The sequence below is a fragment of the Dermacentor andersoni genome, chromosome 5 (genome assembly GCF_023375885.2).
Source record: "Dermacentor andersoni chromosome 5, qqDerAnde1_hic_scaffold, whole genome shotgun sequence".
Classification (NCBI taxonomy): Eukaryota; Metazoa; Arthropoda; class Arachnida; order Ixodida; family Ixodidae; genus Dermacentor; species Dermacentor andersoni.
Window position 1 is genome coordinate 29178627 of NC_092818.1, and position 144179 is coordinate 29322805.

Here is a 144179-nt window from a genome sequence, read left to right on the forward strand (position 1 = left end):
AGGAGAGAGTGATTATGCCTCACCTCTTATCTTGGTTGAGGTCCCAGGAAAAGAGCCGCGGCCATGTATCGACTACCGCAGGCTCAATTTAATCATGAAGGACCAGACTTATCCAATACCGCATATCGAGGAAAGGCTTGAGAAAGTGAGCAGTGCTAATTTCATTTCTACGCTCGATTTAGTCAGAGGGTATTGGCAGGTTCCGTTGGCCGAGAGGGAAAGCAGGCTTGCAGCTTTTATTTCCCCGATGGGAACCTTTCGTCCGAAAGTCCTGAGTTTTGGATTGACGAATGCGCCGTATTGCTTCTCTAGCCTTATGGACCAGGTGCTACGAGGAATGGAGGACTTCGCACTTCCCTATCTCGATGACATAGCTATCTTTTCTTCATCATGGGCGGACCATTTGCAACACCTGCGAACCGTGTTGTGTCGTCTACGAGAGGCCAACTTAACTGTTAAGGCTCCCAAATGCCAATTAGGGCGTGCGGAGGTAGCTTATCTAGGTAGCTTATCTTAACATCGACGGAAGCAAGATGCCGCCCACACTTCTAGAGAGCCTATTTAAGGGGCTCCGAAATGTACTTTGATATACTTCATGCTTTTCTTATTTTCTTTCAACTACCTTTGAATAAACCGTGCAAGTTTCGCACTAGCAAATCGTCTCGCCCTTGCTCGGTCGCGATGTTCTACCAGATGCCTGCAGCCCGCCGACAACGCCACGCTACCCAATGAGAAATGTCGATCGAGCTTCGATAGGCAGGCGCCGCTACTTCTCGGCAGCAGTACGGTACGCTACCCTGGAGTACGCAACAAGGCGTGAGCGATCGCTTGTCGTAAAACATTACGTGTTAGTGGAAGTTTTCCGTTCCGATGATTGGTCAAAGCAATAAGTACAGCAATGACGTACTCATATGCGTGGCCCCGCAGGCATACCGCCGGCGAAATACTGGGTGAGTTCAGAGAATTTCGCACATATTAACGCGGCAGCGTTAAGGAGCTCGTGTCGCAGAAAAGCCGGTGTTGCCATCGTTGGTTGCGTTGGCAGTGAGCGAAAAATCCCGGAAGGCAATTCATAAATAAAAACAACTTGCAAGATGGGCTGGGTGGGAATCGAACCAGGGTCTCCGGAGTGTGAGACGGTGACGCTACCACTCAGCCATGAGTTCGATGGTTCAAAACGGACAAAAGCGCCTCTAGTGAATGCAGTGTTGCCTTAGAAACGTTCCGTAGAATGTTATACTGCGGTGTATATCGGTAATTATGAGCATGTAAATAACAGAAGTCGCAGGTAAACGAGTAGCGAAGTACGTTTCCGCTACTTTCTTGGCGCCCACGCGGAGCCATCTTGCGGCAAACACAGAAGACCCCTCCTCGCAATGTACGGCGCTGCTCCGACAGGTGGCGCGCCACTCGCCCGCTGCTCCCCTTCGTCTCGTTTGAGCGCATTGGGGCCGTGCGGGGACCGGTGCGAGGATGCCCCAATACCCTTGCGTTTAATAAGTTTTCTCGCTCTCGCCCCTTCCAACTTTCAGCGTGCGTCACTCGAGCCCTCTTGATTTAGGCGACGCGGCTCCTCTTACCGCTCACAGCGCGATTCCTAGGTGCAGCGTCCGATGCGGGACGCCTCTGACGTTTTCGCTGCGCCATAGCGTATCTGGTGGGAAAGCGTTCCCTGCGATGTGTGCCGTGCTGCTGGCGAGGAGTCATGCGTCTGCGTGGTGCTCCTGGAACAAATAATTAGAAAAAAGTTTTGCTGTGGACTTAAAAGTGTTGTATATGAAAACTATGTCTTTCTGTGACTCAAGAGCATGCCGAGCGAATGAGTGGGCGGTGCGAATGGGGTGCGGTAACACTATCGCATTCCACTCTTGAAGGCGAAGCTTAAGCGTCCTCTAATTTTTTAAGTGAATGAGAAGTTTGGTGAGCTTATAGTGGTGGATATCAGTGAACGAAAAACCACCCGATGTTAGTGATGCAGCCGAGATATGAGGACATTGGGAAATGTATCTGAGAATCGGACGACACACAACGCGCACATGGCATACGCGACATCGGTTCATCGCACACTCACAATGTCTGCGTTGTCAGCTACAAGTATTACGACTATTTGTGCTGTTAGCTTGATGCCTGTTTGCAATCCGCTTGTAGCTAAAGTTGGCGTTCATAACATCTATTATCAAGATTGGATCGGTGTTTGGTTTTCTTTATTCTACTGCCGCAAAAGTCATCCTACGACAACTGTGAAGACTGTCTTGGTATTGCAGAGAGTGACTACATAGATCATATCATGCGGTCAATAAATGCGGAGGTATGCACTATCTTTATTCTAAAGTCTACAAATAGGCTCTACAGCAATCTCAGCAGTATGCAACTTCAGTGGCTTGTATCAAACGCAGCTCCATATTATCCACTGGAACCTACGCTTAGTTACAGCGTACACGGGTTGGGCCGAGATTAGCGACTTTTTTCTATTGTAAATCTGAAGAGGGCATGTAAACCTAAAGCAAGAAGAATTTTACAGTATCGCCTCTTTTCTGCTTCTTCTCTCGCATTACCACAATCGGTATACGGGCTGTTCGCACAAGTTAACATGACCTTTGATGACGTCCTACCCTATGGCCTTCACCGGCGGTGATATAGGAAACCGTGGAAAATAATTCCAATCGCAAAGAAGTATCCGGGGTGTTTCACTTAATTTGAGCCAGACTTTAAAATATTCAAATGCTACGTAGCTGGACAGAACCAAGGTAATGTTGTTTGCCGACGCTTGGAGATACTCAGATTATTATTTTTTGCATCCCCTGTGATTAGCTAATAAGTGTTAATTACTCAATTATTATATTTCAATGAAAATTCAATGATAAAATTGTAAAGTAACGTGAGAAACTCCCGGTACAGCCTCCTGTTGCTCAACACGTGCTCCATAACCATGTTTGTCCGAGCGTGAAGAAGCCCACGATTACGTGCAATATCCCTCGAGCGTCCGGTCGCGCTGCAAGATATATATATATATATGTGCGTGCGTGTGTTTATGTGTGTGTGCACGTGTATGTGTGCATGTGCGTGTTTGTGGAGAACTACGTACACTGGGAATAGACAAGAAGAAATATACACCTTATCGACTCTCGTCTATAGACAGTCAAAAGACCAAGAATAGAGACTGTATCGACTTTCGTCTATAGACAGTCTGTAAACTTTGTATCAACAAAAGTACAAATCTATAGAAAGGCAAGGTCATCTATAAAAAGTGTATAGACTTTCTATAAACAGTCTTAAGCCATTTTGTATGGGTAGAGAGGCGTCATATGAAATGTTTACGAAGTTTCTACGCACCACTGGGAGAATAAACATTGGAGGCAATTTTAACTGCGAAGCACTTCTTTATCTAGTAAGAGCCAAGGTCGGAGCAAGCTCGTGGACAAAGGGGCGCCAATTTTGCCTCCGAACGAAAAGCGACCGGACATATTGAAAACAAACACGGGATATGTCATTTTTCTTAATTACTACTGAATTAATAATAACATTGATATATTAATCCCTGTTCGTGAACGAAAGGAGATGAAGATGAAGACGGATAACAAGGCGGTCAGGAGGGAAGAAGGGGAAGATAGAAATGCGAGATCACATATGGTCATTAAGTTATCGTAACAAATGTTCGAAGGTTTCCAGTTTTCGGGGACTTCTACAAATAATTAATTTATACTAAGTGCCTGACAGCGTTACCGATAGGATCAATGAAAAAATAATATACAGGAACGGAATTGAAGACAACGAAAGAAATATGCAAGGAAATACAGAAATAGCTGAAGATAGCAGCACTACTACGATCTATTAACAAGAACATCTGTTCCTCGCAGCTAAACATTTACTAGTGCAATATTAAAAACGGCAGGGGTCACTTATAAGAAAGTTGTTTAGAGGTAGGTGATTGAAATGAACCCATGCTTTCGGCAGAAAATATTCAGAATATGCTTCGGTTTTCCATATTAGCACATCAACGTTCTGTCTATGGTCGACGCGTAAAGAAATGTATGATGGCGTTTTTATTAAAAATGATACAAGGTAGCGCTTATAGTAACACGACTTGTGGAAGAAGCACAGGCGAGATAACTGGCGGCGTATGGGGAGTAAGAGCAGATTAAGCCCTGACTTCATGTAGGATCTTCTACGTTTGCGGTTGTTTAGGGATGATGTGAAAACTGTTGGTTTGTTAAAACGATGCTACCCAGGTCCCACACTGCTGAAATGTATTCAATAAGCGGGAGAACTTACGTAGCATGGAGTAACTTCTTTAACGGGAGTGGTGACAATAGAGCTTTGAATATGAATTTATTTGCAGCAAACATGAACAAAGACAATGCTGCGGGTGACCAGGAAAACTGTTTAGAACAACTTGAGAAGACCTGGCCACCACAACACTGAGCAGCATGCGGACAATTGGCGAAGAGTGCAATTACTATACAACAAAAAAATGCAATATAACAACTTTTCGCTTTGCAGGTTGTACAAATTCGACATCTGCTTAAAGATAGGGAAACAAAACAGAAAAACAACTTCGAATCAGATCAGACATGAGGTCGTAACAGATACATAAAGAATAGAATACCATACAATACCCGAAAAAAGTTCAACGGACACAAAACAGAATTGTATTACAGGTTAACAGGAATTAACTGCCAGTGGGCTCCTATTTCAAGATTTGCTTCTTAGCTGGCTTAATGAAGTATTAGGTCATCTTTTTCTCGTTGCGCATGGCATTCAGTACTGTAGGCAGTAAGAACTGCAGCCTTTGTTAACCATAACTGTGGAAATATAAAATATTACACTGTTCTAGTCTTCGTGCATAATATGTGGTTACATTTTCTACTATCTTGGTTAACTTAATTAATACGTCCCCATAATTTGCTGTTGCAAGATGTTACTGTTGGCGTAGTTTGTAACTGTGCATTGAATGAACGGGAATAAGATTACGCCTCTCAAAAAGGCCCGCTGTGTGCGCAAGGAAAAGAGCTTTAGTTATTAGGCGGACTATTCGTTTTTGTAAACGTGTAATTTTATTCAGGTTTTCGCTTGTTGTAGTTCCCCAGACGAGAAGTAAATAGTTAATTGGGTGGCGGAAGAGGGCATTGCATAGCAACATGTTGACTGATATAGGAAAATGAAAAGAGTGGCGACCCACAATACCAACGATTCTAGACAATTTACTGACTACATGCTTAACATGGTCATGCCAAGTCATGTGTTCGCCAAAGAATATTCCCAGCGTATTTATAGGTGGCACTATATCTATCTCATTATCATTTAACTTAATCGGAGGGAGCTTAACAAGTTTGTTGCGTGCACGGGAGAGGATGGGTTTGTTTTCATTCTCTATAACATTACGCAATCATGAGTTGCCCAGTCGTTTATTTCAGTTGGTGCATTATTAGCTCTTGATACTAAGTCAGCATCGGATTTAGTGGCAATAAACAAACTCGTGTCGTCCGCGTATATTATGTATTTAGCTACCGTATCTATGTTAGTTATTTCATTTATGCAAAGTGTAAAAAGAAAGGCTCTCAACATGCTGTCCTGAGGAGCGCCGACGTTACCTTCTTTTTTTCTGAATTTCACCTGCAATGTATTGAAATAAGAATAAATAAAAAAATAGCGATTCCCGCTATACCTTAATATTCGAGTGTTTCTGATAGAATGCCACGATTAATAAGGTCAAATGCCTTTTTGAAGTGCAAAAACGACCCTACGACCATGTTCTGAGATTCCACATATTTCAATACGTACTCCTTTGTTCTAGAAGAGCAAGCTTAGTCGGTCGTTTTTTATGAAAGCCATATTGTGCCAGGTTCGTGAGATTGTGGCAGTAAACAAAATCTGTCAGACGTCTTAAAATAGCCTTTCCTAAACCTTTAGAGAAAATAGGCAATCGATATTTTCCCGTAGTTAGCTGTCATTTTTGCCTCCTTTTTTATATATTGGTATTACTTTTGCTGTCTGCATGTTCCCTGGAAAAATTCGTGTAAGCAAACATAGGTTAAATATGTGCGTGAGAGGAGGTGCTAACATATCAATGGCGTGTTTCACAGGTTTTATGTGGAAAACTGATGCATCAGTCACCGTGCTATCGATTAACACCGGAAAGTAAGCCATATCTTCGCTTTCTTAAATAGGTTTCAGAAAAACAGTGTGAACAGTAGAATAGTTGGTGTATCTTAAGTCTGCGTCAATGTATGGACCTGAACTAGAACAATGAAAAAAATTAACAAATCTGTCTGACAGTGTCCGATCAGTTAACAGAACACCTTCATCTAAAACTTCTGCGAATTACCAAGCATCGAATTTAGTGTCTTGCAGACATTTGCAGAGTGACAGTCGGATGAATTATACATATTGAAGAGGTAGTGATGCCTAGCCGAGCGAAGTTTCTTGGTTAAAAAATTTGTGTATTCTTTGTATGTCGTAAGATCTTGATGAGATCTGCTGAATATCAATGGCTTAAATAGTTCATATCGTGTCTTTATATCGGTAATTCATTTGTCATTCATGGCTTACGACACTTTTTCAGCGCGCAATGGTTTTCAGAGGAAACGAAGCGGAACACGTTTCAGAAAAAAGTTTGATGAAGTTATCATAAGCAGCGTTGGCGTCACTTTTCTCAAACAGAGCATTCCAAGTTATTCTGTACAAGAAATCCCTAAATGAGTCTAAAGAATTTCTGTTCGTAAGTCTGTAGGAAAAAGTTGTGTTTTTTGAGGGTAGTTAAAAGTGAGGTTTACAGAGATAAATATGGGCAAATGGTGACTAACACCACTAGCTATACACCTAATTTCACTTGAGGGCAGTTAAATTTTATGGTGCGGAGGTCGAAAAGGGTCCCTGACCTTGTTGCAAGTGTCGTGGGTGTGCTCATAACATTTTTACAGAGGTGTGCATTTAAAATTGATTCGAGAGCCGATGTCGTGGTATTTTCGTCCCGCATGTTGATAGGGGATTCGCGGCCACGAGAGCATATTGGTGACTTGTGCACTTTGCTTTCTAGATACTCGTATCCTGCCGCGTGCTTACCAAGATTGGGCGCAGCGCAAGCTTCTCGCCACCGTCCCTTCACCCCTATCGTATCATCGAGCGCCTTAACCGTCTGCCGGTGCCTCCGTTGCGTGACACCGCGGAAAGGGACCCATCTTGTGACGTCATAAACGGAGACAGCGCCGCCTGGAGCAGACTCACCACCAGGGACGCCTATAAAGCCACCCTCCGGCTTCGCATTTCTGGGATTCGCGGCCATGAGAGCATATTGGTGACTTGTGCACTTTGCTTTCAAGATACTCGTATCCTGCCGCGTGCTTACCAAGATTGGGCGCAGCGCAAGCTTCTCGCCACCGTCCCTTCACCCCCATCGTATCATCGAGCGCCTTAACCGTCTGCTGGTGCCTCCGTTGCGTGACACCGCGGAAAGGGACCCATCCTGTGACGTCATAAACGGAGACAGCGCCGCCTGGAGCAGACTCACCACCAGGGACGCCTATAAAGCCACCCTCCGGCTTCGCATTTCTGGGATTCGCGGCCACAAGAGCATATTGGTGACTTGTGCACTTTGCTTTCTAGGTAGGCCTTTTTACTGATTGATCACTTTTTAGAATATTCCTGTGGCCGCGGATCCCAATTGCTGCGTTTCAATGGGTGTGGATTTGTGCACGTATCGCGCTCGCATCGGCTCATTTTCTTCCTGTCACGTACATGTGTGTGAACAAGTCTATCCATTTAGACCAGGGGCGCGACTAGTCCGTGAACTTTGCCCAAGACCCACTTCATTCCTGCTTTTGCTTTGTGCGGGTGATGTCGAAGCAAACCCCGGACCAAAGGTTGATGAAGTGCTCGCACTGTTAAAAGAATGTCATGCTGAGACGTCAAACACGCTAAAACAAATCAAACAGGACATAAACAACATCCAGGGCCGCGTTGCTGCGGTAGAGAAAAGTATGTCCGCTGTACTTGATATGACGAAAAACTTCGACACCGTGTCTTCTTCTGTAGAAGACGTCAAGACAAATATACACAAAACAAGCGATGAACTTACAGGTGTAGTCGAAGACATGAACAGCAGAATGAGAAGGAACAACTTGATTATTAAATGACTCGCTGTAGAAGAACACGAAGGTTATGCAGAAACAGAAAAAAATAGTTAAGGACTTCTTTAGCGAGCACCTTAAGTTACAGTGTGGTGACATCGAACGTGCACATCGCCTTGGCCGGCCACGTTCTGATCAAGCTCGACCAATTATAGTTAAATTTCTTAACTTCAAATCTAAACTCGAAGCATTTCAAAATGCACATAAACTAAAACATCTCATAGAACCAAAAGTTTGGCTAGACGAAGGCTTCTCCCCGAAGGTCCTACATGCACGGAAAAAGCTGCGCGACTTCGCCAAGGCCAATGTCAGAGAAAACGAGCGTTATTATGTAAGATTTGATAAGCTTCACATGAAAAATATTGTTTACCGGTATGATTCGGCAACAGATAGCGTGAAAAAACTTTTTTCTAGGCACTCGCCCCCCGAGAATTGACAATCTACCCCAAAGAAAGCCAACCATAACAAAACCAAACCAATCTCCTTGGTCTTGGCAAACTTCCGCAGCATACATAACAAACTAGTTGCACTCAAAGCTATAGCACATACCTGCTCAGCTGATATCATCTTGGGTACGGAAACGTGGCTAACCGAAGACGTTGCATGTCACGACATCGCGCTTCCATCATCGTTCGTTTTATTTAGGAAAGATAGGGCTGATTCTCGACGAGGAGGAGGAGTGCTCATTGCGATTAACAAAGACTTTCATGCATCTCTTATTCCTATCGACTCTCCCTTAGAAATAGTCTGGGTTTCTGCTCAACTTGGTCATAAGTTTTGCATTATTGGCGCCTGTTATAGGCCACCAAGTAGCCAACCTGAATTCATTAATCTGTTAAATGACGCTATCGAGCAGATCCTTGTTAGGCACCCGAATTGCCTCTTATTTTTAGCTGGCGACTTTAATTTTCCCGCGATTAACTGGACGACGCTAACTGTTGGCTCCGATAATAACAGACAGGAGAACATTAACTTTCTTCATTTACTGCAATATCACCAGCTCACCCAATTGTTCACGAGCCCACTCGCGGTAAACACATCCTGGACCTCATCCTGACAACCCATCCTGAGCTCTCAGACATCCACGTCTTGGAAGAAATAAGTGACCGCAAAGTTGTGCACTGTTCTCTTCTACTTCCACGGACCGACAAAACAAAAACCAGGAAGCTTATCTACAACTACGCACGTGCGGATGTTGGAAAAATGAACCTGCTGCTGGAAACTTTCACAAATAGCTTTCAGGCCAATTTTCATACCCGAACGACTAATGAAAATTGGAAGTTGTTTCGTGACAAGCTCAAAGAAATTGAAGATTCTTGCGTGCCAAAACTAATGATAAGTACGCGTACCAACGATCCTTGGTTCACTACAGATGTCAACAGGGCACTAAATAGGAAAAAAGAGCATTTAGTAAAGCGGTTCGATCAAAGGAATGTGCAGACTGGGAAAACCATAAAAGCATTTCCAAAATAGCTGAAAAACTAATTTCTGAAGCCAAAGACAAATATTTTAATTTTACACTTCCTAGTTTGATAAAAACCAAGCCTAAGAAATTCTGGAACACTGTTAATCCTAAAACCGCTAGTACGGTTCCTGTTCTTTTGGACGCCCACGGCCGCACTCTACCTATCGAACAGTGTGCAGAACAATTCAATAGCCACTTCTCACAAGTTTTTACGAACGAATTGCCCATTTACAATCCACTGCTGCTTCCTGAGGGCGATATACAGATTCCATTTTCACCCATTCACATATCTGCGCTTGGCGTGGCTCGTGCAATTGAACGCCTACCTCACCACACTAGCCCAGGACCCGATGGTATCAACGCGAAACTCTTAAAAATTACCTGCCAACACACAGCTTTGCTGCTATCTCTCATTTTCCAACAGTCACTCGATACGACATGTGTGCCAGAAGATTGGAGATCCGCTCATGTAATGCCGGTATATAAATCTGGGGACAGATCTGTTCCTAATAATTACAGGCCAATTTCACTAACATCGATATGTTGCAAGGTACTCGAACATGTATTATACACTAACATTATGACCCATATTAACCAGAACAACTTGCTTCATAACAACCAACATGGCTTCCGCAAACATTTATCGTGTCAGACACAGTTATTTGAGTTAATAACAGACCTTCATCAAGCAATCGACTCTTCCTTCTACATTGACTCCATTTTTATTGATTTCTCTAAAGCCTTTGATCGCGTGCCTCATAACCGCCTGGTGATAAAGATACGCAACCTGCAGCTGGACCAACGTACTACACAGTGGATCAACGCATTTCTAACAAACCGCTTTCAGTCAGTTAAGTTAGGGAGCTTCTTATCAAGGCGTACAGGTGTTGCTTCAGGAGTTCCCCAGGCTTCGGTGCTGGGTCCACTACTTTTCTTAATATATATTAATGGCATCACGTCGAACATAACATCAACAATACGGCTATTTGCAGACGACTGCGTAATTTACCGAGCAATATCGAGCCCTTGCGACATCATTGTTCTCCAGACTGACCTTGATGAACTAACTCATTGGTGCGCCAGGTGGCAAATGGTTATTAACGCAGACAAAACTAAGCATCTCAAGTTTACTTCCGCTGCTAACACAAGTCCTAATACCTACACAGTTAATAATAATATCATTCAAACTGCAGTGTCGGTAAAATACCTCGGTGTAAATTTTACTTCTAATTTATCCTGGAGCACTCATATTGAACTGATTACTACCAAAGCCTTAAAAAAACTTGGCCTTCTTAAACACCGACTACACCAAGCCAACCAGGATACAAAACTTCACGCATTCAACATGCTAATCAGGCCTGTGATAGAATACGCGTCAGTGATCTGGAACCCTCATTATACTTATCTTATTAACATGTTGGAATCTATACAAAACAAGGCTGCACGATTCATGCTTTCCCGTTACTCTCGGCATCAAAGTGTAACATCACTGAAAATGACGCTCCATCTCCCGCCTCTGGCCATGCGCAGAAAATTCAGCCGTTTATCTTTTTTCCACAATCTCTACCACAATAACACACCATTCGCAAGTTCACATCTTCTTCCGGCGCCGCACACATCGGCTCGTGTAGATCATATGAAGAAGACTAAACCCATTTTCGCTCGAACAGAACGATTCAAATACTCACCATTGGTCCTGGCTATCGAAGAGTGGAATTCGCTTCCTTCTAGCATTGCGGCTATCACTGAAACATCATCATTTCAAACAGCTCTTTGGTCATACTTAGAACATTCCAACGTAAAATGATGTACGTCTTTATTCTTTCTTTTCTCTATATTTTTTTTGTGAGTGCTGGCCGTATCATTCCATGAAATGTTAGATGCCATGCCATGTCTTGTGGAATTTGCTATATGCGCATTTCTCCAGATCCTGTTCCTAGCTATTTCTTCTCTTAAAAACTTGTACCTGGCTTGTTAACTTGTTTATTTCTGTCTTCAGCCGTTTATAACCTGTGTTGTATATGTATAAGTTTTCTTTAATGAATCCCCCCCTGTGTAATGCCCTCATGGGCCCTTAGGGTATTGAAATAAATAAATAAATTAACTTGTCCACCTAAAATCAATTGATATTGGTTTCATTTCGTATAGACTAAAATGCGTCTAGAAATAAGAAAAAAAGCCAAACATTGACTTCCAAGGGCCGACAACAAACACAAAAAATTAGTGCCCCCAAATAAATCTTAAAAAACTTCGTAATTAGGAGAAATACAAGTAAAATCACACAGCAGGTCGAAATTGATTGCCGTCGACAACAGCATAGAAATACCATCACCATGCTTTTCAGTATGGTTGAGATAGTAGCTTTTGTACATCGCAGCTCGGTAAGCATCCTCCTTCGAAACAAAGCACGTCTCGAAGAACATCACGACATCAGAGCGTACTTCAGTTTCACTAAAGAAGCAATCAAGTTATTCACTTTGTTACTCCCTGATAGTAAATGTATATGAATACAATTGCTACATTGCAAATTATCTTTGTTAATGAAACTTTCTATCTGCACTAGATCTATTGGTCGGGAGAGAAGCAATTCCGTGATTTATGGTTGAAAGAATGAAAAGAACTTGCAGTGCATTTGCGTTACGTGCTTGAGCGCTCGCACAGATTTCAAGGTCTGTCATGCTTCCATGTTTACGAGAACATTGCGTCTGAAGGGCCAGCACACCTCGAGAGCAATTCAAATCACCGGCTCCTGAGCAGGGAGTGGAGACGCTGCATACGCCATCACCGCCCTTTGCTTCCATTGGTGAGTAAAACAGCGCCCTACAGATGGTGCTACAGTTTTCTATGCAAAATGCGTACGCGTGGCCATGGAGCAACTGAGCAAAGAGAAAACGTTCGATTCACCGCTGCAGCTGCTCTTGGTCACGTGGCATGGACTGTTCGGGAATCTCGCAACATCACAAGAACATGGAATTTTCTGCAAATTGCAGTTTGCGAGTTTCGCGAGCTAGAAAAGCCAGCTCAGCACTGCGCGATAACGAAACTACTGAATCTCAAAAGCGCGGGCGGTGCTTTCAAGGGTAACCTTAATGGGTTATTTTTTCTAAAAATCAAATAGAACTAGACAGGCAGAATTTTATTTCATCTTATAATGCAATGCAGTGATCTTTTTTTGCTAGTAGGCGAGTACTAGTGATAGAATTTTGATGAGGAGTGCCTTCGTCATCTAGCTAGTACTTGAATGTCCCAGGAGAGTCTCTAATTGTGTCCTGTATTTACTTCAGTTTCTCGATTACTAAAGCTCTGTTCGCAATAATAGTGATGTGTTAGACGTACTCCAGCACTAATGTATTACTTTAGCTTGACTTAATATTTGCCGTTAGCGTCCCTTTAGACACTTGCCACAGCTGAGAGATATCTCGCAGATAACCCCCACAGCACAACGCACGAAGTGCTTGGAATGGTTATTCATGCATCCTTGTCTTTCAATACTCGTGGTACAAAGACAGAATTGGACGGGTGCAGGAGAAACCACTAGGGCGCTATAGCTAGCAGCGAAATTTTCTAATTTGTGGCTAAATTTGAGCACACACGGCACAAAGTCAGGTCTAGTGTTGTCTGTTCCGTTTACGTCAGATTGGTGAGTCCTAGTGAGCTACACTTCACCTTTCAAAAAACTGGTTTGGTCACAGCATGTACACCAAATTGAGTGAAGCTAGGTTTTAAACGCCTGGTCATTTCATGAAATCCCATCAATAAGCCACTTGCCGCGTTTGGACGAATGACCAATAAACCATCGTATGCTATCTTAGGGAATTAAAGGGTAGCCGAAGTAAGAGCCCTCGAAGTAAGAGCCTGCTTATGTATTACATGACGTCTGTTGTTAAGATTGTTCTACGTCCGCTGCTGTGGCTGTGAGTGATAGTGGCTTACGCCAAGGGCTGCTATTCTACAAACACAAAACGCCTAAACTGCATGGAAAGGTGAGTGTTACAGTAGCTGAATTGGTAAAGCACCACGTGCCTAATGAAGGCGGTGTGGATTCAGCTTTTACCTACAGCAAGCTATCTTTTCGTCCACTTTCATCTCCCTTTTCCATAATATTAAATTTTAAAACATGCACAATAAACTTACCCTCTGCTTTCTTAGAGTACATTGTCTATCTTCATAATCTGGTTAAAGAATGATGGCTGAGCTCGATACGGGCTACTTCAGCTTGGAAAATAAGGACGTCTGAAGAGGCCTAAGGAAGTGACTTACTCGACAATGTGGATACTGTGCAGAATCAATTTAATAAAATAGAAGGCTTTCTGCTAAATGCAGAGCCAAGACGCTTGTCATAAAGGTGCTTAGAATAAATACTCAATAGTTCACTAAACATGGCAGTTTTAGCTAAGTGTGCCCAAATTGCTGACGAAAAATGCAGAAACAATGAACTTCTCGATCTAGTATATGCTCCTGACAATGCAGCTTGCCGGCGTGCACCACACTAGCTGTCACAGCAGAAGCCCAACTAGGGGACAGATGGGGAATAGGCACCCTGTAAGACAGTGCAGTTCGCGGCTTTGAAACTGGTCGGGGCACAGCATGGTATTGGCGTGTACAATCAAAACATGACTCTTTTTTAAATGATGGGTGCTGACGCATACACTTTCCATTCCATGTCGTGGTTCTTGTTAAGTCGTCAGTCCTCACATCACCGGCAACTGCGCTTTCCGCGCTCGTATGTTGACATTCCTAATGGCATTGCCAGTTATTTGTGTCACTCTTCTGCCTGTCTGTATAGACACTTGGTTAAGATGTCCTCTTTGCCATGTTAGGGCGAGAAAACGGTTTAATAACTGCAAGTTACATAAAATACACATTTTCTTTAAATTGTTGCCCCGCGTGATCTAGTGCCTCTCTTGATCCCCCCCTCCCCCCTAATGCATCACAGGCTTCATCATCTCTCTGCTCCTACGCTGGGGGCAAGGCCAGGCTCATGTTCCTTCAGCGTCCGGCTAAGGTATGTACCTGGGAGGTGGTACATACCTCCCAGGTGGAGCAGCAGTGTCTGGCTAACCGTACCCATTCACTCTGATTTGCAACTACGGATGAGTTTTACGTTTGGATAGCATGCGATACCAACTTGCGATAGCACTACAATGCATACTAATAATGCGACAGAAGCCCACGGTGAGGCAGCCCTATCCCAAATATCCGGACTTATACCTACCCTTAGCGCACCCCTAAATCAATTTTCTATTTAACTTTCTTCAAAGTGTGGCCGCGGTAGCAGATCCAGCGAAATGAATGGACATTTCAGTGGCGTGAATATAACGGTCACACTTCATCATTGCTTTTGCACATTAGCACGAGAAGCGGCTAAACGCTTTGAGCACGCTAAAGTAAGCAAAAATTGAGGTCTCACTAGAGCGTCGAATACCGAGCCGAGTCGTGCACGCAGACTCTTTTGAATTGCTATCTCAAAGCAAAAATTCATATACGGCATGGCTAAGTCAAGAAAACGGTTCTTCTGTGTTTCCATCCCTATGAATGTTGCAACTCGAGAAAAATATACCCGTTCTTTCACGCTGAAATGCATGCAGCGGCGTACAACATTTGCTTGTACGTAACAGCAAATAATTTTGCTATTGGCTTCAAGTAACAAAGCAAAATTCGTGCCATTTTTGTTGCTCTAAACAAGAGCGTGCATGCATTTTTGATATTAGCACAACACTGGCAGACCAGACCCACTGTGCCAGTGTGGACTCTACTTGCCATGCGAAGTGCTGATAGTCCTTGCTCCGACACACCGCCTAGGCAGTGACAAAAGCTTGTACACTATTGTGCAGCGAGGCATTTGTTTTTTGTTCATCACTCTGAATGGAGTGGCCCGGTTATTTTTATACAATGTCAAAACAAAAAAAATGTAGAAATTTGTTCCCCTCAACCTAAGGAATTTAAAATCCAAATTTCTGTAGGTAAGGTGACGGCGTCTATGTTCTGGGACCAAATAGGGATCACCTTGGACTATCGGTAAGTGGGTGCTACAGTAACAGCAGTCAATTATTTATCAGTGATGGTAAAATGAGGCCGATCAGATGGACAGGCTTTTAAAAGCAGGTTTACCCAATATGTCATGTGTGGCATGGCGGAATCCATTCCCTAAAAGCTGAAGAGCAGCTCGACAATGACTTGCTAGTCCTAGGTAACAGGAACAGACGCCACTAGACCCGAGGTAGCCATATGTGCACAAATTTACCCACAGCTTGAATAACGTGCCTTCGAGATACGATGTCCCATTTGTTCTTTTACACACCTGTAAAATTAGCCCAATTGTCTTCTCGTACCACGACACAAGGATGTATGAAAAATGATGCCAACCATTTTGTGTATTGTGCTGTGGGGTGGTTTATGAAATACCTTTCAGATGTGCCAAGTTCTATGTGAACCAAACAGCCCATTGCTTAAATTACTATTCGAGGGAGCATTCAAACAATTTAAACCGGATGGTGCAGCGCTCATTGCAAGGCCTGCCCTATGTGAGCTATGGTTTCGCACAATATGATCCTGTGCAAGAGTGGCAACAAAACAACATGAGCATATGAAGGTATATTTTATCAGAAATATTGTGCACGTGTTAGTAACACTTCGATTGCCTTATATTTTCCAGTGGCGCACTTGTTTAAGGCCATTTCGTAGCATTACTAGGCAAACTAGCACTGTCGCAACATCCGCGTCTTGCGTGTGCACGAACTCTGCACCCCATGTTCCATCGTTCGAATCATTTAAACAGTGGGTAGCTCGCACTTTCAAGTGTCCTTCCTCCTCTGTAAACAACGTTTTGCACACAAAAACAATGTTTAGCAGACTCCACCAACTTGCCCAATAGGAAGTCCTAGTGAGCCTCAAAAATCTCCTTCACAGATTTGGTTATTGCGAAGAGAAATTCTGTCACTCCACGGCAGTCTGTTCGAACAAAGTCACAGAGTACAGAGTCACTCTGTAGAGGAAAAACATTGATTCACAGTGGAGGAAAAGAACTAGGAAGCTTACTAACAAGTCTGCGGCCTGTAGGGTGGGCAACACAGCAACAAAGAACGCCAAGCGGTAAGTCGGGGACGCTGAAATAGTGCATGGGTGGCGGCAGTCGAAAAGAAACCTGCCATGAGTAACTACTTAAGAAGAAGAAACGAAATCAGGAAAGAAACAAAATTATGATAAGTCAAAGGGAAGCTCATTACTTTTTGAAGCGAGATCGGCATGCCTTGGAACACGCACCTATTAAGCGAGATATAAGAAGGAAGAAGAAGCATCTGCTTGCTGTCGTAAAGCTAGGTGTCACAATTCGCCCTGGTTCGTGAACGAGGGAGGGCTTGAGACATCCTTCGTTACACAGCCGCACCGCAGCGTGGTGGTTATTGACGAAGACTGACCGCCAAGCAGCTGTGCTCGCCAGTGTTTATTGCTGCGGTGACCAATGTTGCCTACCGAGCATGCCAGGCCACCGAGCCTGGAAGGCCAACGAAGATTATGCCCGAGGGGGCGTCACATGCTTGTTACACCCTCTTACCCCCTGTTTGTTTGTCGACAACAAACGTCCAAGTTCAAACTACGAGGCTCTGCTTCTGTCCTAACGGTCCGGTGGCCTCCACCGTCGAGTACTCCGCCTGGGCACCGGTGTTGACGGGCTGGGTGTGGCAACGCTGGGTGCGGCTTGAGCCAGCCTCGCTGCGTCCGGAGGGTGCGCGGTGGTCGGCCTTGCGAGTGGTGCTGGACTTGACAGCGGCCCAACAGGCACCCCACCACTGGCAACGCTCGCCGCCTCCGAGGTGGGCGGTGCTCCGCTGGAAGCGAGTGGTGTTGCCGCTAGTCCTCATGCGGGCGGAAACTCCGAAGTGGCAGTAGAGGGCGCTGGCCAGGTCCCGAGGCGAGGCCTAACATGGTAGGCATCTCTTTGCCATGTGGCCCCATCTGGCATGCAGACGAGCAGCGACGAGGCACTGGCAGGAGACACCACCTCTCTGGTGTCGACGCCAGGCCCTCTGTACGTCGGACCAGGGTGGGCCAGGACGGAAGTTCCTGGCGAGAACTGGCACTCCCGACTCCAGCAAAGGCCTGGGACAGGCAGCCTCGGTCAGCAGCCAGCTGCTGCTTCAGCTGCTTTAGGAGCACTGTGGATCGGAGGTCCGGATGCAAGACGTCCAAGGGTGTCTTGACCATCCGACTCAGCAGGAGCTCACATGGGCACGACCAGTGGCATCGTGGGGCGTGGTCCGGTGCTGAAACAGTATTCGGACAATCTGCGTCCGGAAATCCCCAGTCTGGCTCTTGTTGAGCTTGTCCTTCACGGCTTGCACCAACAGCTCGGCCGCACCGTTTGAAGCAGGGTGGTACAGCGGAACCATCATCCGGTGGATTCGGTTCTTCGTCAGCCAGGCCAGGTACTCTCTGCTGGCGAAAGCAGGACCATTGTCAGACACGATGACATCCGGCAATCCCTGGGCGGCGAAAACCTGTCGTAGCGCTGCAATGGTCGCGCTTGCTGATGGAGTGGTGACAGGTAGAACCTCCGCCCGTTTCGAAAAGGTATCGACCACCACCAGGAAGTAATGGCCTTTGAAGGGCCCCCCAAAATCCACATGTAGGCTTGACCAGGCCCTCTGTGGGAATGGCCAGGGGGTGATTTACACATGACGTGAGGCCCGCTGATGCTCCTGGCAGATTTGGCAGCTCTGCACCATGTGAGCGGTGTACTGGTCCAGGCCAGGCCACCAAACATGGGACTGAGCCACCATCTTGGTCTTTTCCATGCCAGGATGACTCCCATGCAGGATGCATGCGGGTCATTTTCCAGGACCCTGGACCGGAAACATTGTGGGATCACCACCCTGGAAGCTAACAGTAGGCAGCCCTGCTGCAAGTTCAGCTAAGCGGCCTTGTGGCTATAGGCCTCCTGAACCAATTCGTCCCCACGGGACACCGCCTTGACTACCTGAGACAGGACTGGGTTCCGGCTGGTCACTTGCGATACCGCAGATCTGAAGAGCACCTCCGGGTATGCCTGCTCCAGCATCAACAGTTCAGCAGTTTCTGGAACAGCATGAAGCACCTCTGGCAGGGGCAGGCAGCTCAGGGCATCAGCAAGTCCCAGGCCCTTTCCCGGACGGTAAACCAGCTGGTAACTGTAAGCTGCCAGTCTCAAGGCCCAGGTATTGCCTGGAGGTAACTCGAGGTAATGCCTGTATGCGAATTGCCTCGTCAGGCCCCAACGGCCCCAACACCGGCTTGTGGTTTGGGACCGCCTCAAACTTCCAGCCCCACATATACTGGTGGAAGCGTTCGACGCCGTACATGAGGGCCAGGCCTTCTTGTCCAGCTGGCTGTAGCGTTGCTCTGCAGCATGAAGCCGACGAGAAGCAAACGACGCAGGGCGTTCCTGGCCATCCTTGTCCCGTTGTGCCAGGATGGCTCCTACGCCGAACGGCGACGCATTTACGGTAGGGACGACAGGCTTGGCATGATCTATGTATACAAGCACTGGAGCCTTGGCGATTACCTCCTTGATGCGCTGGAAGGCCCAGTCCTGCTCCTTCTTTCGGACCGATTGCTGACCATGTCGAAGCAGAAGATGGAGCGGCTGTAGATGCTCCCACAGGTTCGCCAGGGAAATCCTGCAGAATTTGGTAAGGCCGAGGCAGCTCTGAAGCTCCTTCTTGTTCTGGGGATTAGGAGCCTTGAGCACAGCATCAAGTTTGCGGGGAGCCGGGGCTTGGCGAGCCTAGGAAATGACATGTCCCAAGTACTCAACACTAGGGTCCAGGAAATGCCCTTTTCCAACTAGAGCTCGTGACCGGCGTCCTGCAGCCGTGCGAGGACGTTGTGGTGGTTCTGCAGGTGGTTCCAGTCGTCACTGCCAGAAACCAGGATGTCATCCAAATACACCGCCACGTGCCCCATGCCCCTGAAGAGGTTGTCCATCTCCCTCTCGAATATTGCTCGGGCTGATGCCACGCCAGACGGTAAGCGCGTGTACTGGAAGAGCCCCAATGTTGTCGATATTGGGACCGACTTCCGGGAGGCATTCTGGAACAACAGCTGCTGCTAATCGTCTCTGAGGTCGAGCTCCGTGAACTTCTGTCCACCGGATAACGCTGACAGAGATCTTCAATACGGGGCAATGGGTACTTCTCGACGGTAGCGACCTGTGCCTGACCCTGGACCTGGAAGAGCTGCCCGGAGTAGCTGCGCAGCATCACGCCCGAAGCCTCGACGGACACGCCGGGGAAAGTACGCTTGAAGAGTTTCCCGACCATTACTGACACGCTGGCCTCTGTGTCCAGCTCCATCGAATTAGGGTACCCGCAGATTTCGAAGGTCAGCATGTACGGCGGCACAGACGACGGCACAAAGCCTGTGTGCCACATGTCGAAAATCGGCGGGTCCTAGGACACGACGTGGAGCCTGGCTGCGGGAGAACTTGAGCCTGCTGCCGCACGTCCCCATTGCCTACCCTCGCGACGGCTACTCTGGCCGCGGGCTTGTGTGGCACCTGGGCATGAACCAAGCTGCTGCTGCTATTTGCTGTTCGTCCTTCCCCTTCGGCATGCCCGTGCCAGGTGCCCAGTTTTCCCGCACGTGAAGCATTGTACTTTAGAGAACTGGCACTGTGAGGAGGAGTGCGCTCCACCACAGCGATACTTCCCTTTCTTGCCAACTTGTTGACCGCCGCTTCCGCCGAAGGTGAGCCAGTCGCACGGGAAACCTCGCCGGCGTCCTTGGCGGCAGCTTCCACTGCCAACGCTGCCTTCACGGCGCCGTCGAGCGAGGGGTCGGGAACCTCGAAGAGTTGTGTCTGCATGGCGGTGTTGTTGATGCCACAGACGAAACGGTCCTGGAGCAGTGAGTCCAGCTGGTCCTCGAAGGTGCAGGCACTCGCTAACCCTCGTAGCGCAACAACGAACTGCCCTAGGGTCTCTCCTTCCCGGCAGCTCCGGTTGTTGAAGCGGAAACGTTCCATTAATGTGGACGGTGCCGGGTTGAAATGCGAGCACAGTATGGCGAGCAGCTCACCCAGTGTCTTAACATGCAGCGTGGCTGGCTTGAGAAGGTCGAGCAGGAGACTGAAGACGCGGGTCCCCCAGCTGGCCAGGAAACTGTTCCGCTGTTTGGCCAAGCTCCCTCGATCGGCTCGAGCCTTCCGTACAGCGGCATGGCGGCAGCAACGGGTGGCGGTGTTTCGCCGCTCGCGGCGGTGTGGGACCATCCGTGGGTACTCGTCGCCAGTTTCACGATCCTCCCGGGTTCGTGAACGAAGGAGGGCTCGCGGCACCCTCCATTTGATAGACGCACCGCAGCGTGGTGGCGATGAACGATGGCTGACCTCCGAGCAGCTGTCCTCGCCGGTGTTTATTGGTGCGGTGACCAATGTTGCCTACCGAGCCTGGCAGGCCAACAAAGATTATGGCTGAGAGGGCGTCACTTCCTTGTTACACTAGAAAAACGATGCAGAATGTTTTATTAAAATTTAAAGACGTCTGCCCAGCGGTAGATTTAGGCACCACTGGCTTCCTTGAAGCCCTTCGCTTCAGTGAGAGCAGTGGGAAAGTAAACATGTCCGCAATAGAGATTAGTAAGAGGCGATTGGAAGATTGGTGGAAGAAGAGTAGGGAAACGACAAAAACGAAGACGTACAAAAGGAAAGTTCACAATGCGGTGTCAAAAATAAATTTTTCTTCTTTTTCTTTTTTTTTACCTAGGTAGGACATTAGGCAGTATATTAGCAAGAGCTTGGTGGCGCATTCCAACGCCCCGTTTCAAAGGGGACGCTCATAACATCCATCCATCCATCCATCCATCCATCCATCCATCCATCCATCCATCCATCCATCATTCCATCCATCCATCCATCCATCCATCCATTTATCCATCCATCCGGCCGTCCGTCCGTCCATCTGTCCGTCCGTCCGTCCGTCCGTCCGTCCATCCGTCGGTCAATCCATCAATTCATCCATCCATCCATCCATCAATCCATCCATCCATCTATCCATCCATCCATCGAGCCATCCATCCATCGATCCATCCATCCGTTCGGCACACGTGGTTGACAACTTGACTGATAAAGATGGGAGAAAAGAAAGGTTATAGAGGCGAGCATTGTCCCATTATCACCCAGATATATTCCCTAATGCAATGCCTAATAAGTATTTTGTTGCACAAGACCTATCAGTATTCTATTGCAAAGATCAAGGGATTAACCAAACAAGCGCTTCGAAGTGCAGCAAGGTGAAGGAAGATTCATACAATGGAAGGAAGATTCATACAAACCCACACCGGTCATATTCGCGTGCATCTTACATCTATAACATATAGTAGGTTTCTGCAATGAATCTACGCCGTGTTTACAAACAAGTTGCGAGGGAAATTTGTGCAAGGATGGTACCGTGCACAGCACCATCAAAAGAAGCACAACTGGATATCAGCTAAGCGAAGTAACTGGAAAAAAATTTAAGAACATTTCTTGGTAGTCAAGACAGCCAAGCTTTACAACAAAATTCAGCCAGCGTAGAACTATAAACGGCTGCACTACGTTCCTCAATATTTGGCCTCATAGTTTACATTCGGGTCACTCAACATGTGCATTTTGAACTGTGGTGAGCAGGTGCTCAAGCAAGCCGTGATTGGCTAGCCACCCAAATCCGAGATAAACAGGGAGACAGAATGAACATGCCAGACAAGAAATAGTAGAGGTAAATGATACATCGAGTGCCATAAAGAAATTTGCAACAACTCAGCCACTTGGGCATTATCTCCAAAGCTAGTCTCACGAAGGATGCAACATTTTTTTTTTCGCCATCGATGCACAACACTAAGTGAAAACTGCACAAACGAGCGTTTAGAACGAGTTTAAACCTTTTCACTAAAAAGTGCTGCCAAGCTGAGAGGACACATGTGTCCAATTCACAACTACAAACTCAACAAACAAGAGCAACAGCACTGAAAAACGTAAAGGTGCTGCAAAAGACCACACTACCAACTATAAACGCGCTGCAAGGCATAAGGAAACGAGCTGCTCCAGCGTTGCGCCCAAATGTCGCTCCTGATCGTAAATGATGATGTGTAGTGTTTTATGCCACAAGGGCCAGGTTTGGCCAAAGAGCGCCATGACAAGTGGTAGTTTTAACGATGTATTATGGAAGATGTAACTTGGTTGTAAAGTGGCCTAAAAAGAGTCGCTGTAAATTGCGTAAAATCTAAGTGCTATAAAATTATGGCGATGACTAATGACGAATACTATGAAAGTGAAAATCCATCGTAGAAGAATGATGCATTGTTTAAATATGCGAGATGTTAAATTGCTTACAGCACTACTGCCTCGCCAGAGCCCTTGAACCACAAGGGCCTAGAGGCATGTGCTATTCAAAGTAATTATCACAGCGGCATCCTCTGAAGAGTGGAAGCGCTATGAATGTGCGGGGCTAGTAACATGCAATACAACATCTTTCAAAAAACCTAGGACGGCGTTGGTGTCAAAGAGTGGTTCTGGACCAAGTAACATAACAGGATGAAGGGGGATGTGCTGCCGGTATGCTAAGAGAAAATGTTTCTTTCTTTCTGATTCGGCTTCCCGACACTCTAGTAGGATGTGGAGGACGGTCAGCCTCTCCCCACATCTACCACAGGTTTGAGGCTCGTTTCCCGTGAGTAAAAAGTTATGTGTGCCAAAAGTGTGTCCTATTCTTAGACAGCGGAATAGGACATCTGTCTGGCGGGATTTTGTTACAGGAAGCCAGAAACCTAATTGTGACTTTATTACATGCAGTTTATTATTTATTTCTTCGTCCCACATGCGTTGCCAGTGGTTTCCTTCTTAAGAAAGGCTTCAAGTCTGTGACAGGGACCGAAGCAGTAGGATTAACTGCATGAAATGAAGTTGATGTGGCCATCTGGTCGGCTAGAATGTTTCCCTCGATGCCCCTATGTCCAGGCACCCAGCATATATTCACATGTTGGTTAGACATATATGCTTTACACAGTGAGGAGTAGAGTTCATTAAATACTGGATTTTTGTGATTACAAAAATACATCAAGACCTTCACAAAACTGAGGGAATCCGTATATATAACTGATTTCTGGAGTTGTGATTTATTTATATGCTTTACGGCCGACAGCAGTGCGTAGGCCTCACCCGTAAAGATAGTAGTTTCCGGATGCAGTACGTCGGATTCCGAGAAGGATGGACCGACGGCTGCATAGGACACCCCGTCGTGTGACTTCGATGCGTCTGTGTAGAACTCCGTGCAGGAGTATTTGTGCTGGAGTTCCCGGAAATGCATTTGAATTTCAACCTCTGGAGCGTGTTTTTTACTTGCATGAAAGATATATGGCATTGTATCCGCTGCCACTCCCAAGGAGGTAGCAGCTTGGCTGGATGCATTAGGCGAAGCTCGAGGAGTGGGACATGCATTTCATGACTAAGCTCCCTCACACGCAGCGAGAAAGGCTGTCTTACGGAGGGACGATTATGAAAGAGTGTAGCATATGTCATCTCGTTAACGGTAGTATAACACGGATGTTGAGGATTAGAGTGGACCTTCTGAAAACATGTTTGGCTGATGTATGTTCTCTGGAGATGAAGTGACCACTCATTTGATTCTACATATAGACTTTGTATGGGACTCGTTCTGAAAGCGCCAGTGGCCAGTCGGATTCCTAGATGGTGGACTGGGTCTAGCATCTTTAGTGCGCTCGGGGCGGCAGAGTGATAAATCACGGCACCATGGTCTAGTCGTGATCGAATGAGGCTTTTATACAGATTCTTTAAACACTTCCTGTCACTACCTCATGTAGTCTGGGATAGAAGTTTCATTATGTTCATTGTTTTTAGACATTTTTCTTCAGGATGTTTAATGTGGGGACGAAAGTGAGTCTGTAGTCAAGGATGACACCTAGAAATTTGTGTTCTTTGTTTAGAGGTATCTGTTCTCCAAGCAGTTCTATGCAAGGATCTGGGATAAGTCCTCTATTTCTTATAAAAAGAACACAAGAGCTTTCGTTAGGATTGATCTTAAATCCATTCCTGTCTGCCCACATTGACACTTTGTTCAGGCCATGCTGTACCTGTCTCTCGCAGACTGCGAGGTTACAACATTTGAAAACTATTTGAAAGTCGTCCACGTACACAGAGCAAAAGATGGCCGGTGGTAATGAAGCACGAAGCGTGTTCATCTTCACGATAAAGAGCGTGCAGCTGAGCACGCGCCTTCTTGGAGTACACCCGTTTCTTGCGTAAAAGGACGTGAGAGTGCATTGCCGACTTTTACCCGGAAGGTGCGATTTGACTGATAGCTTTCTATTATGTTAAGCATATTATCGTGGATGCCCATTTCTGACAGGTCTCTTAATATTCCGTAACGCCACGTTGTGTCATACGCCTTTTCCATATCGAGAAGTATCGATAGGAGGAACTGTTTATGTATAAATGCGTCCCGGATATTCCCTTCAACACTTACGAGATGATCGTTTGTGGAGCGCCCTTCTCGGAAGCCGCACTGATAAGGATCAAGAATTTTGCTCTGTTCAAGGAAATGAATGAGTCGCCGATTTATCATTTTTTCAAACACCTTACAAATGCAACTTGTGAGGGCTATCGGGTGGTAACTTGCCACTGAGGAAGGGTCTTTGCCTTGTTTTAAAACAGGGACCACGATGGCTTCCTTCCATGCGGTTAGAAGGTACCCTGCATCCCAGATGGTGTTGAAAAGTGGGAGTAGTGAAACTTGCTTGTCATTCTGTAAGTTTTTGACCATTTCATGCATGCTTCTATCAGATCCTAGTGCGGAGCTCTTGCATGCGCTCAGGGCAGCTCTCAATTCGGCAATACTAAAAGGACGGTTGTAAGGCTCATTCTCTCAACATTTTCTTGTTAATGGCTTGCGTTCTTCTATTTGTTTATGTTTCAGGAAGGATTGCGAATAATGATTTGAACTTGATACGCTCTTAAAGTGTTCCCCAAGTGAGTCTGCCTGATCTTTCAGTGCATCGATCTGTGTAATTACTAGAGGGAGTGAATATGTTTGTCGCCCTCTGATTCTATTTACCCTGTTCCAGGCTTTGGCCTCATCTGTAAACGAGGTAATACTCGACAAATACTTCTGCCAGCTTTCTCTTCTGGCCTGTCGGCGGGTTCTCCTACCTTGGGACTTTACTTTTTTAAAGTTGACAAGATTTTCTGCAGTGGGCGAAGCGCGTAGCAACCCCCGCGCTTTGTTCTGATTCCTACGTGCGATTCTGCATTCATCGTTCCAGCACGGGACATGCCGTTTGCATGCCGAGCCGGTTAATTCACGTATGTATTTAGATGCGGCATCTTTTATAAAGGCTGTGAAGTACTCCACAGCAGCATCGATTTCTAAAGAAGACATGTTATCCCATGATATACTAGTTAGGTTTCGGAATTTATCCCAGTCTGCTGTGTCAATCTTCCACCTGGGAGCCTGTGGTGGATATTCGTTTTCATTAAGTTTTCTTAATAGTATGGGGAAGTGGTCGCTTCCGTAAGGATTGTTCATAACTTCCCATTCGAGTTCAGGCAGTATGGACGAAGAAACTATGCTCAGACCAATTGAAGAAAAGGTATTGTTTGCAAGGCAGTAATAAGTGGGTTTCTTCTTATTCAGAAGGCACGCACCACAAGAAAAAAGGCACTGTTCAACAAGATGACCTCGCGCATCTATACGAGAGTCGCCCCACAGGGAGCTGTGCGCATTGAAATCGCCAAGAACGACCTAAGGTTCTGGCAATTGATCTATAAAGGATTGGAATTCATGTTTCGTTAATGTGTAATGTGGCGGTATGTAAAGACAGCTAATGGTGATGAGTTTCTTTAGGAGAACAAATCGAACCGCCACTGCTTCAAGGGGCGTTTGTAGCTGTAAAGGTTGACAGGCTACACTTTTATGAGTGACAATCGCAACACCACCCGATGATGCGACGGCTTCATTGGGTGGTTTGTGCTTGTGTGTTTGTGTGTTTGGATTTTAAGTGTGTTTCCTGTAAACACAGCACTTTTGGATTATGTTTGTGGATGCGTTCTTGCAGATCATCAAGGTTTCTAAGGAGACCTCTCATGTTCCATTGAATGATTTGTGTATCCATATTTAATGTTAATTGGTACTGTGTTTACGGAAACGGAAGGTATGCCTTAGATTACAGAGCCCTTTCGAGGCCCTGTAATAGGGGTTTTGCTCTTTCTGAAGCGTTCGAGCGAGTGTCGACGCTCCTTAGGCGTTTGGTGCGCCTTGAGGACAGGTGTAGTGTCCATTGCCTCGTGTGAGGCGCCGGACAAGCGCTCTTGCGAGCGAGAGGTTTTCCGAGAGAGTCCTGCTCTGGAAGGCAAGACCCCTGCGCCCACCAGCCCGGAGGTCGATGGGGCTCCCTGAGGGATTTGGCTGCGCTGACCGTTGCCAGCGCAGGAAGGGGCCTCGGAGGTTGGGGCAGCCTCGGCTGCGCCCACCTTCGGGGTCGATGGCCCCATCTGCTGGGTTGGCGGAGCAGCGCTAGCTGCAACCACCGCGGGGGCAGATGGCGTAGCTGCCGACTCACTGCTTGTGGGTCGGACAGCTGCCGGAGGCCGTTGTGACGCTGCCCCCTGACGCGCCACATCGGCAAAGGCTTTCTTGGGCAGGTACGATACCCGCCTACGTGCCTCCTTGAAACTTATATTTTCCTTTACTTTAACTGTTACAATTTCCTTTCCTTTTTTTCCAGGATGGGCACGACCGCGAGTACGCGGCGTGCTCCTCATCACAGTTTACACAGTGGAGAGCATTCTCACAAGCTTCAGATGTGTGTTCGTGGGCACTACATTTAGCACAAGTTTGGCGGCCTCGGCAGCTCTGCGAGCTGTGGCCAAAGCGCTGGCATTTGAAACAACGGAGTGGGTTGGGCACGTACGGCCTAACACGGAGCTAGATGTACCCGGCCTCGATTGACTCGGCCAAGTTACTTGATGCAAAAGTAATTATTAGGTGCTTCGTCTGAATTTCTTTACCATCCCGCCTCATCTTAATTCTTCTGACATTGATCACATTTTGTTCGCTGAAGCCCTCCAGGAGTTCCGCTTCAGTCAGCTCAAGTAAATCATCTTACACAACACCACGGGTGGTGTTCATTGTACGGTGCGGGGTTACTGTTATGGGGGTCTCCCCAAATGACACTAGTTGCGGTAGTTTCTCATATTGTTTTTTCATCGCGGAGCTCCAAGAGGAGGTCGCCGCTTGCCATCCTCGACACCTTGTAACCTTGATCAAAAACATCAGTCAGGGACTTTGAAACAAGGAATGGTGAAATGTTTCTCACTGCTTTGTTTGGCTTTTCAGAATGAATAACGTGGAAGCGGGGAAAATTCTGGGTTTGGCGTCCAAAAAACTTGAAGACATCTTCGGTGCGCCCTCGTTTCTGAGGGCGATCAGTAAGGGAGGGGAAAGAAGTTTCCATGAAAAATGTATACATTCGGCAACAGCGCTGACCACCCACCACGGATCCCAACGAGGGGACGCAGCAGAGCTTGCATACAAAAGTCTGCACGACGCCAGTCGTACGCCGTCACTATAACCGAATATGGTGTACCCAAGGTTGGATCGCCACACAGGGTTAACCCTTGCCGCCATGAAGAAGGAAGTAAATAGAAGAGAGAAGGAGACAGGAAAGGTGAAAAGTAAGGGAAAGACGAAGGTTGTAAGAAGAGAGAGACAGGAAAAGGCGACTGCCGATTTCCTCCAGGTGGGTCAGTCTCGAGGTGCCGTCTATGTGAAGCCGGGGCCGAAGAGGTGTGTTGCCTCCGCCGGGGGGCCTTAAAGGTCCAAACACCCAGCTTCCGCTCAACCCCCGGATCCCCTTTTCCCCAGACATGGCTAAGCCGCGCACGGCTACACGCGGGAGGGTCCAACCCTCGTGTGCTCGGGTACGTGGTGCCGCAACACACCAAACGCCTGCTTGCGGCATCTTGTATGATGCCAGGGTTAGCGCAGAGTATGAAGTCTATTTAATTTCTGGTCTCGCCGTTCGGGCTCCTCCGCATCCACTTTCGGCTATCCCGCTTGCGGAAGAAGGTATTCATTATCCGCATATTATTCTGGTCCACAAACTTTGCTAATAACTCTCCCCTGCTGTTCCTAGTGCCTATGCCATATACCCTCACTGTCTTGTCTCCAGCCTGCTTCTCGCCTACCTTGGCATTGAAGTCGCCCATCAGTATAGTGTATGTTGTTTTGACTTTACCCATCGCCGATTCCACGTCTTCATAGAACCTTTCGACTTCCTGGTCATGATGACTGGATGCAGGGGCGTAGGCCTGTACAACCTTCATTTTGTACCCCTTATTAAGTTTCACAACAAGACCTGCCACCCTCTCGTTAATGCTATAGAATTACTGTATGTTACCAGCTATATTCTTATTAATTAGGAATCCGACTCCCAGTTCTCGTCTCTGCGCTAAGCCCCGGAAGCACAGGACGTGCCCGCTTTCGAGCACTGTATATGCTTCTTTCGTCCTCCTAACTTCACTGAGCCCCATTATATCCCATTTACTGCCCTCTAATTCCTCCAATAGCACTGCTAGACTCGCCTCACTAGATAAAGTTCTAGCGTTAAGCGTTGCCAGGTTCATATTTCAGTGGCGGCCTGGCCAGTTATTACCTGGACCAGCACAATCCAAATGTACACGTGACCAATTCTCATGCTTTAGTGGGCAGCTTACTGGAATTTTCGCCGGTGGCCTTGCGCTTTCTTGTATGCATGTAGTACAATTCCTACTGATTTTTTCGATAGCCCCCCTGTCGATGCCGGGACACAACACGACCGTATGGGCTAATGCCTTCATTTCAGACATTCCCTGGTGTGTCTCGTGCAGGAGTTGCAGCATGTCACCACGAGCAGCCTCAGAAATCGCGACTCTGTGACCAGAGTAAATGAGACCTTCGTAAACGGTTAACTGACTCTTTCGTGCGAAGTATGGTTCCAACCGCGGATCGGGTGCTTTGCGCTCCTTTGGCCTACCATGAAGCACGTAGGACTTCACATTTCTAAGTATCCGATCTTTCTCGGTCAAGTGTCTGACTGCTTGCGAAGAAAGGGACGTGCCATCCAGCTGCTGCAGCGAGTGCACTTACTCGTGTAGCTCCTCTGATGTGTCCTCGGTGGCTTCTAGAGTAAGCAGCTGAGTGCGTCTGCATACAAGTTGTCCGAGCCAGGTTTGCACGCTATCTTGCACTGGTACGTTCCCAGCTGCAAGGACCAACGCTGAATTCTTGCGGCAGCCATGATGGGCGCGGGACGATCTTCGCAGAAGAGGCACACCAGCGGCTTGTCATCTGTGGTCAAAGTGAATGTTCTTCCCGGTAGGTAGTCCCGAAACTTTGATACCTCGAACACTAGGGTCAAAATGCCGGCTGAAATCCTCATCATGGTATTAGAAACGGAAACAAGCCCTTAACGTAAGAAAATGTGCGACATACGCCGACCATTCATAGCGCCGTGAAAGCTTGCAAAGCCCTTATCAGGGCCACTAAGACCGCCTCGCCATCTGGTGACATTCGAATAAACTCGAGAGGAATGATTACGCGCTCAGGGCGCTCGTTTAAGCGCATCTCCTTTTCTAACACCATGATATTACCGAATGGATATAACATAATTTATGTTGCTACCATTTTCATTGCCCGATACATATCTGAAGTGATAATGGCACGTTTCAAAAGGGTATGAAAGATATCGTGTTCGTTGCCTATAAATGATGATGACTAAGTAAAATGTGGTGAGAACCCAGGGCACTAAAACTTCAACGGGTTTTATTTCATGACAGCTGCAAGAGCTTTGTTGTAGCGGTTTTCGCTTGCGTAATGCATTAAAGTATTTAGCGTGAACGTCATAGTGTGTAAAGAGGCATAACAAATTTTGCAGTTCATGTCTTTATCGAGAAATGCTTAAATGTGGCGTGAGAGTTTGATATTGTGCTGCTATGCCTCAGGCATTTGTACTTTCCCTTTGTACATTTTCGAGTAATAATGTTTGAAACACATATATACGCGCAAAGAAAAGAGCGTTAGCCTAGTAAAGTAATATATAATAATAAATTCTATCGGGGATATTAAACCAATATTTCTTGTGCGATGAAAAGGGAACAACACAATTACAACCACTATCTTCATGGCTAAAATTTAAGATCATCTCAGTCTGAGATTCAGCTTCCCACGTCCAAAAAAATTGCAAACTTGAATCCGTTGTAAGCCAAAATGCAGTAAACCAAAATGCAGTAAACGAAAATAGAATCTAAAAGAGACACTTGGGCAGCAGTGGCGGCAACTTGTTCGTCAGCCCTGTTCTCATCACTTGTCATACGCAGGATCATCGAAATTCTGGGCATCAACGGCGCAAGCCTCCACCATCAAGCTGTCGGTTGTATTATCGCCTTCTGGAACACGTGTGGCCAGTTTTCCCGGAACCGCCCCTTCAATTTGCCTTTAAAAGCGAACACCGTGCTGGCCAGCTTCATACTTGGGCAGCAGTGGCGGCAACTTGTTCGTCGGCCCTGTTCTCATCACTTGTCATACGCAGGTTGGTTATTATTTGAATCTAACCTGTGTTTTTGGACATTTCTGTTGCTGCCCCTGCTGCCGTTATTGCTGCTTTGAATGCTATCATGACAACCGATACTTGTCTTTCGTGTTGTGAAGAACTTTCAAATGATGAGGAATCTATGAAATGTGTTGAGTGTTGTCAATACTACTACCTAGGAAAATGTTCTGGCATAAGGGAACGCGCGTTCAAGACGAAAAATGAGGAAGCAAAGCACATTGAAGTGTCCAACATGTCGCATGTCCGCTTCGCGCAAAGTGCAACGTAGCAATGACTTACCTGCAACTATCCTTAAACAACTTGCTGCGATTAATGGTAGTCTGGTAAATCTAACTGCCAAAGTTGAAGACTTGTCAAACCTAAAGGAAACTGTCGGTAACATTGAAAACTTTGTTCAACATGTGTCAGACAAGTATGATGCTCTCCTACAAACTACTGACCGACATGAGGGGCAGATCGAGAGCCTTAGCAAGAGAGTAGAAGTGTTAGAGGCACACCAAGACAAAAGTGAAGTTGCAAGGCTAACTAAGGAACTAAACGAATTGCAGCAATACAGTAGGCGCCAAAACATGGAAATTCATGGTATACCTTTCACCGAAAAAGAAAACCTTCTCGCAAAACTGAATAATCTTGCTCGGAAACTCGAGCTCCCCCTGCTGAATGAGCGTGACGTGGACGGTTTGCATCGCCTGCCAGCACCTGTGAACAAAGTGCCGATCATTCTGATAAGGTTTTCCCACCAATCTGTGAAAGTAAATTGGCTTGCAAAGCGTGAAGATGTGAAGAAATGTGATAAAGACATTTCCTTTTTCGATAATCTAACGGCACTGAACAGAAAGCTTTTATGGCTTGCCAAATCAAGAGCACGCGAACAAGGCTACCAATTTTCGTGGTGTTCCGATGGAAAGGTCTTCGTAAGAAAAGAGCCTGGCGCAAGGGCAATAAGGATTGCCTCTGAACAAGACCTTGAGCTAATTGCTTAAGTTGGTTTCTTTTTTATTGCTGCTGTTATTGTTAACCTTCACGATGTATTATACTTACGACTCCCTTAACACGTTTATAAATGAAAATAGCTATTGCAAATATTTCTCCTTGTATCATTTAAATGCACAAAGCCTCAGAAATAAGATTGATGAAATTGAGGCTGATCTCGAGTTCATAAAATGTCACTTTGACATAATTGGATTTGCAGAAACATGGTATACATCAAATAGCGATGTTACACAGTTAACAGGTTATGACAACGTCTCTGTATTTAGGAGAGAAAGACGTGGCGGCGGCGTATCTTTGTATATAAAACAAGATCTTGATTATGGGGTTATTCCGGAATTCACCGTAGTTTGTGATGATTTTGAGACAGTTGGTGTGACCAATCATAATACGATTATACTTCTCACGTACCGACCCCCTAACGAAATAGGTAACACCTTTCTTACTTACGTTGAGTCCTTTCTTGAATATGCTACCTTCACTAAACGACATGTTATTATATTTGGTGACATGAATATTGATTTATTAAGAAACAATGCTAGCCAGGTGCACCTCCTCGAGTTGATGTTATCATATGGATGTGAAAATATTGTAGATAAGCCGACACGAATCGGTCAACACTCTGAAACGCCCATAGACTTGTGCTTTACTATTTTACCGTTAAATAAAATAACATCGGGTGTAATTTTGACGAGCTTAAGTGATCACCTTCCTTTTTTTGCCTTCTTTTCCTTGGTGAAAAATATGAATAGAACTAAAATCCTCCGACGAATAATCAATGAACATAACATTGCGCAGTTCCATTCACTGATGGCTGACGTAGTCTGGGATGATATATATAGTGAAAGCAACCCGTGCAAGGCATATAACACGTTTTTAGAGAAAGTGCTTCACCACTATAACAGTGCTTTCCCACTCGTGCCTATAAAAAAGCACAGGAGGATAAGAAAAGAGTGGATTACTCCGGTATTATACAGACGTATAAACAGAAAGAACTGGCTGTTTGCTCGTTTCATAAAAACGAAAGATCCGGTTCATTTCACAGAGTTTAAAAAATTTCGTAACAACTTAACTTCAGATCTTAAGAAAGCAAAATCAGGTTACTACGGCAACAAATTTTCCACAGTTATGAACAGTCCTAAATTATTGTGGCAAACAGCTAACAACATCATAAAAGGTGGCAAAGCATGCATTCCGTTGGATTTTTACATCGACGGTAAAAGATTTTCAGGTGTACCACTTGCAAACAAGTTTAACGAACATTTTCTCAATGCAGGTTCGCCAAATTGTTTACGCATGAGCCAAGCGTTAACGCCTATAACTTCATATGTCCCTTCCACTAATAGCAATTCACTGTTTCCGACGCCTACATCGGAGGAAGAAGTTGTAAGTGTTGTCAGGCAATGAAGGATGGATGCTCGCCAGGAAATGACGATATTAGTGCACGCCCCATCAAGGCCGTACTTCCATTACTTGTGGGTCTTCTAGTATATGTTTGTAATCTCATATTAGAGACCGGTATATTCCCTGATAACATGAAAGTTGCACGCGTAACCTTAATATTCAAAGGAGGAGGAAAAAATGATCTGAATAATTATAGACCTATCTCTGTTCTGCCGCTCTTTTCTAAGATCCCCGAACGCATAATATACACGAGGTTAAACAAATTTTTAAATGCTCATAATATAATATGTAAAGAACAATATGGATTTCAGGCTGAAAAATCAACGGAGACAGCACTGCTATTACTAAAGGACCGTATTTTGAATAACTTTGAACAGAAACTATATACACTGGGCATTTTTCTTGACTTCCGAAAAGCCTTTGATTCGATTAAACATGAAATTCTGATGGAAGAACTGGGAAAGTATGGTATCAGAGGAGTAGCACATGAGCTGATAGACAGTTATCTGAAAGGAAGAAAACAATACACTAGCATGAATCAATTTCTGTCAGACATAGGAATAATTAAGTACGGTGTGCCGCAAGGATCTATTCTTGGGCCTTTGTTATTTATTTTATACATCAATGACCTCGTTAACATCTCCCTGACACCTGATATTATCCTTTACGCGGATGACACTAATGTCTTCTTTTCTGGTCCAAATCTAGCCTCACTTGAAGAACATGCTAATCAGTGGCTGAGTGAGCTACAGATCTGGTTAAATAAGAACGAACTTGACTTAAATATAAAGAAAACACAATATATTATTTTCCGCCCCAAAAACAAGCCCTTGAATCATCACGTTCAACTACAGATATATAATACCAATCTATTGCCAACAAATTCTTGCCGCTTCCTGGGCGTCTGTTTCAAATATGACTTAACATGGACAGATCACGTGGATCAGGTTCGTTTGAAAGCATCTCGGTCTATCGGTTTGTTGCAACGCGTAAAATATCTTTTACCTCTGTTTGAGAAAGCAGATTTATTTTTCCATAGTTCACTCCTATTTTATGTACTGTCAGCTAGTTTGGGGAACATGTAACAAATCGGATTCAGACCGCCTTTTCTCGCTTCAGTTCAGGGCGTTGAAGGCGGTATTTCGTTCCGCACCTATTACCAAAGAATCCCTGTACGACGCAGTTAAGGTACTGCCATACTATCAACTTTACAGTTTCTCATTGGCTGTGCTTATTTTTCGTAACATTAAGCATGATTTTACATCCTTCTGCACAAAGTACTTAAACAGGAACCTTACCCAAAACTTGCGCACTGTATCTATGGTTTGGTCGAAGTCACGCACAAATTATGGTACTCAGATCATAGACAATCAAATAGTTACACTCTGTAACACTTATCCTCTAATGATCAACTGTATAAATGATTGCAACACGCTTTCTCAATTTAAGAAAAAAATGAAAATGATGCTTTCTTCTCCTGCCTCCTTTGCTTAGAATTGTACCTTTCTTTTATCTTGAGCAAGTGCAATCTGAATGATTATCTACATCATTGTTTCCGTGAATTAGAATGATGTAATCAATGTATAATATCAAATAGGATAATTTGTCATATGTGACGCAGCACTGTATTTCTGAATTTCCAGTGATTTCATTAATCTCACAATGTAGTGCAGCATTTTGTCATGCCGACCTGCTGTCATAATGTGTGATCCCGAGGTGAAGGCCCTGTCAGGAGGCATTGTTGCCTCCTTTTGCCGCGCCTCGTGGACATCCTGTACCACCTATGTATATCCAAATAAACTGAATTGAATTGAATTGAATATTCTAGCATGACGCCGATAACTGCTCGTGGTGTCTAGCACTGAAGTCATATTTACGAAAGAATTGTCGAGCGCCCTGCCTGGACAATTTAACAATGAAAATGCTACCCCAAGCATATAGTATTTGAACTGCCAGCCTTAATAGTTTTTGTGATTGAAGCCAGTCTATCGTCGCATATTTGCTTATTACAGCTCGCGTGTTGGAATTGGCAATAAAAGGCCGATAGATCAAGTGAATGATTGAAAAGTAGTCACGAATCTTATTTTGGCGCAAGTGTGAATTCGTCTTTACAGCATAAAACGTCACCTCTACAGGTGTCGACGTCAGGTGGGCTAAGCTAACTGAAATCGCATCTAAAATGCCCCACGTGACAATTTGCACGGCAACAGAGAATGGTGCCACGCGATTGCCAGCTCGCCGCGCAGCTTCTCGGTCTATTGGTTTGATGTGTATGCCGAATAGGTCAACACAGAACTGGACACACATAACAGGCCTGCTAGTACATATAGCCATCTGTGCTGCCTCTGAAAATGCGCCGGTGAACTGCTTTATTCACTGCGGTGTTACGCGTTGAAACAGAAAACTGCACCTAAATATCATCTTCGCAACAACTATAGACATTCCACATTTTTATTCCTTCCTTAAAGGGCATAGCGTTCTATCCTCCTTTCTCCCAGTTTCGTAATCCGAGTATTACGGCCTAAACATCCTTGATATCGCCAAATTTGACAGCCTTGTGGCCACTTATGTCTGGACCAAATTTTTACGTAATGCCACGACGTCCACCGCTTATACGCATTTTGTTGATGCAATCCGTTCTTTAAAAATTACCGCCCAGAAAACAATCACCGTGAAAAAACGCAACCCCAAACTTCCATGGCTAACGTGCGATATACTGACGGCTATTAAAGAAAAAGATGCCCTTTGGTCACGTTGTAAGCGTTGCCCGAACAATACACACCTTAGAGATCTGTACAGATCGCTCCGGAACAGGGTAAACGCCATGATTCGGTCGGCAAGGCGTCAGTATTACACCAAGACCTTTTATGAAAGCAAACACTCCCCCAAAAAGACATGGTCAGCTATTAATGAAGTATTCGGACGAAACACCAATCAACCTTTAGAAGAAGTTTTCGCAAAACATTTCAGCAACCTTACGTCAGCCGTTCAAGAATTTAATTACTCTTTTTCTATACTGTCTTCACATCTTCAGCCTTTTGCTCCAGATGCGTCTAGCGCTGTTCCTAATACTGTACGATCGGCATTCTTGCCACCGGTTACTGCTGCAGACTTGCACAGCATCTTATTTAGCTTTAGACCTAAGAAACCACCTGGTATAGACGGTATTTCCATTCATAATATTCAACGTAATTTTTCTGTGCTTGAATCCGTCCTTCTCTTCATTATTAATGGGTATATGGATCATTGCGTTATTCCCGACGATCTAAAAGGGGCTGTGGTTAAGCCGCTCTATAAGAGTGGTTCTCATAGCAAAGTAGAGAACTACAGACCGATTTCCATTCTTCCTGCAATCAGTCAAATAATTGAAAAACACATGCTCGTAACGATGAATTTCCTGAACAAAAATAATGTTCTGTCACAAGCACAGTTTGGTTTCATCCAGGGAAAAAGCACTATTTCACTACTAGAAGAATTTACGGACGCTATCTATTCAGCTTTTGATAATAATGAATTCGTATGTGCTCTTTTTTTAGATGCAAGTAAGGCTTTCGATTCCGTTATTCACACATTACTTCTTGATAAGCTAGAAAGAATTGGCTTCAGGGGCCCATTTATAAAGTTAGTGTCTAGTTATTTTAGCAATCGCTCTCAGGTGGTGCGCATAGGTGACTATTCCAGTACAAAAATAATGTTAAAATCGGGTGTTCCCCAGGGGTCTGTTTTGTCTCCACCTTTATTTAACCTATACGTCAATGATTTGCCTCAAATTGTATCAAAATGCCGCACATTCCAGTACGCCGACGACACTGTCCTTCTATCAACTCATGCATCATTTAATACATGCGTTCATAACCTTCACGCAGATGCCACGTCTGTAATGGATTGGTGTACAAGTAACGGAATTGGAATTAATAGACAAAAGACAAAACTAGTTTGCTTTCATAATCCCCATAAAAAAATTTATCGTCCTGTGCCATTTTTTGTTCACAACTCTAATTGTACAAACTGCAAATGCATGCCATTAGAGTTCGCAACTAATGTAAAATATTTAGGCATCATGTTTGATTCTCATATGACATGGAACACTCATTTTACAGGTATTAGCAAAAAGCTACGTTCAGTATCCTGTCTTCTGTATAACTCCAGATACCTGTTCCCGTTTTCTGTCCGGAAAGTCATTGTTCACGCACTTGTGTACAGTTATCTTAGATACGGAATTACCATATTCATTTACATGGCCCGCAAAATTGAATTCTATTCTGAAATCTGTTCTTCGCAACGTTGCATACAATGAGACTATTCCTCCTATTACTAACCTATTTTCCTTTTTGCAGTTACCCTCATTTGAAGCATTATTTTTTCAAACTGTGGTGATAAAACATTTTTGGAACAGTGATTTTCTTTTTCCGTTGATTCCTGCCAGACCACTGAGGCACCATAATACGTTCACTACTCCGCGGTGTTATACCCGTTTTGGTCGTTATACCAGAAAATATTATGTTCCTAACGTTTTTAATTCTTTACCCACTGAACTGTACTCTATCTCATCAAAACGGACACTCAAGCTGTACCTCAAAACTAATTATTCTTCTGTTTAGTTGTCATTCACTAGAGCCCGTCCTACAGTTTCGATTAGTCTCGTTTGGTCTAGATTGGTGTGTATCCTTGTCTGCTTCACTTTGTATCTTTTCTAGCTTGCGTTTGTTCGTAGCTAACGTTTTGTTTGTGGTACTTTGCTTTTGTGTTGTAGCCTCCTTTTTCGTTGTAGTTTGCTTTTTGTAAATTGCTTCTGCTTACAGCTTGCTAACCATGCTTTATTTTCATTTTTTTAGTACTTGTCGCTGACTGCCGAGTACAGCCCGACAAGCCTCCATGGCTTAGGCTGACCGGTTTTTTGAATGTGTACTATCTTCATGAAATAAAGGATATTATTATTATTATTATTATTATTATTATTATTATTATTATTATTATTATTATTATTATTATTATTATTATTATTATTATTATTATTATTAAACAGCAGGCCTCGATTTTTTCTTCCCAACGACATTTATCGCTTTGAGATGCGAGCGATCTCGCGCCTTATTGGAACTGCGTGTATTGTCGAGTTGTCGCCACTTGCCTGAGAACACTCGGGCGCAGTTGATGTTTGCAGTGTCCTGTGTACACGTTGACTCGTGTATTCATGGTATTGGTGTTCAGTATAAATAATATTATTGTAGTAAGCTAAACAGTGTGCCACAAATCCATACAGAACAACCGCGCCTTCGATATAGTATAAAATTGAAAGGTTAGTGCCACTGCTAATCGAAATATCAAGCCAGTCAGCGAAATGTACATGAAGATGAGTTGCCGCTTAGGGATGGCTCAGCTTATCTAAAGGTGCCGATCAAAACCTGCGTCGGTGATACCTATGCGTTATTAGAAGAGCATCTCCAAATGACATGAAAATAACTCCAGCAGATGCTTACTTTTAATACTCAAAGGGAAAAGTATCATTTTCGTGGGATTATTGCTTCAGTGGCTTCTGAGAGGTTTAGGAGTTTGAGAGTGATCATAGCCCACACAAAATCCTTCTAGTTCATGCTCAGATGCCATTGGCTTTCATGTCAAACGTTTGGGCAAATTCTTGAGCGTTCTAGCTGGGATTCTGAGCTTGTGAAAAAGGGAAGACTTCGAAATTTTAGGTAATTAGTCTAGATTTTCACAGAGTGCCGTTAAATAATGCCGAGTGTACTTCAACAGGCCGTGTGATACGGAGATGTCGTATTATGTGCAGAAGACATCTAGAGGGGACTTCTTGCATGGTTGTTTGTCATAAGAATACATTTACTGTTATGTGATAAGGTGTTGAGGTAAGATGACAAAAATGCTGCATCGAAAGATAAGTCTTTAGAGAGAACAGGTAATTCGAAGTTATCAACGTTATAACTTGGCGTATCCCTTTCCACGTTGCGAGTGCAAACAAAAGCAGTTAGAACGCTTCAGTGCTCTTAGCCTCTAGTAAAAAGCGTCTGCGGTGTTATTTTTCATTTCCTTACCCATAGCGTGTCAACTATCCAGACTGGGATGTTCAACGGTATCCATAAAGATAAGCACCAAGACTGGAAGCTCACTTGATAGAAGTGAAAGACGCTGATAGACAATTCGACGGAGCGACTCATCAGTATTGAACACAAATAACGATGCTGACTGTTCGTTGCCAAATGAAATTATCGAAGCTAGGCTGGTGTCTTCGAAGAAGCAAGCCTTGAGAGAAGATGCAAGAAAGGAAGCACTGCGACGAGGATGACGTCTCGGCGAACACGTCCACACGGACGGCAGGAAAAACTCCGTGGTTGTTCAGCTCAAGTGCATCGGCTTCGCGACACATATAGAAGGCGACGCGGAAGGGCAAGATCAAGTTTCCGAAGCTACAACGCCCTTCAGTCTGAATATAAAAGATTCGAAGACTAGGCGCTAAATCAGCCTGGCAGCAACTAAAGTATATCTACAAATTATTTTAGAATGCAGAATATTCAAGCGGGAGAATGAGGAATGCGGCGCTGGATACAGGTGCGTAGCCTTGCAAAAGGCGTCTCCTCTGAAGTGACAGTAAAATTTTTTTCTTTAGTTGCGTTAACTCATTACCCATCCATAACACTATAAGAACCACTATTGCCATGAAAAGAGGTTTTCTAAGCCTGAAAAAAGGCGCGACATCCAATGTCTGCGGTAACGTGCCGCTTTCAACTTCGCGCTCCAAATCACAATGGCGCAACAGTTTTTGACGGTCTCCGCTCAGTAGGCCTAGCTAACATCTTTATTGCTGATGATGGAGTGCATTCAGTTCCAAGACAGCGATACCCTGAACTCGCAATTTTCAAGAACTATTAGTGAGGCCTAGGGGCCTCGGTACGTAAAAAAAAGAAAACACTACGAAATCTGTGTCACTTATGTGCCTACAATGGAGATTTTGCTGCAATATTAAAAAAAAAACTTTTGTTTTGCCGTCGCAATAGCTTAGTGTATGGCGTTGCGGTTCTGAGATTCAGGTCGTGGGTTCCATCCCGGCCTGGGCGGCCACATTTTAGTGGGACCTAAATTCTAAAATACTCGTATATGCTCAGATTTATTGGCACGTTAGACAGCCCTTTCAGGTCTAAATCGATCCGGAGTCCCACACTACGGCGGACCTGATTATAAGATTGTGTTTTCAATTGGCATGTAAACATCGAGGATTGATTTTGAAGGAATCTATTACTGGGAAAGTAACCAAAATAGTTCTCACAGCATTAATTAGTAGTGTAAGATGAAATACCGGTTCCCTTTAGCGTCGTTTAAAGATATGTGGGGCTCAACACGGAAGAAGGTTAAACGTGGATCAGACATATTAGATATATCTACACTGCCAAGACGAATAAACCATGGAATTACACGAAACGCCGGCAAGGTGCCTCTATCCCACCAACTCAGTTAACCCCGTCTGAGCATTTGAGGCCTACTAGACATTAGGAGTTACGGGAAGAATAGCAAATAATGATAAACATCACCACTCATTAAAACGCTCAATCTAGGTTTTTCTTTGTCCCGCGAGGTGCAGTCCGATACGTTTCGATCCTTCGAGAAGAACCATTCGACCTGCGACGAATTCTATAGGCAGTCAAGCGAGTATATCCTAGGGTCATTGTTACCCTGCCAGAACGAATACACTGGCGGCGTTCACAGTCCCGTCTTGTGTAGCCTCTCGGAAATTCGAAATTCTCAAATCAGAACACCGGGCTGAACAGAAATAATGGCAGCATATAGTGCGTTTCACATTTACACAATCCTTAAATGAGAAAACGTCATCACGTGAGTTCGAGAGTGGGAAGCACGATGGTGCGCGTCACGCAATGAGAAAATAAGAGCTCGGCAAGGTTCGATAAGCCCATCGACGGGTGGTGACATACTGCGACCATCTCGGCGTGGAATCTACAATTTCCGCGCAGAAGTTTAACATGTGGAGTTCACCTTCACAGTGCTGCACCCACGCTTGGTGGCTGAACGACGATACAGGTTCCCTACACGCGGGATCTGCTTTTCGTGCAGGAGCTTACCTTGGGGATTCAGCAGTCGTCCTTCGACGGCCGTTCTTTGAACCGTTACGTCTACTGACATTCCGAGGCCTGCCCCCCCACCCTCCCCCCTCGAATTTTTTGTGCCCTCCTATGCTGCCCCAACAGTCCATACGACAACGAAGAAATCGCACAGGCCAGCCGAGTTTCTGCACTGGAAAACCTGAAGCAAAGAAAATGCTGCACCCACCACCGTCACATTATGAAGCAAGAGCCACAATATCGGCGCAGATATCACCTTGATGCTTCTATAAAAGACCACTAAATTCTCAGCTCTCTTAAATGTGTTTGGTAGCTGTCACAGAGTGCATGCCCGCGCCCCTCTCAAGATGGCCGCCATTGCCGCAGCAGCAGCAACGCCGCTTGCACGGCGATGGGGAAGAGAGCTTCCCATTGTCCCCGATCTCGCCGGACCGGTTGGTGACGTGGTTGCCTGAGCGTGACGAAGGGACAACGCGGCTCCGCGGGCGAACAGAGTGGCTTGGAAGACAGAGCAGCGTGGCCGGGCACCGGGAGACAGCTGAGGATGTGGTCGGCAGGCTGAGATCTCCAGGCCGAAGTTTTCGCCGGTCGAGCGACAGACGGCGCAAGACCGTCAGGATCTTCGGCAGTGAGGTACCAGCAGCCTGACGCTCTTCAGATCGGGAATTCGGCAAGCACGCCCCAGATAAGCCTCGTGTTCCAGCCCACTCTCAGAACTTTCCGCCAGACTGTATTTTTTTAACCGCGTTTCATCTTTCATTTATTTATCCATCGCGTGTTAATTATTGTATGTTCTGTTAGTGTAGTGTTTGCCGCGTTTATTGTCACGTGTATTTTTCATTTTTGTCGCGTATTTTTTGCTATTTCGCGAGTGTTAATAGCTCCCACGTGGTGGGCTTAGTGTCGTGCGAGTGGCGTCAGGGCGTGCGTTGTGTGACCCGCACGCCTTCCGCGAACTACGCCCCACTGCTGGTAATTTGTATGTTCGTTTTTCGAGTACGTCTCGGACATGATTTTATTTTATTAAATTGAGGGTGTGTTTGTACGTCGCCTCCCGTCTCATGCCCCTGGTTCACGGTCTATCAGGCGTGGATCTTATCGCCGGTCAGCAGTCGAACCCTCGATAAACGCACGCGGGGTGGGTTTGTTGTCGCCCCATCCCCTCCGGTTCGGAGAGTGCGACTAGCTCACCACCAATCTTTGACAACTGGCGTCCACGACAGGACTCGCTGACCGCGATCTTCCGTGACCACGAGGCATAGCGGGGGGAACAGACGCGTGCCGCTGTGAGCGGGAGAAGGCCGAGATATGGCTGATGGACTCCTCAATGAATTGGAGCGCATCGTGGCCGTCGGGAGGCAGATGGGCCTTGAGGGGCCAGCGCTCCAGCAGTTTTGGCGCGACATGCGCTCCAAAGAAGAGGCGGATCGTCGCGAGCGCAGGAAAGCGCGAGAGCTGCGACAACGCGAGGCGGATGAGTGCGACGCGGCACGGTCTTCCCAGCGCGTCCTCGAGTTGGAGAGGGAAATTGCGCTGTTGCGCGCGAGGGAGGGCCGTGTCGAGAGCATTCGTAACACAGAGTGCCTGCCGGGCTCGACCGCCGCCGCTGACCAACCTCATCCCTCTGGAGTGATCCTTGCGCATGTACGTGCCCAGCCCGTATCCTCCCTCGTGCCTAAGCCCTTCGGTGCCGGGGCCCTCGAAGCGAACGAGAGGCCGGTGCTTCGGGAATCAGGCGGTGTGGTGGGTGACGGTGGTCAGAGGCTGGCCACGAAGAACGTCAGCCGCCGCGCAGGCAAATGGTGCCGACATCGCAAGCCGAGAGAGGCGGCGAAGTGTGTGGCGCGGCGGAGGCTGGCGAGTTACTACACACCACGGGGCGCGAGGCGCGGACCCCTGGCAGACTCCGGAGGGTGAGGAAGAGACCGCGCAAAACGACGCAGAGGTCACAGAGGCGTCGACAGAGCCTGGCGGTCGCAGAGCGTTGCTCGTCGCCGCGAAAGAGAGCGCGAGTGAGATATGCAGTTTACTTCGGCAGGTGCCACTGAGCCGCGTCCTTCGTAGCACCCGATTAGTCAGGCGCTGCGCATGGGTGAGGACCGGGCAAGGTTCAGTGTACCCCAATCGCCGAGCCAAAAGCAGGCAACCGGGGCGCGAGGTGATATGTCGCTGTAGAGCGGCTAGTGCGTCTTCACACCCATGCGTCGGGAAAGCTCGGGGGACGGCAGGAATGCGAGCCCAGCGAGTCCGTTTGAAGAGCAGGGGGTATTGAGAAGGGCAGCCGGCACTGTATTGACAGTTTAGATTTGTTGATAGTGCCGCGTAACTTTTATTTATGTTTAATTGCATTTATTAACGATTAATTTTTCTACCCTTCAATACACCGATCTCTGTTATATTTGTATGTTTTCTTTTGTGTGTGTGTGATACGTGTTGCGTGTAGACTACGCGTACCGGCTCTGCCGTGGTTTGCGCCAGTCACACGACCCAAGGGGAACAATACAGTATCACATCAATTTTTAGCAGCTGATTTTAAGTGCTTTTGTTCTATCTGGCATTGTAGTTGTGATGCGCAGTGCACTGACTGGCTGAGACCGAGGCGGCGATATGCGCGGACAAGTCCCTTTTGCGGAGGACTTCCCGAACCGTGACCCACACGACGACGTGATTGTGCGCGTGACCTTCGAGTGCGTGGGGAGTGCGGTCTCCTTAAGGTGCGCGTGCATGACTCTGTGTTAGTTTTGAATGTTATTAGAATACCATTCTTGTCGTCGGGGTGGTGTCACAGAGTGCATGCCCGCGCCCCTCTCAAGATGGCCGACATTGCCGCAGCAGCAGCAACGCCGCTTGCACGGCGATGGGGAAGAGAGCCTCCCATTGTCCCCGAACTCGCCGGACCGCTTGGTGACGTGGGTCGCCTGAGCGCGACGGAGGGACGACGCGGCTCGGTGGGCGAACAGAGCGGCTTGGAAGACAGAGCAGCGTGGCCGGGCACCGGGAGACAGCTGAAGATGTGGTCGGCAGGCTGAGATCTCCAGGCCGAAGTCTTCGCCGGTCGAGCGACAGACGGTGCAAGTCCGTCAGGATCGTCGGCAGCGAGGTACCAGCAGCCTGACGCGCTTCAGATCGGGATCTCGGCAAGCACGCCCCAGATAAGCCTCGTGTTCCAGCCCGCTCTCAGAACTTACCACCGGACTGTATTCTTTTAATCGCGTTTCATCTTTCATTTATTTATCCATCGCGTGTTAATTATTGTATGTTCTGTTAGTTTAGTGTTTGCCGCGTTTATTGTCACGTGTATTTTTCATTTTTGTCGCGTATTTTTTGCTATTTCGCGAGTGTTAATAGCCCCCACGTGGTGGGCTTAGTGTCGTGCGAGTGGCGTCAGGGCGTGTGTTGTGTGACCCGCACGCATTCCGCGAACTAGGCCCCACTGCTGGTAATTTGTATGTTCGTTTTTCGAATACGTCTCGGACATGATTTTATTTTTTTAAATTGAGGGTGTGTTTGTACGTCGCCTCCCGTCTCATGCCTCTGGTTCACGGGCGATCAGGCGTGGACCTTATCGCCGGTCAGCAGTCAAACCCCCAATAAACGCACGGGGCGTGGGTTTCTTGTCGCCCCATCTCCTCCGGTTCGGAGAGTGCGACTAGCTCACCACCAATCTTTGACAGTAGCACAACGACGATGTATCTCCATTACGGGGTGCATCTGGTTTTAGTTCAGGTAAATAACACACACAGTAATTGTTCGCTAAACCTGCGCGCTACGCTGCACATTTTGTTTTACAGCGCCCACGCATCTTCTTTGCCATTGCAAATGAATGAACCCACAAGGTGCAAAACCTTCTTATTCTTACCTGTTGTACAGAAGTGAACCCAGTCCCCCAAATGTGTCCCGTTACGAGGCAAACGACGTGGGAAGTTACAGCAGCACTCGATCGAATTGGGACTGGATAGGCATCAGTGTTTTTTGGAATTAAGACAATACGCCATAGGATATCTCAAAACAAGAAATTGATCCAAATGAGAAAGAAATCGATTGGACGGAGTCGAAAATGTCTGATTTTTTTTATTCCTCCGATAACATCCAGAGAAGAATCCACACCCGCACTTCAGAACGAAATGCAGTGGATAAAGCCATTTTAATTGCAGGAATGGATGACGTAGAAGATAAGGCCCACCGTTATAACCTCGTCCATTTTGTGCTATCTGATGGCGATCGTGCTACACGGGGCTAGTCTGAACACCTGATAATAGAACACTGCAGTTGGAATTAGGCACCGATATCCAATCTGGGAATGTCGAACTTGCGCTTCGGTTTCACGAATCCCCAGCTAGCAAACACAGGTAAATTGTTATAAAATACTCACATTTCAAAATTATTAATTACGAACTTTCTGATCCAAAAAATAACGCAAAGGTTACGATTTCTGAGCACAAGACGATTTCTACCCAAATGGTCGCTTTGCCCGCTGACAGCTAATATAACTTGGAAGAGCACAAGGCAGTGCCGTTAAATTGCAGCATAAAAAATTACTGAGTTGCGTTTTATTTTTATTGAAGGCAACAGATATAAAAATGTTTACTGTTTCCATGTTATCCACAGATGCACAAATTATCTTCGTATGGACACCACGAATTGATCAATGGTAACGTGCTGCGCGATGACATCTCAATGACAATGCGCCGTATGCAAGGGGGGTCAGACCCCCACTAGCAAGGAGGTTAAACCGAAAAACGGAGGACAAAACGAAAAAAAACAACTTATGAAGCTGTCAAACCTGGGGTGAACTCGTGTTTCGCGAAACAGGCGTAGGGGCGTCTGTATTCATTCACGTTTTCCTCTTGAATCACACTTTCCTTATAACCACACCGTTTGTTTTCATGCTACATTTTAACCTTCAACAGTTATTCCATTTTTATAAGCACCGGGTAGCCGTCATAACCATTCTTTTTTATTCAACCGCAAGTATCACATCACACCTACACGGCCACATTCACGTAATGCGTTTTTTATTCTGTCTTTTGCGAATGAGCGTTGGCGTTGACGATACCTCTTCCTTTTTCGGCTACCAAAAAGTGCGGTCTTGCCAAATGTGACCTTCAACATCAAGTTGGTGCTCTTTAAAGGCTTTCTCTGAGCGATATTGACCTAAGAGGCTTTCGCTGATACCGAAGCGCTATAAGAACACTACTCTGATTTTCTCCATAAGGAAAAAAACAACGAAGCATTTGTTAGAAGACTACGAAGATCGCCAGAATCCCTGCGGTGGTTACGACCGATAACAGGTACGCTTACCCGTGTGGTATTCGGCTCCAATAGCAGTGCGGCGAGGATGGCCGCGCATAAGTCGATTGCTGACGCAACGGGCATATTCTACCTACAAGAGACAGGCTTGAACGCTGGCATGTGGTAGCGGACGATAAATGCATATATTGCGCACAAACAGACACCAACGCGCATGTAGCAAAAGAACTGCGTTGTAGCACGCACCTTCTGGAAGCTAGTTGCAAGAATGCTCGGAATATCCATCGTACGACCACCACAGCGCCGAGATCGGTTTGCGAGTCTCGTCTACTACAGCGCTATCTACGTTTTGTGGTGCTTCCGCAACATCGCAGAACGATCTCGGCAGTGAAATAGAGCAATGTACTCCAGAATGCGAAAACTACGGGTGATAGTATGGGGTCATATTGAAAAACAGTTGTTCTTCGCCGCTGGTCTACGCGGTACATAACCGTCTCCCGAGGCAAAGTCTTTCTACAGCCAGAATAATGGTCAATTCTGTTACCTGAGTTCAGACTGTATCTGCATGTGCCCCGGGTACCTTTCATAAATTCGAGGCTGACAATGATGCTTTTGCCTGGATGCCGTAATGAGTTTTGTTGTTGTTGTTGTTGTGTGTGGCAAAGCCAGTGTCAAGAAGGCACCATTTATTCTTTCATTTGTTAATCTGTTTTGTTTACATCAAGTATGATGTATTACATGTGATGTGCCTTATATTGTACTTTTCGTTCATACCACAGTTGTAAGCGTGCCTACGGGTGAATAAATTTCCTTGTCAGTAACACGATGTTCAAATTGTACGCATGTTTCTGTCATGCAGACGCCAACTGCAATCGACCACCTCTACAACGAACGTCTCTTAAACTGAATGACCTGTATAACGAATGAATGAATAACTCCGTCCCTGTTATTGTGTGAGCTGTGTGCTGGGCGACCTTTACAATGAATCGACTTGTACAACGAAGGATTCCGGAGGCCCCAAGCACTAGGTTATAAAGCTGTACGACTTCATTAGGCTTTTTTGACATGACTGGCACGTATACGTCCAGTTCCACATTGTACAAGCTAGAGCACTTCTGTGCGTTCTAGCTTCCTATCGGCCACTAGAATAAATTTCTTGCTTTCCTGCCTCACCAGCGAGAATGTGTCAGTTTGTCCCATTCTCGCCTAGTAGCAGCGAACACTTTAGCATGCTGGGTTAAACTGCACCCCACCTTCGGGGTAGGCTCTCATTTCCCAGTCAATCCCTTATATTAGAACGCTACGAACCCTCTGCAAGACATTGTACCACCTTTGGGATCGCCTCAGGTTGTACCGTTTCTTTCTAGAGTAACAAATTCACCGGTGATTACTACACGCGTTTTCACTTCGCGATCTAATTGCTGGCGCGGAGAATCTATCTCGCGTGGTACATTGCAAACAGAGCGAGCTGTGGCGCAACTACCTAGGTAATCGGGAGATCGCGACAGGCAACGCTTGGTTGACGCATGCACGCGATTCTCAGCAGCCGCCGCAGACAGAACTCCGCTCATGCAGCGCTTTGTTTCCATATATCGCATCGGTGGACACGCTCTCCGCATGCCATCGCTGAACAGACGATGGAACGCTACCCTGGCGCCATCTTATAGCGGTCACCGCCGCAGACCATTTATTGCGCGGCACAATGCTTTTCTGCTTACGCCGCTTTCGCCATACCCCCATCCATCGCTTTTCGACTCATGGTTTTGTTGCACCCTCCTCCTCCGCGTTCCTCCTCTCACGTCCTTCGCTATCGCTGTTTCATGCCTCACTGCACTTTGTGTTGGCTCTTTCATCCTTCGCTGAGGTCGTTCGCTCGGTTACGCTGACGCTCAACATAGGAACGGCCGCTTAAGACCGCGCACTAAAGTTACGGACAAAGATTCCTATCTTTGTCCGTAACTAAGTAAGTCTCCCTCTTTTGGGTTTTTAGCTGCTTTGCCGATCCCGCAAATTCCCGTTCTCTGTTCATTGTAATTGTTTTTGTCTTTGCAATGCTTCGTCAGTCCTAATGTCATAGAAACTAGCCGAATCTTCAGTAATAGATCATTTCACGCAGCTTTGCGCGACCAGAGCCATCGGTGGCGTCAACTGTGAACATGGCGGTTCGTTTGCATTCGCCGTCGATGCACAGCAAACAGTCATGCGCCGGACGCAACTAGAGCTGGAAAGCGCGAGGATAGAAAATTTGGCCCCAAATGTAAACTGACGCACCGATAAAATGGCAAAAAATCGAGTACAAGTCTGAGTGTTCGTATTCCTTGCCCAAGCTTCGGAGCCGGGAGAGCTGCAGATGCGAAGACAACCAATTGAAATTGGTCACGAAGCTCTTCCAATGAACGGTTCCTTTGTTCATGTTAGAAGAGCTAGACAGTAGCAAAACAGCATCGGAAATGTGCACACGACTGCCACCGTCTCTTTATTTTTTTAGACACATGTGAGCACTAGCTGATCGCTGTGGAACCAAATGCAATCACAATGCATCACAAAGGTTTTCACTTTCACTGCGTACCACGATGCACCATCTCGGTGTAACCAGGGCTTAGTCTTCGCAAAAAGAACCAGTGACCATGTGATTCGAATCTCGCGTATCAATTGCAGAGCCCTGTACGTACGGTTTCCAGCCGAACGCGCATATACAATTATTCCGCAGTTCCATCTGGAGAGGCAGCGATGAAGAGCGACTGAAGTGAAATGCCGAACCAGCTTCAGTCAGTTTAAGTAACTGTTCATGCATGCAGAAACGTAACATGTTTGATCAGACTTTGTTTCACTTGGTATTTTATTGCGGCAATTAAAAAGAGAAAGAACGACGGAACATATTAAGAGGAAGCTTTAGCTCGGGTGCCCCAACCGAAATACACGTAAAAGGAGAATTCGTTTTTGACGGCAACCACTCGTCAACAAACGACAACGTTTGTTACATATAAAAAGAAAAACTTAAAATCTAGTGACACGTGGCTTCGAATTTTTTCATCTATCTCGCCAATTTTTTATAAAACAGTGACTAGAAATCGCAAATTTTCAGAAAACGAAATTATCAAGTTTACACTTCTGTAATTATGCAATGAAAAATGATATAACAATGCTGTGAACTGAATGTAATACATCTAAAGCGGACAAAACTTGTGTGTTACACATGAACTTCAAAAAATTTTAGTAATATGGAAATACAGCTTTTGCAGAACCCTTGTACAAAAGGTAACGAATTCACGGGAAATATATGCCATATAAAATTTGTCCGGTTTGAATGATCTAATGGATGTCGTTTACAGAACCGCGGTATCGGCTCTTGATACAGAGTTATTAATTTGTAAACTTGGTGCTTCTTTATTTCTGATTCAGTGTGTTTGAAAATTCATGTATTAAATTAGAGCTCTAAATCGAAATTCCGCTACAAACTGTCACTAGAATTAAACTTTCTCAAATACAACACATTTCATGAAAATTTTCCCAGTGGTTATCTCAGAAGAGCGTTTCCGGGTTTTACATATATTTGAATAGGCCGCGTCGGCGTTGGACCCGAGCTAAAGTTTCCTCTTGAACCATCGTAGCTGGTTGCTGCGCCTCTCGAGCCCAGTCCGACCATCCCATGCGATTACATTCATGACGCCACCGCATGAAGGCGCCAGCCGTCCAAACTCATCCCACCTCCAGTGTCTAAGCGTATTCTAAGTATACTCGCAATTAGGTGCAGGATATGAAACGAGAATCTCATTCAGTTGACCTCCTTAATTTTCCCAGCCTGTTTATATATATGTATCCCTTTCTCGCAATTATGCACCATGTAAACAATAAAATTATATCATTCATATATATTATTTAACTGGTTATTTTTCCTATTTCCTCTGAGAGCACGACAACGATTAAAGATACGCTGACCACGTACCCGAGCATTCTGAAGCAATGTTATCCATGAGCTCAATCTTGCGCACGAGGAGGTACAAAGCGAACATTTTTGGCACTCTTCTGCCACCGGTAATGAATTTCGCTTTGCAGGAAAGGTCCACAGCCCGCATGTGCTAGTCGGGTCGAGATTTTTCGGGCTATTTGTAACTGTGAGGTTCCAGACAGCCTGGTACACTCATTATGTTTGTGTGTGTTAGTGTGCGGGTAAAATGCCAGCTGAAAGTCTCAGCACGCCATAAGAAACGGAAGCAGCCCCTTAACCCTAGAAAATGTCCGGCATAAGCCGACTGTTTACAGCGCACTAAAAGCTTGCAAAGCTCTTATTTAGGGCCGTAAGACCGCCTCGCCATCTGGTGACATTCGAATACATTCGAGAGGAACGAAAACAGGCTCATGGCGCTCGTTTCTGCTCACCTCGAATACTACCACCGTGGTATTATCGAATGTATATAATATAATTTATTTTGCTACCATTGTAACTGCCGGATACACATCCGAAATGATCACGCCACGGTACAAAGTTATATGAAAGATTTGGTGCTTGTTAGCCATAAATGATGCAGACTAAGAAAAAATTGACCAGAACACAGCATGCTAAAACTTCAACGGGTTTTATTTCATAACAGTTGCAAAAGCTTTGTTGTAGCAGTATTTCTTTGTGTCATGCATTAAATTATATAAGGGCAACTTCATGGTATACAATAAAGAAAAAAAAAGCTTTTAATGTTCGTGTTCTTTTCGAGAAATGATTAACGGCTGCGTGAAAGTGCAACATTTTTTAGCTATATGGCAGATCTTACTACTTTGCACATTTCCGAGAAATAATGTTTGAAACACATACGTGGAGGGAAAGGGCATTAGCCTAGTAATTAATATTACCATAATAAATTGTAAACGTAATATTAAACCAATATTTTTTGTGCTATGAAAAGGGAACGTCCATGATTCAACGTCACAGCTCCAGAGTGATAGCAAACTTGAATCCGCTGTAAACCAAATTGTAGCAAACGAAAATGGTATCTAAAAGAGATATCCACGCGTGACGCTGTTAACTGCTCGATGTATCTATTGCCGAAGCCATATTTACGAATGAATTGCCGAGCACATTGCCAGGATGGTTTAACATTGGAAATGCTGGCCCACGCATATAATATTTGAACTACCAGTGGTAATCGTTTATATGAATGAACCCATTGCATTGTCGCATATTGGCTTACAAGAGCACGCGTGTTGATATTGGCATTAAAAGGTCGACAGGCCAAGTGAATGATTGAAACGTAGTCACGAATCTTACTCTGGCGCAACAGTGCATGCTTATTTGCAGCAATAAAACATCACTTCTACAGGTTTCGGCATCAGTCGGGCTAAGCTAACTGAAGTCGCGTATAACATGTCCCACGTGACAATTTCATCGGCAACAAAGAATGGTGCCACGCGATTGCTTGCTCGCCGCGCAGCTTCCTGGTCCACTGGTTTGATGTGTAGGCCGCATAACTCAACACAGGACTGTGCACACATAGCAAGCCTGCTAGTGCGTATAGCGGTCTGTGCTACCTCTGTAATTGTGCCGGTGAACGGCTATGTTCTCTGTGGTGTTAGGCAATGAAACAACCAATTGCGCATAAATATAATCTCCGCAATAATTATGCACATTCTACAATTTCGTTCCTTAATTAAAGCGCATAGCTTTGCCCATATTGTCCTTTCTCCCAGTTTCGTAATCCGAGTACTGCGGCCTAAACAGCACGCCTGATTCTCTCCCACCAACGTTAGTTATCGCTTTGAGACGTTAGTGATCTCGCGCCTTAGTAAAACGCTGTGTACCGTCGAGTTGTTCTCACTTGCCCAAGAACACTCGGGCGCAGTTGCAGTTTGCATTGTCCTTTATACCCGTTGAATCATCAGTTCTCGTTATTGATGTTCACCATTCATATTATTATTGTAGTAAGCTAAACAATGTGCCACTAACGTACGCAAAAAAAAAAAAAATCCTGCCTTTCAAACAGTAGAAAATTCTTTCTTTGTGTGGCTTAGACCTGGAGATAGCCTTTGACAATGTATCCCATGCTCACATTCTGAACTCAATCTCAGAGCTCAATTTGGGAGACGCCTTCCACAGATACATAAACTCGTTCCTACGGGATCGCAAGGCCACGCTCAAAATGGGTGACCTCAAGTACGACAATTTCAGTTTGGGCCCCAGAGGCACGCCACAAAGTGCGGTAGTCTCACCACTGCTTTTTAACATCGCCATGAAGAAATTATCGCAAAGGCTCTCCAACATAGAAGGGATCAATCATACGCTCTACGTTGATGACATCACAATCTGGCGCACCGGAGGAAGCGAAGGAGCTGTTGAATTAGGCTTGCAGGAGGCTGTAGATCAAACAGAGATGTACCTGGAAAATACGGGGCTTAGATGCTCCCCGAGCAAGTCTGAGCTCCTCCTCTACAGGCCAGTCAGGAGAGGTCCCTAACCTAGAGGCTGGAAACCATTGGCTGCAATAACCATCAAACTCCACACTAAAAGCGGCTGTACCATCCCCAGAGTAGACACCATTCGGGTCCTTGGCATGTTCATCGAATCCAATGGCAGTAATAATACTACGCTCAACAAGCTCACAGCCAAGACTGAGAACATGATGAGACTCATCAACAGAGTCTCGAATAGGCGTGGAGGTTTAAAGGGAGACAACCTCGTCCGGTTGTTCCACGCCATCCTCATGAGTCATATAGTTTATGTGGCAGCCATGCACAACTGGTATACCTGCGAGAAGAAACGATTTAACACGCTCATCAGAAAAGTATAGAAAAGTACTAGGCATTCCGTCACGGGCGAGCACGGACCTCCTTATGCAACTAGGAGTGCACAACACATTGGACGAGATAATCGAGGCCCAGGAGTCAGCACAACTGGCCCGTCTATCCTGTAACCCGGCTGGAAAGCAGATCCTGGCAGTTCTTGGGATTAACCCTATCCTCATGAAAGAGCGGAAATATGAAATTTCAGAAAATCAACGGAACAACATACGAGTTGCACCGTTTCCCCCTAATGTTCATCCTCAACACAACGTAGGCAGACGCAGGGCAAGAGCCCTCGCCCTCCTCTAGCGTACCAAAGACGATCCCTACTCGGCATGTTTTGTCGACGCAGCCCAATATGGACAGTCGTTTAACTTCGCCATTGCCTTCGTTCATTACAACGGACAGATAGTGAATGCGGCTTCCCTGAAGTGCTCAACACCAACCAGAGCGGAGCACGTCGCAGTTCCTATAGCATTCCTAGACAACAGCAGATCACAAATCTTCACTGATTCGAGAGCGGCGGTCAGGGCTTTCGCTTCAGGATCGATCGCTGAGGAGGCTCACAAGATTCTCAAGAACAAGATAATATCTCCGCACACCATCACGTGGTTTCCGGCTCACCTCGACCCCTAGTTTGACTCATTTCCCAATCTTAATGACATTGCCCACTCCCAAGCGCGCGCACTAACCCACCCCGCGGGAGCAAGATTGAGCTCAGACTCCGGGGTTCTCGAGTTTCGGGACACTCTCACTACTTTCAGCGAAATTACTACGCACTATCACCTGGGTAGGAGGACTTATCCTCCCCCTCCCAGCAAACTGGCTAGAGCTCTCGCGCACACTTTACGCATGCTTCACACTAAGTGCTATCCAAACCTGGCCCTTTTCCACACGATCACTCCAGAGGTTTTTAGCTCTACTTGTCCCGACTGTGGGGCTGTTAGCAATCTCGCACACATGCTCTGGCGATGCCCCTCGTTACAGGGACCCAATCGCATCACAGAACAAGAATGGAGCTCTGCCATCCGGAGCTCAGGATATGCACGTCAAACTTGGGCGGTCCAGAGAGCCCACGATGCGGCAGTTAGGCTCGGCCTACCAGTCCCCACGTGGGAGCGGCCCGCAGTTCTGCCCTAGGGCAAAGCTTCTGAGGACCTTGTTATTAAAGTTGCCTGCCTGCCTGCCTGCCTGCCTGCCTGCCTGCCCGCCCGCCCGCCCGCCCGTTCGCCCGCCCGCCCGCCCGCCCGCTTGCCCGCCTGCCCGCCTGCCCGCCTGCCTGCCTGCCTGCCTACCTGGCTGCCTGCTTCCAGAAAAATTCCAGAAAAAATTCCAAAAAAATCGAAAAAATTCGCGAAAACATCGTGCCGCTTCATCTGCTGTTGCCCGTTGCAGGGCACTTGTCTCGGCATATCTAGTGAGATAATCCGTGGCAACGATTATCCACCTATTACCAGTAGTAGACGTTGGGAAGGGGCCCAGAAAGTCCATGCCTACTTGTGCAAATGGTGTGCCGGTACGTCTGGTTTGATGGATGGTGGTTTACGACGTTGGCAATCCAGACATGTCTGAACGTAACGTTTAACGAGGCTTGGGCAGGTGTTGTGGCAGGCTTCTAAGATTTCACGTCGAAGCGGTGATGGAACAACAAGTAAGTAGTTGCTGCCGCTAGGTGAGAAGTTCTTCTTGTAGAGGACGTTGCGACGCAAGCAGTATAATGCCACCCCTCTTGCAAAGAGCCTCGGCACGCTGTTGGTTCGTCCTTCGAAGTAATCAATAAGCGGCAGCAATTCAATATCATCCCGTTGCTGGCTTGAAAGATCAGCAATATCCACGAGTCCCAGAAAAACCGTGTCGTCATCGTCTTGTGCTGCCGGCTCAACAGGAGACCGAGAAAGGCAGTCGGCGTCTGCGTGCCGTTTTCCCGACTTGTATGTAACAACAAAGTCGAACTCTTGGAGTCGAAGACTCCAGCGTGCGAGCCGGCCGGAAGGATCTTTCAAATTAATGAGCCAGCAGAGGTCTAGCCTGGTCTAGCCAATCTTCGACGTCTTCAAAGGCATCACCATGAAAGCTCTCCGGGACCATAGGATTCTGTAGTGTTACTTGCGATGAAGCTGCGGTGGCCATGTTATTTGTAGGAGGCAAACGATTTCTCGAAGTTTCTTGCAGGGGACTGGACTCGGGCGCTAAGCCTAGCAGGCGACGACTGAACCGATGGACCGGTGTTTCGATGCGCGATGGTGATTCCGGGCTCGATCGTCGGCTCCGTGAAGGGGTGCCAAGCATGAATAATACCCAGCACCTCCACCAGTGTAACGACGTGGGATCGACAAGTATGCGTAGCAGCACCGCCAAGAAACGCACTTTATCAGTCGTCCAAGGGAACAACAACAACGTCTTCTTCGTTTTCCCCGCTTCACCTAAAAACCCGCGCTACTTCAGCGTCATCCCCACTGGCGCATACCCGCTGAATTATGGTTCTGCCAAATACAGTTGTGTCAATATACTCAGATTTAACTGCACTTAAAGAGCCCCTGGAGGTCTAAATTAACCCTGAGTCGCGCACTACAGCGTACATCACAATAAAATTGAGATTTTAATTGGCATGTAGATATTTAGTATACATTTTTAAAGGAATCTATTACATGGAATGTAGCGAAATTAGTTTTCAAAGCATTAATTATCAGTCTAAGTGTTTCTTTTTAGCGTCCTTTAAACATCTCTGGGGCTCAACGCGAAAGAAGGTTAAACGTGGGGGAGCAAATAATACGTATCACGACACTGTCTAGAGGAATAAACAAAGCAGTTAAACAAAGCGGAGGTAAGGTGCCTCTGTGCCACCAAGTCACCTCACGCACACTGAGCAGTTAAGGCATACTACGTATTAGGCATTAGGGGAAGATTTGCAAACAGCGGTAAACGTCTCCACTCGCTAAAATGAAGATGATTTGTGGTGTTTTATGGTGCAAGGGCAAATCATGGCCAAAGAGCACTAAGCAATGTTGTAATACAGTGCGTGATGCAATTAATGACAAATGGCATCGTGGTTGGGTACAGCAATGTAACGCGGCGGTATAAATGTACATGCATTAAAATGGGCGCAATGAGTTTCGGATGTCCTAAGAACCTAAATTTTAGGCTCTGATGGCAGGAGAGACAAAAATATATAATGCCTATAGCACTATTGCCTCCGCGAATCCCTTAGATGCAAAGGCCTGCAGGCACGTGCTCCCAGTCGTTAAAACGGTGAATCTGAATCTTTCTTTGTCCCACGTGGTGCCGTCTTATGGGTTCCAACTTTACAAGGACAGCCTTTCAATATTCGACGAATTCTAAGCGGTCAAGCGATTATTATTTCAGGTCAGCGTTTCCTTGCCATAACGAATACAATGGTGACATTCACAGTCCCGTCTTGTGCCAACATGCGGAATTTCTAAATGCTCCAATAAACATGCCGAGAAGAACGAAAATAATGACAACATATAGTGCGGGTACACATTCTAGAGAACTCGTCAATGAGAAAACAGCGCTGCTTGAGTTCAAGGGTTTCACAAGAGTCGAGCGAACCTTAATTCTGATATCTAAATAGACCCGGTAAGTCCATGAACGGGTGGTGACATACTACGACCATCTCGGCCTGGAAACTAAAATTTACGTTCTGAAGTTTAATCATTGGAGTTTAGGTTCACAATGCTGCACACACGTGTGGTGGCACAACGACGATGCAGCTTCGTTACGCGCGCAATCTGCTTTTCGTGCAGGGGCTTACATTGGCAATTTAGCACTCGCCCTTCGATGGCCGTTCTTTGAACCGCGACGTCTAGCGCCGTTCCCTTGGCTTGCCACCACCGCAAGTTTCTTGGGCCCTCCTGCGATGCCACAACATTCGACACCACAACGAAGAAATCAAACAAGCCAACAGAGTTTCTGCCATTGAAAACCTGAAGCAGAGGTAATCCTGCACGCATTACCATCGTATCTTCAAGCAAGAACTACAATATTGGCACAGATATCCCCTTGATGCCTTTCTAAAAGGAATACTAATTTCTCACCACCCTTAAACGTGTTTGGAAGCACGACGACGATGAAGCTACATTATGCACGGCATCTGCTTTCAGTTCATGTAAATAACGAACACTCCTAGTTCTCTAATCCGCACATGGTGCGAAGCCTTCTCATTCATACCTGTGATATAGAAGTGAACCCATGCCCGTAAACGAGTTCCGTTACGATGCAAACGACGTGGGAAGTTCAGCAGTCCTCCATAGAATTCGCACTGCATAGGCATCTCTATTTCTCGAAATTAAGACTATTCGCATTAAGGTGTCCCAAAACGAGAAATGGCTCGAGATGGTAAAAAAATTGGTTGGACAAAGTGGAAGATGTCAGTTATTTTGTTCTTCCAATAACATCAACAGAAGAAGGCACGCACGCAATTCCCGAACGAAATTCAGCGGATAAAGTCAGTCTATTAGCAGGAACAGATGGAGTAGAAGTTAAAGCCCGCCGTTCTAACCTCGTCCATATTGGCTACCTGATGCCGATTGTGAAACATGCGGCCAGTCTGAATACCTGAATATAGAACAGTGCAGTTACAAATTAAGCATCGATATCCAACCTAGGAATGTCGAACTTCCGCTTCAGTTTCACGAATTCCAACCACGCAAACAGAGGTACATTTTTGTAGTGTTCTCACATCTAAAAGTCATATAGTAGGTACTTTCTAATGCAAAAGGAAGACACTTAAAGGAATGACCATCGAGTACTAGACGATTACTCTCCAAATGTTCAGTTTTCCCACAGATACCTAACATAATTTGGAACAGCACAAGGCAAGGTCGGTGAGCTGCAACACAAAAAAGTAATGAGCTACGCTTTTTTTTTTCTGATCGAGGGCAACCGCAATAAATATTCTACTTTAGTGTTTTCTTGGTATCGACAGATGCATAAGTTATCTTCGTAAGATCGCTACGAAACGATCCTGGGTAAAGGGCTGCATGTTGAGACGTCAATGACCATGCGCAAGTATGCAAGAAGGCTCAGACCCCCATTGGCGAAATGGGGAAATCGAAAAGCGGAGGACAAAAGTAAACAAATAAAGACAAAAATTTAGGAAACTGTGAAAGGTGGTGTGAACTCGTGTTTCGCAGCAACAGGTGTGGCGGCGTCTGTATTCATTCACGTTTCTGGTCTTCAAATACACCGCCCTTATATCCGCACCGTTTGCTTTAATCCTCCATTTTAACCTTGAACAGCTACTCAATTTCTATAGGCACTGGGCGCCCGTCGTACGACGTGCTTGCGAACAGCGCCGAGAACTGCGGAAGTGAGAGCTCCGGCATGTGAAGCAGACGACGGGACAAAGGCGTTCGCAGTGCTTCCAGTAATTTCCCATTGCAGGTTTTATTATTATTAGTATTTGTTTTGAACACATAATGTACAATTTACAGGAAAATGGAAAGCGAGGAGCAGGCTGCCAACTTCCACGGGGAGGGGCACAACGCCTGCCTACTCTACAGAAGGGAGGTGACAGCGACACAAGAATGGAAGATAGGAAGGAGGGGAGGAAAGAGAAAAGGAAGAGAAACAGGACAAATCTAAAGAATAAAGTAGAACACAGTACATATCACACACCATAGGGCCATTCACGGAAGGTCACGCTACTACAGAATGTTGAATAGAATAGTTTCGACGTTACAAACGTGAACCTAAGTTATTTGGCTCTAGAAAAGTAAGTAGAGCGCTATGAGACTGATTGAGTTTTGACGCACAACCTCTGGGGTACAAACATTCGTCGAGTGTCGTACTCCGCAGGCCAAGGAGGTGATAGTCTCTGCTAGTGACATGCGCTGGGCACTGAATGCGGGACACTCAAATATATGGTGCTAAAGTGTCTCAGAGCAGCCACAAGACGTACGCGATGTACTGGCCACACGTCCTTGTCTGTATAAACGTTCGTGCACGTTCACGCCGCCAACCGTCAGCTTGAGTAGTTGTGCTCTAGCGCGACGAGGCAAGCCTCGGCCGCGAACACCGGGCGGGAACGTTCCATTTGCGATGCGCTGGTCTGGATGCTGCTTGAGTAGGTGGCGACGAATTAGCTCACGAGTGTCATCAAGCTTGCACAACATTTCTGGGCAGTCGCAGTTGTTGTGAGAACAAGTTGAAGTGAGTCGATCAGCCTCTTCATTTCCTTAGATTCCTACGTGTGAAGGTGTCCATTGAGCAAGGAAGGATACCCCACGTGATGAAATTTTGCTCGCAGAGTCAGTAATGCTGCGCACAACTCGGCAATCATTCTCACTGCATTGTCCCCTGCTGAGGGCAGCGCGGGAGTTCGTAAAGATGGTAACCTTCGATGTAGTTAACTCCTCTTGCACGTATTTCAGTGCAACATTAATCGCTGCTAGCTGCGCAGTTGTTGAGGAAGTTGGATGAGGTATTTGAAACATACGCCTTATTTTAGTCGAAGGGCAGAAAAAAGCTGCAGAGATGCCTTGACCGTCGCTGTGTACAGACGCATCTGTGAATACTTGAAGATAATCTGAAAACTTATCGAACACGTGAGACTGAGTCAATTGGAATATTGCCGTAACAGGCATATCACACTTTTTCTTCATGTCAGGGATTGTGAAGTAAGTGGGGAATACGTGTTTCGTGATCTTTTTTAGGCTGAGGCGTAAATGAAGCCGCATGTTCAGAAATATCAGTGATATTCATCAATAATATCGTCATTTTTCCTATACGCGATAACGGGAGGTGAATGACACGATCAGAGAGCGATTGAACATTCTATGCGCGGTGGAGACGCTAAGTATGATATAGAGCTCTCCGGTCTGCTTGCAGCCTGAGGGGTAACTGATGCGCTTCAGTGAGTAATGTAACCGATTCCGCCTCACGAGGTAGTCCCAGCATTAGTCGAAGGGCAATGCGATGTTCTCGTTCCAGTTGGGCCATCAAACTAGGTGGTACGTTCAGGACTGGTAACGCATACATCATGCCGAAGAGCACAGATGACTAGTACACCTGGAGAGCCGTTCTTTGGTCGCAGCCATCACCTCTACCAGTCAAGGCGGCCACATACATAAGGAGCGAGTGCGATTTGCGTCGTACAAATTTAACGGCAGGACGCCAAGAGATGTGATCATCCGCGATTAACCCCAAATAACGGTCTTGTCGCACCCAGTTTATATGCGTTTCGTCAAGGTACAGTCGGCTCATCGTTCGACGAGCGCGTTGTTTAGGGTGATATGCTATTTTAGGCGACTCAGCAGCTGATATGAGCAGGCCAATTCACCCAAGTACTCCGAAGTAGCGTTTAGAATTCTTGGCGAGCTTGCGCGAAGCCGCGGACCAACGTGCGAAGGGCCGCTTATCCACAGAGCAATGTCAGCTGCGTAGACAGCTATGCTCACAGGGAAGTCATTGTCTCGGGGCAAACGACTTGGAAGCGCTGCTAGTACGGTGTTAAACAACAGCGGCGATACAATTCTGCCCTGTGGGACACTGCACTTCACATTTCGGTATTCACTAGTTAGTCCTTAGACACGCACTTTCATCCGGAACTCTGATAGAAAATTATGGCACTTTCATGGTTACAGGTAATATAATAAAGTAGAAAGTTAGTGGAAATGCCGATGCAAATGCACCACGCCAACACCTCACCGCGGTACGCCAAGACGTGGAAAGCCAGCATTTATAAAATGGTATTTTGCTGTGACGGCAACACTGTATCGTATTTATTCATGTATATTGGGGAAGATAAAAGTAAAACAATTCACCGACTATGTACGAAAAATGAATGAAATACATACCACTGCGTGTGTATCTATGGGCCCTGTGGGTGTGTGCCACTGGGTACGCCACGGGCCGATAGGCATCTGCCACTCTTATATAAACCCTTTTTTGACATCAGCTTAGGTCACTGCAAGTGTCACATTACACCTACACGGTGAAATTCACGTATAGCGTCTATTCTTTCTTTTTCTTTCTTGTAAATGAGCGATGGCGTCGACGTTGCTTTACTTTGGCGATTCTGAAAAAGCGCGTTCTTGCCAAATATGAGCTTCACCATCACGTTTGCGCTCTTTAAGAGCTTTGAATGAGCGAAATTGAGCTAAGAGATTTTCACTTATACCGAAGCGATTGGCCAAGAATGCTCTGATTTTCTCGATAATCATAAAATGACGAAGTATTCGTCAAAGGACTACAAAAATTGCCAGAGTGACTGCAGTGGTTATGAGCGATAACGCGTAGCCTTGTGCGTCTAACACTCGGTTCCAAAAGCAGTGCGACCGGGTTTCGATCGAATTCGTGACGCCGCAGGGAAGCAATAAGATAATCACTTCGTACGCAGACGTCAAATACAGTCGAGCTGCTCTACAACAGAATTACCTGTATAACGAAGGAGCCCCTGTTATTTTGGGAGGTGTGTGCTGCGCGATCTTTACGTAGAAGTGACCTATACAACCAAGGATTCCTGAGGTCCTACGCACTCCGTTGTAAAGGAGTGCTTCGGGCCTATACTTTTTCCTACAATTCGTTGTCACGCCCCACATAGCGTGAGCTAGAGCATTTGTGGGTGCTCTAGCCTTCCCAACGGCCACTAGAATTACCTACTTCCTTTCTTGTGTCATGAGTGAAAACGTCTCAGCTTGTACCATTCTCGTCTCGTGGCAGCTAACGCTTTAGGACGCTGCGTTAAACGGCACCCCGCCTTCGGGGTCGGCTCTCATTCGCCAGGCAGTCGCTACTACACAGTAAACAGGTTTGACCCTTTTAGGCAGTTTTGGCCTCGTTGCATAACTCAAGCCCTTAAGGGAGGACAATATCCTCCGTTCGAACGGAGTTTTTTTCACACCCTTGTGTTTGGTGGTTTTATGGGGAATTGTGGGAGTTTTTTAATTCTCCTTTGAACACCAACCCCTGAGCGGTTGCAGGAGTCATTATGGGGAACGTTGGGAGTTTTTTATTCCTCTTTTGAACACCAGCACTATGGAAGCTTTTATGAGGGGCTTTGGGAGCTTCTACAAGTTGACATGGGTATTTTATTTTGCTGCTTATCGGAATTTATAGGAGAAGCGATGGGAGTCCTTACGTACATATTTTCGGAAACATTTGGCTTCTTAAGGGAGTGTTGAAGGAGACCTTTGGGAAAATATTTTGCCTCCTTGTAGGAGTGCTTAGGTGTAAACATGGGAGCAACTGTTCCCATATTTTGGGAGCTTTGCTTAAGGGAGCACTTATGGTTAATTTTGAGAGTTCAATTTTTGCTTTTTATGGGAATATATAAGACAATGGTTGGGAGTGAATTTTTACAGCTTTAGGGAGCTGTTTTATTAAGGGAGTTTTAAACAGATGTTTTGGGCATGCATTTTAGCTCTTTCTTAGAGCTTTCACAAGTAGGTCTGGGAGTTTATTATGCACCTTTTGGGAATTTTACGAGGTTGAAGGGAGTTTTTTGTGTGTGTTTAGTAGATTGTGTCTAACGAGGTGCAAAAATTATGACAAGGCAATAAAATGTCTGGAAATTCATTGCAGTTCCAGAATCAAATGTACCAGCATGACAGTACAATCAATGACTATTAGCATAACGAAAGTGAAATAATTCAATAAATTGGATAGATACAAGCAAACCAGTTTGATAGGAAATTCAAGCATTTTGCAATCTTCAATACAGTAGAAAATCCACAAGTGCAGCCAAGACTGAAATTGAGTGGCTCAAAACGTCATGAGTTATTGGGCAGTTCTTGCATGCATTAGAACAGGCCACATTTGTTTTCGCACGTAAACGAGCATGCTACAAAGAATGATGCAAGGAGGCCAGACAGTACCAATGACCGAGAACATTATAAAAGTACCTTTCAATACCTATACTATTTCTAATCGGCATCTACGTACAACTTATTCTCTCATGTAACACGCAGATGCAAAGAAAAAGCCGAGGTAGTACCACCCACTCTGAATCAATTTCCTTAGCACTGTGGAGTACCTGAAATTCAAGCTTGCCAGCTAGAGAACATAAGTTCACAGCAAAATGGGCATAATGTGATAACAGTAGTCAAACAGGTGATATCTCAGGCTGAAGTAAATTTAACAAGGGGACTAGTCGTCGTCAGGGAAAGAAAATCCAGGCAGACAATTTCAGCTCACACTTACATGCATACACAAATGTCACTACGTAGGTTCTTGTTGTGATGCCCCATGACCTAAGTCAGCATCAAAGAGGTTCATTAAAGAGTGGCACATATGCAGTGGCACACACCCAGTATACATACACAAGTTTGTGTCAAAAAAGCTTATTGAAGAGCTGCATCTACCCAGTCGCCCCAAGTGCTTATAACCAATGGCCACAGTGACCCATACCTATGGTAGCCCCAGGGGCACGTACTGAATTTCCACAAATATAAGGAGTTTTTTCAAAATTTCTGGCCTCAAAAGACGCCTCGCATTATATAACCGACATAGACATAAACAAGATCACTCATAGAAATCGGTGTCAGCAACCTGCCAAACTTCTACACACCTCGCTATCCCAACTAAATCGTCATGTTGAGCATTTAAACTTGCCTCACCCTCCCTGGGCGCTCAGTCATTTTGCTGGATATCCATGAAATTGAGAATGGTGAACTATATGAATACTGCCAAGGAAAAGTTGTTAGCCTAACGAAGAAGTCCCCTTCTCAAAAAAATTTCTTCACCTGATATAACACTTATTTTACCTCTGCTGATCACCTTCAGCTGAATATTGCATATCACACAAAGAAGCAGTTCAACTTTATTTTTTAGTTTTATAATGAAACAAAAATTTCTAATACAGGAATCCTTAACAGGAACCTGTAAGTAATAACAATAATACAGGAACCCTTAACAGTATCCATAAGTGAAATTTTTACACAGGCAAAGAGGCCAACATTTAGGCACCAGGGCACACACAAGGCATCATTACAAACATTTTCTCTGCAAAAAGCCCTAACACCCCTACAGCAGGTGGTGCTGCGTGGAGCCATGCACGCATTTAAAAAAATAGGCATTTTGTATTTTCTTCTTCCGCAAGATCAAGGCAGGCAGGCTGTGATGCTGTGCAAGCTGTGGTGGCCTTCAAAAGGGAAGGAATCCACACGAAAAGCCATGGTACTCAGATGGCAGTGCATGATAGGGAGCATCCTGAAAAACCAAACGTAAATAGATTATGTACTATTGTATTGCAAACTGATACCACATGAATATTTAAACATAGCATCACGGATTATTCAACAGTGCGGGGCCATTCAATGCTACCACGCCAAGTGTATCTTGGCCACCTCAGATTTTAGTAAAAAACAGCCCATTGTACATTAGAACGACCGAAAGCTGAGCTAGTTGCTAAGGATTCATTATACAAAAAAAGGTGAGGCGTGCAAACAGGACACAAGAGTAGAGAAGCGGACAACATGAGCGCATTGTACAGTTGCAGACAGGATGAAGTCAAGAGTATGACAAAAGCCCGCCTGGACGGGATGATGCATGCTATGAGGAAGAGGTCCGGATACCGACCAAGATGGCTTAAAATAGTTATTTACGCTTTGGCTCCCCCACGGGAGCCTTGTGAACAACACCCCCAGGGGAAACCAAAATGCAAATAACTATTTTAAACCATTTTGGCCAGTGTTCGGACCTCTTCCTTTTAGGTTGCAGAACGCACACAGAATACTTCGTGAAAATTTCACATAGTGTGAACATCGTTATCTTTTAGACTAAAATTGAAATGTCACGGCACTGACAAAGCTACAAAGAAGTGTTTCTATGAATGACCACAAGGCTTTCCAGAATGTTTCATTAATTGAGATTGATCATTAATGTTTTGTATCTGCAAGAGTATCTTCTCATTCTGACTTGATTAAATATAATAGACCTTCGAGCAATTTCTGAAAAGTATTTGCATCCAGCTAGGGTGGTTTATAGGTACGAATAACCAATTTGGGAACCCCTATTTTGTAGTGAAGAAAGAGCTTATCATTAAAAGAGCCTATAGACCTATAGCTGCAGTGATTAAAAGTTTCTGAAATTTTTGATCAACTCTTTATATCTGCAGAATCTCTGTAATTAGGTATTAGGATGCCTAGCAGCACTGAAAATGAAAGGAAATCATGACAACCCATTACAAAAACTAATAAAATGAATGTGTTCTTGATAATATAATGCGTTGTTTTATTATATACAGATTATACAAAACACCAGCAGTAATGCGCATATCTTCAGAGTGCACACACAGTTCACCAACATAATAATAAATACAGGTCAATATCATAAAGCTACACAGGTACTGGGGTTTTTCTTTCACATTGGCCTAAAAAACCAATCACATGAGCATTCAGCCATCTGATAAACAGCATCTGCTTGCATGAATTCAAGGAACTTTCAGATGTGCGAAATTGTTTAGGAGCTTTTAAGCAATGGGCATGACACTAATTTGTTGCCTGCAAAAGTGGTAAATCAGGTGAACTGCTAGTTGTCCTTCTGGAGAAGGATATTGCAGAAAATGTGAGGACAAAAACATTATAGGAGCTATTTGGAACGTATGAATGTTAAGAGAGAAGACAATATGCAATATTACCATGCTGACAGACAGTCAGATAAAAGATGATACAAAGAAAAAGTTATATATAGCTTACACAGATGCAATCATTCTGCTTCTTTATTGCTGCAAAACACGGCAGTTACAGAAGTGCTTCATCCCCTGAAAAATATTTTTAGCAATATGTTCACTATGGAGTTCTATTGAGGATGCATCAGATTTGCATGCTTCAAGTGGTTTGGGCTGTTCAGAGACAGACATCTGGCTTGTAAACGCAAGAGCATGACGAAATACTGCAAGTGCTCCAGAAAAATGCTCACGTGGTAAGGGAAATGACAAAAACAAGAACGTGGGTGAAAAGACCAAACTACCCCAAAGTCTAATTTTAGCAATGTAAGGTTTTATGAAACATAATTACAGTTCTAAGACAAAACAAAATACCAACATGATATGCAGAGAATGGGTGCTGGAAATGAAATGACCTCACTGAACAATGACTACATATATAGAAACGACACATTCGCAGGAAATTTCACAATACATGACATATAAACTATGTGATTCATGATGCACCCGTGTCATACATCATATTTTTCAAGTAACCAACTTCTTTATTCAAGACCCCTGTAGAAGGTTTGTTAATGCAGTTATTAGTTTCTTGGATGGGAAAGGCCTAGTATGCAAATCTGCACTTCCCTGCCTTACATTGGCAATGTGCATGTGTACAGTCAAATTTTGGCACAGTTCGGCATCTTTTGCAATGTTTTGTGAGATATCCAGATGCTGTTACCACCTACATCTGCGCACGATGCTCCTGCAGCCTTCCATTACCACAGATCCTGGTCTATCCTATGTAACACTTGCTGCTGAAGGCATTAAAGGCCCTCAAAGGTGCCCCAAAGACAGGCTGAGCATTCTGCGCAGGTTAGCAAGGTAAGAAAACTTGCAGGACATTGTAAAAGATGTCAATACATGGCAAAGTACAACAGCACAAAATACTCAGAAAATGTAAGGCTAAAAGTGCACACTGATATATAAGGGCCTTCCCAGACAAACCGATAAATGCAATAGCACACCTATTGAAATCTCAAATAGAAAAATTGATTACTTTAAAAAGATGTATGGTACACGCAAAATAGAATGAGTGATGTATCTTATATGTCACGTATAGTCAAATTTTGCTGCAAATGTGAGCCTTCCATGCATGCATATAATCGCACTCATGTACTAAAACAAGTTAACGTGCAGTGCTCATCCTGTGCACTTCATGTGCTTCATCCTATAGTGTAGTAACTGTTTCCTAATGCCAATAACCAACTCTCGCAGCTTTCAGCAATAGTATGCAAGAATATTTATTCTTAGAAGTATGATAGTGTGAAAAAAAAGGAGAAAGGCCTATCTATCAACAGGACCAGCACCAACTACCAGCTGATTTTGCTCCTGGATGAAAACGAGTATTAGTAACCATAAGGATTATCAGTGTTTCAATGAGGGAGTGGGTGAACCCAGAACTTGCATGAAGAATAACTACAGTAGCCATCTGGCAGCACAGATGAGCCATGGGTGCTTCCCTATCTTCCAGCACATGAGGTTAGTTGCAAAGAGCCCTGACAGAGCAGAGAGGGGTGTGATTGAGGTTTTCCACATTAGCAAACAAAGATCGACATGTGTCAGAAAATAATCACCATCTTTCGTCAAAAACATGTAATTTTTTATAGAGCATTTACCCTCGATTCATTACACACATTGCGTTAGGTGAATACCGTATTTACTCGAAAATAGCCCGACCCCGATTCTAGCCGACCCCCTAAAGTCCGAAGCCCAAAAAATATATATATTACCTCCACGAATGTAGGCCGAACAAAAAAAAGCGAGGACAGCGTTCACAAAATGCAAACAGCATTTATTGAATCTGAACGTGCAGAGCTCACTAAAAGTCGTCGTCACTGCTAGAATCGTCGCTGTGTTCCTTGTCCATGTCACCTTCAAACAGTGCACTATCTTCGGTACCGTCAAGCGCATTACATATACTGCACTTTTTAAAGGCGTGCACGATCGATGTACCTGGGATGTCGTCCCAGGCTGAGCTACCCAGCCCGCCAGCTGCGATAGCGATGCACGTTTGATGCGGCCATTGCCATTAGCATGTGGTCTTCGTCAGTCAACCAGTCCGTGTAATATTTCCGCAGACGATCCTTGAAAGGTTCGTTGATGCAGACATCAAGTGGCTGCAACTGGCCCGTCTGCTGCCCGGTATGACAGCGAGGTCCGTGTTCGCTTGGGCGAGCGCAGCCTTCACGCTGTCGGTCAAGTGCGCACGGTAGAGTCGACGACAAGCAGCGAGTTCTTTGTCAAAAGGGCTCCTGGACGCCATCGGCACACAATATTAACCCACTCTTCCACAATTGCACCCGTCATCCATCCTTTCTCATTTACCTGCACAATGACATTTCTTGGGAAAGCTTCTCGAGCAGGCACTGTCTTTCTTTTAAATATCATATAAGGAGGGAGTTTATGTCCATCAGCTGTGCAGCACAGCATCACAGTTGCACACTGCTTGTCGTAGCCCGTAGAGAGCACCTTCATCTCCTTGGCACCCTTCTCATTCACGGTGTACGCCACTGGCATATCAAAATACAGAGCCGTCTGGTCGACGTTGCCGATTTGCCCAAGGTTGTAGCCTGCCGCTACTCTCTTTCGCAGCACATAGTGCTGAAAAGCTATCAGCATTTCTTCGAAATCGCTTGGCAGCTTCTGGGTGATTGAAGTGCGACATCGGAGGCTGAAGCCAAAGCGCTTCATGAATTTCTGAAGCCAGCTCCAGCTGGCTTTGAAATCCTTTGGCATTAGGCCTCGCTCCCTCGAAAGCTCCCTAGCTTTTGCATGGAGCACTTCTGTTGTCACTGGAAGGGCAGCTGCTCTCTGCGCCCAAACAAAGTTGGCCAAAGCTGTCTCCACTTCGGGGTGATGGCTTTTCTTTGGTCCGCTAAATGCCATCCTCGTTGCGGCGCACACAGAGCTGCTGTCGTTGTCCCCTCCAACGATGAATGTTTTTCTCGTCGACGCCAAAGTCCCGCTCGGCTTGAAGGTTAGACGATGCCTCTGCGGCTCTCACAACTTTTCGCTTGAAAGCGGCACTGTAGTGTCACCTGCTTGGTGCCATAGCAATAACACCACGCCGCACACCGATACGGCCGACACGACACAGGTCAAAATGGCGACCTTGCTTGTGTACGGTTGGCTACTGGCACGGCTAGTAGCGGCTGCGATACTGACTTTTCTAGATGGCGCTAGCTATGCACCATATTTAGCAGTTTCAATTAAAAACTGGCGCGTTTCTGATAATCCTCGAATCTAAGCCGACCTTACAGTTAGGAATATGATTATCTGAAAAAAAAAAAACTATCGGCCAGATTCGAATAGATACGGTAATTTGTTTCGCTACTTTTCTTAGTGCGCCATACAAGATCAATCTTTTCCATGCCACTTTTATTTTCAGAAAACCACTGAAATTTCCAAACTATTTTGATGAGCTATTCTTTGTGAAGAGTTTTCATTACTGCAATATCAGCAGTTCGTTTACAACTTTCTGCTGTCTTACTAGCTGATTTTCATGTTTTTAGGTTGCAAACAGAGAAGGACGTAGAAACAGTCTACATGCAGCATATTTTTTGGAAGTCAAGCGTACCACTCTTATACTCCATGAAACATGTTCTTCCAGGAACAAAGGGGTTAACCGAGGGCCCCGATTTTTATTAGTCATATCATAAGAAGGCAACAAGCACTAACACCAAGGACAACATAGGAGAAATTACTTGAGCTTAATAAATGAAATAACAAAATGATAAATTAATGGAAATGAAAGTGGATGAAAAAACAACTTGCCGCAGGTGGGGAACGATCCCACAACCTTCGCATTTCGCGTGCGATTCTCTAGCAATAGAGCTACCGCGACGCCATGCACCTGTCAAAAACCCACATGAGCAGAGGTACTCGCCTCGAGTACACAATAGCACACTGCTTGGCATCAAGGAGTAGTGATATTTTGTAATCGGTCTTGAGAAGGCCCAGGTCTGTAGCCAGGTAGAGGTAGCGGCATAAAATGTGGGCTGGGACGCTGACCTTGCTTACTGACTGCTACTTCTAGGAGACTTGGAGGACATTGAAGGATTTGATTGCGGGATGTCAAAAAGTGCGTCATGCAGCTAGTCTATTACATAAATTTCTTCTTGACACAATCAGCCATTTCAGCACAGGGTCGCAGCGAAGAGTCTAACCGTTGCTATTGTGGTCCTGCCGGGTCCGAGCAGCTGTTCATTTGCTTGCTTCAGGTTGCCCATGACTTGTTTGTCGTAGAGGCTTGTTGGCATGGCAGTTACATTTGTGCCAGTGTCTACCTTGAACTTCATTGGCAAGCCATTGACCATCACATTGATTTTCCATGGCCCAGGATCCTGTTGGTCAGTTAATTGTCCAAGTAAACCTCTTCCAAAACAGTTTGGTATTTGCTTTTTGTTCTGCTTTTTGGAAGCAGAAAAGCATACAACAGCAGTGTTCCTTTTTACTGCAGGCGCTGCATGTTTTGCCATTCCCTGGGCACATAGTGTGTGATGGTGAACCATAGGTGTTCTGTTGAACCATACCACTTGCATGTCTGTGCAGTTTGGTCACGCTGGTTTTTTCGATAATTATTTGACTTTCCTTTGCTCTTTGAGAAGCTGTGCATGGTATCTATAGCTTCAAGTTACTGTAGCTGTGGCCGTAGGTCCTTTTGCTGTTGTTTGATTGTCACCATGTTGTGAGCAGCGTTGACAGCGGCTTCCAGAGTAAGCTCGGCGTTAAGTTGCAGCTTCTCACTTACCTGCGTGTCTGTGGGACCGACCACGAGTCTATCACAGATCAGTTCCTCTTTCAGGGCACTGTACTCAGAGGCTTCAGTTAGTCTGAAGAGTTCGATGATGAACATATCGGCTGTCTCGTGCGCATCTTGCTTCCGGCTGTTGAACTTTGCACACTCGTATAACACGTTCATCCGTGGCAGGAAATTTTTTATGAACACTTGCATTACTGTGTTGTAGTCGAGTTTCTCTGCATCACAGAGCCTGAGCAGGGCTAGGACGTCTTCGGCTTCACGACCCATGGCATAAATGAGTGTGTTCACCTGCATCTCGTCGTATTGCTTCTTTAGTCTGTAGATGGCTCTATAGCACTCTCATCTCGTGAACCACTGTTTCCACTCCTCGGGTCGCCAAAAATGAAGTTTTTCCGGCAGTTCGACGACGAACGAGTTGAGCGGAGCTGCGTGCTGGGCTGTGGACACTGTAGGCGAAGCCATGGGTAGCAAAGTTTCGTATTCACCACACTGCGCTGCAGGTGTAGACTTCTACTTGTGTGGTGCATTTCTCACAGCGTTGTCGAGTGAGTATCCCACCACTGCCTCTATGTCGTGGTCGGATGACGAGCATACGTGATTGAAAAAACATAAGTGTTAACTGGGGACTGTTTACTAGGTTGCATATGCAAAACACGCATGGCTACACGCCGGCTCGGCTTACACGGTCTGGTCCACTCTCCCCAAGGCATTGTTCAGCATCTTACATGACCGTGTACGTAGCGTCATCTCGTTGCAGTAGCTCACACGACACAGCGCACGAGTGTAACTCAATGGGCAGCAACTTCAAAAGAAGTAGACGTCGGAAGGCTGCCCAAGTTTAAACAACTCTCAGTTAACAACGTCAAGACGATTTGCCCTCTAATTAACATGCACATTTACGCCACTAGACCGTCACCTCTTTGCTACGTTATAGCACGGTTTTGGTCCGAATTAAAACACTGACATAACACAGCAGAAAAGTTACAAATAAGTGCCATAAATATGCGAAATATTAGAAAGGCGTGCACTCTCATGCTAACTGATCATTTGTTGAAATTCCGGCAGTCTTCTGAATCATAATTTTTAAAAGTGCTGCCCATTGAGTTACAATAATGCATTGCGGTGAAATTTGATAGATGGCCGCAGAGCCAATTCAACATTTCAGTTTCAACCACAGCTAGTTACCCCTATGCTTTTAATGGCTTCAGTGCCTTTTTTCTTTATTACAAGCGGGGAGGTATGCAAGCGGGGAGGTTACAACTTCGGAAAAAACACATCTTCATTTGCACAGCACACTTGGTCACAAGATAATCGATTCCACTCTGTTACAGTTTGGGCAAAAAATGACAGCATAAAGGTTCATTCTAGTTCGGTATTCTCAAATTTTAAAGTCATGATCTGTTCTCTTAGATACATGGTGCAGTAGTTTAAAATACGTGTCTCTATTAATTGCGGTTTTGTTTTTATATGTGCTAAATAGCAATTTCAGTCGCAGTTTCCGTCGGCGAGACGAGAGCGCTTCCCATCGGAGCTCACTTTTCATTGCAGTGCAGCTCTCCTCTCGCTTGTATCGCCCATGAACGAACCTTGCCGCTCTGTGTTGTATTCTCTCGATTTGGTCAATCAAGGTTTTCTGACGAGGGTCCCAAACACAACACGCATACTCCAACATCGGATGAACGAATGAAATATAAGCAGTATTGTTTAGGGCAAAAGGTGAAGATTTCAAATTTCGCTGAATAAAATTTAGCGCTCTGGCAGCATTTGCCACTACAGTGGCTACACATGTGCGTTCCAAGAACAATCACTTGAAAACGTCACACACAAATATTTATAGATATATTACTGGTGAATAATATCGGTGTTCAAAAAATAACCGGTTTCTATAATTTTCTTCTTTTTGTGAAAGACAGATGAACACATTTTTTTTTTGTATTTAGTTGGATTTTCCACTTCTCACACCATGAGGCAATGTTAGTAAGATCAACCTGCATATCGATGGAGTCCTGTTCATTTTTTATTTTTCTATACACTACGTAGTCATCGGCAAACAAGCGTAATCGCGAAGATATCCCGACAGGAATATCGTTAATATAAACTAAGAACAATAGCGGCCCTAAAACAGACCCTTGAGGAACTCCCGATGTGACCTCGACCCAAGGAGAAGTAGCGCCGTTCAGTATTACGCATTGCAGACGCTGCAACAAGTAATTGGCAATCCAGTTACACACTTCTTTATTAACATTTGCCTCATTAAGTTTCTGAAGGTGCAATGAGTGACAAACCGTGTCAATCGCCTTTCGAAAATCTAAGAAGGCATAATCTGTTTGCCCGTTCTCATCCACCTGAGCCACTGAGTCGTGATAGAATTCAATAAGCTGTGTTGTACAGGATTGTGCCTTGCGAAAGCCATGTTGATTATCAATTAATAATTTGCGTTGTAATAAATGTTTCATTATTTCTTTGTAGAAAATATGCCGTAATATTTTACAGGAAATGGATGTTACAGAGATAGGCCTATAATTGTTTAAGTATTATTTTGGAGCAACCTTATGAACCGTACCTACCTGCCATTTTCCAATCATCCGGCAGCACTCTAGTAGAAAAAGATTTACTGTAGATTAGGTAAAGGTAGGATGCGATTGGCCAGGCACAGCGCTTCAATATGCAGGGAGAAATACCATCTGGGCCGGGGGCATTAGTTTCATCTATACTTTGTAACAATGATTCGATACCACCAACACTGAATTCGACAGGTTGCATTAATGGCTCCGCTCTCACATGACATTTTCCAAAGGTTGTTTTGGGCAAGAATGCAGAATGAAAAAAATCATTAAACAAGCTGCCTTAGCTGTATCATCGGTTAGGACCTTATTATGGTGAACAATTTCATTTACTCCCGTTGAGTGAGATCCGCATCTTTTTACGTATTTCCAAAAAAGCTTTGGATTTGTTTTCATATAATCATTAAGTCGATTGAATACTTACCCTTTCCAATGTGAAATTTAGTTTTATATTCATTAGTTACTTCGAGCTGCTTCTTAAACTGATAACTGCTTTGTCTTCTTTTGAATGCGTTATATACTCTTCTTTTCCTTAACCTCAGAATACTAGGCTTCACCCATGGTTTCTTAGTTTTTCAGCCCAACTGAATGGACACTCGGTACGTACTTTTCCGTCAGTTCTGTAACTTTTGTTTTAAAAAGAGACCGCATTTGTACAACATCGGAATTCTCACAAAGACAATCAAAAACAGACAAATGAACAAATAATTCCTGTGAAATGACAGAATAATCACCTTTATCAAAGAAAAGCCTGCTCACTTTATACGGTCGTGATTAAAGAAAAATGAAACCCGTTTTCCTTCTCATTCATTCTTGCGAGGGTCTGAAACGTCGTAGCCTTGATGCCTTAAGGTAGCATGCATGGGTTTATTAGCCACATGCCTGCTCTCTTCAGTTCAGGTGTTACACGACAACATCATGCAAAAAAAGGATGTTCCACATCTGCCCATCACAGCTCTAAATGGCGCTCCCAGGGCCACGTATACCACACATAAATACCCAAGTTAGCACAATTGGTAGTACATCGCGTGTGTACTGCAAAGTTTCTGGGTTCAGTTACCCAGAGACAAGGTCTTTTCGTCTGCTTTCATTACTTTCATTCAATATTTTCTACATTTCGATTTCAACCACAGCTAATTACACCAATGCTTTTCTTGGCTTAATTGCCTGCGACCTTTAAATAATCAGCAAAAATAAGGTAACAAGAAAATGAAAAGAAATAAGTGGAGGACAGGGTCATCGGTGTTCAAAGAAGCACCTTCCTTTTTGTATCTTTAACCAACACGTGCGCCCAATAAGTAACTTCTCTGCCTCCACATCAAATGACAATGCAAGAGATGCAGCTGGAACCCACGGTCAAATATATGTACAGCATACCAATGCATCTCCTCCGAAGGTAGTGAAGAGCACAGGTGCCTATAGAGTTGCGTGCCATGGTTCCTCTTGCCGACCCATGGAAAGGAGCATAAGTGATGCTGTAGAGCTTGCCGCTTCAAGCAGCGTTTAGGTAGCCATTTATTATCCTGTACGTAGTATCCAATGTATTGTAGATATCAAGGCAGCTTCAGTCCTGCAGCAAATAAAGTGATCAGTTCTAACCAAAATGTTGAGATGCAGGCACTTTGGCAGACGGACGCTAACATGTTGAAGTTTCTGGGATGCCAGTCATAATTTCGTTAAACATTATATGGGCCACTCATACAGGGATGTAAGCAGTCAAAGAAGTTTTGGAGCAGCTCTGGGAGCAGCAAATTGGACACACTGGAGCCTGAATTGCCCGTTTTGGAGCAGTAAATACATGTTTACATGAGTAGCTTGGTAAAGGTCAATGAGTGAAACACAGGCATATGAAGAAAAGGTGTTGCTTAGTTTACTTTACAGAGCACTATTTGATTACGAGAGATCAGTTCTGCGGAAGCCTGCAAAGCAAGTAAAATTCATGACAGGAAAAGTTTTCACCCACCCTACTTTAGCATGAAGCTACGAAGGAGACCTCTACAGGTTTCTCAGAAACCACCGTTAACTTACATACTGGATGTGACAACTAAATGTGGCCAAGAAAAAAATGAACGAGTGCTTTCCGTGAACATCGCCCATCCTATGTTGTTAGGCTTATGTTAGTGCAACTCAAGTTTTTTTTTTCAATTGTGAACAAGCACTTAATATGCAATTGTAATGAATGCTTATTTCCTTACTTATCTAACACGGTGCGTATGCAAATGTTGTGGAACACGCCGAGAAATGACCGATAACAGCGTTACAACGACCTAGGTCAAGTGTGGTCTTTTTTTTCCGACAAGAAATACAAAACAAGCAAATTTTTCTTTAAAAATTCATGTGCCAATGCGCCCCGCATCAATAATATAAGTGGTCTCAGACGAAAGCATTGTCATCAGCGCACTGCATATATTACGAATGTGCAAACCTGGGGCACTCTTGTAAAGGTTCGCAAAGTGAACGGTTAGCAAGATCGCGCTACTTCGCGTTTGGTAGGGACGGTACTTGCGCACCAAAAACTGTGGACATGTCGAGAAAAAACTGCAGCCGCTCATTCCAAGTGCCCCTATTAAAGTTTGCGTAAAGATTGATACAATATTTGGTGTGCTGAAGCGTTGTCTTGGTCAGGACAGTTTATTTTCACCTTTTATTTATTTCACGGGCGTTTTCTGGTTAAAGGAAGTCTTCACAAATCCTAGGCCGTTTTAAATGCTGTTACCGGCTATTTGTAATCATCATGCAAAACTTTTTCGCTGACATCTCATCGATTAGGTAAATTTAAAAATTTAGATAATGAAACATATTCGTGCACAATGAATGAGAAATGTTTGCAGTGGCTGCCGTGAACACTCATCAAGGTACAATGAACACCATTCAAGTAGTACGCTCTGGTAATTTTTAATTCTTGGCAACCTACAGTTGAGATAACAGAGTATCGCAGAATAAATGTGAAGTGACGCACTGGTCATTGCATGTTTGCCAATAATTTGCACATGTTTTGACACACTGGTTGGAAAAAAGACATGAACGGGCATGTTCATTGCACTTGAGCTGTGCTATACAAGTTGCCCTTGTCGTGCAAGGCATCTACATTAGACAGACGGGAAGGGGTATCAGTGATTGCTTGGGCGAGCATAGTTACAACCTTCATAAAAGTTAATGAAGTACGTCCGTTGCCATGCATTGCAAGACTTGTGGATGCAAGCTAGTTTTTCTAAAGAATGTGTCATCATAGGATGCAGTCGCACTCAACTGATGCGCGAGATTATTAAGGCTAATGCCGTTGCCAAATATGTTAGGATGTGCGTGAGTACACCCTCCTTATCTTTATCAGACAAGGAACTTTTCTTTCTAAGTTGGTCGGCACATATTCAGTGGACTGCTGCCGTTTGCCTCTTGTAGGGTTGTTGTTTCAATTGCTTTTCTCATGTGTGCTATTAGCGGCACATATAATGTGCAGTAGGGTCATGGAATAAAAGCATTAGAAGTTAGTGCTCATCCTGTCACCTGTACTTTTTCTTTCATACTCAAACTGAGTTATGGTAAAGCAAGACAAGAATCCATTCACTCAGTTTGTGCCTTCGAACCAGTTCAGTGTGCACAGTGCACGATGATGCTATTATAAGGGGACATTGAAAATATTGTTTTCTTTGAATAAATGAAGTTTATTATTAAGTTTCACAATGTATTTTGCAAGTTTTATTTACCCCAGTATAAATTCGTATTCTAGAATGTGAAGGATGAAAAGAAGTATTTCCAACCTTACACATTTCCAATGACATGCAATCACTACAACTGAGAGGAAAGGCGCTACGTCTCAAACAGTCGCAGCTTCTATCCACGGTTGTATATAAATGCATTACGCACCAAGAGAATATGATCAAATCTTAAAGCTAAAACTAAGGTAAAGGCTTGTACCAACACGCTTAAACAAGGGAGAACATATCAAGACACATAGTGCAGATGTTAAAAAATAAATCATGCAGTTGTACCTTGTAAAACCACGATCTGATTATGGGGCACGCTATAGTGGGGGGACTCCGAAATAATTTTGACCACCTGGGGTTCTTCAACGTGCACCTAAATCAAAGTACACGGGTGTTTCCGCATTCCGTCCCCATCAAAATGCGGCCGCCGTGGCCGGGATTCGATCTTACGACCTCGCGCTTAGTAAGCCAACACCATAGACACTATAAGCAACCACGGTGGGTACAGTGAAGAGCTGTGAAAATTTTTCCTATACCAGAAATAAGTTTTTGGCCAGGGGCTCAATAACCGGGGGAATCGCGCCCTGTCTGGCGCTGCTCACAGTGCCACCTCAGCAAACCGGGACATTTGCACGCGAGAACGAGAGCACCAAGTCCGGCCATGGCTGGTAAACCATATGACGATACATTAACAAAATATACAGTAACTAAAACAAAAGGACGAGTCAAAACGAGACGTGTCGTTTTTATTTAACTGACATATTATCTTCGCGTCTTTTCCCCCCTGTACGATATAGTGGTTACACAGTTCTGCTTATTCCATATCAGTAGTATCGTCTTACATCATGCATGCGCACTGAGCACATCAATACGTTCTGGATATCGCAGGAGCCGTTGTTCACGACGTGAGACTCACGATAGCGAAGTCAAATGCGATCCTTTTGGAAATAAAGAAAAAAATTGTTTGCGTACGACAAACTTCGCAAAGAAGAAATAAAATATAAGCTTACCAAAATGCTTCGTCCGGTTGGTGGTGGAGTTCGTTGGCGTTCACCGTTGCGCATTACGCTGTGTTGTTAATCACGCCGCCCTCGCTTGTAGGCGTGAGAAGAGCATCAAAGTATTATTATTTTCTGTCGAATACTGCTGCCTCGTAAGTACAAACAGAAAATTTTGAGCTGTCTAGCCTACCTCGGCATACAGGCACACAGCAGCTTCCCGCGCTCAAATCTAGCTGTGGATTCAAATTCGCGCTGCGTGCATTTCGATGAGCTGTTGGGGCGCCACCTAGAAAAGTTTAAATATAGATGGAACGAAACAAAGTTCTAACATATGTCCGTCTAGATTTCTTTGTATTTATTTCTTTAACATATAAGACACATGTTGTTTAGAAAATATTCACGGCAAACAAAGTTTTAGTCTAGCTTCTTTGGCCCCTCCGATTTATGTCCATTGTCAGCTGGCCTGCGGCCTTTAAACGATATTCCTTCCATATTGTGGCTCAATATTGAGGACACTGAACCTGGTTGAATGGGGTTTGAATAGAGGGACAATATTTCGTTCTGTAGAGTATTGCTGCTGGGGATGGAGCGAGTATTAGGCTGCTTCTCGTCAGCAAAAGGAGCCGGACGAGCAAATCACGAAATGCAAGAAAACGAACGGCTTGTATGATTACTAGTACAGTCTCGCTTGGTTGACCAGTGAGAAACAGCATAATGAACAACCTAACAAATACCATCGAGAGGCGCCAAATCGTTGGTCAATTAGACATGTCAATGATGAGTCAGATTGGGGATTCTTTCGTGTTTGTCCGTTTGTAAACGTGTTGGGCAAAGCTTCGTTTATTCAATGTTGTGCCCCATTTTCACCAGAAAAAGAAATATATAAAAGCAGCGTGTTTCTGTTGACGCGGCACGCCCAAGTGAAACGGATTTACGGGCAAGCCGCGCGTGTCACGTTCACACAAATGGCTCAATAAAGCACTCCGGCGGTATCGACATACCAGCCGCACCACTGGTGGTAACGGCTAGTGGTACCTGTGGTAATGGGAGCCGAAAGAACCTAGAACCTCAGGGCGCTACAAGAGTATATTTCATGGTTTCACACCTGTTTACTGCATAAGTGTACAAAGTACACGCATCTTTGGTATAGCACTGTACTCTTAATGCAAAAATAAACGAATTAAAATTCATTTGTAAACTAAGAAACCAAGGTGAACCTTCAATAATTCACGAATAGGTAGGTTCACACTCCACTGACTCACGAAACAGTATGCTAGCTGTGTCAAGAATCTTAATTAGTCGAGCAATTAAGGGTGGTGACTGTCATGTGCAATGCCTTGGGGAAATGCATGTGGAAGTAGAACAATATAGCTGTTGCCCTGTCTTTGCTCGTTCCCTATCAGCTCATTAATCACTTATTCATTTATTTATTTTTATTTTCACATACTGCAGCCCAGTTGGACTATCACAGGAGTGGGTTTATACACTGCATATAACAAAATATACTTCTGCACAAATAAACTTCAACACCTTAACAAACATGATAACTTCAAAATAAAAGATACAATCAGTATAATAAACACAGCATGAATCAAGTTAATTTATACAAATATTTATCTAAAGGCAGTGACCTAGTTTCACCTGGGAGTAATGAATATGATTATAAAGTTCGTCAAGCAGGCAAAGACGCACTTATTTGTGGCGAAGGGATAGTGCTTATAAATCAGTGTGTGCTTTTAATGTTGACACGTAAGTGTAAGATGAATAGTCGGAAAATATAAAGGCGAGCAGCCCAGTTTTGAACAAATGCACTCTCGTCAACAATGTATACCTGCCAGAGTACTATATTAGCGATGCGTATTCGAGCTTTGTGTGGATTAGTGTAGTGTAAGCAAGTTTATGTATGTTGACAAGAACATGCTTTAGGTTTCATTTGATGATGCCAAGAGAGGGACCAACTGCTGCAAAGATGGAGTAAATCTGGTGGTTTCATGTTAAGTCGTAATGTAAATGAAAACCTGTGCTGGTAGTTGAATGTTCAACTGGGATCTTCGAAATAGTCGATGACGTGTGAATTAATAATTTGTTCCATAAGTTTGCACATTGTACTGGTTGATGATCTTCATAGGTAGTTAAGGGGTAAGAAACACTCGCCGGATTTATAGAATGGGATGACTTTAGCCACTCACCAGTATTAGGAATGGACCCAGGGGGGTATGTCGGGACACTGTGACACATTCGTGAGTAGCTTGTTATAAATTCGCTGTGACCTGATGTAGATGAATTTTTTTAATCTGTTTAGTAAGATAAAAATGCCCGACTCATTAATAACAATTTCAGACATGTCAGATTGCATGGGGAAGTCGGGGCATGCAGTGATGTCTTCGCAGGTGGACACTCAACAAAACATGTCATTTAATGACTGCACACACTATAACTCGGGAACTACGTCCTCACCAGAATTAGGATTATGTCAGGCTGTGAATAGGGGTTTATTACATGCTATAATCACTGTTATTCATGATTAATCATAGCTATAAATCTGCTGACGTGTGGATTTTAGTAGCATCTGGCATTCTTTGTCACATAATATATCATAGGTATCTTTGCCATGCCATGTTTTCTTTTTTGTTAAAGAGAAGTTAAGTAGACCTACTATAACTGCATGATCAGACAGCCCGTCCAGGAGAGTAATGCCGGAACAGAACAGATGAGAAGGAGGAATAAACATTTATTTTCGAAACAGAATCCCGGGTTAAACCCCAGTTCTACTCTAGGTGGGAGGTCTCCTCATTCCAGGAACCCTCTGGCCTTCGCTGCCTACTTAGCCATGGCGACGAGGTGTCGTTGTTCCAGGCCCTCGGGGACGAGCTTGGCCTCCCACGTTTCAATGAGGTCTTCGCTTTCTTGTCTGGCGTTATATTCTCTCGGCGAAGGCGATGTGTCTGTATCTAGATGCCATGGACACTCGAGGATCAGGTGCGCCAAGGTGTCTGGTAAGCCGCACATTGGGCAGTGGTATCCTTGTCGCATTGGGCATAGTCTGTGCATGAGTATTCCGTGAGTGTAAGTGTTACCCTGTAGTCTTCCGAGTGTGGTACTTTCTTCTTTGGTGAGCTTTGGGTGAGGTGGTGGGTACACCCTGCATTCCAGCCTGCAGTGTTGAAGGATCGCTGAGTAGGTGACGGGTACGGTCTCTGCCCCTGCTGACGCAGACCGGGCATCTTGAGAGCAGGAAGGGTTGGCCCGGCAGGTGTGGCCTCGGGCCGCGGCATGTGCTGCTTCGTTCCCCTCCAGCCCGTAATGCCCAGGAACCCAGGTCACGCAGGTGTAGGGGATCGGAGTGCTGTCGTGCTTCAATATCTTTACTGCTTCTGTCGACACATGACCCTTAACGTAGTTTCTGACAGCTGCTTCAGAATCAGAAAAAATGACAGCTGCGTCCATGCATGTGGTAGTTGCTAGGGCAATCGCCATCTCTTCTGCAGTCTCGAGGTTTTGTGCACGGACTGTGGCAGACGCTAGCTCTTTGCCCTGAGAATCTACGACGCTCAGGGCGTAAGCGTTTCTTTGCGGGTATTTGGCTGCGTCGGTGTATCTGGCGTCCGGATCTAGCCTGTGTCTTCGCCGTAGAGTATCCATTCGGGCTTGACTTCTTTCATTGTGGTACGTGGGGTGCACGTTGCATGGAATTGGCGCTATGCACAGGGATTCGCGGACGTTTGAAGGAATTCTTTCTTTTTGGTCCGTGGTGGCTATAAAGGTTTCACCACCGCTCAGCCGTTGCAGCACTGATTTCCCGGTGGGCGTGAGCTTAAGTCATTCTAACTGACTGGCTTTATGAGCTTCAGCTAATTCTTGCCAAGGGTTGTGTACGCCCATCTTGAGAAGTCTCGTAGTCGAAGCCGTAGATGGTAGGCCCAGGGCGATTTTGATGGCTTTGCATATTTGAATGTTAATTTTTCTACCTCTGATGAGATCTAGAATATTGGCTAATGTACATGATGAACAGGGTGGGAGAGTAATGTGTTGAGGTAACGTGAAGCGTAGACAGGAATGAAGGACAACATGCTATTGAGCATGAGCAGCTGCGACAGATTCTGCTGTCCAGTTAATAACGAAGAAATTAAAACTGCCATAAATGATCAGAGTAGAATGCCAAAATAGCATACGCACTTCATTTAGAATGTTTTGAAACTCGCTTGAAAATGCTTAATTTACATCCGGAGGGCAGTAGTATGCGCTTATGATAACATTCTGCTTGAGCATTGAAGTGAAATGAAAATGTGCTCTAGGAATGAACGAATGCCAGTTGGAACTGCAAGAAATAATTTTTGTAAGGCTATGAGCATGCCACCTTCTATGAAGTTGCATCATTCACAACAAAAAGTGTTGTATGCAGATGTGGAAAGAAAAATGTTATTGGAGATGGTATCGTTTAGCCACGTCTTCGTTAGTACAAGAATAGATGTCGCGCATGAATCAATGAGTGATGAAAGTGACATATATTTTGACATCATACTTCAACCGTTTGTGTATAAGAATGACAGGTTTGTAGAAGTATTATGGGTGTGTGGTTGCATAAGCTGTCAGTTTCCACACTTGCAGAAGATGAAGGTTTCGCTTGTCATTCCAAAGAATGCTGAGACAGATGCACTGCACAGTTTACTTCAGAGTCCCAAACATACGTGTCGTCGTTGACCAAGAGCTTGTTAAAAACCAAGCAAGCTAAGTGTGAGCTGTCTCATACTGAATACAAATTTTAAAAATAATAAGAAAATTAATATATCTGTCATCCTGATTGCTGGTTTGCTGTTCCTAAGTGATGGAGTAGTGGAAAAGTGACATAAATATTTTATTTGTATATATTGTACTCAACGCACCACAACAGTAAAAAAAAGGAAAGAAAGGAAGGAAAATGTAATTATGTGAAATTATACAGATGGAGCATCCTTTTTTTTATGCTGAAGTAAACAATCAATATATGCACACGTGAATACGATATATGTTCATGCCTTAAAATAAGTTTCACCAGTCATTTTATGTCAGCAAGACTGCAAGGTGGGCGAATTGGTTAGGATTTATCTTAGTTTTGGTAACAGCTAGCGCAAAGGTACGATGAGAAGAAAATGTTATTAAATACACGAGCAGAGCTGTTAATGGTTTGTGAACACTTTTCTGTAACGCTATCTGTCATATCCGCGACCACAGCGACTAGGCCGGTATGGATAAGCGTAGGTTATGATCGAGCTATTCCTTGTCATTTCACGCACTGATAACCACGACTTATTACAATACGGCAGTTTCTTGCCGTTTGCTAATCCGGCTTGGGCAAAGCTTCCGTCGTTGTGTGCCGCCTCACGTCCGCCGTGCGCGATGCCGGCCGGGCAATAATAGATGGACTTTTTGATGGTATGCTCGCTGCGTGAGGGAACCCCGCAGGTGAAGGGCATGGGAAAATAGCCCATTCTTACTACGCGGGGTTCGATATATGACCTGTGATTAGCCCGAGGGTTCTTAGATTAACTGCGTAGCAGTTGCGCGGCCCAATGCTTCGCGCTGCCCGATCGCAATGGTGGATATTGTAAATTTGTAGTCGAAATGAACATATTTTAATTTCGCTTGCTTTTCGCTCGCGCAAGAGCTTTCAGCGACTCGCTGACTTCCCGGCTGTCGCCAGTTCCCCAGCCAGACGCTCCTAGGTCCAAGCCCGACTCAGGCACGAGTCAGCAATTGCTTGCCCGCCCCGAGCGTCCTCGGACCGAGTTTGGCATATGCGGCCGACAACGCTGTCTGTCTGGCCAGCGTTAGTAGTAAGATCATGTTTTGTCAACAATTAGGTTAGCGTGTTGACGGTACGTGAAACGTCGGCCGCTTCCGTATATCGCAGCTCTGTTAATTGGCATTCGCTTTGTTTTTCTGATTGTGTTACACAGTAGGTGCGATTGCGATCACTTTATTCCGAAGGTTATGCTTAAAGCCAATATATATATATTTTCCTGCGACGTCGTCGGCGATAGAGCAGGCAGGCCGGATCGAGGTGCCGTACTCGCTAGGGCTTTTCCTTGCGGTGCTGCGCGTACGCTATCACCGATAGGTCACTTATATGGACGGTAGGTAATAATAATAACGGTAACCCCGAGAAAGGAATCCATGTGATATACTGGCCCTGAAGATAGGTTCATGTTTGCCGAATCGTACAGTATGTATGTGTGACTCGGTCGAATTGGCACGTACAGTTAGAGGCTCCCATGAGATATATATTGCTCGCCGACGACATGCCGATGAAATGATGTTCAGTAATTTTCTCGCACACAACTATAAACGAACTTCCTATTACCGTGTGGATGAATGATGAGCGCGGCATATATGTACAGTACCGTGCATATTGCATATGTGCAAAACATATGTGCATAAGGGACAGGAGTTGGCTCTGTCTGAAACCCACTGATGTCTCCATTATAAACGTAAGCAGCAGTGCTTGTGTCATGCCCTGCTGCTTAATTTCAGAGAGACGAAGAGATGAATGAAAGGCATAGATAGAAACATTGAGATGAGCATTATTTATATTCTTTTGTAATATCATGCTGCACTTACCACAAATTATAAACACTGCATTAAACACTGCAATAGTTGTCTCTAGCTTGCTCATTTTAATAACAGTCTCAACTGAACAGTGTTACACAACATATTAACTTATTGTACTAAAGTCTGAAAGTGTCTTGGTTACAGGCATGCATTTACGTATACTGGATGAGTGAGAGGCATATGAAAACACTCAGTGCTGTTTTCCAACTGAGATTATTCAATCCATTGAGCAACCTGACTTTAAGCCTTCGCAGGTGACTGTTCAAGTCAATGCACATACATTTGCCCACATCTACTTTTTGTTCTGTATTGATTTCTCTTTTACGAGTAATCACGGTGGATTATATGGGATATTACAATTTTAAACATTGAAGGCCATAATAATGAACATAATATAGACAGGCCACCAAAATGACAGCAAAAATAAAGAATAAATAAATTGTTTCTTAAAAAAAGCCTAATAAACTCGTAACCCAGCACGGAGGACATACTACCTGTGGTGTACACAATTTAGCTAGTGGGGAGGCCTGAATAATGGCCGGCTCAACAAAGAACGCCACTGGTCAGGCATTTTGGCAGCTATACTACACAAAACTACCACCTTTTCACAGCTGTACTGATGATGAAATGCTTGTAGACAGTTTTAATGTGACAATTCCACCTGTCTGAGAAAATCCATGATTTAATCACCCATGACATGCCTCTTGGCTCTTGAAAGTTGAGCTCCAAGACTGGTATGCTGTGTATATCACCGACCATAAGCACCAGATTAGCAATACCAGAGTAACAGGGGAATCGTCCATTGTAATCACCTCTAAAAATTTAGTTAATGGAGTTAGAGAGCTCTTCTGAGTCACCTTTCTGACAGCGGAGTAACACTGTATCATATTGGAACAATACATTTGTGTTTCTCTGACATGACCCAAATACCTCAAATGGATCCCGGCACACATGGGAGAAGTAACCATGAATGGCTCTCCCAACCTCACGAGAAGGCTCGAGAACTAACACACTGCGGCTCGGAGAGTGAGGGCCCAACACCCCGCAACCCCCGGGGAAAGAGAAAGGACTGCGGGGAGGCGACGACAACAAAGTAGCAATACGAGACAACAGAGACAGACCGGTCAGGTACCACGACATACTGACACACTATACGAAACAAAGAGAAAACATACCCACAAACCCGCAAACAACTCGACAGGTCTCACGAAACAGATTGGAGAAGGTTGCAAACCAGAACGTTCCGAAACCCAGTACATGTAAACAGAGTAAATTCAGCACAATACCCAGACGCGAGCCGCAAGCTCTGCAAGCACGAACACGCAGACATGGCACACACCTTATGGAAGTGCACACAGATCAGATCAATATATGTAGAGGACAAGATAGAACTGGGCCTTCTCGAGGAGCGATGGCTAAGCGCTCTGACTAGCTCGGAACTACACAACCAACTATGGGCTATCCAGTGGGCCCGGGCAGCAGTGGAAAGGCTATGCCTCTCCGCACATAATGGCCGGGTGGCTGGCAACCTTGGAGATCCTTTTCTCACTAAAGTTTTTTTCCGTATGCTCCTCCCTGGTTAAAAAAAAATTACCTTCCTAAACGCCACGCGCGTCATTAGAGGCATGACTTATAGAGATACATTGGCAATTTAATCTCAAAAGGCAAAATTCTACTTGCTGATAGATGCTCCATTTCAAAGAACATTTGTCCTTTTTACACACAATGCTTTGTTTAAGATCACATTCAGAGCAAGTGAAAAGCACAATTAGGCCTATAATTCCCTGCCTGTAATGATCCTTTGTACAAACTTGCTGTGAAACAGTATTGCATGAAGCTACACTGACTCTCTACAACTGCAGAAGATTACTCTCTTCATTCAGGCAGCAGTGACATTTCTTTCCATTCATAATAAGTGAGTCAAAATGCCTGTGCTCACATTATTGAAATTACATATTGCCTGATGATAAATTGTAGTTAAGAATACTGTGTCCTTTACAGTGCTGGCAAAATTGATGCAGCAAAGGCTGTCGAATTTGAGCATAAAAGCACGTGTCGCATCACAGCAAACCTTCCGGGGTAGAAAGACGGTAAGGGAGCCTGGCACAAGAGGTGCGGGTGGATACATCTTCTTGATGTTGTTGTGTTTGTTATCTGCCATGGCATTGAAAAGGCCAGAAGAGTGTCCCTGTACCTAGTGTAAGCAAGCATTAAAAGTGAGTAGTTCTGAAGCTTGTGTACCTTTTGAAAAAGCTATATTGCTTTACTCTCTTGCTTCACCTGTTAAATGGCACTCAAGGACTTGGTATGTGTCTGTATTTAGGCGATGTTTGATAAAAATGAGGCTGCCTCATTGGTGTCATGTGTGACTTTACCGTGTACCAGCCCTGTTCTGCAGACTCTTGTCATGTATGGTATGAAGCTCAAGTAGAGTTGCAGACATCCATTGTATATTCCTTATCTTTATAAAGAGGGAAGTACTTAAGGCTGGTTCATACTATGCTTCCATCTCCTGTAATAGCAGCGTCTGTACAAAATACATTGGTCCAAAGGAACATCTGTGTTAGCCGTGCTACAGCCTTAAGTCTGTTCTTGCACCCAAGCAATCAGAAGTAACTGCAACATGCAACGTCTTTAATTCACATGCTCATTCACATTGAATTAGCAACGCTACCATGGTGTTCACCTGGGCGTGTTCTTGAGCGAACAGAGGGAGAGCAGCTATTGCCCTCATCACGTACTGAATCATGACCTCAATCTGGTCCCTCTGCTTCGGTGAGAGCCAGTAAAACAGCCTGATAAATAATACGTGGCTCGAGTACAGACCAAACAACATCACTGGCTACATCGGTACATGCCCCTCCATATTTTGAAGCAATCCTTCATATCAGCTGGAAGGTTGACATTGGTGTCTTCTTTACTTTGCCTAGCCAATTTTATCATGTTCCAGATTGGCGAACATCGAGACCAAGGATCTGTACTTCTATTTCTTGTAACAAGGACTAGTGCCGTAGCCAGGAATATTTTTGTGCGTGTGTTGGGGGGGGGGGCGAGGAGGGCAGGGGGCAGGTGAGCATTGTCTGCACATCGTCTTATGCCAGGTAAACAGAAATTTTGTGTTCGGGGGCAAGAAGTTCCGTTCCCGGTGTCAAGCATGCTGCAAGGCAATGCTGGTCTAATCTGGTGTGGTTGGAAACGCCTCTCTCAAACGAATTGCCAAGAATTGTTAGAAAGCTATATTGTGGCTCCTTTTCCTTGCAGCAAGGTGTGTATTGTCCAAAATGAGTGATGCACGAATGATGGATGTCGCTGCACCTATTGCTGCCTGCAAATGTGAGCCACCATTCAGGAGCACAGCAGTACTGGGCGGTAATGCTAGTAAATTGACATAAGTAGCAAGGCTTCATTTGCGTAGACTGGAGTTAAATGCCATTTTTGATTAAAATGGCTGTGACATATGAGTAGGCTTTGTATTTGCGGCTATTATCTGGCTTTCATGCACCCCCTGCATGGGCTGTATTATTCTTGCATCCCTCTGACAATAAACATTTGCTTGTGAGTACTTCTTGCTACCTTCAATTGATTTTTTTCTTGACACTCAGATCCCTGTCTTTGCAATGTGGCCACTGGCTGTTTAAGTTCTTAGGAATGCAGACTTGTATGATGTTAAAATACCTGAAAAGAAGCAGTATACACACTGAATACTAGAATCACAGAATGCCACTGCTGCAAAATTAATGGTTAGTCTTGAAAAGGGTCAGCGGAATGGGCCACAATGAATAACTTACTGAAGTTATAAAAGCTGCTTTCTTGAATAAATTTTCCAAGACAAATGCAGCAATATGTGTATCATGTTTGACTAGAATTCACAATTACCTGAAATATATTTGCTTTGAGAATTTGTCCCAGGTGCCAGAAGCACTCCTATTGCAGAAGCTTGAAAGCAATACAATGACAGCCACACACCTCTACCATGTGGTATAAAAAATAAAACCCAGACGGTAGCACACTACTCAGCGAGATAAAAAACAAACACATGTTGTCATTTACTGAAATCGCTCTTTATTTTTAAAAGTTCAATTCAGAACAGGTTGCTGCAGAGTGTATCAATGTTTACGTCGGTTTCCATATTACATGCCCCTCTGTGGCAACAAAATGTTGCACATACACAATCAATCATGCATGTCCTCCGACAAAGAGTGCATTTTCTGGATGGAAACTGAGTGAATCAAGTGACATGTGGCTCATTTGTAATTGCACGTAAACTTGATGGCTGATAGCACTAAGGGCAAGTACTAGTAGTATAAACTTTATTTAGCTTAGTGGTTTGGGCGGTCGGTGCGTCCCTCAGCTCAGGGCTCCACTGGTCTCTGTGGTTTGCTGGGATTGATCGAGAAGAGCTCTCTGGCTCTCTGCATCTTCACTAGCAAGCTAAACATCCCACTGTCTGTTACTTGGAACTTGCGCCGTAAGGGGCGAATTGGAATTTGGAGGCTGTAGTTTATACATTCATGTTACGTGGGCAAGAGTTGGCAGCTCCCCGCACCAAGAACATGTACTTTCATAGAATTCAGGGTGTATCTTGCTAAGTATTTGTAGGTGTAGATATGTGTTAGTCTGTACACAGCGCCAATCCCTGGCCTATGCTCCCATAAGGTTGGGGTGCGGGCTGCTGTATTTTTGTCTCTTTTTCCTGGTTTTCGAAGGTGTGGTGTGGGTCAATGGGGGGGTTCCTTGAAATGACCGACTAGTGCTCGGATGCTTATTGCCCGAGCAATCCGGTCTGCCCTCTCATTTCCCTCGAGTCCAGAATGCGCCGGGCACCAAATTACCACCTGGTGCAATTCTGTGAATTTTGTATGGGACGGTACCCGTCATTAACAAACAGCATGCTGCCTTAGAATACATCATGACCAATGCAGATTGTTTCTTTTGCTTCTGCATATCGAAAGGCCAGTGCTATGGCTGCTGCATCCACGGTACAGGTTGAAGGGTTCCGAATGGAGGTTGTTATCACTGTGAACCGATTGAAGGGCACTATTGTGAATTTGTCTGTTGCCACTCTACATGCATCTGTGTAGTATATGTCAGGATTTCTTTCATATTTCTTTTGTAAAGCCTTCGATTGCGCTTTTGTGCTTTGGTGGTGTTCCGTGCTCATATTCTTTGCGATTGGTGAAACTAGAATTTTCTCTCTTGTCTGGGTAGCGAAACTGTTTTTTCCCAGCCATACTGCGATCTCAGGGGATATCCCACATTTTGCAATAGGGCCTTTTCTTCTTTTATCGAATTCAGACGTTCTGTCTGAGGCGTGACCACTGCTGGGGCATGTTCTTCATATGTGTTGTGAATACCAAGAGCCTCCAGATTTTTGGCGCTTGTGTTTTTGGGAATCCTAACAGCCCTGATGACGGAGCTTGCTTTAGACATTTCAGCCTTATTTAGTTTTTGAAAGGGGAGGCTATAGGTCACCCAGCTAATAATGAATGCTTGCACAAGTCTGAATGCCTCCGTTTCTTTGAAGCCTCTTTGTTGTTTTCTCACTCTGTGGATCATATGTGCCACATTCCTTGTTCTTTGTTTTAATGTTTCTGGCATGTGTGATGCCCTACCGTTGTCTTGGTACAAAAATCAGTATACATTCAGGTATGTGGACACCAAGGCCAATAAAAAAGAAAAATAATTGAGATTGGCTAGGTGCTTTCTTTTAATGCAGTGAAACGTAACTAAAGTCCAAGTATGCATTCACACGACACCTGCACAAGAACATGTTACTAAAATACATCAAAGCCTGACCAAGCAGAGAAATGCGCAGGCTTCTTTGAATTTATTCCATTTATTCTTTTCAGCACTGGTCAAACGTGCAACATATGACTATGAAAACGCAGTTGGTGTCTGCATACAGAAAAATAAATTCTATGCTGTAACTGTCTGAAATTTACTTCTAATGCACAAACTTTTGTGCATAGACAATTTGGTACAAGAAAGTGCTGGTACGGATTTCCCAGTGAAAATGCATGCAGTTTTAAGCTTATTTCACGAAAGTGATAAAATGAACATAATTGTTTGCACACACTGCATGCCTCCGTTTAACACAGAAACCGGCTGGCTGTTCGCATTGTTTATGCTGCATAACAGTAATTTGCCGACTTAAAAACAATTTTGCTGTGACACAAATCGCTGTCACAACCTATATCGACACTTAGGGAATGGTTATGAAACACACCTCATGACGAAAATACAACACTCTTTGACCCGCCGTGGTTGCTATAAGTGTCCTTGGCATTGTGCTTAGTATTAAGCACGAGGTCACAGGATCAAATCCTGGCCACGGCCGTCGCACTTTGATGCGGTGGCAAGAGCACCCGCGTGCCGTGCATTAAATAACTGCGCATGGTAATGTACCACAGGAGGTCAATATTAATCCGAAGTCCACAACTGCATGCGGCGTGCCTCGTAATCAGATCGTGGTTCCGGCACGTAAAACGCGGGAAACTGAAAAAAAAAAGTCTTTTTCTGTGCGGCACTAGCGCCTTGGGTTTTCTTGAGCGGACCGACGGGTCTCAACACCGCAACAGAAAAGGTGTGAGCATTATGTGCATTACGCAATGGGTCCGCGCCGTACTCACGACCGCAGCTGAATATATAAGGCCGCGTGAAACATGAGGCAACTGGGCAAGCGGTAATCCGAAACGCGCCGTTTCCAAAGCAGTCGACACCGCACGCGCTCCGATTTTGTGAGGACTGTGGGTGAGGTTTCACTAGCCGCTTTCATATCGTGGCGTTGTAGGGAATGCCCGAGCACGGCCGCGCGAACCACAAAAGTGTATTGTAGTACACAGATCACAAGGCGATGACTACGCGGTGGCCAATCACCGCGGTGCTGCGAAGTGGGGCAGGTAGTTTTCTTGTGAGGTTCCACATTACACGAAACACTCTCCGACGGTCGCCGTAATTGTCGCGTAAGAACGCACATAGACACACACGCAGAGCTAAAAAGAAAAACAGGTGCCGTCACCAGCGCCGACGACAGTGGCGCTTCGCGGGCTTTGCCTTCAGTTTCACTTTTAGTTGATGGGAAAACGAACAGAAGCGAGGACATTCTGCGGCCGAAGCCGTCGAAGTTTTTGCATGGTCCCGCTTCCGAAGTCAGGTCGTCAGGTGCCGACCGGGGGTTCTGGAAGCGCGACAGGACATTGTGATCGACGAGGTGAACAAATCGTCGATTATATCACCCTAAATAAGCTGGCTTGCACACTGGAACTGTATAAATTTGCAGAAATAAAAATAAAGAAAAAGAACCACTTGGACAATATATCCCTCCTTTCTCGTCTCCTTCTCACAGATGTGTATAATAAAATAAAATAACGCATAAAAATAAGAAACAGAGAACTCCGTTTACGCTAAAGGGAGGCCTCTATCTTCTAAACTCCCTCTTAAAAAGGGATGTAGAATTGAGGTTCGTTCTCCTTCTTTCATCCCCATTTGGCGAGGGAGCGAAATGGAGGACGCTGAACATTTCTGCACCACTGTAAGGGAGCACGGTTTTCAGGCACGTAGTCTCCTGGGGGTCACATCCCTTAAAATGCCCTTTTCGGCTCATTTCCGTTTACAGTGTAGCGAAACGCTATGAAGCTGCTGCGAGACATTATACTGCCTTCGGATTCGGCAAAGGTTATACTATTTCCTTCTGGAGTAAGAAATTCACTGACAATTATGATACTGCCTAATGCGAAATCTATACGAGTTTTCATATAGCGATTTCTTGGCTGGCCCCCGCAGGGGCGTCTGCGTCAGCAGGCGTTTGGTGTGCTGCGACACCACGTACCCGAGCACACGAGGGTTGGACCCTCCCGCGTGTAGCCGTGCGCGGCTTAGCCGTGTCCGGGGAAAAGGGGATCATGGGGGTTGAGCCAATGCCGGGTGTTTGGACCTTTACGGCCCCTCGGCGGCGGCAACACACCCCTTTGACCTCGGCTTCACGTAGACGGCACCTCCAGGCTGACCCGCCTGGAGGAAATCGGCAGTCGCCTTTTCCTGTCTCTCTCTTCGCACATCTTCGTCTTTCCCTCTCCCTTTTAGTCTTTCCTGTCTTGTTTTTCTTCTGATAACTTCCAACATTCCTGGCGGCGAGGGTTAACCTGGTGTGGTATGACCTACCTTGGTTATAACATATGTGGTTATAGCGACGACGTACAGTTGGCATGGCAGGGCTTGTTTCACCACATACCCAGCCTTGTGCCCTTGTTGGGCTCGGTGGTGGGTGACTTATATCGTCGCTGAATACTAAACATATTTCATGGGAACTTCCAACCCTTTTTCAACCGATCGTCCCTCTAAAAGGGGGCGCACCGATGCTACATTTCAGTTTTCTCTAAAACCCACTCAGACTTTCCCGAAATTTCACGTTGTGCACAGTGAAAAACCTGACAAGAAGGCAAGAACGATTTCACCATTCATTGTGGCGAAGTATCTCACAGAGACCATTGGAGGCGGCTATAAAATCACCAAGCTGGCCAGTGGCGACTTGTTACTCGAATTGAAAGACAAAGCACAACACGACAAGCTAACGAACCTTGTACAACTTGGAGACATCCCCGTCAGTGTAACAGCACACCGAACCATGAATACGGCCAAAGGCGTAATTTCTGACATTGACTTGATGGATTTGACCGAAGAAGAACTCCTGGAAGGATGGAAGGATGAAAATGTAATAAACGTACAAAGAATAAAGATCAGACGGGACAATAAGGAGCTGCCAACTAAACACCTCATAGTTACCTTTGGCTCTAGCACGTTACCAGAGACAATAGAAACTGGATACATCAAAATCAGAGTACGACCGTATATCCCCAACCCACGACGCTGTTTTAAATGCCAGAGGTTTGGCCACGCTTCCCAGAGCTGCCGAGGGCGGCTAACATGTGCAAAATGCGGCATCAATGATCACTCCGCAGATGACTGTAAGGCTGAGCCCCATTGTAGCAATTGTAACGGTGGCCACCCTGCATATTCTCGATTATGCGCGGTCTGGAAAAAAGAAAAAGAAATAATTACGATAAAGGTAAAAGAAAACATAACTTTCAGAGAAGCACGACAACGCATTGCACCAATATTTGCACAGAGCACATCTTTCGCCGAAGTGGTACGTCGGGGGGCAGTACCACAACGGCACTTGGCGGACGCCAGCGCGACGCATAGCGAGCGTGTGGCAACGCCACCCGCCCCCACGGTGGGAGCAGCGAAGGCTGCCCTACCTCTCCCGAATTTGACCCCAGCGGAGGCCCCTGCTAGTGCTGGCACCAGTCAGCACAGCTCAGAGGTCAACACAAGCCCGTCAACCACCAGCACGGTGGGCTCCAAGGCCTTGTCTTCCGAGACAAGGCCTCCACGGAAAACACACCGCTCGCAAGAGCACGTGTCCAGTGCCTCTCAAGAGGCCATGGACACAACACCCAGTCAGAAGGCGCAGCTGACGCCTAAGGAGCGGCGCGATTTTCTCGACCGCTCCAGGAAAGACAAAATTCCAATTACAGGACCCCAAAAGGGCTCTGTAACCTAAAAGATGTACATTCTCTTCGACACATAGCACAACATTTATTTTAATATGAATACACTAAGTGGAATATCAGAGGCCTGCTTTGCAACCTCGATGATATCCAAGAAATCCTTAATGAACTAACTCCAAAAGTGGTGTGTGTCCAAGAGACTCACTTGAAATCTAAACATAAACACTTCCTTCGTCACTATGTTATTTTTCGGAAGGATCGCGATGATGCTCTCGCATCATCAGGCGGTGTAGCCATCATAGCAGACAAATCTATAGCCTGTCAACACTTACAGCTACAAACGCCCCTTGAGGCAGTGGCCATTCGAGCTGTACTTTTAAGTAAACTGATAACCATCTGTTCCCTGTATATACCGCCGCATTTTCAGCTTCACAAACAAGAATTCCAAACATTAATAGATCAGCTGCCTGAGCCATATCTTGTGCTTGGAGATTTAAATGCGCACAGCAACCTATGGGGCGACTCGCGCTGTGACGCGAGAGGTCGCTTGATTGAACAGTTCCTTTTTTCTTCAGGCGCATGTCTTTTGAATGAGAAGGAGCCCACGTATTATAACATAGCAAACAAAACATACTCCTCAATAGATCTTAGCATTGCATCTCCTACCCTTCTACCTTACCTTAAATGGAAAGTTATTAAAAACCCATACGGGAGTGATCATTTCCCTGTAGTTCTAAGCACACCAATAGCTAATGAATACCTTCCACAATTACCTCGCTGGAGAACTGACTCAGCTGATTGGGAAAAATTTCAGAAACTTGCTTCTTTATCCGGGGACGACATGTGTGCTTTAAGCATAGAAGCGGTTAAATATTTTACGGCTTTTCTCCTTGACGCCTCCTCCAAATGTATCCCTGTAACAAGGGGATGGTCCACAAAACACCGTCTTCCGTGGTGGAACGATGACTGTCGAATAGCGCGTAAGAAACAGAACAAGGCGTGGGCTTTACTTCGGGATTCTCCGACGGCAGAAAATCTTGTCAATTTCAAACAGGTCAAATCCCAGGGTCGGCGAACGCGGCGACAAGCTAGAAGAGAAAGTTGGAGAAAGTATATATCGGGCATTAACTCATACACTGATGAAACAAAGGTTTGGAATAGAGTGAAGAGAATAAACGGTCGACAGCCTTACTCGCTCCTTCTGGTAAATACTCAAGGCGACAGCATGGAAGATCAGGCGAACTTTCTTGGCGCACATTTCGAACAGATTTCCAGCTCGTCGCACTACTCTGAAACATTCCAAAGATACAAAAGGCAAATAGAAAGACAACCATTAGAACGGAAAAGCACAAAATGCGAGGCATACAATAGACCTTTTTCTATGGCGGAACTTCAGGCAGCACTAAATAGCTGCAACAAATCTGCCCCAGGTTCTGACCGCATCCTATATGAAATGCTAAAACACCTGCCATCTGAATCACAAAAAACCTTTCTTTGCCTCTACAATTCTATATGGTCTTCCGGCCACATTCCCTCTGCTTGGAAAGAGGCCATCATAATTCCTATTTTGAAACAGGGTAAGGACCCTACTTTGGCAAATAGTTATAGGCCTATAGCATTGACGAGCTGCTTATGCAAAGTTTTTGAGAAGATAGTAAACAGTCGCCTGGTCCACTATCTAGAAATAAACAAGAAATTAGACCCATATCAATGTGGTTTCAGAGAAGGCAGATCGACGACAGATCAGCTTGTGCGCATGGAAATGTACATCAGGGATGCCTTTGTCCACAAACAGCTTGTATTATCAGTATTACTTGACATGGAGAAGGCGTATGATACTACGTGGCGCTTCGGGATCCTTCGTGATCTTTCTGCAATGGGTATTCGCGGCAACTTGCTGAGAATAACTGAAAGCTATCTCTCTGACAGGACATTTCGTGTAAGAGTTGGCAACGTGCAATCTCGACCATTCGTACAGGAGACAGGTGTACCGCAGGGTGGAGTACTGAGCTGTACACTATTTATTGTTAAAATGAACTCCCTACATACCATATTACCTCGCACGCTCTTCTACTCAGTCTATGTGGACGATGTTCAGATAGGGTTCAGGTCGTGGAACCTCAGCATTTGCGAGAGACAGCTACAGCTTGGCTTGAATAGATTCTCAAAGTGGGCGGATGAGAATGGTTTTAGATTGAACCCCCAAAAAAGCACATGTGTCCTGTTCTCAAACAAGAGAGGTGTACTTCCAGAACCAGATATTAACCTTAAGGGAGAAAGACTAACTGTCAGCCTTGAATACAAATTCTTAGGTGTTATCCTCGACACAAAACTCAACTTCATTCCCCACTTAAGATATCTTAAAGAAAAGTGCCTGAAGACCATGAGCCTCCTCAAGCTGCTTTCCCGAACAACCTGGGGCAGTGACAGGAAGTGTCTGCTTAGCTTATACAAGAGTCTCGTACAATAACGCCTCGACTACGGAGCCGTGGTGTATCACTGCGCAACTGAGAGTGCGCTAAAGATTCTAGACCCAGTTCACAACCTCGGTATACGACTGGCAACAGGCGCCTTTAGAACGAGCCCTAGTGAAAGTCTGTACGTCGAGTCCAATGAATGGTCCTTACATCTACGTAGAACATTCCTAAGTTTATCAAACTACACAAAGGCAAAATCAGACACCGAACATCCATGCCATTCCATCGTTAGCGACCTGCGCGCTGCCACACTTTACAGTAACCGCCCACGCATTAGAACCCCTTTGAGCCTACGCTTGGAAGCAATTTCAGAAGAAACAGACATCCATCTCCCAGCAAATATCCTAATGCCTCCCACTCGCTTTCCACCGCCTTGGGAATGGCAGACCATGGAGTGCGATATCTCGTTTGTCGAAATAACAAAACATGCACCAGAGGCACACATACGATCACACTTCTACGAACTCCAAGCGAAGTACTGCTGTGCCGAATATTATACAGATGCTTCCAGATCATCTGCTGGTGTCGCGTATGCAGCTCTTGGGCCATTTTTTTGCACCTCGGGTTCTCTAAATCCTAACACAAGTATTTTCACGGCTGAGGCGTACGCGATACTCTCAGCTGTAAAACATATCAGACAAAGAAATGTCAATAAGGCCATCATTTTCACAGATTCATTAAGCGTAGTAAGGGCCTTAATGAGTTTTCGAAAACATAAGAACCCTATTTTAATAAACTATACACAGAACTATGCTTAGCCTTAACATACAACCAAAACATAGTCCTATGTTGGGTACCTGGCCATAGGGGTATAAAAGGTAATGTAGCTGCTGACGAAAGTGCAACGTCAGTCATCTTTAATGAAACGGATGCGAATAAACCCATAGCAGCAACAGAACTTAAGCGATTCTTACGCCACAAACTGAGGAAGCACTGGCAGGACCAATGGGATAATGCAGTAGAGAATAAGCTACACGTTATCAAACCAAAATTAGGGAACTGGATATTTGAAAGAACAGCAAGACATAAGGAAGTGCTTCTCTGTAGGTTAAGAATAGGACATACTTACGCCACTCACTCCTACCTTTTGACGGGAAGCGAACCTCCGACATGTACCAAATGTGGCAAGAGGCTTACAGTTATCCATGTTCTTATCGAATGCACAGAAATAGATGCAGAAAGAAAAAAGTACTTTCCCTCTGCTTATCTCCAACACTCACCATTACACCCAGCATTCTTTCTCGGCAATGAGCCCCTTTTTACTTTTCAATCAGTATTAAACTATTTAACTGAAACGGACACCTTACAAGTGATTTGGCCAGGCTACTTGTAGCACGGCCTCCACCTGGAGGTCGTAGCTGCAATGAAACGATTTTCTAGAGCACGTGTCTCCCAGCCCTTGCTTTCAAGGCCTTGCTGAGGCACTAGTGCTACAGATTCTAAATATATTACTGATCATCCCTATCCCGTGAAACATCTGTCATCGGAGAAACGATCAATAACTGTAATTTTTAATATGTAGATACTCTTATTTTACGCACTTTAAAGCGAATAAATTTTAAGTGCTTTTTCATCTTCATTGCACCACATGCATATTTTGCACTTCTTAGTGAATATTTTAGGCCACTATAAAGCCGTGTTTTATTACTCCTCGCAATTAACACTCACATACCATTGAGAAGCACTGATCATCGACTTGGCGCTATTTGGCCACATATGGCCCTTGCGCCAATAAACACTACTAATCAATCAATTCTTGGCTGGCCCGCACAATCTATATCGTGCGGAACATGGCAAACGTAGCGAACTGTGGCCCGATGCCTCGTCAATCGAGAGATCGCGAGAGGCAGCGCGTAGGTGACGCGTGCGCGCGATTCACAGCAGCCGCCGCAGACAGACCTCCGCCCATACAGCGCTTTGTCTCCGTATATCGTATCGGTAGACACGCTCTCCGCATCCGATCGCTGAACAGACGATGGCGCGCTACTCTGACGTCGTCTCGTAGCGCTCATCGCCGCAGAGCCCGTCCAGCGCGGCACTACACTTTTCTTCTCATGCTTTCGCCATACCCTCCTCAATCCCTTTCCGCCCCATGGTTTCGATGCACCCTCCTCCTCCGCTTTCCTCCTCGCCCTCTATTCGCTATCACAGTCTTTCACACTCCGCTGCACTTCGTATTCCCTCTTTAATCCTTCGCTGTGCTCGTTGGCTTGGTTACGCTAACGCTAAAGATAGGAACGCACGCTTAAGAGCTGAGCAATAAAGTTACGGACGAAGAAAGGAGACGTCTGTCTCCCTCCTTCTCCCACGTCTTGTTGCCTAAACCTACGCGCCACGCTGCTCTTTTTGTTCTACAGCACCCACGGATCTTCTTTGCCATTGCAAGTGAATGTACGCACAAGGTGCAAAACCTTCTTATTCTTGGCTGTGATATAGAAATGAATTCAGGCCCGTCAACGAGTTCCATTACGAGGCAAACGACGTGGGAAGCTTTAGCAGCCCCTGATCAAATTAGCACTGGATAGGCGTCTGTGCTTTTCGAAAATAGGACAATTCACAATAAGATGCCACAAAACGAGTAATTGCTCGAAATTATAAAAAAAATTGGTTCAACAAAGTCCTGGATGTCTGTATTTGTTTCGTTCCTGCGATAACATCAAAAGAATAATCCACGCAGGTACTTTCCGAACGAGATGCAGCGAATAAAGTCAGTATAAAAACAGGAATAGATGACGTAGACGATAGGGCCCGCCGTTATATCTTCGTCCATTTCGGGCTACCTGATGCCGATCGCGAAACATGGGACCAGTCTGAGCACCTGATTATAGACACTGCAATTCCAAATTAAGCATCGATATACAACCTGGAAATGTCGAACTTGCGCTTCGGTTTCGCGAATTCAAGCCAAGCAAACAGAGGTAAATATTATAAAGTTCTCGCATTAAAAATGTGTTTATTAGGTACTTTCTAATGCAAAAAATAAAAGGGTACGATTTTTTAGTTCTAAACAATTTCTCTCCAAATGCTCGCTTTGCCTGCAGACAGCTAATATAACTTGCAATAGCACAACACAGGGTCATTAAACTCCTTCTAAGGAGCTAATAAGTATCGTTTTACTTTATCGAGCGCAAGCCATATAATATTCTTTGCTCTTGCCGTGTTATCCACGGATGCATAAATTATCTTCGTATGATCACCAGGAAGGGATCATTGGTAGCGTGCTGCGCGATTACCTGTCAGTGGTAGTGCACCGTATGCGAGGAGGGTCAGACCCCCACTAGAAAAAAGAAGAAACCGAAAAGCGGAAGGCAAAACTAAAAAAAAATAAAAGGAAGCTGTCAAAGCTGGTGTGAACTCATGTTTCGCAACAACGGGCGTAGGAGCATTTGTATACATTCACGTTTCTGCTCTTCAACCACACCGCACTTATATCGGCACCCATTGTTTTCATCCTGAATTTCAACCTTGAACAGTTATTCGATTTCGATAACCACCGGGCGGCCGTCGGAAGGTGTCAGAAGCGCGTCAGCGACGTGCTTGCGAACAGCGCCGCAAATGGCAGAAGTCCTAGCACCGGAATGTGAAGCAGACGACGGGACGAAGGCGAGCGCAGTGCTTCCATTGATTTTGCACTGCGGGTTTTAAGGCCTCACGTACCGGAAAACGAGTTTTCGTGCTTCTGTTTTTGAGAATGGTCACCACTTGGGCGAGTCAGGCCACATTCGTGGCGCCAGGTAATATATACAGTAGCAATTCAGTGCAAATTGCGATGCAAATGCACCCCACAAACAGAGATCACAGCGGTAAGCGAAGCCGTCGAGCACCAGCATTTGCATTTGAAATGTTATTATGATGTGCACGGTAACATTTTCGCGTGTTAATACATGTAGACAAGGGAAGATAACAAAAAAAAACATTTCACCGATGATCCATGAAAAATGTATAAAAAAACATCCTACTGGGTATGCATCCGTGGGACCGCTGGGTGTGTGCCACCGAGTATGTGCTCCAGGGGTCAACGGGTATCCGCCGCTCTTAGAGACACCTTTTTATTTTTATTCAACTTAGGTCACTGCAAGTATCAAATCACACCTGCAGGGCCACATTCACGTAGTGCAGGATGCGCCGAGTTTGGCGAAACTCGGGATCTTCACGAGCTCTGGCGACACCCCAAGATGAAAGCACGAATGGTACCGAGACACAGTTTATCTTTCGACAAGCCTCCAGTTTCATTGGTTTATCTAGATTTACTCTGGCTGGCTATCATTCCTTGGGCGTTGCCTTCTGGGCGGTCGACAAACTGGGGCTCACGTGATCATATCGTCGGTGCATGGTCGTGCCTTCTCTCACTTGTTTGTCGTTCCACCGAGTGCATTACATGCACAAGCAAGTTATAAAACAAATGCATTTAGTTCAATATTATTAGTTACTTTAACGTGGTATAGAAGCATTTTAAAGCTTACAACATGTACACTGAATATGCATTAGACTAATTTGTAATTTAGTACGCTTCGCATTATACCACGAGGGAACGCTGTGGTGGCGTCATCACATCCATTCACCGGGCGAGCATGGCGGCTAAACATCGAAGAGGCCCAGTGTAAACAAACTCACAACGAGCTTGCAGTGCGCGACGTAGTGATCAGGCTCGACGATGACCACTATTTCTTGGATAGTTCTGTTCCTCCGTCAGCAATCTTTCCGGGCACCCCGTAAGACTGCCAATAGCTTCGGCGATTTTACATATCGCAACGCGCACGGCGCCGTGCTGAAGAAACAACTTGTCCGGTGCTGCTTCTGCGAGTTCATCCACTCTGCGTGACTGCGAGCGCCACGAACATTACATAGTGTGTAAAAAAGCAAGACAGCATATATAGCTACGATGCGACAAGGAGGTGGTACCGACGATGGATCTCGCTACCAACACAGTGAAGGAGACATCGACAAACTGCAGATAAGTATATTTCTACTGTTTCATATTTAGCATAATAAGAGAGCACGGATTAAGTCACTTTCGTAGTAACGAACTGAATGTCCAGCAGTTTAAAGAAGGCAGTGAGAACCAATGAGTGTTCGTGCTTTTACATGCAAGCGGGCCAGCGAAAATATGGAAAAGATGAAGGTAACCTTCACTAACTTCGCGAGATAACAGAAATTCATGAGGGACATCAAGTCCGCAAAATTTACGGAAGAGTATCTTTATCCAGGTGAAATATCAATAGCAGGTACTGATATAAAGCAGGAAACTAATACAAAAATTTCACGGGTTGAACAGCACATGGCAGGCATTACCGAATCGTGATCGCCACGTTAGCGATATCCTTGAAAAAAGTTTAGAATCATTGCATTCTACCGGTTATGCAATATGGGACATAAACCTGGAGGTTAACAAAGAAACTGGAGATGTCAAGGACTGTGCAGAAAGCGATGTAAAAGAAATTGTTGGAGATAGCATTAAGGCAGGAAGACAGTGGCGTAGTAAACCGTGGCAACAGATATGCTAGTTGAGACTAAGAAAAAAAATGGAATCGGCAGGCAGGCCATGCACGTATTCGATCACTTGTTGCCAATTCATAACAGGTAATTACATAAGCGTGACAGAATGGACGTCAAGGAGAGAAAACTACAGCCGAGTATGGTAGAAAATTGCGTAATGGGATAAAAATATGATGTTTGTAGGCATAGGATGCAATCAGCTCGTATAAGACGGGATTGTAGGGTGAAGCATTTGTTTTGCAGCGAATAAAAATAGGTTTGTGGTGCTGACAGTAGAGACTCGTGAAGGTGGGGGGCACCTCAGCTGCGGGCACACTAATCAACATGACAATTGGCTCTGAAAAAGAAAACCCCAGTTATGAAAAATAAAGCAACGTTGTCCCGACACATTGTTTTATTGTGCATACTACACTAAAGGCTTCCACAGTTAATGGCACTTGGTACTAATAGTGCAACGAGCATTTTTCTTTGTAACTAATGGTTTTTATGCGGCTGATTCATTCCAATACACTTCTTTTGCAGCAAAACATTCTGCTGCTGGAGGCACTCAACCGCCTGGTGGCAGTAGGCGAGCGCCAGGCACGTGCTCTTGAGTGTGTGGCAGAGCTCGAGAGGGCTGCTCTGCAACAGTAGTATCGGTGCCCTCACTGCTCTCCTGTCGAGCCCACAGAAGGCACCTTATAAAGGAGCTTTCAGTTTAATATTTTGTTTATTATTCAAGAACATGAATAAAATTATTGCAGTAAACATTGTGCTGTGCATATTAGGAGACTTGTAACATGCACTTGGTGTCCCTTCAAAATAGGCAAAAACGTAAGACAACCTGTGCCACTCTTTGACCATGTAAATAAAAATACACTAATGCAGCATACACATCATTGTGCTGTTTGTTCTTTCTATGTGCAAGAATACAGTGCGTGTTGATTAGCCACAAGATGAACGGTGTGCATAATTCACAATGAAGACAGGAAACAGCAGGAGTTTAATCATGCTATCACCTATAGACTGTGCATATGACTGCAACACTCCCCGATTCAAATGTGCCATTACATACAGGTTCCATACCACATATTCTTTAACATTGTCTTACAATTGCATGTACTAATTTTCACACATCTTAAGCCCTTGCATAGCACACTTTTCGTGTATCTATTTCATAGGCCAAATAATTGTACACTTTGTCCTTTCGTGTAGTATGAAAAGCAGCATCCTTTAGAGTCGGATAAAACTTCAGAAGACAGGAGAGGCCCCGCCCAGATGACCAAAGCGCAGCAGTCGATTGTGTCCATGTCTAAAGAAATAGTCCCTTTCCAACGAGCAGATATTAGTCTGTCTGGCGGCACGATGTCAGTCTAGAGTGCGTGCCCATTGGTGCAGGCTTGTGTTCACCTGCCTTAAAGTGCAGATTCCGCAGCCTCCTAAAGTTGTATCAGACTAGAGAAACATGTAATGCCTTGCACCAGTTGCATAGACTTCTGCAACTTGATAGCACACAATGATCAGGAGCAGAAATCTATAAAGGCATCCAAGCAAAGCTGGCTGGCCACACTTCCATTATGAGGGGCTGTAAAAAGGTCTCGCCAAATATTCCCATGACATCCTTGAAAAAGAGGTGGTGTTTGGCACTTCTTTAGAATCAAAAACAGATTACAGTGAATGTTGTGTAGCACGTCAAAACAAACTGAACTTGGTTATCTGCACAGCATGTAATGGAAGGTTGTGCTTCACATAGGAAACAAACTGCTCTGTCCAGTACAATTTTGAGACCGGTATGGCACCTATTATGTCAACCGTGTAAATATACAAATTACACTTTTCACAGGCCATTGATTTTACCATTATTTTTGTATGATGGTTCTTTCAATCAGTGCTTGTATTACATGAGCAGGTGGATGAGAAAGCAAAGCTTTGTTTGCAAACCTTCCGACTTCCATAATTGTGTGGCAAGGCACTGGCATATTGTCGAATAGCTCACACTTCCTCGGTCCTGCACCAAAAAAGCCCAATGCTCTATTTGAACCATTACCATCATGACACGAACGGAAAGACAGTGCCACGTTTCAGTAAAGGGAGTGCCGGAGGGAAAGGTGTGACAGAGAGGGCTTACAATAAAAATAACGGTTACAGTATGTTCAATGCCAATATATGCTGCATGTCGCTCATCCTACTTCGGCATTGTGGCAAGTGTTTACTCATTTGAGCAAAGCACAGTTTGTGTAATCATTGCTCTAAAGCTGTAGAAACGGTCTATATGCTCTGCAATATTTATTTTTATCATGGTGGGTTAAAGACCCCCTTTTCATTGGCACGTGCACCACATTTCTCCCGATATGTAATTTTGCCTTGGTGCTTCATGAGATCTTCACGTACAGAGAGTTCTGCAGAGCATTGGAAGTGCATTGTTCTACTGCTTAAGAATTAGAGCCCCATTATGAGACGAAAATATATGATTTATCAATCCAGAATAACGCCGCCCCCCCCCTCCAAAAAAAAAAGAAGATGCATTGACCCTCTGGCACATGCATCGACAGTGAACAGAGCAAACACGCTGAAGTATTTTCTTCATGGAAGCCAACACACCAAGATTCTTAATGCATTTTCATTTCGCCACAAATGCATAGGCACAACCGGCTTGGCGCAACATCCACATCTCGCGCTGCAACAAATTGCGCAATGCCTCGCTGTTTCATAGTGCGGCCGATAGATTACGCATGACCAAAGTTCAGCATTGTGCATACTAAGTTACTTCACCAGTGAAGAACCCCAAGTTCTTTATGAAATTAGCATTCATAGGTTACTTCACACAATTTGTGATATCCATTTATCTATTTATACTTAATTAACCTCTTTCCCAAGAAAGTGAGCCATTTGGAAGGCACCCTGACAGACAAGTAGAACGACCGGAAAAAAGTAATCAACCAGCGAAAAGGTCAGTATCATAAGCAGCCGCATGTGAGATGTCGCTAACACAAAATTTCAGTCGGCTACACAGAAGTGACAAATTTGGCAGTATGGCGCGTCTAAATATTGCTTCAATGTTAATCACAGTAACGCTGACATTGAAGGCGAATTCATTCCTACGTACGTTCCGTCGACACACCCGACTACGTTCGTAGTGTTCCCACGAAGTAGGAAGCATTCTTTTATATATGCCCGCTCAGCCGCAGTATTCGGGAAAGATAGCCACCGCTTACGCACTGCCGCATCGATAAGCGCGTCAAACACATCTCTGACACAGTGGCTAACAGTAGTTTGATGGCGTCCAAGGTAACGCTCGGCGCCGACGCTTCCCTGAAAAGTCCCAGTCCCGTAGAAACAGAGGGCACAGAGGACTTGCTCTACGACGGTGAGCGAATGAAGCCCGCCACGCTGTCTCCGCAGACGAGAGCCTTCGCCTAGCACGTCACACAGCAAGCGCACTGATGTCTTCGACAGGCGAAAATGACGCTGAAACTTTCCGTCGGTCATGTAGGTGAACGGGTCCGGACGGTCATACTGACGCTTGCTGCCGCTGGATGCACTGACACAGGCTGCTGCTGCCGCCGCCATGTTCCCGAGTTGAACTCGGAGGGGGTTTCGCGATGTACGAGTTTAGCACGAGTTCGCCTGTCAATCAAAACCAGAGGTCACGCCCCACGCGAGGCATGTAACTCTTGTGCGCGCACCCACTACAGTTGGGCCACGCCCAACTTATCTTCCGGCAACAGCGACGCGGTGTCGAGCTGAGAATCATCAACAATCTTGACCGCCGACATAAAGCACGCACAACGCACTGTCATCGGTGATGTACTGAGCACCACTATCAAAAACAAAGCGTTGACTGTCGCTGGCTTATGCATACATCTTCTCGGGCTCAGATGGCCCCACAACACGGTTTCATTGCCTGCATTGTGGCGCGTAGCGCACAGTAAATTGTCGGCACGTCACTGTAGCTGCTTGCAAGGCGTCGATGCGCCGAGGGGGACGACGATGCTGAGGAGTGCGTATCGCAGCAGTCGTATGAGATGGCTGCTCTGTCATCGGTGATGAAACGGAGCCACAGCGCCGTAAACACGATCAGCGTCCGAGAATCGCTCGTCTTCTAGACCCAGTGCAATGGCATTTCTTCATCATAAGCACTGCGCACTCAACAGTTCCAACACCTCTCTCCGTTCGAAGTCTGATTTCATAACTGCACACAAGAGCCCTCACCTGCCAAATGCGATTGCTGCGGTGTCGTTACGATATCCATCTGCGATCGCTGCTGGCTCCAGCAGAGGTAATCCGCAAGCACCTTCGACTGCACAACACACTCATATACTGCGTACATGCGCTCAGAGGCTAAGGAGAGGCCCTACCCCCTCCGCGCGCTAGGAGAAAAGTGTGGCGGAAATGACGTAGTAGGTTCTCATTTTTTTTTGCTGCTTTTTTATTTTTTTTTTCTTGTATGGCCACGCCTTTTGGGCCACAATGGCGGCGTTGTTGTGGTTTTGAGCGCTCACACGTGTTGCTCGGGTAGGTTTCGGGCCGCGGCAAAGGCGCTGAGTGGGCGGGTTTGCGTTAGTCACCGCGTCTTGTTGCGCTGTGTTACCTGCACCGTGCTCTGCCAGATGTTGCGCGAGCGCGCGCGCTCCGCGCGCGACACCACGCGCAGCGCGGCGTGGTTTCGCGAAAGATGTAAACAAGAGAGGAGGGTGGCCCAAAAGGCGGAGCCTCGCCATGAGCAACGCCAAATTCCGGCTTCACTTTTGCTTCACAAAGAGTGACGTCAGGGCCTCTCCTTAGTTTCCTTCCTCCGTGACGGACTCCTAAATAACATACCGCCATTTTGCAACGACAGCCGTTGTGTCGTTTTTAGTTGCGAAAGCGGGGGCCTTAATAGCCTAGTGAAGCGCCTGCGATGAACAGCCGTACCGCGGCGCTGCGTGTCTATTCCCCTAATAGAGAAAGAGTGGCCATGACCCTCCATGGATCATGACTGACTTTATTGAGAATGGTACTGCAGCGCCCCTAGGCAACTTATCACTGTATGAACGCCCTCGTGTGCGTGACCCTCTTCAATGTATCTGCTTCTAAGCTTTCGCCTCACTGTCGCCACTCGCGGCAAGAAGTGCAAAATTTAATAATTTGCTCGATCTCCGTTTGTCATCACAAATTTCTAGCACTGAAAACAAAACAAAAAAAAACAGATACTTAAAGCAATAAAAATGTTCGTTATTTTATTTGTTGTACTTTAACGTATTCGTTTGAGTGAAAGTGTAGGTGCAAGAATGCGCCGCATGTACCCTGTTCGCATTCGAAGGAGGAAAGAATGATAGTGCACGAAAGAGGAGGCACGCCCTAGACGCGCCCGGGAAAGGCGTGGCAAGCGGTTCACGGCAAGTGTGCAGACAGACAGCGGGACAGTCACGGTATTGCTAAGTTGCGATAATCCGCTGATAACAATACGCGGCGCTGGCGCGTTTCGTTGTGCAGCCTTCTGCGCTTGAAACGTGGAAGCAGCGTGCCGCGCAGGGTGCGCTCACGGTGTCATACGCAGCTTTTTGTCTACATAATTTTTTGCCTGTAGCTTTTGCGCGTTCTGCGCTATCTCCGTTCACTGACTGCCGTCGGGCAAACTCGGGTAAAACTCGGGTGAACGAGAAACTCGGCGCATCCTGCATAGCACCCCTGGATATGCATCCGTGGGACCGCTGGGTGTATACCACCGAGTATGTGCTCCAGGGGTCAACGGGTATCCGCCGCTGTTAGAGAGACCTTTTTATTTTTATTCAACTTAGGTCACTGCAAGTATCAAATCACACCTACAGGGCCACATTCACGTAGTGCATTTTTCTTTCCTTTTTATCGAATGGGCGTTGGCGATGACGTTTCTTCTTTCTTTTTCGGCTCTCAAAAAGCGCGTTCCTGCCAAATGTGACCTTCAACATCACGTTCGTGCACTTTAAGGGCTTTGACTGGGCAATATCGAGATAAGAGGCTTTCGCTAACAACGAAGAGATTCAAGAACTCTGCTATGATTTTCTAGTTAACCAAAAAGCGACGAAATATTTGTTAGAAGAATACTAAGATTGCCAGACTTACTGCGGTGGTTATCAATGATAACATGTACGCAAGCGCGTCTATTACTCGGCTCCGATGACGCTCCCGTCGTTGGTTCACCTCTGAACACAAGTGACTGCATCAAATTCGTGACGCAGCAGGCATAACAACACGATGTTCAAACTGCACGCATGTTTGTGTCATGCCGACCGTCATTACATTCGAGCGCCTCTACAACGAGCCTCTCTTGAACACAATCACCTGTATAACGAATGAATACCTCTTTCCCTGTTTCATGTGTGAGCTATTTGCTATGCGACCTGTACAACGAAGGATTCCGGAGGCCCCCAAAACTACGTTATAAAGCCTTTCGACTTCGTTATACTTCTTTGTCATGACTGGCACGTATACGTCAAGTCCCACATAGCACAAGCTACAGCATGTTTGTGAGCTCTAGCTTACTATCGGCCACAAGAATTACTTAATTTCTTGCGCCACGAGCGAGAGCGTGCCAGTGTGTCCAGTTCTCGCCTCATGGCAGTGAAAGCATTGGGACGCTATGTTAAACGGCATCCCACCTAGACGTCGGCTCTTATTCCCCAGTCAATCCCTAGTAGTAGAAACTACGAACCCGCTGCGAGACATTGTACCGCGTTTTGGATCGGCTCAGATTGTGGCATTTCTTTCAGGATTAATAAATTCGCCGACCATTAGTACACTCCATAAAGTACTGGTCGTCGCCGCAGAGCCCGTCTAGCGCGGCACAACGCTTTTCTTCTCACGCCGCTTTAGCCATACCCTTCTTCATCGCTTTCCGCCTTATGTTTTCGCTGCACCCTCATCCTCCGCTTGCCTCCTCGCCCTCTATTCACTATCGCCGTCTTTCCTGACCACTGCATGTCACGTTCGCTCTTTCGTCCTTCGCTGTGGTCGTTCGCTCGGTTACGCTGACGCTAAAGATCGGAACGGACACCTAGAGCGGCGCACTAAAGTTACGGACAAAGATAGGAAACGTACGTCTCCCTCTTTTGTTTATTTAGCTGCGATCGCACAAATTTCCGTACTCTTTTCGTAGTAATTGCTTTTGTGTTTGCAATGCTTCGTCATTCCCAAAGTCTTCGAAACTAGCCAAATCTTCAGTATAATGGTTCATTTCACCCCGCTTAGCGCGACTAGAGCCGTCCGTGGCCGGAAGTGCGAACATGCCAGTGCGTCTGCGTTCGCCATCGATGCACAGCAAACATTCATGTGCCGGACGCGACTAGAGCTGGAAAGTGCGAGGAAGGAAAATATGGCCTAAATAAAGACTGTTGCACTGATAAGACGGCAAAACGGTGACCACAAACCTGAGCGTTCGCCTTCGTAGACCAGCCTTCGGATCCGTTACAGCTGCTGAGGCGAAGACAGAAAATTCCCATGTGGCACGAAGCTCTTCTGTATGAACGCCTCCTTTGTTAATGTTAGAAGACCGAGATCGTAGGAAAGCAGCGTCAGAAATATGCAGTGCTTCGCGATTGAAACACGATGCACGGGCTGCACCGGCTGCCACCGTCTCTTTCTGTGTTGCGACACAGGTGAGCGCTAGCTGATCGCCATGCGATAAAATACAGTCACAATGCGTCACAAAGGTTCTCGCTTTCACTGCGTACCAGGATGCATCAGCTCGGTGTCCCCAGCGCTCACAGTCTGCGCAAAAAGCGCCGGCAACCATGCGATTCTAATATCGCGGTTTCAATTGCTTAGCACTGTACCTACGGTGGCCTGCAGCCCGCGCGTATCCAGTTTTTCCGCAACTCAATCTGGTGGTGAGGCGGTGAAAAGCGTTTGAACTGAATGGCCTGAGCAGCTACAGTCACATTCCAGTAGCTGTTCGTGCACCTGGAAAACGCAACTTGTTTGGTAAGATTTGGTTTCACTTGGTATTTTAATTTGGCAACGCTGATCAGACATGACGACGGAACATGTTAACAGGAAGCTTTAGCTAGGGTGCTTTGATCTAAATACATATAAAAGGAGAATTCGTTTTTCTCGGCAACCACAGGGCAACAAACAACAAGGTTTGTTGAATTTCAAAAGAAAAACTTAAATTCTAGTGACTCTTGGCTTCGAATGTTTTATTTATGTCGTCAATATTTTATAAAAAAGGTGGCAAAATCGCAAATCTTCAGAAAACTGAACTATCATGTTTGCAACTCTAACTCAGCAAATAAAAAATTATATAACAATGCTGTGAATTGCATCTAATAGTAAACCTAAAGCGAACAAAATTGATATTTTACACATCAACCTCAATATGTTTATCAACTTGAAAATGCAGCTTTTGCAGAACCCTTGTACAAAACGTTATGAACTCACCTAAAATATATTGAATGTAGAATTCGTCCGCTTTGAATGATATAATGGATACCGTTTACAGAACCGCGATATCTGCTCTTGATAGAGCGTGATTATTTGATAACTTGGAGCTTATATTTTTGTTCAACTTACGTATTTCTTTAAATTCTTGTAACAAAATTAAAGCTCTAAATCAAAATTCGGCTAGTCTCTAGAATTTACCTTCTCTCTCAAATACAGCAAATTTTATTAAAGTCTCCCCAGTGGTTATCTCAGAAGGGCGTTTGTGCATTTTACATGTACTTGAATAGGACGCATCGGAGTTGGCTCCGAGTTAAAGCTTCCTCTTAAATCAACGTAGCTGGTGGCTGAGTCTTCTGAGAGCAGTCCGACCCTAACATGCCGTTACGTTTGCGGCGCCACCGCATGAAGGCGCAACCGGTCAAAACTCATCCCGCCCCCGGTGCCTATAGCGTATTGTAAGTATGCTCTCATTTAGGTGCAGCGTAGCAAACCAGACTCTCATCCAGTTTCTCTTCCTGACTTTCCCCATCCCGTTCAACTCCCTCTCTCACTCCCTCTCGCAATGAAGTGCCATGTAACCAAAAAATTTACCATTTCCATTTTTCTTATCTGGTTATGTTTTCTGTTTCTTTAAAAGCACGACATTGAATAAAGTGCTGACCACGTACCCGAGCATTCTTGCAGCTCTGGAATAAAGCAACGGTAGCCATAAGCTTAATAGTGCGCACGAGAAGGCATCAAACAAATATTTGGCACTGTTTCGCCACCGGCAGTAAATACCCCTTTCGACGAAACATCGACCGCCCGCATGTGCCAGTAGTCTTGAGATTGCCAGCGCCTATTTGTAATTGTCAGCTTCCATACAGCCTGGCACACTCATTATTTTTGTGTGTGTGTATAATGCCGGCTGAAAGCCTCAGCATATGTTCATTAGAAACGAAAACGACCCTCTTAACGTAAGAAAATGTGCGATATACACCGACTGTTTACAGCACCTTGAAAGCTTGCAAAGCCCCTATCAAGGCCAGTAAGACCGCCTCACCATCTGGTGACATTCGAGTAAACTCGAGAGGAGTAGTTACGCACTCAGGGTGCTCGTTTAAGCACACCTCCTGTTCTACGCGCGTGTTATTATCCAATGTATATAACATATTTTACGTTGCTACCATTGTCATTACCGCATACATATCTGATATTATCATGGTACGGTTTACAATTCTATGAATGGTTTGGTACTCGTTGGCCATAAATGATGATGACTTATTAAACGTGCCGAGAACGCAGCGTGCTAAAACTTCAATGGGTTTATTTCACGACAGTTGCAAGTTTTGTTGTATCAGTTATTCCCTTGGGTCATGCATTAAAGTATTTAAGGTGAACGTCGCAGTATAATAAGGCATAAGCTTTACAGTTACTGTGCGCTTCGGGAAATGTTGAAATGTGGCACGATAGCTTAATACTTTGCTGCTGTACCGCAAATATTTGTATTTTCACTTGGCACATTTTGGAGGAATTATATTTGAAACATATACGCGCAGGGAAAGAGCGTTGACCTAGTAAAGTCATCTATCATAATGAATTCTACAGGTAATATTAAACCAATATTTCTTGTGGTATGAAAAGGGAACATCCCAATTACAACCACTATCGTCATGGCTAAAATTTAAAGTCGTCGCAGTCCACGATTCAACGTCACACGTCTTGAATTATTGCAAACTTGAATCTTAGTACACCAAAATCTTGTAAACTAAATTGGCATCCAAAAGAGATATTCTAGCATGACGCCGTTAACTTCTCGCGGTATCTACCGTCGAAGCCACATTTACAAAATAATTGTCGAGCACCAGCCTGGACCGTTTAACAGCGGAAATGCTGGAAAACCCATATAGTATTTGAACCGCCAGTTGTAATCGTTTGTGCGATTGAAGCCAGTCGGTGGTAGCATATTCGTTTACCAGAGCACGCGTGTTGAAATTGGCGTTAAAAGGTGGATGGGTCAAGTGAATGATTGAAACGTAGTCATGAATCTTATTCTGGCGGAATAGTGAATGCATATTTGCAGCAATAAAAACTTTAATTCGGCAGCTTTCGACGTCAGTCGACCTGAGCTACATAATATCGCCTTTAAAATGTCCCATATGACTATTTGTACGGCGACAGAGCATGGTGCCACTTCATTGCCTGCTCGCCGCGCTGCTTCCTGCTCCACTGGTTTGATGTGTAGGCCGAATAGCTCAACACAAGACTGCACACACATAACGAGCCTGCTTGTACACATAGTTGTCTGTGCTACCCCAAGAAATGTGCCGGTAAACGGCTTTGTTCTGAGCGGTGTTACGCCATGAAACAACAAACTGCACTTAAGTATCCTCTCTGCAATAATTAAAAACATTTGACATTATTATTCGTTTATTAAAGTGCATAACTTCTACGACCCTTTCCATTTTTTTTCGTAACGGGACTACAATGGCTTCAACAGCCCGCCTGATTTTCTCCTGCCAACGTCGGTTATCGTTTTGAGACGCGAGTGATCTCGCGCCTTATTAGAACTGCCTGTATTGCTGAGTGGCGGCCACTAGCTCAAGGACACTCGGGTGCAGTTGCTATATGTGTTGTCCTGTGTAAGCACTGAATCATGCATTCTTCCCACTAAAATCCTGAAAAAAAACAACCATGCCTTCGAAATAGTACAGAAATTAAATCTTTGTGCCGCTGCACAGCGCAATAGAATGCCAGTCCGTCAAATGTAAATAGGGATGCGTTGCCGCTTAGGGAAATCCTTCACCGAAGGCTCGGCTTACAAAGAGGAGCCGATCAGAATCTCCGTCTCTGATGCCTGCGGCTTTATCCGAAGTGCACCTAAGTATGACATGACACTTAAATCAGAACCAGCTTACTTTTAGTATTGAAAAAGAAAATATCATCTTCGCGCGGTTACTGCTTCAGCGGCGTGTGAGAGGCCTAGAAGTATGATAGTGTATATGGCCCACGCAAAATCGCTATAGTTCCTCTTCAGATCCCGTCGCCTTTCCCATCAAATGTTTCGGCAATTTCCTGCACCTTCTATGTCGGCTTATTCACTTGGGGGAAAAGGGAGGACTAAAATTTCAGGGAATTAGTCAGTCATATGAAGCCAACAAACACTGACACCAAGGACAACATAGGGGAACGTACTTCTGCTTAACAAATGAAGTAAAGAAGCGAAAAGTTAATGGAAATCAACACATAGTATTTTTTTTTGAGATATTAAGCACAAGTAATTTTCCCCACGCTGTCCTTGGTGTCAGTGTTTGTTGGCTTCTTATGATATGACTAATAAAAAACGGGCCCCTCGGTTAGCCCCCTTTCTTCCAATTTATTCCATAACGAGGGTCTCGAATCCGGCAACATTGATGCCATTAGGCGGCATGTCTGGGTTTATTGACAGGTCGCTTTTACCCCAAAAAATCACGTTATCGTGACGCCTGCGGCAAACAGGAAGTTCCACATCCGCCGCCAAGGTTTGTGAGTGGCGGCGCTGGATAACAGTCATGGGGTTCTACTATGAAACATAAATACCCAGGAAATGGGATGGGGAAATGGAACCGTGGTAACTCAAATGGTTGACGAGGGCACGCAAAATGCGAAGTTTCTGGGATCGTTCCCCACCTGCGGCAAGTGGTTTTTAAATCCACTTTCATATATAGAATTTCTCGTTTCTTTATTTCATTTATTAAGTACGATTAACTTTCTCTATATTGTCGTTGGTGCCAGTGTTTGTTGTCTTCTTATGATATGACTAATATTCGGGCCCGTCAGTTAACCCAATTTCATCTTCTTGAATACATAACGAGGGTCTCGAATATGGCAACATTAATGCCTTCAGGTAGCATGTGGGGGGGGTTTTGGCAGGTTGCCTTCACCCAAGAAAATCACGTTCTCATGACGCCTGTGGCAGAAAGGATGTTTTACATCCACCGCTAAGGTCTGCGACTGGCGGCGCTCGCTAACACTACCAGGGTTCTATCTACTATGCAACATAAATGCCCAGGAAAGTGGATAGGGAAATGGTGAAGCGATAGTTCAATTGGTAGAGCACCACACGCGAAATGCGAAGGTTGTGGGATCGTTCCCCACATGCGGCAAGTGGTTTTTACATCCACTTTCGTTTCCATAAATTTATTGTTTATTTATTTCACTTATTAAGCACAAGTAATTTCCCCTATGTTGTTCTTGGTGGCAGTGTTTGTTGGCTTGTTAGGATATGACTAATAGATATCAGGCCCCTCAGGTAACCCCCTTTTTTCTCGTTTAGGGAATTAGTTTAGAGGTTTATAAGGTGCCCTTATATAATGCCGAGTGTATTTCAAAAGGCCGAATTATACGACGAGCTCGTAGTATGTGCAGAAAACATCTAGAGACTTACATGGTTGTCTGTCATAAGAATGGAATTATTAGATAATGTGATAAGGTGTTGGGATAAGATGTTAAAATGGTGCATCAAAATGGAAGTCTTTAGAGAGAAGAGGTAATTCAATTTGTCAATGTTATATTATGGCGTATTGTTTTCCACATTGGGAATCCAATAAAAAGAAAGCAGTTAGAAAGCTGCACTACTCTTAGCTTGTGGAAAAACAGCCTCTGTTATTTTGTTTTTGATTTCCTTACCTCTTGTATGTCAACTATTAAGACCGGTGTCAGGGTTGTTCAAACGTATACATGTAGACAAGCATCAAAATCGGGAGCTCACTTGACGAAAGCGAAAGACGGTGGTAGACAATCCGACGGAGCGACGATTAACCCATCAGCCCTGTACACTACACACGCAAATGACGATACTCACCGTGGGATGCCAAATGTAACTGATGCAACTATGAATGAATGAATGTTTAATGTTTTATGGCGCAAGAGCCAAGTATGGCCAAAGAGCGCCATGTCCGTGTTAATGAGTTTGCAGTGAAATCATGAGTTTTATGAAGTTGGTATGACGTGGCTGTAGAGGTCAAAAGCGTGGCAGTTTGGACGAGTTGGTATGTCATGACTGCTTTAGGCTTGTAGCGCAGCTCAGGAAGAGCAAAAAGGGAAGGAGGTAGGGGTAATCAAAGGGAACGGAAGCGCTCACTCTGTTTTCCGTTCCCTTTGATTACCCCTACCTCCTTCCCTACAAGCCTAAAACAGGCTGTAGAGGGGCCTTAAAAATGGTCGCGCTAAAGTGCGTAAAATCCGCATCATAAAAGAATGGTGATGACTTATGGCGTGTACTATGAACAATAAGACGCATTTAAAAGGATTGATATGATGTCTAAAACTATATCAGGTTATAGAAGATATGCTAGAGCACTACTGCCTCCTTAGAGCCCTTGAACACAAGGGCCTCGGGGCATGTGCTATTCAAAACAATTATCGCAGTGGCATCCTCTGGAGCGAGGATGCTCTACGAATTTAATGGGCTTATAACGTGTAGAACTACATCCTTTAATAAGTCGAGGACGGCCGTAGTGTTAAAAAGCGGTTCCTTACCAAGAAACATAGCCGGGTGTAGAGGGATGTAATAACGGTATGCAAGCGGAAAATGTTTCTTTCTTTCAGGTTCGGCTTTCCGACACTCCAAGAGGACATGGAGGACGGTCACCCTCTCACCGCATCTACCACAGGTTGGAGGTTCACTTCCAGTAAGTAGAAAATAATGGGTGCCAAATGTCTGTTCTATTCTGAGGCGACAAAAGAGGACATCTGTTCCCCGAAATTTTGTTGGGGATGGCCAAAAACCTAACTGTGGCTTTATAACGTGCAGTTTATTATTTATATCTGCGTCCCACATGCGTTGCCAGTGGTTTCGCAGTTTCTTTCGTATGTAAGGTTTCAGATCTGTGAGACGCACCAAAGCAGTATTACTAACAGCAGGGAGTGCAATTGACGTAGCCATCTGGTCTACCAAAACGTTACTTCGATTCCCCTGTGGCCGGGTACCCAGCATATGATGATTTGCTGGTTAGATAGATAAGCTTTGCACAGGTTGGAATAGACCTCAGTAAGTACAGGATTTTTCTTTTTGTAGGGTGACATTAGGCCTTCACCGCACTTAGGGAGTGTGTATATATTACGGCTTTTTGGATTTTTGATTTCCTTATATGCTTTGCAGCCGACCATAATGCGTAGGCCTCTACCGTATAGGTACTTGTTTCTGGATGTAGTATATCAGATTCCGAGAAGGATGGACCGACGGCTACATAGAACACTCCGGCTTGTGACTTAGAAGCGTCTGTGTAGAAGTCTGTGCACGAGTGCTTGCACTGAATTTGTAGGAAATGCATTCTTATTTCGACCTCTCGAGCGTGTTTTGTGACTTTTAGAAAGGATAGGTCACATTCTATCACCTGCCACTCCCAAGGAGGTAAGGGCTTGGTTAGGTGCATTAAGGGAAGCTCGAGGAGTGGGACATGCATTTCATCGCTAAGCTCCTTCACACACAGCGAGAAAGGCTGTCTTATACACAGGCGGTTGCGGAAAAGTGTAGCATACGTCATATCGGCAAGGTATTAAAACATGGGTGTTCAGGAATGGAGTGCACTTTAAGGAAAAAAGTAAAGCTGACGTATGATCTCTGTAAGTGGAGCGGCCCCTCATTCGATTCGGCATATAGGCTTTCGATCGGGCTTCTTCTGAAAGCACCAGTGGCTAGGCGGATACCTAGATGATGGACAGGATCCAGCATCTTTAGCGCGCTCGGGGCGGCAGAGTTATACACTACGGCCCCATAATCCAATCTTGACCGTAGTAGGCTCTTGTAGAGATTCATTAGACACTTTCTGTCACTACCCCACGTAGTCTTGGATGGAAGTTTCATTAAGTTCATTGTTTTTAGACATTTTTCTTTCAGATATTTGATGTGTGGAATGAAAGTGAGTCTATCGTCAAGTATAATAACTAGGAATTTGTGGTCTTTGTTGATAGGAATTTGTTGTCCACACAGTTCTAAGCAAGGATCCGGGACCAGGCCTCTCTTTCGTGTAAGAAGAACACAAGAACTTTTGTGAGGATTTATTTTAAATCCGTTTTTCTCTGCCCAATTTATACTTTGTTCAAACCATGCTGTACCTGTCTCTCGCACACTGCGATTTTACAGGATTTAAAAGCTATTTGAATGTCGTCCACATAGATAGAGTAAAAAATGGCCGGTCGTAATGAAGCACGAAGCGTGTTCATCTTCACTAAAAAGAGCGTGCAGCTAAGCAAGCCTCCCTGGGTTACACCAGTTTCTTGTGTAAAAGGACGTGACAGTACATTGCCGACTTTTACACGGAATGTGCGATTGGAGAAATAGCTTTCTATGAGGTTTAACACATTCCCATGAATGCCCATTTCTGCCAAGTCTCTCAAGATTCGGTAGCGCCACGTTGTCTCGTATGCTTTCTCCATATCGAGGAATACGGATAGGAAAAACTGTTTGTATACAAATGCGTCACGGATGTTTCCTTCGATGCGTACAAGATGGTCAGTTGCGGAGCGCCCTTCTCTGAAACCATACTGATAATGATCAAGCATGTTGTTCAGTTCAAGGTAATGTACGAATCTGCGATTAATCATTTTTTCAAATCCCTTACAAAGGCAACTTGTGAGGGCTATCGGCCGGTAACTTGCCACTGAGGAAGGGTCTTTGCCTTGTTTGAAAACAGGGACCACAATGGCTTGTTTCCATGCGTTTAGAAGGTATCCCACAGCCCATATAGTGTTAAAAAGTGCGAGTAGTGTAACTTGCGTGTCATTGTGTAGGTTTTTGATCATTTCATACATTATTCTGTCAGATCCAGGTGCAGAGCTCGTCATCATCATCATCATCATCATCAGCCTAGTTACGCCCACTGCAGGGCAAAGGCCTCTCCCATACTTCTCCAACTACCCCGGTCATGTACTAATTGTGGCCATGTTGTCCCTGCAAACGTCTTAATGTCATCTGCCCACATAACTTTCTGCCGCCCCCTGCTACGCTTCCCTTCTCTTGGAATCCAGTCCGTAGCTCTTAGTGACCATCGGTTATCTTCCCTCCTCATTACATGTCCGGCCCATGCCCATTTCTTTTTCTTGATTTCAACTAAGATGTCGTTTACCCGCGTTTGTTGCCTCACCCAATCTGCTCTTTTCTTATCCCTTAACGTTACACCCATCATTCTTCTTTCCATAGCTCGTTGCGTCGTTCTCAATTTCAGCAGAACCCTTTTCGTAAGCCTCCAGGTTTCTGCCCCATATGTGAGTACTGGTAACACACAGCTGTTGTACACTTTCCTTTTGAGGGATAGTGGCAACCTACTGTTCATGATTTGAGAATGCCTGCCAAACGCACCCCAACCCATTCTTATTCTTCTGGTTATTTCAGTCTCATGATCCGGATCCGTGGTCACTACCTGCCCTAAGTAGATGTATTCCCTTACCACTTCCAGTGTTTCGCTACCTATCGTAAACTGCTGTTCTCTTCCGAGACTGTTAAACAGTACTTTAGTTTTCTGCAGATTAATTTTAAGACCCACCCTTCTCCTTTGCCTCTCCAGGTCAGTGAGCATGCATTGCAATTGGTCTCCTGAGTTACTAAGCAAGGCAATATCATCAGCGAATCGCAAGTTGCTAAGGTATTCTCCATCAAATTTTATCCCCAATTCTTCCCACTCCAGGCCTCTGAATACCTCCTGTAAACATGCTGTGAATAGCATTGGAGATATCGTATCTCCCTGTCTTACGCCTTTCTTTATAGGGATTTTGTTGCTTTCTTTGTGGAGGACTACGGTGGCTGTGGAGCCGCTATAGATATCTTCCAGTATTTTTACATATGGCTCATCTACACCCTGATTCCGTAATGCCTCCATGACTGCTGAGGTTTCGACTGAATCAAACGCTTTCTCGTAATCAATGAAAGCTATATATAAGGGTTGGTTATATTCTGCACATTTCTCTATCACTTGATTGATAGTGTGAATATGGTCTATTGTTGAGTAGCCTTTACGGAATCCTGCCTGGTCCTTTGGTTGACAGAAGTCTAAGGTGTTCCTGATTCTATTTGCGATTACCTTAGTAAATACTTTGTAGGCAACGGACAGTAAGCTGATCGGTCTATAATTTTTCAAGTCTTTGGCGTCCCCTTTCTTATGGATTAGGATTATGTTAGCGTTCTTCCAAGATTCCGGTACGCTCGAGGTTATGAGGCATTGCGTATACAGGGTGGCCAGTTTCTCTAGAACAATCTGACCACCATCCTTCAACAAATCTGCTGTTACCTGATCCTCCCCAGCTGCCTTCCCCCTTTGCATAGCTCCTAAGGCTTTCTTTACTTCTTCTGGCGTTACCTGTGGGATTTCGAATTCCTCTAGGCTATTCTCTCTTCCACTATCGTCGTGGGTGCCACTGGTACTGTATAAATCTCTATAGAACTCCTCAGCCACTTGAACTATCTCGTCCATATTAGTAACGATATTGCCGGCTTTGTCTCTTAACGCACACATCTGATTCTTGCCTATTCCTAGTTTCTTCTTCACTGTTTTTAGGCTTCCTCCGTTCCTGAGAGCCTGTTCAATTCTATCCATATTATAGTTCCTGATGTCCGCTGTCTTACGCTTGTTGATTAACTTAGAAAGTTCTGCCAGTTCTATTCTAGCTGTAGGATTAGAGGCTTTCATACATTGGCGTTTCTTGATCAGATCTTTCGTCTCCTGCGATAGCTTACTGGTTTCCTGTCTAACGGCGTTACCACCGACTTCTATTGCGCACTCCTTAATGATGCCCATGAGATTGTCGTTCATTGCTTCAACACTAAGGTCCTCTTCCTGAGTTAAAGCCGCATACCTGTTCTGTAGTTTGATCCGGAATTCCTCTAGTTTCCCTCTTACCGCTAACTCATTGATTGGCTTCTTGTGTACCAGTTTCTTTCGTTCCCTCCTCAAGTCTAGGTTAATTCGAGTTCTTACCATCCTGTGGTCACTGCAGCGTACCTTGCCGAGCACGTCTACATCTTGAATGATGCCAGGGTTCGCGCAGAGTATGAAGTCGATTTCATTTCTAGTCTCACCATTCGGGCTCCTCCACGTCCACTTTCGGCTAACGCGCTTGCGGAAAAAGGTATTCATTATACGCATATTATTCTGTTCTGCAAACTCTACTAATAATTCTCCTCTGCTATTCCTAGAGCCTATGCCATATTCCCCCACTGTCTTGTCTCCAGCCTGCTTCTTGCCTACCCTGGCATTGAAGTCGCCCATCAGTATAGTGTATTTTGTTTTGACTTTACCCATCGCCGATTCTTCGTCTTCATAAAAGCTTTCGACTTCCTGGTCATCATGACTAGATGTAGGAGCGTAGACCTGTACAACCTTCATTTTGTACCTCTTATTAAGTTTCACAACAAGACATGCCACCCTCTCGTTAATGCTATAGAATTCCTGTATGTTACCAGCTATTTCCTTATTAATCAGGAATCCGACTCCTAGTTCTCGTCTCTCCGCTAAGCCCCGGTAACACAGTACATGCCCGCTTTTTAGCACTGTATATGCTTCTTTTGTCCTCCTAACCTCACTGAGCCCTATTATATCCCATTTACTACCCTCTAATTCCTCCAATAACACTGCTAGACTCGCCTCACTAGATAGCGTTCTAACGTTAAACGTTGCCAGGTTCAGGTTCCAATGGCGGCCTGTCCGGAGCCAGGTATTCTTAGCACCCTCTGCAGCGTCACAGATCTGACCGCCGCCGTGGTCAGTTGCTTCGCGGCTGCTGGGGACTGAGGGCCGGGGTTCGATTGTTGTATTCATATAGGAGGTTGTGGCCAAGTACTGCACCAGGGTGGCCAATCCTGCTCTGGTGAGAGAGTGCGTTACCGGTTCTGGTCACCGGGATCAGGCCGCACTCCAGGCCTGTTTGTGCAATTTTCTCAACACACGGTTTTTTTTTGTATTTTCCGGTGGAGAATAGCGCGGCACCGGGATTTGAATCACGGTCCTCTTGCACTGGAGACGGATACTCTACCGTCCCCGTAGGAGTTGAATTAAAAATTAATTTATGGGGTTTTACGTGACAAAACCACTTTCTGATTATGCACGCCGTAGTGGAGGACTCCGAAAATTTCGACCACCTGGGGTTCTTTAACGTGCACCTAATTCTAAGTACACGGGCGTTTTCGCATTTCGCCCCCATCGAAATGCGGCCGTCGTGGTCGGGGTCCGATCCCGCGACCTCGTGCTCAGCAGTCTAACACCATAACCACCGAGCAACCATGGCGGGTCCCGCCGCTCAAAGCAGCTCTAAACTCCGCAATACTAAAAGGACGATTGTATGGTTGATTCTGACGACATTTTCTGATGAAAGGCTTACATTCTTCTATTTGTTTGTGTTTGAGAAAGGATTATGAATAATTTGTTGAACTTGACATGCTCTCAAAATACTCCCCAAATGAGTCTGCCTGGTCTTGCAGTATATCGCCATGTGTGTTTACCAGAGGGAGTGAATATGCTTGCCGCCCTCTAATCTTATTAACCCTGTTCCAGGCTTTGGCCTCATCTCTGAACGAGTTAATACTCGATAAAAACTTGTGCCAACTTTCTCTTTTGGCCTGTCGGCGGATTCGCCTGCCTTGGGACTTTACTTTTTTAAAGTTCATAAGATTCTCTGCAGTGGGAGAAGCGCGTAGCAACCCCCACGCCTTGTTCTGATTCTTACGGGCGATCCTGCATTCGCTGTTCCACCACGGTACACGTGGTTTGCATGCCAGACCACTCACTTCGGATATGCATTTTGATGCGGCATCTTTTATGAATGATGTAAGATACTCCACAGCAGCATCAATTTCTAAAGAAGACATGTCGGCCCATGAGATGTTAGTGAGAGTTCGAAGTTTCTCCCAATCGGCTGTGTCTATCTTCCACCTAGGAGCTTGTGGAGGATATCCGTTTTCAGTAGATGTTCTTATCACTATAGGGAAGTGGTCACTCCCGTAAGGATTGTTCGTAACTTCCCATTGGAGTTCGGGCAGTATGGACGAGGAAACTATGCTAAGATCTATTGAAGAAAAGGTTCTGTTCGCTAGGGAGTTATACGTCTGTTCCTTCTTATTCAGCAAGCACGCACCTGAAGAAAAAGGAACTGTTCAACCAGACATCACGCGTCTGTACGAGAGTCGCCCCACAGGGAGCTGGGCGCATTGAAATCGCCAAGCACAACATAAGGTTCTGGCAATTCGTCTATAAATGACTGAAATTCATGCTTGTTTAATTTGTAGTTTGGGGGTACGTAAAGCGAGCAAATTATGACAAGTTTATTTAGAACAGCTCGAACCGCCACTGCTTCAAGGGGCGTTTGTAGCTCTAAACGCTGACAGGAAATACATTTATGAATAAAAATGGCAACACCGCCTGATGATACGACAGCATCATCGCGATCTTTGCGATACTTGACATGCGGTCGGAGAAAGTTTGTGTGTTGTGGTTTAAGTGTGTTTCCTGTAGACACAGCACTTTTGGATTGTGTTTTCGCATAAGCTCTTGTACGTCATCAAGGTTCCTAAGAAGACCTCTGACGTTCCATTGAATTATTTGTGTATCCATATTGTAATAGGTGCTGTGTATACGGAAACAGAAGTACTAATTACAGAGATTTCAGAGATTAGATTACAGAGCTCTTTCGAGGCCCTGTAACCGGGGTTTCGCCCTTTTTGAAGCGTTCGAGGGAGCCTCGCCGCTCCTTAGGCGCTTTGTGCGCCTTGAGGATAGGTGTAGTGTCCATTGCCTCTTGTGAGGCGCCGGACACGCGCTCTTGCGAGCGAGAAGTTTTTCGAGCGAGTCTCACCTTGGAAGGCAAGACCCCTGCGCCCACCAGCCCGGAGGTCGATGGGGCTCCCTGGGGGATTTGGCTACGCCGGCCGTTGCCAGCGCTGGAAGGGACCTGGGAGGTTGAGGCAGCCTCGGCTGCGCCCACCTTCGGGGTTGATGGTCCCTTCTCCTCGGTTGACGGAGCAGCGCCAGCTGCAACCGCCGCGGGGCAGATGGTGTGACTGCCGACTCACTGCTTGTGGGTCGGACAGCCGCCGGAGGACGTTGTGATGCTGCCCCTTGACGCGCCACTTCGGCAAAGCTTTTCTTTGGCAGGTATGCTACCCGCCTTCGTGCCTCTTTAAACGATATATTCTCTTTTACTTTTATGGTTAAAATTTCTTTTTCCCTCTTCCAGGAGGGGCACGACCGCGAGTACGTGGCGTGATCCCCATCACAGTTTACACAGTGGAGAGAATTCTTACAAGTTTCAGTGGCGTGTTCAAGGGCACTACATTTCGCACATGTTTGGCGGCCCCGGCAGCTCTGCGAATTGTGGCCGAAACCCTGACATTTGAAACATCTTAGGGGATTCGGCACATATGGTCTGACACGGAGCTTGATGTACCCGGCCTCTACAGACTCGGGCAGAATACTTGAAGCAACTGTGAGTATTAGGTGCTTCGTTTGAATTTCTTTTCCATCCCTTCTCATCTTAATTCTTCTCGCATTGACAACATTATGATCACTGAAGCCCTCCAGGAGCTCAGCCTCTGTCAGCTGGAGCAAATCCTCATCCGAGACAACGCCGCGGGTGGTGTTGAGAGTGCGGTGTGGAGTTACTGTCAATGGAAAATCTCCAAATGATACTAGACTGGGCAACTTTTCGTACTGTTTCTGATCATGCAGCTCTAACAGGAGATCACCACTTGCCAGCCTTGATACCTTGTAGCCTGGACCAAGGACATCAGTTAAGGACTTGGAAACTAGAAAAGGTGAAATGTTTCGTACTTGCTTACCGTATTTTTCTGAGTGGATCACATGGTAACGTGAGAAGTGTGGTCTTTGACGTCCAAGGAACTGGAAAACTTCATCGGTGCTCCCTCTTTTGTGAGGGCGATCAGGAAGCGGAGGGAAGGAGCTAGCCATAAAGGAATTGATTTTTCAGCAATAACGCCAGCCACCCACCATGGAGCCCTACAAGGGGATGCTACAGGGACTGTATGTACAGGTCCTGTAAACGCCAGCTGTACGTCATCACTATAACCAAATATGAGATAACCTAGGTTGGCTATTCACACAAGGTTAACCCTTGCTGCCTAGAAAATTGGAAGTAAAAAGAAGCCAGGAGAAGACAGAAAAGATGAAAAGTCAGAGAAAGACGATGGCTGGAGGGAGAGAGAGACAGGAACAGACGACTACCGATTTCACCCGGGTGGGTCAGTCCGGGGGTGCCGTCTACGTGAAGCAGAGGCCAAAGAGGCGTGTTGCCTCCGCCGGGGGGCCTTAAAGGTCCGAAAACCCGGCATCGGCTCAACCCCCAGTATCCCCGTTTCCCCGGACACGGCTAAGCCGCGCACGGCTACACGCGGGACGGTCCAAGCCTCGTGTGCTCGGGTACGTGGTGTCGCAACACACCAAACGCCTGCTGACGCAGACGCCCTTGCGGGGACTGATGCAACTAGGCTGGTGCCTTCCAAGAAGCAAGCATAAAGAGAAGATGCTAGAAAAGAAGGTTTGCAGTGAGGAAGACTTCTCGGCGAAGAAGTCCACGCAGACGGCAGGAAAAGCAGTGTAGTAGTTGAGTTCAAGTGCCTCGGCTCAATGATGCTTAAAGAAGGCGACGGAGAAGGACAACTATCAAAACTTTCTGAAGGTAGGGCGCCCTTGTGCCTGGAATAGTAAGTTCCTAAGACTATAAAGTAGCGCAGCTAGCAAAAACTAAAAGAATCTGTACGAATTATTTCAGAATGCAGAATTTTCTAGTGGGAGAATGAGGAAGACGGCGCTGGCTACAGGTGTCGAGCCTTGCAAAAGGCGTCTCCTCTGAAGAGACACTAAAAAAAGAAATATTTGAGTTTTGTTAAATATATTACCCGTCTACAATACTATAAAACCCACGGTTAGCACGAGAATACGTTTGGTCGAAAACAGAAGACAATGTCGAAACTCGGAGAACAACATTCAGTTCCAAGAGGAGCACACAGTGAACTCGCAAGTTTGAAGAACTTCTACGGAGCCTTAACTACCTAAACACGTAAAAAAATAAAAAAAAACACTTCGAAATTCGCGTCAATGATGTACCTACGATGGGAGTAGCGGCGCACAATTGTAAAAGTAAGGAAAGAAACTTTTTGCTCAATTGATTTTTGCGGTAGGTAATGGCTATGGCGTTGCCTTCTCGGTTTCAGGCCATTGGTTCCCTCCCGGTTTCGGCGGCCCCCTTCCAGTGGTATCTAAATTCAGAAATGCTCCTTTATACTAAGATTTATAAGCATGCTGAAGAGCTCCTGGTGGTCTAAATTAATCCGGAATCTTACATCACGGTGTACCTCATAATAATATTGTGGGTTTAACTGGCAGGAGAACATTCAGTAGAGGAAATAGTAACGATGAAGTTTTGAACAGGTAACGAAAATTGTTTTGAATGCATCCATTGTCAGACCAAGATGAAACAGTTTCTTTTTAGCGTCCTATAAACGCGTGCGGGCCTCAAAGCAAGACAAGCTTAAATGTGGGGACGGACATATTACGTATCACGACACCGTCTAGAGAAATAAACATGCAAATTAAACGAAGCGCCGGTAAGGTGCCTCTGTCCCATCAAGTCGTCTGAAACCCACTGAACAGTTAAGGCATTCTACATATTAGGTGTTAGGAGAAGGTTTGCAAATAGTGATAAACGTCACCGCTCGTTAAATGAAGATGATTTGGGGTACTTTATGGTGCAATGGCCAATCCTGGCCAAAGAGCACCAATTAATGATGTAATGCAGTCAATCATACAAAAAAATGACACATTGCATCGTGGTTGGCTATCACAATGTAACGAGGCTATATATAGGGGCCGAGAAACACGAGTAAAATAAATGTATATGTAATAAAATAGTCACAATGAATTGTCGGATGTGCTTTCAGCCTAAAGTATATGCTCTGATGGAACGAGATAGCGTTTGGTTTAGTTCTATTGTACAGACACGACATGACACACTGTTCAGGTAATGACTATAGACTAGGTAACGTCTACGCAGCGTCTCATTCCGACACTGTAGAGAACTGAAAGCGGTCTCTTCTGCAGTTGAAGAGTCACTCCGCGACGTGGTACGATTTCTAGCCGCATCTTCGTTACGACGCCTCTCGAGTCGTGCGCCGCGTTCTTCTGGCGTCTCTTTCGCGCTCTCCATAACGACTAAATACACTGAGTCGTTTCGCAGGCATTCTCAGATTGTCAACAGCAGGTCGCGTTTATCCCTCAAGAGAAAAGTGTAGAACAGCTGTGTCTTGCCAGTAGTCACGTACGGGGCAGAAACCTGGAGGCTTACGAAAAGGGTTCTACTTGAATTGAGGACCACGCAACGAGCTATAAAAAGAAGAATGACGGGCGTAGCGTTAAGAGATAAGAAAAGAGCACATTGGGTGAGGGAACAAACGCGAGTAAATGACATCTTAGTTGAAATCAAGTAAAAGAAATGCGCATGGGAAGGACAGGTAATGAGGAGGGAAGATCACCGATGGTCATTAACGGTTACGGACTCGATTGCAAGGGAAGGGAAGCGTAGCAGGGGGCGGGAGAAAGTTAGGTGGGCGGATGATATTAAGAAGCGGCGTGAGGGACCATCCCACGTATTCTCTACCCTTTTCACTGTAAACAAATCCATTCTACATCCGTAACTATATGTGTAAATGACATTTGTTCAGGAATTAGTTTTAGTATACGGTTGTTTGCCGATAACCTTGTCTTATATAGGAAAATTAGAAAAGAAGAAGACGTTGCGCTTCTAGAAAGTGACGTATCATGTGTTGAATGTTATCAAGGTGGAGATGGAACATAAATACTAAAGAATGCGTTCGTGTTACTTTTACGCATAAAAGAACACAGGCTAACTTCTGAGTATATCGTCAGCAATAATATAGTGAAGTAAAATTACAGTATAAGTACTCATGTGTGACATTCTCAGCCGATTCTTCATGGTGTCCTCACGTTGATACAGTGGATGGTAATGCCGCAGGGACCCTAAACATAATACAGTGAAATCTGAGGCACGCGCCGCCTTGTTTCAAATCAACTGCTTACCTAAAATACGTTCGATCAATGTTCGAATATGCTTCTGCCGTGTGGGACCATTGGCAAAAGCACTAAGCGACAAACTCCACCAAATCGAGAACAGAGCACGCAGGTTCGTCTTACGCCGGTACAGGTGAACTCATAGCTGTACCATTACATAAAATAAAATAGGAAGGGAAATTATTTGCTCTCGTCAAAAAATATCGCGACTCACACTCTTTTAGGAAATATTTCATGGTAAAACCGGCGTTTGAAAGGAAATAAACTTACCGAGGCTTCGTTATGTCTCTGCAGGTACTGATAATCATTTCAAGATTTGATAATACCGCAGTAGTACTAATATGTAAGCTAATTCATTTTAGTTCGTTCCATTAGCGAATAAGATCGCCTATGAAGTCAGCAAAAGAGCTATGTCAATGAAGATAGATGTGCTCATTTTGTAAAGCCCCTGATGCATCGCCTTCGGGCAAAGCAGGGTAATCATTGAACAAAGAATAAAGAATAAAAGTACCTGCATGTGAACAATAAATGTAATAACTGGCAAGCTGATTATCTATACCAAGAAATCGGATAGATGAATCAATGGAAACGCTAAATATTGAAAAACATGAAGAATATTTAAAACCTCGGGAACGAGAAGAAAAAAACTGAAAGTAACTTTATCAGACGCCAGAGAGAGCAAAGGCGAAAGCCTGTACGATCAGGAGACATTCATTAAATTACTTGACATTCTAATTCCAATGCGTTGTTACTTCTCATTACTTGTTTTCTCCCACCAAAATTCATCGGTTCAAGTTGCCTTATTTGGTGCCACCTTATTTCACTGTACTCTAATTAACTTCACCCTAATTAACACCAACGTTCGTGGGTTCGACTCCCACCAAAGGTCGAGGGTTCCACTCCCATCGAAGGTCATAGGGGGTTCGAGTTCCTTAGTTAACTCTATCCTAATTAACCTTGCCGTTTCTTTCTTGGGGGGTCATGATGAGCGGTATCGGAGACAGCTGTGGTAGATGACGACGACAAACGCGTGAGCAGCGGCACGAGTGCCTGTGTGCGCGCGAAGAGCTTACGTGACCTTCGGTACCGCACGCCGCGTTTTCCAGATCATCGGGGCTATGAGCCACTTGATTTTGCCCCAATAACCAATATTTGCCAAGAATAATCGACCCGACATGAGGTTATTAATCGACCCGTTATTTGTTAGCCTATCGTTAATCTGCAATTATTAAGCAATCTTTGCTGCCGACATCTTAGGACGTCTAGATTACGCTTAGTCCCATAGAACATGGAAACTCGATGGGTTTCATGTTTGAAGTTGAACACCAAAAGGCAACACTAAGAAATTAAGACTTATTAAATAGGGGCAGATGTTCTTACTTATCACAAATGACGTCTAATAGCTTCTTTTCAAGGAAAGGCATTCTTGTCGGAGTCAACCCGGTTTTTGTCGTATCTGGTATATGACCTCTGGAATATATTTCTGACATGTTCACGATAAAGTGCATCGCTGAAGTCACAAATATACTTCGCTGTTTACTGTACCTCCAGTATTAACACGTTGCAGTTAAACACAATATTATTAGTAGTAGTAGTACTAATAATATTATTATTAAGGTTTTTATTATTATTGCGTTGTTGTTGAAGCCGCTGTATGCGTTCTTCATACGGCAAGCAAGGGTGTTAGAAAATGTAGAGCATATCGTTATTGCCAGATAATAGAATGCTAATTGTATGTGAGTGCGGTGCCATTCATCCAAAATTTGTTTTCATGCCTGAGCTGACGACTTCCAAGAAGAAAATTGCCGCGCTTGAAGGCGTTTGAACCGAATTTGTCGAGCGATCAGAAGGGTTTTGCTTGCTTTGGAAAAAGGACAAAGGCGCGGCTCGTCGCCGTCAACAACTACCGCATCTACAGCTGCAACATAAGACGACACACACGCTACTCGGTTGGGCAGCTTCGCGCTGCGTCTCGCTTCATCGCGAACTAAGGGTCGAAAACACAGCGCATACGAAGCTGCCGGCACTTGGCGCATTTTGTAGACATCGCACAACGCATTAAAGATATGCGCGCCCACGCGGCGTACGCAGCAGCCGCCGGTAGTGGCAGGCTAAGCCCCAGTTTGACCTCAGCTGAGCTTGAAGGTCAGATTTACAGAACCAGGCGTTTTGTGGGTTTCTACTTCGAGTAGTCGACCTAGCGCTATAATAGTAGCGGCATACAATAATGCAAATCTTGGATGTATAATTGAGAACCTATATCTTCAAAGTTGCTCTTATATCCACGGCAACCGGGAATAAAAATTATAATTTACTGTTGCCGTGTTACCCACGGATGAATGAATTATCCTTGTAAGCTCATAAGGAAGTGACCGTGCGTAACGTGCTGCACGAGAACACGTCAATGACAGTGCGCCAGTATGCAAGGAGGGTCAGACCCCATTAGCAAAACGAAGAAACCATAAAGAGGAGGACAAAACTTAAAAGAAAAGCCTTAGGAAGCTCTCAAAACAGTTCCCACGGGTGGACAGCGCAACTCGCACGAAAGACAGAAGGAAGCACACAATAGGAGCACAGAGTGTACTCCCTTTTTTCTTTCGTCCGGTTTGCGCTACCCTCCCCCCCCCCCTCCCCCAAGCATGTTCAACTCGCCCAGCTTGCCGTGCTAAAGCTGTCAATGGTTGTGCGAAATGGCATCTACCTAAGAGGTTCTTGCTGATACCGAAGCGGTTGAAGAACACTGCTCCAATTTTTTCTCTCTTCAGAAAACCACGAAGTATTTGTTAAAAGAGTACTAAGATTTCCAGTGACTGTGGTGGTTATGACCGATAACATGTATGCATGAGCGTCTAATGTTCGGCTCCAATAGCACCGTGCCTCAGGAACTTCATTTCCCATAAGTGACTGCCTCAAAGCATAGTGACACGATGCTCAAAGTGTACACATGTTTCGCTCATTCCGACGCCAGCTACAGTCGAGCACCTCTGCAACGAACGTCTCTTGAACAGAATGACCAGTGTAACGAATGAATCGCTCTGTCCCTCTTCTTGTATGAGCTGTGTGCTGCGTGACATTTACCAGGAAGCGACGTGTAGAACGGAGGATTGCGGAGGCCCCAAGCACTACGATCTAAAGCCGTTCGACTTCATTATACTTCATTGACATGACTGGCACGTATACGTCAAGTCTCACATAGCACAAGCTAGAGCAATTGTGTACGCTTTAGCTTCCTATCATCCACTAGAAATAATTACTTCCTTTCTTGCGTCACGAGCGAGAGCGTGTCAATTTGTCCCATTCTCGCCAAGTGGCAGCGAAAGCTTTGGGATGCTGTGTTAAACTGCACCCCGCCTTGGGGTCGGCTCTCATTCCTCAGTAATTCCCTAGTAGTCGAACTCTACGAACTCTCTGCAAGACATTGTACCACCTTCGGGATCGGCTCAGGTTTTACCGTTTCTTTCTGGAGTAAGAAATTCGTCGAGGATTACTATACTCCCTAAAGGGAAATCTATACGCATTTTCATTTCGCGATCTATTGGCTGCCGCAGACAGTCTGTTTCGTGTGCCACATTGCAGACAGAGGGAAGTGTGGCGTGACTACCTCGCTAAACGAGAGATCGCGAGAGGCAGCGCTTGGTTGAGGCATGCACGCCCAGCGGCCGCCGCAGACAGACCTCCGCTCACGCAGTGCTTTGTTTTCATATATCGTATCGCTGGACCCGCTCTCGGCATGCCATCGCTGAACAGACGATGGGGCGCTACTCAGGCCCTATCTCGTAGCGATCGTCGCCGCAGAGCCCGTCTTTCACGGCACTGCGCTTTTCTGCTCACGCCTCTTTTGCCGTACCCTCCTTCATCGCTTTCCGCCCCATGGTTTCGCTGCACCCTCCTCCTCCACTTTCTTCCTCGCTCTCTCGTTGCTGTCACCTTCTTTGATGCCCCGTTGCACTTCGCGTTCACTCGTTCATCCTTCGCTGTTGCCTTCCGCTCGGTTACGCTGACGCTCAATATAAGACCGGACGCTTAAGAGCTGCGCACAAAATTTACGGACAAAGAAAGGAGACGTACGTCTCCCTATTTTTGGTTCTTGAGCTGCTACGCCGGTACCACAGATTTCCGTTTCGTCTTAGAATCTAGCCAAATCTTCACTCATGCTTCATTTCATACAGCTTAGCGCGACCAGAGCCGTCGGTGGCGGCAGGTCTGAACGTGCCGGTGCGTTTGCGGTCGCCATCGATGCACAATAAATAGTCATGCCTGGACGCAACCACAGCTGGAAAGCGCGAGGAAGGAAAATATGCCCGTAAGGGAAGACTGATGCACTGGTTAGACGGGAAAAGGACGAGTACAAATATCAGTGCTCGCCTTCGTAGCCCAAGCTTCGGAGCTGTTACAGCTGTGGAGGCGAAGAGAGGCAATTTTCTTGGGACAAAAACCTCTTGCGTATGAACAGCTCCCATTTTAATGCTAGAAGTGCTAGATCATTTCAAAGCAGCGTCAGAAATGTGCAGTGCTTTGCGATTAAAAGGCAGTACACGAAGCGCACGGTCACTGTCTCCTCTTTCTTATGCCACAAGTGAGCACTAGCTGATCGCCGTGGGAACAAGTGTAGTCACAATGCGTCATGAAGCTTCTCGCTTTCACTCCATACCACGATGCAAGACCTCGGTGTCCCCAGGGCTTACAGTCGGCGCAAAAATTGCCCGCGTCTGTGCGCTTTGACTATCGCGTTTCAATTGCTGAGCACTGTACGCATGGTTGCCTAGGAAGCGCGTCGTTGCCAGTCTTTCCACCGTTGCACTTGGTGAGGTGGCGATGAAAAAAAAAATTATGAGGTTTTACGTGCCAAAAGCACTTTCTGATTATGAGGCACGCCGTAGTGGAGGACTCCGGAAATTTCGAGCACCTGGTGTTCTTTAACGTGCACCTAAATCTAAGTACACGGGTGTTTTCGCATATCGCCCCCATCGAAATGCAGCCGCCGTGGGCGGGATTCGATCCCGCGACCTCGTGCTCAGCAGCCCAACACCATAGCCACTGAGCAACCACGGCGGGTGGCGATGAAAAAGGACTGAAGGAAATGGCATAAGTCACAGCAGTGATGTTTCAGTAACTGTCCGGACACCTGGAAGACGGGCTTCGCATATCTACTTTGCAAATGCATCATGATACGACACTAGATACACGGGCTTACAAGTAGTTGTGATCCAGATACATGATACTACCGCAAGTACTGTATCCAATACGATAGTTTTGATTTGTATCTTAAGATACGATGATCACTTTATTATTACAGATGTATGCAATGTAGCAGCGAACGCAGATGCCGAAAAATGTTTTCTTTAAATGTTAACTCCGACGAACCTTATTTCACATGAATGAAATGACTGTTAGTATATTAACATATTTGTGTTTCTGGCTAAAAGTATGATGTCTTCATTCAGCAACAATTTATTGCGATTTCTTTAGTACCTTAAGACGGAAGCTCTATATGCGCTGCGCTATCATCGGTTTTTGCTTGTCGGTTTTGTAATTGACGGGTGTCGCTGCTCTACTTGCGGGTCAGCTAGAGGGTCACCATCGAGTAAAAGAACATCAATAAGAAGCATGTGCACTATGGCCCAAATACCCCTGCGGAGTTTTACCTTGTCCGTTAAAGTATCACCGTTCATGCATGTAACGTAGTCCAAAAAATTGCTTTTGGTGCTTGCGAGCAACAACCACGTACACAAGATAGCAGCCTTAAGCCAACTCTCCCCGAAGGAGCGCCGTATCTACACCTTTGTTTAAACAGCGAAACTTACATCTACGAGATCTTTCAAATCGCTAATGTGTGAAAACCAATAGACGCAAGGCAACTGCATTCTTTAGACTTAGTAACAAAGCACCACGAAAGATACGTCACTGTAGCGGCATCAGAATTTGCACTAAAGGTGCCGCACGCATTGGCGTTGGCAGCACAGTAGGGCGGCTACGACGAAGTATTATGGCAGCGAGGCAACTTTAGAAAATACATTAAGAAAAGAAGAGGTCGGCTGCCGCACCGATATTCGCGCGCTTGTTTTCGTCGATAGGGTGTGAGCGCCACCGCGTGACTCTGCTCCGCCAATAGCGCCGCGCAGACCTCGTCGCCTGCCCTCGCTGGAGGGCTGTGATGGAAAGATGAAATAATGTTGCTCCCCTTAGTTTTATTGAGGGGGCTTAGGGGCAGCCGTGTCACCTTGACACGCAGAGTTCAGCCATGGTTTATAGTTTCGCACGGTAATGTTGCGATAGCCGGTATCCTGTATCTTAAGATACACGATACATGCTTTCATGTACCGGAAATACAGATACTGATACACGTCTTCCCAGACGTGTCATGACACAGATACAAGATACCCAAAGAGTATCTGTGGTTGTATCTAGGCTACATGTATCCTCGATAATGCCCAGCACCAGCCCAGAAACGCGACGTATTTGATCAGATTGGGCTTCACCTGGTACTTTTTTTCTCCAACAAGAAAGAGAAAGAACGACGGAACATATTAAATTTACGTAGCTGAGCCAGGCCCGGCCGTCACATGCCGTTACATTCGTGGTGCCGACGCATGAAGGCGCCCCTGCTCCAAATTCATCCAACGCCGTGTGCCTATAGCATATTCTAAGTGTGCTCACACTTAAGCATCGTATAACCAATCAATATTGCTTCATTCGTGTTTTTTAAGCAGGTTATCTTTTCTGTGTCTCTAGGGAGCACAAAAATGGTTAAACAAGTGCTGACCGCGCAACCCAGTAACTTTCGGCCCGCATGTGCCAGTAGTGTCGAGGTTGTCCCCCCCTCTTTGTAATTATTACGTACCGTACATTGCGTGCGTGCGTGCGTATGTGTATGTATGTGTGCTGAGGCAAAGCCTCAGCATGCTATTAGAAACGCTAGCAACACCTTAACGCAATAAAATGTGTGACATACACCTGCCGTTTACCGCGCAGTGAAAGCTTGCAAAGCTCTTATATAGGTCCGTAAGACCACCTCGCCACCTGGTGACATTCGCATAAGCTCGAGAGGAACGTATACGCGTCCACCGCACTTCATTTCTGCGCAGCTCCAGTTCTACCACCGTATTCAAATATTCAAAAATGCATAAAACATGTTGTGCTCGTTGGTCATAAATGATACCAACTAAGAAAAAGTTAGGACAACCTAGCGTGCTAAAACATGAACGGGTTTTATTTCATGACAGTGGCAAAAGCTTTGTTGTAGCAGTATTCCCTTGCGCAATACATTATTTTGCAATATTTTGCTGCTGTACCACAAATATTTGTACTTCGCGCATTATCGAACAAGAATGTTTGAAACACATATACGCGCAGGAAAGAGCATTAGCCTAGTAATCTATAATTTTCAAGTAAATTCTACAGGTAATACCAAACCAATATCTTTCGTGGGATGACAAGAGAACATAACATTTACAATCACCATCTGCTTGGCAAAATTTTAAGGTCGTCTCAGGCAATAATTATCCATGCAATTACAATGTCAGAGTTCCTGAATGCTTGCAAGCTTGAATCCCTTGTAGACCCAAATGCAGTAAACGGAAATGGGATCCAAAAGAGATATTCTAGCGTGGCGCTGGTAACTGGTCGCGGTATCTAGTACCGAAGTCATATTTACGAGGGAATTGACGAGCAACCTGCATGCCCCGTTTACCATTGCAAAATGCTAGCCCACGTATGAAGTATTGAAACCGCCAGTTCTAATCATTCGCGTGATTGAACCCAGTGTATTGTCGCGTATTCGCTTGTGAGAGAGCGCATGTTGAAATTGGCGCTAAAAAGGTCGATAGGTAGAGTGAATGATTCAAAAGCATTCACAAATAATATTCTTATGCAACAGTGAATGCATCTTGTAACCAATAAAACATCACCTCAACAGGTTACGGCATCAGTCGGGCTAGGCTAACTAATATAGCGTTTAAAATGTCCCCTATTACAATTTCAATGCTGGTAGTGCATAGGGCCACGCGATACACTGCTCGCCGCGCAGCTTCCTGGTCCACTCGTTTCACGTGTATTATATGTGTGCACGGCAGCAGCAGGTGCATAAACCGAAGCTTTCTTGTCGAACCCTCCCGCATCTTGCAGGCAGTGCCCTGCTGAATAGCTCAACACAGGACTAACGAGTCTGCTAGTACATATAGCGATCTGCGTTTTCCCCTAGAAATGCACCGGTAAAAGGCTTTGTTCTCAACGGTGTTACGCAGTGAAGCAACAAACGGCACCTAAATATCGTCTCCACAACAGTTGTACACATTCCATGTCACCTTTTCCTTATTAAAGCCAATAGCTTTCTAAGGCCCTTTCTCCCAATTCCGTGATCTGAGTGTACGGCCCATACAGCAAGCCTGATTTTCTCCTGACAACGTCAGTCATCGCTTTCACACGCGAGCGATCTTGCGCTTCATGAGAACTGCATGTATCGCCGAGTTGCCAATTGTCCAAGAACGCTTGGGCGCGGGTGCTATTTGTATAATCCTGTGTAAGTGTTGAATCGTGTATTCTAGCCGTCGGCGTTTGGCATTAATACTATTATTGCACTAAGCTAAACAGTCTGCCACTTAAGTCCAGAAAAAACAACCATGCCTTGGAAACAGTGCAAAATTGTATATATTTGCGCTGCTGCTGAGCGCCACAACATGCAAGTCCGCCAAATGTATCTGAGGATGAGTTGACTCCTACGGAAACCCTTCTCCGACGGCACGGCTTATCTCGAGGAGCTCATCAAAATCTGCGTCCTTGATTTGTGCGGCGTTATTCGAAAAGCACCTGAAAATGACATGACAGTTGAAGGGACACTGTCATGAGTGACAAGAGCAAACGAAGAAACAAGACGAAAAAGTGATACCACGATTGCAGGCACGCAAGAAGAGATGGGGAAAAAAAGGAAAAGGGAGTGAAGCGAGCGCGTGGAGCATTCATCTCGGAGAAGGGGCGCGCGCAGAGAAGGACGGGGTGGCCGGGGTGCAGCGTTCCAGGAGAGGACGGCCGGAGATCAGCACTCTGGGTCCTGTCCCAGTACCTAGGCGATGCAGCGACGTCCCAACCGAGTACCAGGCTCGGCGAGCCGATGACCGACTCCCCAGGAACAACCGCAGGCCCGGACCTATCTGCCACGACAAGTCAGCTTTCACGCCGCTGAAGGTAGACGCGCGAAGTCGGGCTGCAGCCAGTCACCGTCCCGTCTAGGGAACTAAGCTGGGACGGCGCGCACCAGGAGCGCCAGCCTGCACGAGTCCCGCTCTGCCGGAGCGCGACAGCTCCTCAGCGAGTGTGCGCTCGTCACGTCACCCGCGCATCGCCGGCGCCGAACACCAGCAACGATTGAAGACGACCGGATTGCAACGACGGAGCAGAGACCGCGGGACGCCGATATCCGCCCCGAACAGAACTGGAGCTGTAAGCGCCCCTACAATAGCATATAAAAGATCGCCGCACAGACGTTGGTTAACGCGGTAGTGCGAGTGTGGGCTAGCAAGGGATGACGCAGTCCGTGTGCAATAAGTGCTGAATGTTACCGTGTGCTACTACTGTTAAAATTCCATATCGAATTAATGTAGTGTTTGATGCAAGTTGCGTTAATGTGTTCATTCTGCCTACTCAAGCAAGCGTACCAGACGTTAACATATGCGTGACAGACACTAAAGGAAAATAATAAGTCGATTAATGCCACTTAAACACCATTCCAGGAACCTCGCAAGGCTTGTTTCTTGCCAAGAAAGGACTTCGTATAGGAGAAAATTGCGTTTGAAGATTCCGAATACCTTTTAAGCAATTCAAATCTCCCCCACTGAACCAGGAGAATGGTGACGTTGCATACGTCATCACCACCCTTTGCTGCATTCAGTGAGTAAAATGACGCCCGACAGACAGCGGCAACGAGGAAGCGGTGGATTGGCCGCTTCAGCTGCTTTTTGGTCAAGTGACGTAGACGGTTCGGGCATCCGACATAACATGGAAGCTGAATTCTCTGCTGTACTTGTAGTTTGTCCGAGTTTCGGGAATCAAAGAAAGCAGCCCAGCACTACGCTATAACGAAACTGCTGAAACGCGAAACCGTGGGCGGCGCGTAGGCGAAGGAAAACAAAACCTTTCCACGGCCCGCGTCGTTGTCAAGGGCAGTTTCAATGACTTCTATTTTCTAAAGATGGAGTAGAACTGGACAAGCAGCATTTTATTTCGTCCTATAATATAATACAAGGATGTTTCTTTACAACTATTTTTTAAGTACTGGTGCAGAATTCAAGCTATAGCAGGACTGAAATCCCAGTTGACGGCATCACAGGCTGCTTTAGTTGCAGTCAGTGCCAGGGTAGTGGAACTTGATAAACATCTGCAAGAAGTCAAGAAGTTTACAGACCAAATTACCCACATTAATATTGCTATTGATTCACTTCGCGGTTCTGTCACTCAGCAGTCCGAGAAGTTGGTCGACCTTGAAGACCGCAGCCGTCAGCCGCAGCTGAGGCGCCTGATGAACCAGCAGATCAGCTAAAAAATAAAATTGTAAATGAAATATTCGAACAGAAGCTTGGGGTGAAATGTTCGTCCGTTGGTAGAATTCATAGGCTTGGTCATAGTCATAACAAAAATCAACCGACTATTTTGTACCTGCAGGATTACAATGAAAAGCAGTGCATTCTAAAAAATGCTAAGAAACTGAAAGGCACACGTATCTTCATCGAGAATGATTATTCCCGTCGCACTCTGCGCAGGCGCCGGCTTCTGTATGAGGTAGCAAGGGGAGATAGGGCAAATGGAAAAAAAGTCTATCTTGTCAATGATAAACTACGGATTGACAACGACACGTTTGTGTGGGACGAGTACAAAAACACACGTGTTTGTGTTTTTGTACTCACCTAAACACACACCTGCTAGACGCGTCCACGCGGATAGCTAGTGACAACCACGTGTTTCTCGGCCACAGCATTTGCGCATCTTAAACGTCAACGTACGAATTATAATTAACAAAACTGCAGAACTAGAAGCTATACTCCTTTGTCAGGACCCTCATATAGCAGTATTGACCGAAAAATGGCTCCATGAAGAAATTAAGGACGAGGACTTGGTTCCTGGATCCTACAATATTGTCACGTGGTGGTGACGTTGAATAACACAGTAGCAATACTGTGAACGACAAAACAAACTTTTATTGGGCGAACCTGTGCCCACAAAACAGGCTACACTTATAGCACAACGATAGCGGCGAACACGCTCGGCGATCGTCGAAAATCTGATCAGCGGGTCAAGCGCGTCGCCTTTTATACAGAATCGTCGAATGTTCCAGACTAATCGTTAGGACCCGCGTGCCTTCCACAAAGTTCTACAGCATTCGCGTTAGGCGAATAAATCAGATAACACAAGGTTGGGCGACAACAGACTGCGGATAGAAGCACCGATAATTTTCCAGAAACTTCGGATACATGTAAGCGCGTCCCGCGCTGTGCGATAAGATTTGTTAGGCATCGAAACGTGGTCGCCCGATAAAGATAAGTACACGTGTCAATACCCCCCTCTTAGAAAGCATCGTCCCGATGCTACAAATGTAAGAGAGCGAAACACAAAAGGACACTTATCAAACATAATTAACAAAACAACGAAAAGAAATCAAGACCAAAGGGCAGTTACGCGAAGTCCCAAAGTTCGTCAACGCTGGTGGTACGGCTTGAGTCGCACAACGTGGACAATTTCAGGTCGTGAGCGGCGCCGCTGTGACAGCGAAATGCCGTCTGGCACGACCTCATAGTCCAGTGCGCCAATACGTCGGATGATCTTGTACGGTCCGAAATAGCGACGCAAGAGCTTCTCGCTCAGTCCTCGTCGGCGTATAGGGGTCCAAACCCAAACACGGTCGCCAGGCTGGTACTCGACGAAGCGTCGTCGGAGGTTGTAGTGTCGGCTGTCGGTCCTCTGCTGGCTCTTGATTCGCAGGCGGGCGAGCTGTCGGGCTTCTTCGGCGCGCTGGAGGTAGCTAGCGACGTCAACATTCTCTTCGTCAGTTACGTGCGGCAGCATGGCGTCAAGCGTCGTCGTCGGATTCCTGCCGTAAACCAGCTTAAACGGCGTGATCTGTGTTGTTTCTTGCACCGCCGTGTTGTACGCAAAGGTTACGTACGGCAGGATCGCGTCCCACGTCTTGTGTTCGACGTCGACGTACATTGCTAGCATGTCGGCGAGGGTCTTGTTCAGGCGCTCTGTGAGACCATTCGTCTGCGGATGGTAGGCAGTTGTCCTCCTGTGGCTTGTCTGGCTGTATTGCAGAATGGCTTGGGTGAGCTCTGCTGTAAAAGCCGTTCCTCTGTCGGTGATGAGGACTTCTGGGGCACCATGTCGCAGCAGGATGTTCTCGACGAAAAATTTCGCCACTTCGGCTGCGCTGCTTTTCGGTAGAGCTTTAGTTTCAGCAAAGCGGGTGAGATAGTCCGTCGCCACTACGATCCACTTATTCACGGATGTTGATATCGGAAACGGCCCCAACAAATCCATCCCAATCTGCTGGAATGGTCGGCGAGGAGGTTCGATCGGCTGTAGTAATCCTGCTGGCCTTGTCGGTGGTGTCTTGCGTCGTTGACAGTCTCGGCATGTCTTGACGTAACGGGCGACGTCGGCGGTCAGACGCGGCCAGTAATACCTTTCCTGTATTCTCGACAGCGTCCGGGAGAATCCGAGATGCCCAGCGGTTGGATCGTCGTGTAGGGCGTGCAGTATTTCTGGACGCAGCGCTGACGGTACAACAAGAAGGTAGCTGGCGCGGACTGGTGAGAAGTTCTTCTTCACGAGCAGGTTGTTTTGTAGCGTGAACGACGACAACCCGCGCCTAAATGCCCTAGGGACAACGTCGGTGTTTCCTTCCAAATACTCGACGAGGCCTTTTAGCTCCGGGTCTGCTCGTTGCTGTTTAGTGAAGTCTTCCGCGCTTATTATCCCAAGGAAGGCGTCGTCGTCCTCGTCGTCTTGCGGCGGGGGATCGATGGGGGCGCGCGATAGGCAGTCGGCGTCGGAGTGTTTTCTTCCGGACTTGTATATTACCGTGACGTCATATTCTTGTAGTCTGAGGCTCCACCGCGCCAGCCGTCCTGAAGGGTTCTTTAAGTTAGCTAGCCAACACAATGCATGATGGTCACTGACGACTTTGAATGGCCTGCCATAGAGGTAAGGGCGGAATTTAGCTATAGCCCAAATGATGGCGAGGCATTCCTTTTCAGTCGTAGAATAGTTGCTTTCCGCTTTTGACAGCGACCGGCTAGCATACGATATCACCCTTTCAAGTCCTTCTTTCCTCTGGACTAGGACGGCACCGAGGCCTAGGCTACTGGCGTCAGTGTGGCTTTCGGTATCGGCGTCCTCGTCGAAGTGTGCAAGTACCGGCGGCGACTGCATGCGTCGTTTGAGTTCTTGAAATGCCTTGGCCTGCGGCGTTTCCCACTTGAACGCGACATCACATTTGGTTAGATGTATTAGCGGCTCCGCGATGCGTGAGAAGTCCTTGACAAAGCGCCTATAGTAGGCACACATGCCAAGGAATCTGTGCACTGCCTTCTTGTCGGTTGGCTGCGGGAACTTTTCGATGGCAGCTGTCTTCTGTGGGTCGGGGCGTACTCCTGATTTGCTGATCACGTGGCCTAGGAACAAAAGCTCATCGTAAGCGAAGCGGCACTTTTCCGGCTTCAGAGTGAGCCCTGATGACTTGATGGCCTCTAGTACTGTCGCAAGCCGCCTAAGGTGATCGTCGAAATTTTCGGCGAAGACGACGACGTCATCCAAGTAAACAAGACAGGTTTGCCACTTCAATCCTGCTAACACCGTGTTCATGACGCGCTGGAATGTTGCAGGCGCCGAGCAGAGTCCGAATGGCATGACCTTGAACTCGTAGAGGCCGTCTGGCGTGATGAAGGCGGTCTTTTCGCGATCTCTCTCGTCGACTTCTATTTGCCAGTAGCCAGACTCGAGATCCATCGATGAGAAGTATTTTGCGTTGCAGAACCGATCTAATGCGTCGTCTATCCGTGGTAGGGGGTATACATCCTTCTTCGTGATTTTGTTCAGTCGACGATAATCGACGCAGAAACGTAAGGTGCCGTCCTTTTTCTTCACCAAGACAACAGGGGATGCCCACGGGCTTTTCGACGGCTGGATGATGTCGTCGCGCAGCATTTCGTCGACTTGTAGTCTTATAGCTTCACGTTCTCGCGGCGAAACTCGGTAAGGGCTCTGGCGGAGTGGTCGAGCGCTCTCCTCGGTTATTATGCGATGCTTGGCGACTGGTGTTTGTCGAATCCTCGATGACGTCGAAAAGCAACCTTTGTATCGTTGGAGCAGACTTTTGAGCTGCTGTTGCTTAATCACGGAGAGACTTGGATTAATGTCGTTGTCTGGTTCGGGAACCATGGTCGTCGGGGTAGATGCGGCGGAATCCGAGAGGACAAACGCATTACTGGTTTCCAGAATTTCCTCGATGTACGCGATCGTCGTGCCCTTGTTGATGTGCTTGAACTCCTGGCTGAAGTTTGTCAGCAACACTTCAGTTTTTCCTCCATGCAGTCGAGCGATCCCTCTTGTGACGCAAATTTCACGGTCTAGCAGTAGACGTTGGTCACCCTCGATGACGCCTTCTACGTCGGCAGGCGTTTTGGTGCCTACGGAAATGACAATGCTGGAGCGAGGCGGGATGCTGACTTGACTTTCGAGCACACTTAAGGCACGGTGACTACTAGAGCTCTCCGACGATATCGCTCGGTCTTCCGACAGCGTTATGGGCTTCGACTTCAGGTCAATGATTGCGCCGTGTTGGTTCAGGAAGTCCATGCCGAGAATGACGTCTCGCGAACACTGTTGGAGGATAACGAAGGTGGCAGGGTAAGTCCGGTCATGAACGGTAATTCTTTCCGTGCAGATTCCAGTTGGCGTAATGAGGTGTCCTCCAGCGGTTCGAATTTGGGGACCCTCCCATGCAGTTTTAACCTTCTTCAACTGGGCGGCGATGTGTCCACTCATTACGGAGTAATCGGCCCCTGTGTCGACTAAGGCAGTGACTGCGTGGCCGTCGAGAAGCACGTCGAGGTCGGTGGTTCTTTGTCTGGCGTTGCAGTTGGGTCTTGGCGTCGGATCACGGCTGCGTCGTGTTGAACTGAAGCTGGAACGTCGCGTCGTCAAGTCGTCTTTCGTCGGTGTAGTCTTGGCTTCCCGACTTCTTCGGGACGGCGGCGTGTCGTCATTAGGTCGTCGAGATGGTTTCTTCGTCGTCTTCGTCGGCGGCGGAGGATCTTCGTCAGTTCGACGAACAGCAACCGCACCTCCATCGGTTGCTGCTTTTAGTTTTCCGGATATGGGCTCGCAGAACGGCCCCGGGCTGGGCCGGTGTATGGTCGGCGCTGCGGCGACGGCGAACGCGACGGTCGTCGAGAGCTCCACTGAGTAGCGGCGAGGTAGTCGGCGATATCGCGAGGGCGTTCACCTCGCTGCGGGCGCGGAGCATTGATGGCGAAACCTCGCAGTCCCATCTCCCGGTATGGGCATCGGCGATACACATGGCCGGCTTCTCCGCAGTGATAGCAGAGCGGACGGTGGTCGGGGGCTCGCCAAATGTCCGTCTTCCTCGCGTAGGTGCGCTGGGCGACGGGTGGGCGTGCTGGCGGCGGCGGCAGCGGACGACGCAATGGCGTCGTTGCAGGGCCCTGGCGTGGTCGCGGAGGGGAACCTTGACGGCGTGCGACGGCGGCGTAGGTCATCGTTTCTGGCTGGGGCTGCGGTAATTGAGGTTGCACCTCAGGAACCCCAAGCGATCGCTGAACCTCATCTTTCACGATGTCAGCGATCGAAGCTACTTGAGGCTGCGACGAAGGCAGGACCTTGCGCAGTTCTTCGCGCACAATGGCCCTGATGGTCTCTTGAAGGTCGTCCGGACCCAGTCCTTGGATGGCATACTGCGGCGTGTGCCACTGGCGGTTATATTGCCGGGTGCGCATCTCCAGAGTTTTCTCGATCGTCGATGCCTCTGCAGAAAACTCAGCCACAGTCTTCGGTGGGTTACGAATAACTCCGGCGAAAAGGTCTTGCTTGACGCCGCGCATCAGGAAGCGAACTTTTTCTCCTCCGACATTTCCGGGTCGGCGTGCCGCAAAAGACGGGCCATCTCCTCCGTGAAGATCGCGATCGTCTCGTTTGGCAGCTGCACTCTGGTTTCTAGTAGAGCTTGGGCTCGCTCTTTTCGCACGACGCTTGTAAACGTGTGCAAGAAGCCGCT